A 144,179-nucleotide genomic window follows, 5' to 3' on the forward strand; every position below is an offset into this window, starting at 1 on the left:
ATTTGATGCACCTCCTGCTCCATCTCCGAAATGACTACATCAGTCACAAGCTGACAGCACTGCAGCACTGCCTTGGCCAAGCGGCAACAGGCTGTGCTGAAGATAACATGCTTAATGCTTAATTGACAAACCGCCCAGCGCTGCAGAGTTGTTGAAAGCTGTAACACAGCAGCCTGATCTGTGTCTCTCACTGCTGAACATACAGCCAGGCATGGTCGTGTGTGACAATGGGCGGAACCTGGTGACGGAGAAATGACAGCCGGGGTAGATACGGTTTCCCTCTATGCCAGTCCTTTCACCGAGCTAAAGAATATGGCTGTGGTGAAATACTATTCCGACTGAGAAGCTGTTTCAGACTGAAAAACATTGTGCCCAGAGGATTTGATTCTGAGGGATAACCTTTCTCACCTGCTCAAGAGCCCCATAGCAGCTGCAAAGTTAGCGCTATCATGAACTCTCTTGAGGTAGAAGCCAAGGCACACCAGAGGATTCTCTGGTGGGACCGTTCAACCCTGCCAAGAAACAGTCCTTGCTAAGAAAAGTGTGTGGAAAGGTTCCCGGACACTCTATTTTTACTGAGGAGGAAACACAAGCAAACACAGGGAGAACATACAAAGTCCTTGCAGATGTTGTTCTTGCTGGGATTTGAACCCAGGATCCCAGCTCTGCAAGTTGTGCTAACCACTGATCCAATGTGTTGCCATTCACCCTCTAATATCTAACAGGCTGGAGAAACTTGCACCTACTGCCACTCTATCTTCAGCTCCTTTGTGAGAAAATGTATCTGCCAGTCCTTTCACCGAGCTAAATACAACTCTCAGCAAAAAAGTTGTGGACTGGCTCGGTAACATCCCTGGCCACATTCACCTGTCCACGTGTTTGTGGTTAGGCGGTCCTTCCCAGTAAGTGCACTGGGGAGGGCACGTGTAATGTTGTGGGACCCGTGCTTGTGGAAGGCAGGGGCGATACCGGGAAATATAGTGGCGGCTGGGGACCAAGTATGGACACCCAGCTGCCGCCGGCATGAGGCTATGAAAAGCTTCCGCCTCCACGAGCCTAAAAGGCCATATTTCAAGTGCAAGCAGCTGTCAAAAATTTGGCAGTATAGTATTGCAGCCTGTGGGAGGGTGGGTGGCTGGCTGCATACTTGCGCTTGCATGCCAAGGAATGGGGTAGGGACAACTGAACGCTGCAGTGGGACAAGGACGTGGACGGTGATTGTTGCAAGTCTGCAATGACATCTTCGCATGCGCCAAGGATCACTTATGATGGGCATGTTAGAACCTTGCTCTTAGGTTTTTTCCTTTGCTGGTCACATGACCTCGTTGGCCTATTTAATCCTGCTCCGCCCTTCTGGCTTTGCTGGACTTCATTGTATAACTACTTTCTAGCTAGCCTGTGCTCTGTATCTAACTCTGTTAGTTTGCTTGGTCTACGGACCTCAGTGTTCTATATATTTTGTTTGTTTGTCTGTCTGCTACTATTTCAGTTAGGAGATGCCCCATCTAACACTCCTCATGGGAGGTTGTTTGTGCCTGGGACCTTTAGGAGAGATTTGTTTGTTGAGTGTCACGAATCTCGGTTGGCAGGTCATCCCGGAATCTCTGAGACCAAGAGACTGGTGGGTCGCAGTTTTTGGTGGCCTGGATGGCAGAAGGAAGTCATTAAGTGGGTGCATCAATGTACTATATGTGCTAGATCTAAGTCCTCACATACTCCTGCTGCGGGGTTGCTTTGTCCTTTGGAGGTTCCCAGTGCTCCTTGGACACATTTGGCTATGGACTTTATAACTGACCTTCCCCCCTCTGAGGGTTTTACTGTCATCTGGGTGGTCGTGGACCGTTTTAGCAAGATGTGTCACTTGGTTCCCTTCGTCAAACTGCCCTGCGCTAAAACTCTCGCTAAGGCCTTTGTCAAGGAAATTGTCAGACTTCATGGCGTTCCTACTGACATTGTTTCTGATAGGGGTCCTCAGTTCGTGGCTCGTTTTTGGCGTGCCTTTTGTGACAGGTTGGGAGTTCATTTGTCGTTCTCGTCCGGATATCATCCTGAATCTAATGGCCAGACAGAAAGGAAAAACCAGGATGTTGAGCAGTTCTTGCGTTGTTTTGTGGCAGACAATCAAGAGGGGTGGTCTGAGTTTCTGCCACTTGCTGAATTTGCTCTGAACAATCATACATCTTCTTCTGCTGGTTGTTCACCTTTTTTTTGTTGTTCTGGGAGACATCCGTCGTTTGGGTCGTTCTCCAAGTTGGGATCTGCCGTGCCTGAGGAGGAGAATTTTTCCGGTGATTTGGAGAGAGTTTGGACGGATGTGCGTGGTAATCCTCAGGAGGCCAACAGAAAATCTAAAGACTACTTTGATAGGAAACGACAGGAGGTTTTGTTCGCTGTTGGTGACATGGTTTGGTTGTCCGCTAGGAATCTGCGGTTGAGGATTCCTTCTAAGAAATTGGGTCCCAAGTTTGTAGGGCCCTTTAAGGTGCTTCAGGTTGTCAACCAATCTGCTGTTAGGTTGGAGGTTCCTACCTCCTGGAGAATTAATCCGGTATTTCATGTCTCTCTGTTAAAAAAAGCTGTTGTGTCGGATGGTGACGCCTCTGCCTCTGTTCCTCCGGTGGTGGAGGACGGGGAATATGAAATTTCTCGCATCCTTAACTCTAGACGGTATAGAGGTAGTTTGCAGTATCTGGTGGCCTGGAAAGGTTTCGGACCCGAGGATAACTCTTGGGTGAGGTCAGATGATGTTTCCGCGTCCAGACTTATCAGAGCGTTTCACAGGAGATTTCCTGATAAGCCTGGTCCTAGGGGATCCGGAGGATCCTCTTAGAAGGGGGGGTACTGTTAGAACCTTGCTCTTAGGTTTTTTCCTTTGCTGGTCACATGACCTCGTTGGCCTATTTAATCCTGCTCCGCCCTTCTGGCTTTGCTGGACTTCATTGTATAACTACTTTCTAGCTAGCCTGTGCTCTGTATCTAACTCTGTTAGTTTGCTTGGTCTACGGACCTCAGTGTTCTATATATTTTGTTTGTTTGTCTGTCTGCTACTATTTCAGTTAGGAGGTGTCCCATTTTCCTCCCAGTCCTTAGTACTTGTAGGGATTCCTTCCCCACATCTATAGGTCTCCGTACAGACTAGCTTAGGACTTTAGCAGGTCTGATCGCAGGATCAGGTTCCCTGTTACATCGTAGGGATTCAGCTGAGTTCTATCGTAGGGACAGATTTCCTCTCTTTCCTTAGCTCTGGTAGCAGAACATAACAGGGCACACTTTTAGGCAGTGACCTGGGAGTCAGAGTTGCTTCCAGAGGTCTTCCCTATGCTGTTCCCATGTCTTTTCAGCACTTTATGCATGTGTCTGATGATGTGTCACGCACCACATGGCCAGATAAGGTTGTAAAATGTTAGAATGACATTTCCTGGTGAATGCATTTGTCTTGGTTGAAAGCAATGCAAAAGTGCAAAAACGCATCAAAAACGCTACGTGTGAACATAGCCGAAGTTGTGAAGGAGTATTTTTGTTTTTGGTTATTTATTTTGCCTTATATACAAGTCATTTTCCTGGAAAGGATGTTCCTTAACATATTTCCCAGGAAAATCCATTTTGGTTTCGTTTTTGTATGTTTTATTGTGAGTCCGTAAAAGTGGCGTAATACTCTGACCACGTTGTTGACAGCAGTGATCTGGGAGTCAGAGATGCTTCCAGGGGTCTTCCCCATGCTGTTCCCATGTCATTTGAGCCCTGTTTCCATCGATTTGGGCAACTTTTAGGCCCTCTGCAGACCGCCGGGGGGAGCCGCCTGAAAAATGCTCGAGTTTCCCATAGACTTACATTGGGCTCGCTGCTCGGGTCGAGCACCCAAGTATTCCAATGTGCTCGACCCGAGCTTCGAGCACCCGAGCATTTTAGTGCTCGCTCAACACTAATACAGATCCTCACTAAACAAATCACAAATTTTTCAAATTGACTGATCCTGTAGAAATGTGTTAGAGTTGATATTCCCACTTCTAGCTCTCCTTAATGAAACTGTCTTTAGATGCAAAAAAAAAATAAATAAATAAAAAAAAATATATATATATATATATATATATATATATATATATATATATATATATAGATATATATATATACACACACACACACACACACAGTATAGCACCCAAGGTTGTGTTACATGGAGACACTTCGCAGAGCATTTTTAGTTTTAGCATAAAATATTGTATTTTTTTTAAATTAGTATGAAAAAATATAAAGTGAGATTTTTACGATAACCATGCTCATTATTAGATTTATTGCATATGCTTATTGGTACATTATAGGGTTTTAATGTAATAAAGACTAGAACAGTTAATAGATTATATTGCACAGCAAACAAATGATGAGAATCACGTTGGAAAGAAAGTCAGTGGCATTTTTTTTTCTCACCTTTTTGCGCTATCTGCAAAATATCACTATGTTATTAAAGCCTTTTACATTGTGGCACAATTTAATAAAGTGTGACAAACAAGCTTGGAAATTTTTTTTTACTCTTATAAATACACTCTTAGGCTTGAGTGCAGGATTGTCAGATGCGTTAGCCGACCATTCCCGTGATCTCACATTCTTCAGATGGATTATCTTTTTTGGTCACTGTGTAACTACAGGATTCCTCATTAAACTTAGCTTCACAAATCTGTTTATCAAATTTTGGTGTGTTTGTCCTGTAAAAAAAAAAAAAAAAAAAAACCTAAATAAGGCCATATCACACTGTAGATACATGCATTGTTTATGCTAGCAACAGATCAGTACAATGCAGAATATGTTGGTGCTTTTTAAGCAACGATAATTAAAACAAATTTGGTATTGTGTAATGGTATTATATACTGGAATTGCAGCAAGCCTTGTATGCGGGGACAGGTTTACAGGTTTTTTTTTGCAATGCTTTATAACTAGTTCCATTTAATACTATAAGTTGTCATTTCCATAAATGAGGACTTGATTTACAATTCTTTGAGTTTTATCCCAAATGATAATTTCAGATAATTTTATCAGCAGAAAAAAAAATGCAATATCATGTCTCAAAAGAACTGTATATAACAGGTCAACGTAAATTTTGAAGTATTGTAATTGTCAGTCCTATATTTCTTTAAAGTGGCATTTGTGCAAAAAAAAAAAATCTACATGTGTGCACATACATTCAAATGCTGGCAGTAGGGGTTATATGCAACTGACGACAGCAACAACTTATTTATACACTTACATTGAACAACACCCCATGCTCTCTTTGCCGCATGAGCATCTCTCACAGTTTGCAGTCCACACTTCCCCTATTAAGTAAGGTTTTCCCATGTGCTCACATACTAAAAGATGAGATAAAAAAAATTCAGGATGGAGCCAAACATGCCATTACATCATGCAGTCACAGGAGATTTACAGTGCATTCATCACCAGCTAGTGCTTGCTGTAACCTATAGTCAGCATCCCACTGTATTGTCAAATAAGGCCACGGCCCCACTATCCATATTTCTCAGAAGTGGGTGATAAATGCAGAATTGGTGAATTGTTTCTATTATACCTTTTCTCTGATTGGTCAGTATTTTTTCTCAGGAGTGAGAGCCAAAACCAGGTGAGGAACAATCAGAGAAAAGGTATAATAGAAACAAGTCACCAATTCTGCATTTATCACCCACTCCTGGTTTTGGCTCCCACTCCTGAGAAAAAATACTGACCGAATACTGATAGTTAAACTCTTTAGATGTAGTAGTGAATAATGATCATGGTGTTTAAGTGGTTAGGCAGAAACAGCCCTGTAACATGATAATGTGACAATGGGTTGATATGGCATTCACCCAACAAAGGCATGTGGAGATTGGAAGGTAAATTCATCACCTTCCTAACTACTTTCCTTTGTTGGCCATTATCCCCTTAGTGCTACATTACTTATCTGTCTTGATTACTTGTTAATAAGTGCTGCATTACAGATGCAAATGTAGCACCCTGAGGATTCGGCTGCTACAGGGGTATTGCACCTCAACCCAGAGGTGTGATATTCCACTCCCGGGTAAGGATGGAGTGTGGATCTGAGCTCGGTAGGCTGCATGCACTACACACATCCCATTTCCGAGGAACAGGCCGACGGTACTCCCACTTAGAAATGTGCAGGTACGACCGAGTCTGTTCCTGGCTGGAGTGGGAGGGGGGTGGTACATCCCAAGTAGTGTAGGGGCAGATAGGGGGAGCAGCCTGGGTAAAGATAGGAGCTCATTGGGTGCTGGTCACCTGAGCTCACACATAGAGGGTGTATATAAGGTGGGCACCAACTAAGATCAGGGTCAGATGCAGAGAGTCAGTCAGTCTGTCAGCCTTTGCAGAGGAGTCACAGGAAGAGGAGCAGAGCAGATCCAGAGAGAGAGAGAGGAGAAAGAAAGAGAGACCCAGAGGGGGAAACAGAAGAAAGGACTCTAAGACCCCAACTAAAAGCACCGGGTGAAGAGTCGGCATCAGGGTATCGGAACCCAAGCTGGTGGGGGCAAAAACACACCCCAGCCAGAGACCGGAGGCCGTGGGCAGCGTCTGCCACGGCCACCCACCACATCCACCACGAAGGCATACCACACGGAGGGTCAGGGAACCCAAGGCCAAGGGTCACCCAACAGAAGGCCCGAGGGAGCTGGACCTGGGTGGATCAATAGTGGGGACGGCCAGAGAAAGGACAGAAGGAGAGCTCAGGGTCACGCTCCGGACTCGCTTGGGGGTTGGCTGGATCCAGGACCTGGTGGACGCAGCACGGCTCGGGTGGTCACTAGCAGCTGGAGTGACCGGAACATCAGCAGTGAGTAAATACCCTAAACTGCACAACCCGACTCTGTCTTCCTTTAACATCTATGCTGCACCACTACAACCCCCATCCTCTGCACCTGACCCCCTGAGGCTATACCCCACCCGTTGGGGGTTATACCATCACAAGCTGCACCTACACCATCAGCCTCAGCGGACCCTGCTGCAGCGGCGGCCATAGTGACCGCAACACAACGGGTGGCGTAGTCGACACAAAAGAACTCTTAATAACATCTGTAGGACTGCCACATAACACTGAGCTTGACGCCCTGGGCACGGGGCCGGGTCACAGCCGCTCGGAGACTACAACCCCCCCCATCTGATCCGGTGCCGGGTATTCCCCTCAAAAAGGAATATGTCCCAGGGGGCGCGTCAACTTTGGCGTAGTCGGCAGGATTACGTGCCCGCAACACCCGGGTACTGCGTGCCTGAAGAAAAGTGCAAGTTTACCTCAGAAAGAAGTCTCCCGCCGGTTCCGGAGGGTCCACGCCATCGGACTCCATCACCAGTCGTTTCCCGCCGATTGTCCGCCATTTCCAACTTGTTCCCGCCATCTGCAGAGTTTCCCGCCACTGGGCGACGCTTCCCGCCAAAACCGCAGATTTCCCGCCTTGGAAGAGCAGCGGACGCCATTATGGGCGTGCCAAAGGAGGGCAGGAGGCCGCCTCCCATCGTGGGCCAGGACAGAAAATGGCGCCAAAAGTGGAAACCGCCCCCACCAACAGAGACTGTGATGCTGGAGGTGTCTGTCAGCGTGAAAGAACTACCCCTGGAGCTGACAGTCACCGAGTTGCCCCGGGACCGCCCTCGAAGTGGGAGGAGACGAAAGAAAAGAGCAAAGATGGGTGCCGCCTGGAGCAGTCTGGAGCGAGCGCACCCGGAGACAAGAAGTCTGGAGAGGGGTAGCAAAGAAGCTCACCCGGAGATGTCCAGGGAGCAGAGCAGCACCGGCCCGCTGGCCAGGAGCCTGCTGGAAGAAGAGCAGAGCAGCACCGACCCGTTGGTCAGGAGCCTGCTGGACACCACGACCCCACTAGGCCTAGTGGAGGTCCTTGCACAGCTCCTCCGAGACCGGGAGTGTGCGCAGACTGCCCTGGAGGGCCTCGCACGGAGGATGGCCCGGGTACAGCGCGAGATATTGGCGGAATGGAGCCGGGAGATGGCCCAGCAAGCTGAAACCAAGACGCAAGCTGAAACCAAGACCCGGAGCACGCCAGCCGAGATGAGGAAGGAGACCGCCTCTGAGGATGGCGCGGGAGGACCCAAGGCCGGAGACGGCGCCGAGAAGGGAGCCGAACGCATGGAGGCAGGTAAAGGGGACGCCTATACCCCAAGCCGTGACACCGCTTACCTGCCCCAGCTCCCCGTCGCAGAGCCCGAAAGTCCCCCTGCTGTGCCCGAAAACGCCATGTCACCGACGCAGACTAGGCCCCAACCGGAAGCCGCCGCCGCGACCCCTGTGACGTCACGCGTCTCGACCCGGGGCGTGACAAAGCAGGAAATACCACCAGCCTGGTCGCAAGGCCTAGTACCCCCGGGCGCCGAATCACCAACAGCGCCCCCTACCTCCGCGGAGCCTCCGGCCTGGCCGCAAGGCCAGGTAGCCCAGGGCGCCGCTGTCCTAACGGTGCCCTTCACCTTCCAGGTGCCCCAGGCCTGGCCGCAAGGCCTGGGCAACCCGGGCGCCACCACCACCGCGCCCGCACCCGCAAAACCAAGGGTGCCGCGTCTGGGAGAGGACTTGTTTGCCCAGCACACGTGGCCGGACGGGCAGCCTTTCATCTGGCCCCAGAAGTATCACGAACTGGAGCACCAGAGGAGGGTTGGGGCCATGTGTGCACCCCTGATTCCGGCTCCGAAGCCCGAAATAAGGATCTCGCCCCCGCTAGCGGAAGCACAGTTTGAGTGGGACCCCACCGGAGAAGATCTAATGGGGTTCACTCAGGAAACTAGGGCAGCTGCAGCAGAGCGTGCGGAGTGCTGCCGCCAACAGCTCGAGGAGTTTGCGAGGGAGCGGAGAGAGAGGCGGGTCCGGGAACAACAGGCCCAAATAAGGAGCGCCGAGCAAAAGAGCCGGACCAGGAGGGACCCCCGTGCAGCGCACAGTCCCCGTACCACCGGGACTGTAATCAAGTTCAACCAGCAGCATGGGTGGGGCTTCATTCGAGACAACAACACCCCCGGCGACGTCTTTGTCACGCGCAGAGACGTGGAGTCCCATCTGCCGGAGGGGCACAGAGGTCGTGACCTCTACATCGGAGACGAGGTCACCTTCACCCGGCACAAGTGTGCCAAAGGACCTTACGCCCTCCACGTACACCGCCTGACGGAGGAGGAGTTGCGGTGCGAGGAGGAGGAGCAAGAGGACCCGGACGGGTCTGAAGTAACAACCAGCTGTAAGCAAAGAGCAGGAGGAAGACGCCGTTGAGTGCGGCAGAGCAAGTGATGTAAATAGTTACCCGACCGGGTACCAAAGAAACTGTTGATACATATATATATAGTCCCCGTTGGGACCAGCAAGTGTGAACTGTTTACCCGTTAACCCCTTAATCCCACAGGCTGAGGACTGTGAGCAGCCATTCCCTTCCCTCTACCTGGCCGAGGACTGAGAGCGGCCAACTTCCCCTGTATATAGTTGCGCTTCCTAAAGCGCCCCCTACCGGTTTTATAGGAAAACCAGTTTTTCTAAGAGACTGTCGCACTTTTCCCGGACACACGTTGCACAGTGACCGGAGGAGGAGCCTGAGACGACGAGAAAGTTTTATCTGCTAAGATATGTTATTTATATATGTTTTATATGAAAAAAAAAAAAAATTGTATGTTTTGGTGTTTTTGTCTTTACAGCCCGAGGACGTGCTGTGATTTACCAGGGGGGAATGTAGCACCCTGAGGATTCGGCTGCTACAGGGGTATTGCACCTCAACCCAGAGGTGTGATATTCCACTCCCGGGTAAGGATGGAGTGTGGAACTGAGCTCGGTAGGCTGCATGCACTACACACATCCCATTTCCGAGGAACAGGCCGACGGTACTCCCACTTAGAAATGTGCAGGTACGACCGAGTCTGTTCCTGGCTGGAGTGGGAGGGGGGTGGTACATCCCAAGTAGTGTAGGGGCAGATAGGGGGAGCAGCCTGGGTAAAGATAGGAGCTCATTGGGTGCTGGTCACCTGAGCTCACACATAGAGGGTGTATATAAGGTGGGCACCAACTAAGATCAGGGTCAGATGCAGAGAGTCAGTCAGTCTGTCAGCCTTTGCAGAGGAGTCACAGGAAGAGGAGCAGAGCAGATCCAGAGAGAGAGAGAGGAGAAAGAAAGAGAGACCCAGAGGGGGAAACAGAAGAAAGGACTCTAAGACCCCAACTAAAAGCACCGGGTGAAGAGTCGGCATCAGGGTATCGGAACCCAAGCTGGTGGGGGCAAAAACACACCCCAGCCAGAGACCGGAGGCCGTGGGCAGCGTCTGCCACGGCCACCCACCACATCCACCACGAAGGCATACCACACGGAGGGTCAGGGAACCCAAGGCCAAGGGTCACCCAACAGAAGGCCCGAGGGAGCTGGACCTGGGTGGATCAATAGTGGGGACGGCCAGAGAAAGGACAGAAGGAGAGCTCAGGGTCACGCTCCGGACTCGCTTGGGGGTTGGCTGGATCCAGGACCTGGTGGACGCAGCACGGCTCGGGTGGTCACTAGCAGCTGGAGTGACCGGAACATCAGCAGTGAGTAAATACCCTAAACTGCACAACCCGACTCTGTCTTCCTTTAACATCTATGCTGCACCACTACAACCCCCATCCTCTGCACCTGACCCCCTGAGGCTATACCCCACCCGTTGGGGGTTATACCATCACAAGCTGCACCTACACCATCAGCCTCAGCGGACCCTGCTGCAGCGGCGGCCATAGTGACCGCAACACAACGGGTGGCGTAGTCGACACAAAAGAACTCTTAATAACATCTGTAGGACTGCCACATAACACTGAGCTTGACGCCCTGGGCACGGGGCCGGGTCACAGCCGCTCGGAGACTACAACCCCCCCATCTGATCCGGTGCCGGGTATTCCCCTCAAAAAGGAATATGTCCCAGGGGGCGCGTCACAAACATCATGGTCACCACATAGGTGCTGCTTCTGTACTAGTGTAAATAACGTCAGGACCATGACTAATCTGCACTACCTGGAAGCCTGCCTAAAATGGCAGAGTTCTCTTGTAGACACCTTCCTGTGAATTTTTTGTAACCTAACCCATGTCTTGCAGTGTTCTAATAGTGGCTCTTTAAGAATGTAATAAACAGCAGGCCATCCTAGTCAGGTGTCAGGATGGACTGCAATTTGAAGAAACATAGCTCCCAAGACCTATGTGCAGACTGGAGTGGGAGCCCTGGGAATCACTTAACTCTGCTCAAGATCAGTGATGAAAATATCAGAATTAAGTTTAGCTGGTTGGTTTGAACATCAGTCAGTCTCATGTGGCTACTTGGAAAAATGAATTGCCCACTCCTAGTCTAAGGTTACGTGCACACAATGTGGCCAATTTATTATGAGGCACACTACTTATGAATTCAGAGCATCTTATTAATGGCGTGCTCCTCATTAAGGACTGGAGTAACAGTTCTGGCTTACAAAAATGCTGGCATCTTCGTTGAAGTCAACGGGTGGGCTCAGTCATGCCCCTTTCTGGCATCAAAACACTGAAAGTCGCGAGACTATGCGTACGCAAAAATTTGGCAACTTTTCTCCCAGAGGTCTCACACCTGACATGCTCCCCATAAATAGTTGAACTTTATTTTAAATGCATATACAGGAGATCACAATTTAATTTGTTACCTGCGGTTCTTGTTTTCCAATCAAATTTTGGTTTACCAACGTAGCACTGAGCACTCGACAGTGCAACAGAGACTGTGAGCACAACACCGAGAGCCAGAAGAACTTTCTGCAACAAAGAATCAGGGACAATACAGAACGGTTAGATAATATCATAATAAGCAACCGTCTTCTAAACCCAATATTCTATTCCCCCCAACCCACCCCACAAAACAAACACCTTATTTACATAATTTCTAAAAAGAGGTCAGTATGGACATTATGAATTTTCTACTGTATTATGGAACTGCCTTTCAAAGTTTAAAGTAAATACAAATTTGTGTCCATATAGCAGCCTTAAATCCTAGTCCAATTAGTGTGACTAAATGTAAAAGCATGGCAGAATTTGCAGCAGCAAAATGTGCAACATTACTTATCATGTGAAACTAATCTACTACTGTTTGATTATACAGGATGGTTTGCTATAAATAACACAAAGCATCACAAATTTTATAGTTTAACCTCATTTTTAACCAATTGGAGTTGCCTCCTAAAGTTATTATATGTTGTTCTGTAATCAGCCTTCCGATTCAGAAAGAAGGCTGAGTTCAGAAGTACAGTCAGGCTGCAACAGAGAATCACTATACAGATTTTCAGCACTGTACAACTACACGGGTGTTTTACTTTCAATATCTGACATTCCCAGTAAACTGGGAGTTTGCAGCTAGTTCTTGGGTGGATGGAAAGAAAAATTTACAATAAAGAAATTTTATCATTAGACCCCTTTAAGAAATAATGCAAATGTACAGTCACTTGGAAATAGATATATAGTAAATTAGTGCCTCCCAATTCACTTTGGCTACGTGATTTACCATGCAAATAGGCAGCGTGTCCGAAACTCTTAACACGTCAGGATGACAATCAGAATGTCAGATATTGAAAGTAAAACACCCTTGGAGTTTGTGTGCTAACTAAGCAAAATTAAAAAAATATATATTCTACTTCTATTGGGATTTGAACCAAGACACTTTAGTTTCAGAGGCTGATGCTTTACCATTAAGCCATCAGGTCAAGTGATAGTGACTGGTAGCTTTTCTTGTCTTATGAGATCAACCATGAAAATACTCAGGGTGACTAAAAGTCATTGTGATTCTGATGTTTGAAGAAAGTCACACATCAGACTCACACATCAAAATCATACATCATTTGAATTTGGCTTGAAGGAGGTATTTGTTAAAATCCTAATGAGTTTCAAACAGGTTTGCACTGAAAATCCCATAACCAAATAGAATGCCTAGATTTCTTCAACTGAGTTCATAGCTCAATGGTTAGTACACTGGCTTATAGACGTAGAGTGTTGGGTTCAAGTCCCATCAGCGAAAAGTGACACTGTACAGATGGTTTCTATCAGAGATCAACAGTCCTCCACTCTGCTCTACCTGAACAATGGAGTTTGTAATTACTAGGCACAACAAAGCTGAGAATAGCATCTGAGGAGTGCTGAGCTGTGTTTGATGCTTGCTGCTGACAGATCAATGAAGCAAAACTGCAAATGATACTGATGCATATGGCAGTGGATTATCTTTGTCTTATACATAAAAACAGCATTTGCAGTTTCACATCACTGATCTATCATAAATAGGCATCAATCACAGCTCAGCCTTGCTTTTGTAAGCTCTGCAGTTCCTAGCTATTAGAAGCCTCATAGCATAGGCATAACAGAGCACAGTCTGGAAACCAGCTAACAAATCAGTTATGTAAAAACACACATGCACAGTGTTGAACTGGGTTGTCAATGGTCCATTAGTAAATATACTCTGGGGGCCACTGTTCAGCTACATGCAAATATTACATTACCCTCATTTACAATTTTACCTATGCTACTATATAATAAATTTGGTAGTTTTTTAAATTAATGATGGGATGCTGTCTATGTCCTTACATAGAAAATCAAGTGCATTATGCCAACTACTGCTCATATAGGATGCTAAATGACTTATTCCTGCATAGATATAAGATATGTGTCAGCTCATTTGGGTGATTTAGTTGTGTATACCTGTATTCACATCAGTGTAACACTGTCCTTGTTGTAAATAGATTTTACTTCTTAAGGCTGTGTGCCCACGATGCGTTTTTTAAGCGTTTCCGGAGTGGCAAAAACACTGCAGAAACACTTAAAAAACGCATGGTAGAAGGCCTGCCATGTTCCCCAATGATAATCCGCATGTGCTGTGCACATGCTGCGGAAGTTTCCGCTTTTGATTATCATTGCGGAAAAAAACGCAGCATTACCAATTATTTTGCAGAAGTGCTGCGTTTTTGCTGCCATTGACTTGCATTAGAATGCATGGATTACGCATCACTGTATATGTAGATGCGCAATCCACGCGTTCCAATGTGCGGATGGTACCCAGGTCTAGAGGAGAGGAGACTCTCCTCCGGACCCGTGTACCATAGAAACTGTGGAAAAAAGAATAAAATAAAAAATAAATATTATACTTACCTTCCGATGGCCCCCGGTGCACTTCTCCTCTCATGCCGGCAAATCGCAATGGACTGAAGCACCTGCGCTGACGTCATAGTCATGTGACGGGTCACGCGATGCTGACGTTGGCAGGTCCTTCAGTGCAGTGTACCATGATCTGCTGGCAGTCAGCACCGAGTGAAGCAAGACTGCGGGGGGCCATCGGAAGGTAAGTATAGATTTATTTTTTATTTTTATACATTCTCTCGGGTCACACTATATAAATCCATGCCGTTTGCATGGATTTATATAGTGTGACCAAGTTGACAAGCACTTTCCAAGTGATGCTAAAATCGCTTGGAAAGCGCTTGTCAACCCGCATGCGTAAATGCATGTGAAGAACGCTTCACATCCGCATGTCCCTGGCAGGAAAAACGCATGTACAATCCGCATGTACAATCCGCATGCGTTTTTTCTGCCAGGGAGATGCAGAAACGCTCAGGAAAAATCCGGAGCATTTCTGCATCGTGGGCACATAGCCTTACAATGATGTGGTTATCTGGCCACAAGATGTTACTGTTGCCTAAGTATTGTTGAAAGACTGTGATGTAAATAGAATTGTCAGGGGAGAGATTACAGTCTAACTCATGGGGGACACAGGAAGAGTACGGGCAGACAAATTGAGAGCAGTCTGGAGATGTCCGAAACAGTGAAAGGACGCACTGGAAGGGAATCCAGTAGCATCTGCTAATGGTAACATCCCACCAACACGAGAGAAGCGGTAGATTGGAGCTGAACTTGATTGTGACCAGAACCTCTCCATGTTTGAGAAGATTCCTGTCAGGAATGCTGTTAAGAGACGATAAAGGCCAGTACCCACAGTCAGAGGTGAAGGATGCCGCTGGAGCCACAAGCATCAATGGTACCGCTTACCAGTTGGAACCACACATCACATAACATTTTGGTGCCAAAATATTTTAGGCTGAAATATAGCCTGTAGGTAGATAGTCAGGCATATTGACTGGTTCAGAACATGCTTATTGCTAACCATCAGCATCCAGGACTTCCGGATTTGCTGCCACGTTTTCTGTTTGATTAATAACTAAAAATCCAAATCCACTCTTAGTTGCCAACACGGCACAAATTGGACTCCGGATCAAGCTTGAACTTAATTCTGTTTCAAGAGAAAGTTTCTGCGGAGCATTATACTATTGGGCAGTTATTTAACTACAATAGAGTTAATTCATGTCTAAACAGTACTGATGAGCAAGCATGCATTGTTAACCCTTTCAGTGAGCACACTCGGGTGCTCGCTGAGTATTTGCGGTGTGCTCGCCATCTATGTTAGTGTCTCCACGGCTGCATGTGTCACGACTGTTAAATAGCTGTAATACATGCAGGGATTGCCTAACAAACAGGCAATCCCTCCATGTGTCACCGCTGTTTAACAGCCGTGACACATGCAGCCGCGGCGACACCAACATAGATGCCGAGCTTGCCGCAAATAGCCGACAAGCACCCGAGCGTTATCACTACTAAACAGCCATCATAGTATTTTTTTGGGTATCTTCTATGCAGTTGAGGATGGACTATTCCTCTGCGCGTACTGAAGACCTCACAGGAAGGGAGAGGGAAATTTGGTTGGGGAAATAGAGCAAAATGTTAATAAGATTGTAAACCTCAGTGCTGTACCGCAGGCTATCCTCTACGTTGCACTCATACAATTAATCCATTCCCGTGTAAACTGGTAGCAGCGGGCCGGTTTAGACAATAGGCAAATTTGTACAGAAAAGAGTAAATACTGATCACTTGAGTGCCACGCTGTATAGCACAGTGGTTTCACCCATTTGGCAAATGTATGCAGAATGTTATGTATGTTTTCTATTTCTACTGTTAAAAGACTCATTTAAATAAGTAAAATAGTTTTTCAGGAATGAACTGTGTAAGATTGTTTTTTCTCGTCCGTGACTCCGCCGATCCTGAAGAACACTCCCTGTTCTCGACTTACATAGATACCCACCGGGGTTTCACCTATTCCCCTGTGGGCCATTCCAAGCTGCTCATGCAGATATTATGATGTAGATAGGAGAAGATAAAATCGGACTGACAGACTACTTATCAGGCAATACACTGAATAAAATAATCAAATGTGTTCTAAGTGTAGAATATACTATATGTCATTGTGGAACCCATAACAGAGCTATGATGAAAGCCAACGGAGAGAGAGAAAGAATGCTAACTGCGCATGCTTAGTCAGAAGCGGTGGAACTGCAGCAAAATGGATTCAAGCAATTGGAAGGTAAATAGAGACTGGAGGGGTATCCTTGTGGGTGTGATATGAGCAAAGCAATGCAGATTTAACAATAAGTTATAACAGCACAAAAGAATAACTAGACTACTAATTTACATTATTATAAGACTACACTATGATTTTGGGAGTGTCCCTTTGATAAAAGACTGTTGGTTCTCTCTCTCCTTACATGTCCTCTTTCTGCTTTTATGCTAAATTGTGATAGATAGCCTAGTTTACATAGTGCCTGGATGGTACATTTTATCTTTCTATAAAGGGGTTGTCCACTACTTTGACATTGATGCACTATCCAAAGGATAGGGCATCAATGTATGATCGCCCGGGGTCCCGAAAGCGGCACCCCCGCCGATCAGCTGCTATCGGTGGTGGCGGCCGCCGACCGGAAGTCCTTACTTGCAGTGCTTGACGGTCAAGTTGTAGTGGGCGGCGTTTGTTAGTGCTCATCCGCCTCCTATTCAACTGAATGGGAGGTGGATGTGCAGTACCCCGCGGCGGCCACTACAGATGGACAGCCAAGCCCCGCAGACAAGGACTTCCGGCCGGTGGCCGCTGCCACTGCCACCAATAACAGCTGATCAGCGGGGGTGCCGCTTGCGGGACCCCGACCGATCATACATTGATGCCCTATCTTATGGATAGGGCATCAAAGTCAAAGTAGTGGACAACTTCTTTAAGGAAGAGCTAAAAGAGCTAACAAATAAGGAAGTCAGTGTCTGCCCCTGGGCAGGTATCTATGGTCTTACTGTACAGAATATCCTAATCTGTTATAGTTTCTCACTCTTTCTTGATATCACTTTAGATATTTCTCTATCTCTATCTTTCTCGAGATACAGCAGAGTGTTGTGTGAGTAACCAACTCCAAGAACTAGGCAGGTATTTTGCGCAACTAAATCCTTGGACCATTAGCACTTCAAGAATCACTTCTACCAGTCTAATATAGGCTCTGAATGGGTCCAGATTGCTATATTGGTCCTCCTGAGCAGCAGGGGCTAGCTGGCAAGTTTTGGCCTAGGGGGAAAGCACACAGCAGTTGCCCATGAGCAGCGGCACATCTTTTTTGTATTTAACTATGGCTTCTTCATAAAGGGAGTAGAGGTTACAAGACTTTAAAAAGATAAAGCTGGAGTAATGATGGGGTAGATGTAGTCAAATGCCAACTAGATTCTCATCCACTTCTTGCAGAGAGCTACTCAGAGAGGAGTCTGACACTCTAGTCGGCATGTGACCAGAACTATACACACTCATACTTGCGATCACTACGCTGGCAATATAGAGGAATCGTGACAGTGTGTGCACAGCGCTCTATCACGATTCAGCAATCTGCAGTGACAGAGGGATTACAGAAATTTGAGCTCTGAAAAGTGTGTCAGAAACAAATAGTATGCAGCTGGTAAATTGCATGATGTCTTCAGAATTGATTAATATATTCTTGCCTCTATTGTAAAATAGACAAAATTGTCCACATAAATGTCAGTGCAGTGTATGTAATTTTATTAATACACTCATCTACCACCGCCTTCTTCGGGACCAGCGCCGTTCTGCTCCTCTTCTCAGTGATGTCACCGCTCTGCAGATTCTCTGGGTCACTCGGAGCTCTGCGTGACCTGGAAGTGACTTTTACAATATAAGTCTATGGAGTATAAGAATGAGGCTCATAACAAGGGTCCATAGATTTACATCGTAAAAGAGATTTCCACGTCACATAAAACATGAGGTGAGCCAGAGAGTCTGAAGAGCGGTGACGTCACTCAGAAGAGGAGCAGAACGGTGCTGGAGACTGGAGAAGATGCTAAGTGAGTATATTAACACAGTCACACTACGGTACACTAACATTTACACAGAATCGGGAGGGGGGAGTTAATTGGAGACTACTTTAAAGCAGAATATAAGTGACTACAATCATATCCTTTACTTGTTGTAGACCTGGTTACATTTAGATATAAGAAGACAGGAGAATATGTGACTGGTGAATGATATATCAATGACATATCCTGTATAACATCTAATGTCTGTGCACATAGTATATTACACCAGTATACAGGAGAATACATGACTGGTATATAATACACTGACTGCAGACATCAGATGGTATATACAGGGGAATATGTGACTGTTGTATTTTATACTATGAATGCAAAACATCAGATGGTGTATATACCGGATAATATGTGACTTGTATAATATCTGATGTTTGTACCCATAGTATAATATACTGTATATCAGTCAGGTATTATCCTGTATATGACATTGGATGTCTGTGCACATAGGATATCGCATACAGTAGACAGATTAGTATATGATATACTGACTACAGACATTAGATGTCATATACATGACAATATGTGATGGTATATAATGTACTATTAGTACAGATATCACACCAGTCACATATTACCCAGTATATAACATCTGATGTTTATGTTCATACCACATACAGAATACAGGATAATATGCGACTGATATATGATACACTGTGACTAGATACCAGATGTCATATACAGGACAGTGTGTGACTGGTATATATTATAAATGCAGAACATCAGATGTTATAGAAATCACATATTATCCTGTATACACCATAAGATGTCTGTGCACATAATATACTCTATACAGTATATAGGAGAATATGTGACTGGTATATGATATACTGTGACTACAGACATCCAATGTTATATTATAAGTACAGAATATCAGATATTATTCAATCACATATTATATAACATTGAATGTTTCTGCACATAAGATACCACATATAGTGTACAGATTAGTATATGAAAGGGGTTGGCAATTAATTTTCCTCACGGGACACATGAGAAACCATGACTGTTGTGGAAGCCGAAATAATAGACTGAAATTAATTCTGCTCAATATTGCCATTAACATATTAAATTATTATTTATTTTATATTAATATTTTTGAGCAGAACTAAGTATGCTGACACACCCCCATACATTCAGTATGAGCCCATAGACAGTCCCCTCTATACAATATGAGCCCACATAGACTCTCTATATATAGTATGAGCCCCCATATAGCACTCTATATACAGTGTTAGTCCTCACAGAGCCTCTCTATACAGTGTGAGTCTTCACATCGCCTCTATATACAGTATGAACCCCCACATAACCTCCCTACCTACAGTGTGAGCCATCACATAGCCCTCTATATACTGTATGAACCCACGTAGCCTTTCTAGATACAGTATGAGCCACCACATAGCCCTCTCTACACAGTGTGAGCCCTCACATAGCCTCCCTATCTACAGTCTGTGACCTCACATAGCCCCTTGCATAAAGTATGAGCCCCCACATATCTTCTCTATATACAGTATGGATCCCCACTTATTCTTTCTATATACAGTATGAGCCTCCACATAGCATCAGCTGCACACTCTGATTTGCTGATTGGTGGAAGGAGCCGGCGACCCTGTCTTTTCCGAAATGTATTTGACGCGCCCCTGGGCCTCTGTCGCGCTGCGTTGCGCACGCGGGAGCTTACCCGGAGCCGGATCTGTTGAGGGTTGTAGTCTCGTGGCGGTGACCCGGTCCGTGCCCAGGGAGTCAAACTGAGCGGCGATGTATCAGCGGTAGATGTTGGACGACTACGCCACCCGTTGAGTACAGCTAAGGAGCTGCTGCTGCAGGGCAGACCGCTGAGGCCGGTGGTAGGATTGTGCAGCGTGATAGTATAACCCCCAACGGGAGGGGTATGGCCTCAGGGCAGCCGACGTGGATGATGGGGGTAGCAGGAACCACTCGGAGACGGTACGGTGTAGTTCAGGGTCTTTACTGGTGACAAAGATAGACCCTCCCGGAGTACTGGCTAGCGATTGGGGCCTGGTCAGTCCTTGAGCAGATGGGATCTCCCCTGGCCAGGCGGAGTTGTAGGCCTCCCAAACTAACTGTACTCTTCTGGCTACCTTGCTAGAGGCGGGTATAAGTAGCCCACGTCCCTCAGTGTACCGTGTGGTGCTCACCCGTATGGCCGGTGACTCGGGGCCTTCGGGTTTCTTGGCCAGAGGACCTGGAATCCCCTGCCTGACGGATTCTGCTGCTGGGTAGGAGTTAGTCCCCACAGCCTCGGACTCCGGGTCCGGTAAGAAATCTTCTCAGTCAGGGCGAGCTCTGCAGCTGCCAGCCCCTGACTCCTTGTAACACTGCTCCCACAGAGCTCCTGATGTTCTGTTTCTATATTTGCTTCTTTTCTCTGTCTCTACTTCTTCTCTACTCACTAACCCTGCCTCAGCCCCAGTTTTATATAGGGGAAGTTCTTCCCCTCCCAGGACTGGGCAGGAGGTGTGGCATGCATAGGATTCCTGACCAAGAGACCTCCCACCTGCTCTCAGACATAATATCTCTATCACTGTGGCAACCAGACCCCTGGGGTGTCACATTCCCCCCTAGTGAAATTTAGTACTCCGGGACTAAACATATTTTAGAAAAACATAACAAGATATAACAATAACAATACAATAAAGAAACACATAAAGGTGGTCACGGCATGTCCGTAACCGGGTGAAGTCTTTGAAGAAAGCAAGGTGTCCATTTCACCAAAACAGGGAGACGTAACCAGGTAGGGGTCTGTCCTGCCCCGAGTCCTTAACAGTCTTTAGTCCGTCCTGGGTTACGCTCCAACTATGTACACAGGATTCCCGGTAAATCCACCAAAGACTCCTTTAAACAACTAGAAACACATAATTATACACAAGCAACAAGAAAAACAGGTAACCACAAATAAAACAATTTATACACTTCAAATCCTCCAACGTGCGGGTAACTGGCCTCTAGTGGCCCTAGTGGACCTACGGAGCTGACTGTCTGGCCCTGAACTACAGGGTGTAGGAGCTGTCAAGGGTAAATTGGGCAGCTGTCTACGGGCCCTTTGGCTCACTAGGGATATGGCAGGCTCACTGCAAGCAGAGGGTTGATCCTCCTGATCTGCTGGTGTGGGTTCTTCTGCCTCCTGGACCGGCTGTTCTTCCAGCTCTACCTGTTGCTCCGTAGGTGCTTGGGATGCTGGTTGGAGGAAGGTGAGTACGGGTACCACAACTGCACCATTGACTTGAGTCCAAGACCGAGGGAAGTCTCCGAGCACAGTACTAACCATATCTTCCCTTTCCTCTACGGGTCGATGGTCTTCTTGTTCCTCTTCAGGGTTCCGTAGCTGTTCAGGACACTTCTTCAGGTGATCCTGGGATACAATGGCTGTGGTCTCCCCTCCGTCTTTACTGATGGTACAGACCTTCGGGTTCTCGTGGCTTGAGGGCAGTACGGTGTACGGGTCCTTCTTCCACTGGTCGTCCAACTTGTGGAGCCGTCTTTTCCTCTTCAAGACCTGCTCTCCGGGCACCAGGGGAACAGCGGGAGCATACTGGTTGTAAGTTTTCTCTTGTCTCTCCCTAGCCTGACAGAGACTTCGCTCCACGCTCTCCTGTACTTTCCGGTACTGCTGCTGCCTCTCTGTGTCCCAGTCTGCTTCTGGTGAAGTGTCCTCGGGTGTCAGGACTCCCATTTCCAGGTCAACAGGTAACTTACCAGGTCTCGCCCTCATTAGGTAAGCCGGGGTACAGTTGGTGGAACCTACCGGGATGTGGTGTATAGGTCCACCAGATCGGGCAGCTTCTCAGGCCACAGACTGCGTTCTTCCAGGGGCAACGTTTTCAGAAGATCCATTACCACCTGGTTCATTTTCTCACAAAGTCCATTAGTTTGCGGATGATAGGGTGTCGTCCTTATCTTCCGGCAGCCATACAGATTGCAGAATTCCTGGAAGACCTCCGCTTCAAAGGCAGGTCCCTGGTCCGTCAGCACTTGGTCCGGGTACCCGTGTGGACGGCAGAAGTGCTGCTGGAAGGCTCTAGCTGCTGTTTGAGCCGTTAAGTCCTTGACGGGGACGACAACCAAGAACCGGGAGTAATGATCCACGATGGTTAACGCGTAGACGTAGCCACTTCTGCTTGGGGTCAGTTTTACATGATCCAAGGCTACCAGTTCCAATGGCTGCCGGGTGACGATGGACTGCAGGGGAGTCTTCTGGCTGGCACGGTCCTTCCTCCTCAGGTTGCACGGGCCACAGTCTCTGCACCACCTCTCGATGGTTCCCCTCATGCCTACCCAATGGAACCGCCCACGCAGCAGGAACTCCAGCTTCTTCCATCCGAAATGCCCAGCTCCATCGTGGTATGCCTCCATCACCATGGCTGCGTCTCGTCGTGGCACCACTACTTGCCAGATTAGTTCATGCGTCCGGGAGTTAACCATCCTGCGGCACAACTTCCCCTTGTAAAGGAACAGTCTACTCTTTTCTGCCCAAAGTTGCTTGTCTTCCTCCGGAGCGTCTGATTCAAGGCGAGCCTCTGACCGAGTCAGCATCTCCTTCACCAGCCGGACGGCAGGGTCACTGTCTTGCGTTTCCGCCCAGTTGTAGTGAGGTAAGGGGTTAAGCGTAGCGCCTTGCTTACTCCTTACCCGATGGGAATACTGGATAGTCCCATGACGGTGAAACGCGGGGAGTTCGACTTCTTCCAGTCCCTCTGGATCTTCTCCTACGTCCGGTAGGTTTGGCATCCTGGACAGGGCGTCCGCGTTGGTATTGGAGCGTCCTGCCCGGTATTTGATGGTGAACTCGTAGTTGGACAGGCGGGCCATCCATCTCTGCTCTAGGGCACCGAGTCTTGCCGTGTCCAGGTGTGTCAACGGGTTGTTATCCGTGTACACGACGAACCGGGAAGAAGCGAGGTAGTGCTTAAAGCGTTCGGTGACTGCCCACACCACTGCCAGGAACTCTAGCTTAAATGAGCTGTAATTCTCAGGGTTTCTTTCGGTGGGTCGCAGTTTTCGGCTGGCGTAAGCGATTACTCGCTCTTTCCCCTGCTGGATCTGGGACAGCACGGCTCCTAGCCCGATGTTACTTGCGTCGGTGTAGAGGATAAAGGGCTGGCTGTAATCCGGGTACGCCAGGATTTCATCCCCCGTGAGGGCCATCTTCAGCTGGCGGAAGGACTCTTCTTCCAACTTCTCCCATCTGAAGGGCGGCTTCTGGTTCTTGGCCTTCTGGGTCTGGCCTATCAGGAGGTCCTGCATAGGAGCTGCCTTTTTGGTGAAACCGGGGATGAACCTGCGGTAGTAGCCTACCAACCCGAGGAACTGCCGCACTTCCTTTACACTGGAGGGACTTGGCCATTCCTTAATTGCGGTGATCTTATCAGGGTCGGGAGCCACTCCGTCAGCGCTCACCACGTGTCCCAGGTTCTGCACCTTTGGTTTCAGGAGGTGACACTTGGAGGGTTTCACCTTTAGGCCGTAGCTTGCCAGAGCTTCGAACACTTCCGCCAGGTGTTTCAAGTGGTCCTCATAAGTCTTAGAATATACGATGACATCGTCCAGGTACAACAGGACCGTCTCGAAGTTTCTGTGGCCCAGACAGCACTCCATTAATCGTTGGAAGGTTCCTGGTGCGTTGCAGAGTCCGAACGGCATACAGGTAAACTCGTTAAGTCCCATCGGGGTGGTGAATGCGGTCTTCTCCCGGTCCGCCTCTGCTACAGGAACCTGCCAGTACCCACTAGTGAGATCCAAGGTAGAGAAGAAGTTAGCAGATCTTAAAGCAGCCAAAGACTCCTCTATCCTTGGTAAGGGGTACGCATCCTTGTGTGTGATACGGTTGATTTTCCGGTAATCTACACACATCCTCATGGTGTTGTCTTTCTTTTTGACTAAGACTAGTGGAGCTGCCCAGGGGCTACAGCTATCCCTGATCACCCCAGCCTCCTTCATGTCTCTAAGCATCCCCTTGGCGTGTTGGTAGTGTGCAGGGGGTACGGGTCGATACCTCTCTTTTATGGGAGGATGGTCTCCCGTGAGGATGTGGTGTTCTACCCCCTTGACTCGCCCGAAGTCTAACGGGTGTTTACTAAACACTCTCTCGTACTCTTGAACCACCCGATAGACTCCCTGTTTCTGGTGTGAGGGAGTGGAGTCAGTACCCAAATGTAGTTGCTGACACCAGTCCTCCATTGTTTTCTTAGAGCCGTTACCTTCCTCCGGGTGAGATGGAGGCAAGGGTTCCACAGATTGTATAGCATTTTGGTTAATGGTATATAATTTGGCTAGCGTGGCATACCGGGGCAGGTACACTTCCCTCTTCCCGATATTGATTATGCGAACGGGCACTCTCCCATGGCGTACATTAACCACCCCCCGTGCTGTCAAGATGGTGGGCCTACTGTCTGAGTAAACTGGTTCTACCATTGCCTGGTAATCTCTACCTCTCAGACCAATAGCTGCCCGGCACCAAATCATCATTTCACTTTTTGGGGGCATGGCAATAGGGAAAGGGTCACACATTCTCACGCTACCAATCTCACCGCCGGAGAGTTCCACCTGTTGCCGTCGCATCAGTGCCTGGATCTCTTTTTGGAGCACTCGCTGCTCGCCGGAGCTGGCGTTCTTGGCAACCTGCTGTAAAAGGAAAATCACCTCTGCAAGATAATTTTCAATTACATTAGTTCCTAGAGTTATCTTTGGGTGACTCTCGTGTTTGTCAACGTCTACAATGATCAGTCCCTGTGCTGCCAGTTCAACTCTACCAATTTTAATGGTCACCTCTTTAAATCCGATCTGTGGCACGGGCTGACCATTGCTGGCGATGATACTCAAGTCGTCGTCAGGGTAGCGGGTAATATCCGAGTCATTCCAGTACTGCTTGAAGAGCACGTACGGGATGGTGGTGACCTGTGACCCGGTGTCCAGTAGGGCACTCATAGGAATGCCATCCAGTACCACAGGCAAGACTGGACGTCCTCCCACATATTTGTCGCGCCAGTTCGATGGGCCTGATGATCTTTTTCCTAGGGGTTGGCCCTCTACCCTAGGTTGTGCCAGTTTAAAGGACAGTACCTTGCCATATGTCCGGGTTGATTACAGCGGCGGCAGATGGGTCGTCCGTCCTCGTTGTATCGGTCGCTGGGTCTTCCTCTGGCCGGTGGGGTCCTCCTTGGTCGACGCCACGGGATGTCCTCCGGTCCGGATGCCAGCTGGATCTTCCCTGGAGTGGAAACCTGTAAAGACTGCACAGTTCGGGTTAGCGCAGCAACGCTTTTAGCTAGCTCTTGGACCTGATGGTGCAGGTCTGGAGCCGGGTCATTGTTCAAAGCCTGCGCATCAGCTCCCACAGGCCCTGCCGACAAGGGTGCCGCCTCCTGGTGGTAAGTGGTAGTGGGGCGTCTGTGGGTCACAACGCCACCTGGTGCCGGTTCTCGGAGCACCCGGATGGCTCTGTCCTTGAACTGTGCAAATCCCAGATGAGGGTCCTGTAAGGCCATTGCCCGCAACTGGGTTCGGTGGGCATTGCAATATAAACCCTCTATAAATTGTTCAGTCAACAGCCTGTCCTCGTCTCCCACGCCGTCAGGGTCGGTCTGCTTAATGGCTCTCAGGGCCTCTTGTAGGTTCAGGGCATAGTCCCTTATAGTCTCGTGTGCTCGCTGCTTGCACCCGTAGAATCTAAGCTTGATCTCGGCTGAGGTGCGGGTATCAAAGGTGTCCCTCAGCCGGGTTAGTATCCCTGCGACAGTCCTCCCCCCAGGTGGCCAGGACTTTACCTCCCTTCGGGCTGCCCCAGTTAATTGGGCCACCAGGATGCTCACTTTTTGCTCTTCTGTGAGGGGGTACACCTGGAAGAGGCTATCCAGCTTTTCTCTAAAGTCATGCAGGGTATGTGACTCCCCTGAGTACTGGGGTAGCCAGGCCGCTCCCGGGATATAGGGCATGGTGAAAGGCATGACTGCAGCAGCGGTGGCGCTGGCGGGGGTTGAGGCAGTGAAGCTCTCCTCCGTATCCGACATCCTCCTCCCCCCTAGTGGACCGTGGCCTACCTTACGATGATCCTCTTCCGTAGGCCGCGGCTCCGCAGTAGATCGTCAGGGTTGAGGACCTTCCGTCGCGCTCCTGTGACGTCGGCGTCTGCTGGGCTCCTTCCAGGACCTTACGCGACGTCCGGACGTGAGGCGGGGCTTCAGTTCTCGCGCGCTTTCGGAGTCCACGCCCCTCTTCTTCCCGCGCGACGTCTTCAAGATGGCGTCCAACGGCGGGAAAACTCCACGGAAGGCGGGAAGAAGGCTGAAAATGGCGCCGGATGGCGGAAATCTTCACCGATGGCGGGAAGAAGGCTGAAGATGGCGCCGGATGGCGGGAATCTTCACCACAGGTAAGTTTGAACAGTCTTTTTCAGGCACGCAGTACCCGGTGGTTGCGGGCACGAAATCCTGCCGACTACGCCAAAAGTTGACGCGCCCCTGGGCCTCTGTCGCGCTGCGTTGCGCACGCGGGAGCTTACCCGGAGCCGGATCTGTTGAGGGTTGTAGTCTCGTGGCGGTGACCCGGTCCGTGCCCAGGGAGTCAAACTGAGCGGCGATGTATCAGCGGTAGATGTTGGACGACTACGCCACCCGTTGAGTACAGCTAAGGAGCTGCTGCTGCAGGGCAGACCGCTGAGGCCGGTGGTAGGATTGTGCAGCGTGATAGTATAACCCCCAACGGGAGGGGTATGGCCTCAGGGCAGCCGACGTGGATGATGGGGGTAGCAGGAACCACTCGGAGACGGTACGGTGTAGTTCAGGGTCTTTACTGGTGACAAAGATAGACCCTCCCGGAGTACTGGCTAGCGATTGGGGCCTGGTCAGTCCTTGAGCAGATGGGATCTCCCCTGGCCAGGCGGAGTTGTAGGCCTCCCAAACTAACTGTACTCTTCTGGCTACCTTGCTAGAGGCGGGTATAAGTAGCCCACGTCCCTCAGTGTACCGTGTGGTGCTCACCCGTATGGCCGGTGACTCGGGGCCTTCGGGTTTCTTGGCCAGAGGACCTGGAATCCCCTGCCTGACGGATTCTGCTGCTGGGTAGGAGTTAGTCCCCACAGCCTCGGACTCCGGGTCCGGTAAGAAATCTTCTCAGTCAGGGCGAGCTCTGCAGCTGCCAGCCCCTGACTCCTTGTAACACTGCTCCCACAGAGCTCCTGATGTTCTGTTCCTATATTTGCTTCTTTTCTCTGTCTCTACTTCTTCTCTACTCACTAACCCTGCCTCAGCCCCAGTTTTATATAGGGGAAGTTCTTCCCCTCCCAGGACTGGGCAGGAGGTGTGGCATGCATAGGATTCCTGACCAAGAGACCTCCCACCTGCTCTCAGACATACATAATATCTCTATCACTGTGGCAACCAGACCCCTGGGGTGTCACATATTCACCGCTGTCTACATCCTGAGGATACAGACAGCGGTGATATCTGGACGCGGGATGTGAGTAGGAGAGAGCAGGGTGCGGTCTGTGAGCCACTGTTTTACATCCTTCGTCTGTCTCAGTCTACGGACCCGACTGGACCATCCAGAGGGCCGGCTGTGGCCCGCACTTTACCTAGGTCTGGTGTATGATATACTGTGACTACAGACATGAGATGATATATAACAATTTATATTGTAATATGTGATGTCTGTACACAGTATGTTATATACCAGTCATATGCTAATCTATGTACTGATGTCCTAAATTATGTTATTATAAGCACAGGGGATCCACATCACTCAAAAAGGTGCCACAAGGAAAAGTCCATATACAGAAGATTAAATATAAATTATGTGTACATATATACTGTGTTATACTTGGGGTGCTTTCACACTGTTTTCTAGCACAAGTTCGTTGTTTCTGTTGGGGCTAAGATCCGAACTCCCTCCTCTGCTGTACATCATTTTTTGGGCTTGTACGCCTACTGGAGGCAGACAGTCACACTTACCTCTGAGTGTTTGTCTCCAGTAGGCGCACACGCCCCAAAATGACACTTGTCAGAGCACACAATTGCTCTTCTGTCGGCACCATTATATCAAATGCCTCGTCGGCGCATACACCTGAATTGCGTTTTGCTGAGGATTCGGAAGTAAGCCCCCACGGGACCAGTGAACGAGTGCCAGAACGCAGTGTGAATACATCCTTACTGATTACACCTGGACCTGGCTATAGAACACCACACATTATCATGTTTAGCACTATATATGATATATAATGCATGATGTCCTGGATCCAGGCTCTATGATTAATTATACACTGTTAGCAGTCGCTCTGGGACTTTCCGGCAGATCTGATGAAGCTGGAGCTACTGACAGCACGACCAGATCAAGCTGCAGCAATAAGTCACCACACATCAGAGCATCGCTGGCACAAAACACGCAGGATCCGGCCCTCACCTCCTGCTCTGACACCCTGCTGACCTCTTATCTCCTCTCCTGTGCGGATCCAGCAGGCTGGCATGCTGGTGAGTTCAGGAGACACTTGGGATCCGGCCCTCACCTCCTGCCCTTGACTTGCTGACCTCTTATCTCCTCTCTGGTGAGGACGCAGCAGGCCTGTGTGCTATTGAGTTCAGGAGACACGCTCACACAGCATGCTGCAGTGTGGGAGTGTCAGCTGGGCCAGGACTTATACACAATTAAAGTGCCGTCTGCTGACTTCTATAAAGCAGACGGCCAAGCGGCCCAAAACCTCTGCTGGGGGAGCGGCCTGGGGGGCATTTGCCCCTCTGCCCCCTAGTCCAGCCCGCCCCTGCTGAGCAGTATGCAGAATACGGCAGCCGAGATGACTTTGTTGTTGGCTTTTTAGTTGTGCTCTGCACATGAGCTAACACTTTGTTATACTAATTTTTGCCTCTATAATCCTGTTTGCTGCCATGAGAGCCTATACAAAATGCAGCAGTCAAGATTACTTTGTCATTGGCTGCTGTGCTCTGTGACCAAGCTAAAGAAGTTCAGTATAACAAAGAATTTAATGTGAAGAGGGAAAACACTGTCAGTATTTTCTTTACTGAGGTTTGTCATCTCATTTGTTGGCTGTGCAAATTGCAGCAGCTGATGATTAAGTCATCTTGATTACTGCAATCTGCATAGGCACTTGTGGCAGCGAACGAGGTGACAAAGTAGTGGCACTACTGTCCGACAGGCTGGGGACCTAGGCACTCACTGCACTGCTCATGGTTGAAGAAGAAGCAGCCCTTGCCACTTAGCAGATTCCCATCTCTGAGATTGTTTGACAGTTGCAGGTCCCCAGAAATTTTACAACCCTAATAGTCTGGTCCTTATGAGCAAATGCACCAGCTCACCAACATTTCCTCACCAAAGTGGGGGAAACTATATGAAGATAGAATTGGCTAAATGACAGGAAGCAAAGAGTCATCGTAAATGGTTTGTTCTCTAAATGGGATATAGTCAGGGTTGGACTGGGGTGCCTAGGGCCCACCAGGGGAACTGACTCTAGGGGCCCACACTACAGCCCACCATAAACGGTTTTATTACTTGTTATGTTTTTCTATAATGTACTATAATTACATGATTGTCCTCGCTGTGGAACACCAAGTGGCAGGACTTTGTTCGAACAGTCATTCCGTACTGCCAGAGTCCCTTTAATGGTAACTTGTCACCTTGAAAAACGCTATTTATCTGCAGATACAGGGGTAATCTGCAGGTAAATAGGGTTTAAAGCCTGCTTAGACGGCTTAATAGAAAAGCGTTGGCTACAAGGAGAAAATTAAGTTTTATTCTCCCTGCCGACACTCGCTTCCTGTTATAGGGTCGGTGCAAGGAGGGAGACATTACAGTCACAACTACAAAGTGAGCGTGCTGCAATAACATCCGGCACCTTGATTGTGACATCTTCCATGGTGCCCAACCTCAGGCTGAGCTTCATTGAATGACTAACATGGCAGCAGCACCTGGCAAATAGTGCTGAGCGAGAGTGGTCTGATAAGGTGTGATCTCAGCATGCTCGGGTGTTATCCGAGTATCTTGTAGTGCTCTGCTAGTATGCTCGAGTCCCCGGGGTAGCATGCTTTGCGGCGGTAGACAGACGCAACACTTGCAGGAATTGCCTGTTTGTTAGATAATCCCAGCATGTGTTGCTTCTGTACCACCACAAAACATGTTACCGCAGGGACTCGAGCATATTAGCAGAGCACTACAGTACTGATGAGACGCAGGCAGTATCACAAATGAACATTTACATCCAGGTATCTTATCTGAGACGTCTTCTCTGATTAGAGTCGTTCTCTTTCTTTACTTCATGTTGTCCAAACGTCATGATGATTTTTCTCATCCACAGCTCGTCTCTGCAGACTTCCATCTTCTCTGGTCTTCTGCAGCACATCCCCACACGATGCCTTTAAAGATAGCAGTGTCATTATAATGCTCCTGAATAAAAATATCTACACTGAGCCCCTGAATAAACCTAACTCTTACAATGCTCCCTGCACAAAACATGACATACACTCTACCCCTCTTATGGTACCTGCTCTCCACACTGTCCTCTCCTTACCATACTGGGCCCCCTGTTCACATTGTCCTCTCACAGTGTTCCCCCTATAGGGCCCAGTCTCTATACTGTGCCCCTTCATCACACTCCCCCTCCTCAGCAAAGTTTTCCCTCCTTGCTGTGCCCTCACACTGTTTCCCCCATACTGTCGCATCTCCATATCTTCCCCCACACTACCTAGTCTCTGTGCTGTGTCACCTCACACTTTTCTCCCTCCATACTGTCTCCTCACACTATTCCCCCACTCTCCATATTGTTTCCTCATACATCCCCCTTCCCCATTCTGTTCCCACACCCATTCCCACCCCTCTCCTAGTTCACCATACTGTTTCTTCACACATCTCCCCATTCTGTCTCCTAAAATTTCTCTCCCATCTCTCCTCAAATACTGTATAATAAATCTTCGGAAGAGCACACAGACATGCAGATGCGCGTTTACACACACGAAAACAAGCGCACACAGACACATACCAAGGGCTCTTTCACAAGTCAGTACATGAGGTGACAGTTTCCACATGTACCAGAGACATTGGTACACGTAGACCCATTCAAATGAATGGGTCTGTGCACATGTCAGTGTGTTTCCACTTTCCACAGACCATGTGGTGTCCGTGGGCAAAACACGCAGACATGTCTGTTTTTTACCTGCTGCATAGGCCGCAAAACGTCCCGCACACTGATGACAGCGCTCTTCCCAAGCACCGGGTGCTGAGCGCTGCCCTCATCATAGATCCCTGCCGGCGCTGCGATCAGCAGCAGCAGGGTCAATGATGAGAGTAGTAGTCTACTCCCGCCGTGTCCAACTGTAAAAATAGGAATAAAATAAAAATATCCTTATACTCACCTCTCCTAAGTGTCACCCGTTGTAATCCGTGTGAGCGCTCACGCCGAGGAGAATGACTCCTGCAGCGAGTGGGCACCGGAGCTGCGCTCAACAAGCGGTGCCCTGTCAATCACTGAGTGCAGATCCGGGGCCAGCTCGCTGCAGGAGTAGACTACTACTTTCATCATTGACCCTGCAGCTGCTGATCGCAGCGCCGGCAGGGATCTATGATGAGGACAGCGCTCAGCACCCGGCTTTTGGGAACAGTGCTAACTGTACACTGATTCCCAAGCGCCAGTATGTGTCACATGGATGACACACAGGTGGACACGAATATCTGCAGTCCCGTAAATATCAGGACATGTGAAAGAGCCCTAATATACACATGCAGATATGCAAACTCACAGAAATGGGGACGCGTACACATGCAGGTGACGCGCCCCTGGGCCTGAGTCGCGCAGCGTTGCGCACGCGGGAGCCTACCCGGAGCCGGATCAGATGGGGGTAGTAGTCTCGTGGCGGTGACCCGGTCCGTGCCCAGGGAGTCAGACTAAGTGGCAGTCGATTAGCAGTAGATAGTGGATGACTACGCCACCCGTTGAATGCAGCTATGGAGCTGCCGCTGCAGGGCAGACCGCTGAGGCCGGTGGAAGGATGGTGCAGCGTGGATGGTATAACCCCCAACGGGAGGGGTATGGCCTCAGGGCAGCCGACGTGGATGATGGGGGTAGCAGGAACCACTCAGAGACGATGCGGTGTAGTTCAGGGTCTTTACTGGTGACAAAGATAGACCCTCCCGGAGTACTTGCTAGCAATCGGGGCCTGGTCAGTCCTTGAGCAGATGGGATCTCCCCTGGCCAGGCGGAGTTGTAGGCCTTCCCAACTAACTGTACTCTTCTGGCTACCTTGCTAGAGGCGGGTAAAAGTAGCCCACGTCCCTGAGTGTACCGTGTGGTGCTCACCCGTATGGCCGGTGACTTGGGGCCTTCTAATGGCTTCCGCTCCACGATGGCGGTGCTGGTCCCACGCGTGTGACCGTGCCTTCGGGTTTCTGGGCCAGAGGACCTGCAATCCCCTGCCGGTCGGTTTCTGCTGCTGGGTAGAGATTAGTCCCCACAGCCTCGGACTCCGGGTCCGGTGATACTTCTCAGTCAGGGCGAGCTCTGCAGCTGCCAGCCCCTGACTCCTTGTAGCACTGTTCCCACAGAGCTCCTGATGTTCTTTTCCTATATCTGCTTCTCTGTCTCTACTTCTTCTCTACTCACTAACCCTGCCTCAGCCCTAGGTTTATATAGGGGAAGTTCTTCCCCTCCCAGGACTGGGCAGGAGGTGTGGCATGCATAGGATCCCTGACCAAGAGACCTCCCACCTGCTCTCAGACGTAATATCTCTATCACTGTGGCAACCAGACCCCTGGGGTGTCACATTCCCCCCTAGTGAAATTTAGTACTCCGGGACTAAACATATTTTTGGAAAAACATAACAAGGTATAAACAATAATAGTACAATAAGAAGAACATATAAAGATGGTCACGGCGTGTCCGCAACCGGGTGCAGTTTTTGAAGAAAAGCAAGGTGTCCATTTCACCAAAACAGGGAGACGTAACCAGGTAGGGGTCTGTCCTACCCCGAGTCCTTAACAGTCTTTAGTACAACCTGGGTTACGCTCCAACTATGTACACAGGATTCCCGGTAAATCCACCAAAGACTCCTAGAAACAACTAGAAACACATAATTATACACAAGCAACAAGAAAAACAGGTAACCACAAATAAAACAATTTATACACTTCAAATCCTCCAACGTGCGGGTAACTGGCCTCTAGTGGCCCTAGTGGACCTACGGAGCTGACTGTCTAGCCCTGAACTACAGGGTGTAGGAGCTGTCAAGGTTAAACTGGGCAGCTGTCTACCGGCTCCTTGGCTCACTAGGGGTACGGCAGGCTCACTATAAGCAGAGGGTTGATCCTCCTGTTCTGCTTGTGTGGAGTCTTCTGCCTCCTGGACCGGCTGCTCTTCCAGCTCTACCTGTCGCTCCGTAGGTGCTTGGGATGCTGGTTGGAGGAAGGTGAGTACGGGTACCACAACTGCGCCATTGACTTGAGTCCAAGACCGAGGGAAGTCTCCGAGCACAGTACTAACCATGTCTTCCCTTTCCTCTACGGGTCGAGGGTCTTCTTGTTCCTCTTCAGGGCTCCGTAGCTGTTCGGGACACTTCTTCAGGTGATCCCGGGATACAATGGTCGTGGTTTCCCCTCCGTCTTTACTGATGGTACAGACCTTTGGGTTGTCGTGGCTTGAGGGCAGTACGGTGTACGGGTCCTTCTCCCACTGGTCGTCCAACATGTGGAGCCGTCTTTTTCTCTTCAAGACCTGCTCTCCGGGTACCAGGGGAACAGCGGGAGCATACTGGTTGTAAGTTTTCTCTTGTCTTTCCCTAGCCTGACAGAGACTTCGCTCCACACTCTCCTGTACTCTCCGGTACTGCTGCTGCCTCTCTGTGTCCCAGTCTGCTTCTGGTGAAGTGTCCTCGGGTGTCAGGACTCCCATTTCCAGGTCAACAGGTAACTTACCAGGTCTCGCCCTCATTAGGTAAGCCGGGGTACAGTTGGTGGAACCTACCGGGATGTGGTTGTATAGGTCCACCAGATCGGGCAGCTTCTCAGGGCACAGACTGCGTTCTTCCAGGGGCAACGTTTTCAGAAAATCCATTACCACCTGGTTCATTTTCTCACAAAGTCCATTAGTTTGCGGATGATAGGGTGTTGTCCTTATCTTCCGGCAGCCATACAGAGTGCAGAATTCTTGGAAGACCTCCGCTTCAAAGGCAGGTCCCTGGTCTGTCAACACTTGGTCCGGGTACCCGTGTGGACCGCAGAAATGCTGCTGGAAGGCTCTAGCTGCTGTTCGAGCTGTTAAGTCCTTGACGGGGACGACAACCAAGAACCGGGAGTAGTGATCCACGATGGTTAGTGCGTAGACGTAGCCACTTCGGCTTGGGGTCAGTTTTACATGATCCAAGGCTACCAGTTCCAACGGCTGCCGGGTGACGATGGACTGCAGGGGAGTCTTCTGGCTGGCACGGTCCTTCCTTCTTAGGTTGCACGGGCCACAGTCTCCAGCTTCTTCCATCCGAAGTGTCCAGCCCCGTCGTGGTATGCCTCCATCACCATGGCTGCGTCTCTTCGTGGCACCACTACTTGCCAGATTAGTTCATGCGTCCGGGAGTTAACCATTCTGCGGCACAACTTCCCCTTGTAAAGGAACAGTCTTCTCAGCCCATAGTTGCTTGGCTTCCTCCGGAGCGTCTGGGTCAAGGCGAGCCTCTGGCCGAGTCAGCATCTCCTTCACCAGTCGGACGGCAGGGTCACTGTCTTGCGTTTCCTCCCAGTTGTAGTGAGGCAAGGGGTTAAACGTAGCGGCTTGCTTACTCTTTACCCGATGGGAATACTGGATAGTCCCATGACGGTGGAACGCGGGGAGTTCAACTTCTTCCAGTCCCTCTGGATCTTCTCCTACGTCCGGTAGGTTTGGCATCCTGGACAGGGCGTCCGCGTTGGTATTGGAGCGTCCTGCCCGGTATTTGATTGTGAATTCGTAGTTGGACAGACGGGCCATCCATCTCTGCTCTAGGGCACCGAGTCTTGCCGTGTCCAGGTGTGTCAACGGGTTGTTATCCGTGTACACGATGAACCGGGAAGAAGCGAGGTAGTGCTTAAAGCGTTCGGTGACTGCCCACACCACTGCCAGGAACTCTAGCTTAAATGAGTAGTGTTGAGCCACCCCCGTAGTGTTCGGGTTCGGTTCGGTTCGTCGAACACCGGGATGTTCGAGGAACTGTTCGTCGAACTTCGTCGAACACCTTAGAACACCGTCGAACACCGTTAAAACCAATGGCAGGCAAACAAAAACACATAGAAACACATAGAAAACACCTGCAAAGGTGTCCAAAAGCTGACAAACTGCTCAGAAGACACTCTCTTTAAAAAAGCCGGCCGGCAAATTCAGCAGCGGCATACACCGGTACCCGACAATTTAGACAAGAAGGAATAGAGCATCACACATAGATTAGATAGATAGAAACATGTCAGTCACACATATAAGAAGCACAGTGACAGTGTTGGTTACTGCACTTGTCATTTAGTGTAAAGGATTTATTAAAAAAAATATTAGTGTTTTCATGCACCGTCTCTTTAAAAAAGCAGGCCGGCAATTCAGCATCTGTACCCGACAATTTAGAACAGAAAGAATAGAGCTTCACACATAGATTAGATAGATAGAAACATGTCAGTCACATATATAATAAGTACAGTGATAGTGTTGCTTACTGTACTTGTCATTTAGTGTAAAGGATTTATTTAAAAAAATAATAGTGTTTTCATGCACTGTCTCTTTAAAAAAGCCGGCCAGCAATTCAGCAGCGGTACCCGACAATTTAGAACAGAAAGATAGAGCATCACACATAGATTAGATAGATAGAAACATGTCAGTCACATATATATGAAGTACAGTGATAGTGTTGGTTACTGTACTTGTCATTTAGTATTAAAATAAAGGATTTATTATTAAAAAAATTGGCGTGGGGTTCCCCTTAATTTTAGGCTCTAGCGGAGGTTAAGCAGACGGCTGGGGCAGATGTTTGAAGCCTGGGAAGGGGGTAATACCCACGGAGCTTCCCAGGCTACTAATATCAGCCCCCAGCTGAATACATAGCCTTTACTAGCTATTAAAATGGGGGACCCCCCAAAAAAAATGACGTGGGGTCCCCCCTAATTTAATAGCTAGCAAAGGCTAAGCAGACAGCTGGGGGCTGATATTAATAGCCCAGGAAGGGAGCCATGAATATTGGCCCCCTCCCAGGCTAGAAACACCAGCCGTCAGCCGCCCCAGAAATGGCGCATTCATAGGATGCGCCAATTCTGGCACTTAGCCTCGCTCTTCCACGCTGCCCTGGTGCGGTGGCAGGGGGTAATAGGGTTGGGGTTGATGTCAGCTTATAATGCCAGCTGACATCAAGCCCAGGTTAGTAATGGAGAGGCGTCTATAAGACACCCCCATTACTAACCCCATAGTCAAAGTTAAAAAAAACACAAACACCCAGAATAAAGTCCTTTAATTGAAATAAAGACACAATCCTTTATTGTTCTAAATTAAACCATACTTACCATCACGCCCATTCCAGCTGAAGCCAACGATCTCCTGCAATAAAAGAAAAATAATAAAGCAACCTCATCCTTACCTTTCCATGGTTCCCACGACAGCTTCAGCTCTGCTACATCGAGATGACAGGCTGGACCGCAGCAGAACGCTGCCATCCAGCCTGTCATCCCGCAGACACTGAGAAGCGCAGGCTTGCTTGCGCTGCTCAGCGTCTCTCTGTGACGACATCCAGATGAGCCGAGTTCATGTCCAATGAACTCGGCTCACCTCATGCACGTCACTGACAGCGTGGGAAAATTCTCACGCTGAAGCGCTGATTGCAGGAGAATTTTCCCACGCTGTCAGTGACGTGCAGGAGGTGAGCTGAGTTCATTGGACATGAGCTCACCTCATGCACATCACTGACAGCGTGGGAGAATTCTCCTGCACTCAGCACTTCAGCGTGAGAATTTTCCCACGCTGTCAGTGACGTGCATGAGGTGAGCCGAGTTCATTGGACATGACCTCGGCTCATCTGGATGTCGTCACAGAGAGACGCTGAGCAGCGCAAGCAAGCCTGCGCTTCTCAGTGTCTGCGGGATGAGAGGCTGGATGGCAGCGTTCTGCTGCGGTCCAGCCTGTCATCTCGATGTAGCAGAGCTGAAGCTGTCGTGGGAACCATGGAAAGGTAAGGATGAGGTTGCTTTATTATTTTTCTTTTATTGCAGGAGATCGTTGGCTTCAGCTGGAATGGGCGTGACGGTAAGTATGGTTTAATTTAGAACAATAAAGGATTGTGTCTTTATTTCAATTAAAGGACTTTATTCTGGGTGTTTGTGTTTTTTTTAACTTTGACTATGGGGTTAGTAATGGGGGTGTCTTATAGACGCCTCTCCATTACTAACCTGGGCTTGATGTCAGCTGGCATTATAAGCTGACATCAACCCCAACCCTATTACCCCCTGCCACCGCACCAGGGCAGCGTGGAAGAGCGAGGCTAAGTGCCAGAATTGGCGCATCCTATGAATGCGCCATTTCTGGGGCGGCTGACGGCTGGTGTTTCTAGCCTGGGAGGGGGCCAATATTCATGGCTCCCTTCCTGGGCTATTAATATCAGCCCCCAGCTGTCTGCCTAGCCTTTGCTAGCTATTAAATTAGGGGGGACCCCACGTCATTTTTTTGGGGGGGTCCCCCATTTTAATAGCTAGTAAAGGCTATGTATTCAGCTGGGGGCTGATATTAGTAGCCTGGGAAGCTCCGTGGGTATTACCCCCTTCCCAGGCTTCAAACATCTGCCCCAGCCGTCTGCTTAACCTCCGCTAGAGCCTAAAATTAAGGGGAACCCCACGCCAATTTTTTTAATAATAAATCCTTTATTTTAATACTAAATGACAAGTACAGTAACCAACACTATCACTGTACTTCATATATATGTGACTGACATGTTTCTATCTATCTAATCTATGTGTGAAGCTCTATTCTGTCTGTTATAAATTGTCGGGTACCGCTGCTGAATTGCCGGCCGGCTTTTTTAAAGAGACGGTGCATGAAAACACTATTATTTTTTTTGATAAATCCTTTACGCTAAATGACAAGTACAGTAAGCAGCACTGTCACTGTACTTCATATATATGTTACTGACATGTTTCTATCTATCTAATCTATGTGTGATTCTCTATTCTTTCTATTCTAAATTGTCGGGTACCGCTGCTGAATTGCCGGCCGGCTTTTTTAAAGAGACGGTGCATGAAAACACTATTATTTTTTTTGATAAATCCTTTACGCTAAATGACAAGTATAGTAAGCAGCACTGTCACTGTACTTCATATATATGTGACTGACATGTTTCTATCTATCTAATCTATGTGTGAAGCTCTATTCTTTCTGTTATAAATTGTCGGGTACCGCTGCTGAATTGCCGGCCGGCTTTTTTAAAGAGACGGTGCACGAAAACACTAATATTTTTTTTAATAAATCCTTTACACTAAATGACAAGTACAGTAAGCAACACTGTCACTGTACTTCATATATATGTGACTGACATGTTTCTATCTATCTAATCTATGTGTGATTCTCTATTCTGTCTGTTATAAATTGTCGGGTACAGATGCTGAATTGCCGGCCGGCTTTTTTAAAGAGACGGTGCATGAAAACACTATTATTTTTTTTGATAAATCCTTTACGCTAAATGACAAGTACAGTAAGCAGCACTTTCACTGTACTTCGTATATATGTGGCTGACATGTTTATATCTATCTAATCTATGTGTGAAGCTCTATTCTTTCGGTTCTAAATTGTCGGGTACAGGTGTATGCCGCTGCTGAATTGCCGGCTTTTCATGTTTCACTGTTGGCACTGTTCCCATCGATTTGGGCAATCACTGTAATGCCACAACCACCATGGCTGTGGCATTACAGTGAGTGGCAGACAATCCCTGCATGATTGGTGCTCTAAATAGCGCCAGACATGCAGGACACGCTTTTGGTGCACGAACAGTTATCGAACATAACCTTGAACAGCCGAATTTTTTGCAAATCATTCGGGTTCGTCGAACAACTCGAACACCGCCCAAAACAGCTCGAATTTGAGATTGGCGAACAGTTCTAGTCGAACACCGCTCATCTCTATAAATGAGCTGTAATTCTCAGGGTTTCTCTCGGTGGGTCGCAGTTTTCGGCTGGCGTAAGCGATTACTCGTTCTTTCCCCTGCTGGATCTGGGACAGCACGGCTCCTAGCCCGATGTTACTTGCGTCGGTGTAGAGGATAAAGGGCTGGCTGTAATCAGGGTACGCCAGGATTTCATCCCCCGTGAGGGCCATCTTCAGCTGGCGGAAGGACTCTTCTTCTAACTTCTCCCATCTGAAGGGTGGCTTCTGGTTCTTGGCCTTCCGGGACTGGCCTATCAGGAGGTCCTGCATATTAGCTGCCTTTTTGGTGAAACCGGGGATGAATCTGCGGTAATAGCCTACCAACCCGAGGAACTGCCGCACTTCTTTTACACTGGAGGGACTTGGCCATTCCTTAATTGCGGTGATCTTATCAGGGTCGGGAGCCACTCCGTCAGCGCTCACCACGTGTCCCAGGTACTGCACCTTTGGTTTCAGGAGGTGACACTTGGAGGGTTTCACCTTTAGGCCGTAGCTTGCCAGAGCTTCGAACACTTCCGCCAGGTGTTTCAGGTGGTCCTCATACGTCTTGGAATATACGATGACATCGTCCAGGTACAACAAGACCGTCTCGAAGTTTCTGTGGCCCAGACAGCACTCCATTAATCGTTGGAAGGTTCCTGGTGAGTTGCAGAGTCCGAACGGCATGCAGGTAAACTCGCTAAGTCCCATCGGGGTGGTGAATGCGGTCTTCTCCCGGTCCGCCTCTGCTACAGGAACCTGCCAGTACCCACTAGTGAGATCCAAGGTAGAGAAGAAGTTAGCAGATCTTAAAGCAGCCAAAGACTCCTCTATCCTTGGTAAGGGGTACGCATCCTTGTGTGTGATACGGTTGATTTTCCGGTAATCTACACACATCCTCATGGTGTTGTCTTTCTTTTTGACTAAGACTAGTGGAGCTGCCCAGGGGCTACAGCTATCCCTGATCACCCCAGCCTCCTTCATGTCTCTAAGCATCCCCTTGGCGTGTTGGTAGTGTGCAGGGGGTACGGGTCGATACCTCTCTTTTATGGGAGGATGGTCTCCCGTGGGGATGTGGTGTTCTACCCCCTTGACTCGCCCGAAGTCTAACGGGTGTTTACTAAACACTCTCTCGTACTCTTGAACCACCCGATAGACTCCCTGTTTCTGGTGTGAGGGAGTGGAGTCAGTACCCAAATGTAGTTGCTGACACCAGTCCTCCATCGTTTTCTTAGAGCCGTTACCTTCCTCCGGGGAAGATGGAGGCAAGGGTTCTACGGACTGTATGGAATCTTGATTGATGGTATACAATTTGGCTAGCGTGGCATACCGGGGCAGGTACACTTCCCTCTTCCCGATATTTATTATGCGAACGGGCACCCTCCCATGGCGTACATTGACCACCTCCCGTGCTGTCAAAATGGTGGGCCTACTGTCTGAGTAAACTGGTTCTACCATTGCCTGGTAATCTCTACCTCTCAGACCAATAGCTGCCCGGCACCAAATCATCATTTCACTTTTTGGGGGCATGGCAATAGGGAAAGGGTCAGACATTCGCACACTACCAATCTCACCACCGGAGAGTTCTAGCTGTTGCCGTCGCATCAGTGCCCGGATCTCTTTCTGGAGCACTCACTGCTGGCCGGAGCTGGCGTTCTTGGCAACCTGCTGTAAAAGGAAAATCACCTCTGCAAGACAATTTTCAATTACATTAGTTCCTAGAGTTATCTTTGGGTGACTCTCGTGTTTGTCAATGTCTACAATGATCAGTCCCTGTGCCGCCAATTCGACTCTACCGATTTTAATGGTCACCTCTTTAAATCCAATCTGTGGCACGGGCTGACCATTGCTGGCGATGATACTCAAGTCGTTGTCAGGGTAGCGGGTGATATCCGAGTCATTCCAGTACTGCTTGAAGAGCACGTACGGGATGGTGGTGACCTGTGACCCGGTGTCCAGCAGGGCACTCATAGGAATGCCATCCAGTACCACGGGTAAGACTGGACGTCCTCCCACATATTTGTCGCGCCAGTTCGATGGGCCTGGTGATCTTTTTCCTGGGGGTTGGCCCTCTACCCCAGGTTGTGCCAGTTTAAAGGACAGTACCTTGCCATATGTCCGGGTTGATTGCAGCGGCGGCAGATGGGTCGTCCGTCCTCGTTGTATCGGTCGCTGGGTCTTCCTCTGGCCGGTGGGGTCCTCCTTGGTCGACGCCACGGGATGTCCTCCGGTCCGGATGCCAGCTGGATCTTCCCTGGAGTGGAAACCTGTAAAGACTGCACAGTTCGGGTTAGCGCAGCAACGCTTTTAGCTAGCTCTTGGACCTGATGGTGCAGGTCTAGAGCCAGGTCATTGTTCAAAGCCTGCGCATCAGCTCCCACAGGCCCTGCCGACAAGGGCGCCGCCTCCTGGTGGTAAGTGGTAGTGGGGCGTCTGTGGGTCACAACGCCACCGGGTGCCGGTTCTCGAAGCACCCGGATGGCTCTGTCCTTGAACTGTGCAAATCCCAGATGAGGGTCCTGTAAGGCCATTGCCCGCAACTGAGTTCAGTGGGCATTGCAATATAAACCCTCTATAAATTGTTCAGTCAACAGCCTGTCCTCGTCTCCCACGCCGTCAGGGTCGGTCTGCTTAATGGCTCTCAGGGCCTCTTGTAGGTTCAGGGCATAGTCCCTTATACTCTCATGTGCCCGCTGTTTGCACCCGTAGAATCTAAGCTTGATATCGGCTGAGGTGCGGGTATCAAAGGTGTCCCTCAGCCGGGTTAGTATCCCCGCGACAGTCCTCCCCCCAGGTGGCCAGGACTTTACCTCCCTTTGGGCTGCCCCGGTTAGTTGGGCCACCAGGATTCTCACTTTTTGCTCCTCTGTGAGGGGGTACACCTGGAAGAGGCTATCCAGCTTTTCTCTAAAGTCATGCAGGGTATGGGACTCCCCTGAGTACTGGGGTAGCCAGGCTGCCCCCGGGATATAGGGCATGGTGAAAGGCATGACCGCAACAGCGGTGGCGCTGGTGGGGGTTGAAGCGGTGAAGCTCTCCTCCGTATCCGACATCCTTCTCCCCCCTAGTGGACCGTGGCCTACCTTGCGATGATCCTCTTCCGTAGGCCGCGACTCCGCAGTGGATCGTCAGGGTTGAGGACCTTCCGTCGCGCTCCTGTGACGTCGGCGTCTGCTGGGCTCCTTCCAGGACCTTACGCAACGTCCGGACGTGAGGCGGGGCTTCAGTTCTCGCGCGCTTTCGGAGTCCACGCCCCTCTTCTTCCCGCGCGGCGTCTTCAAGATGGCGGCCAACGGCGGGAAAACTCCACGGATGGCGGGAAGAAGGCTGAAGATGGCGCCGGATGGCGGGAAAACCTCACGGATGGCGGGAAGTAGGCTGAAGATGGCGCCGGATGGCGGGAATCTTCACGGATGGCGGGAAGAAGGCTGAAGATGGCGCCGGATGGCGGGAAAACTTCACGGATGGTAAGTTTTAAAAGTCTCTTTTTCAGGCATGCAGTACCCGGTGGTTGCGGGCACGAAATCCTGCCGACTACGCCAAAAGTTGACGCGCCCCTGGGCCTGAGTCGCGCAGCGTTGCGCACGCGGGAGCCTACCCGGAGCCGGATCAGATGGGGGTAGTAGTCTCGTGGCGGTGACCCGGTCCGTGCCCAGGGAGTCAGACTAAGTGGCAGTCGATTAGCAGTAGATGGTGGATGACTACGCCACCCGTTGAATGCAGCTATGGAGCTGCCGCTGCAGGGCAGACCGCTGAGGCCGGTGGAAGGATGGTGCAGCGTGGATGGTATAACCCCCAACGGGAGGGGTATGGCCTCAGGGCAGCCGACGTGGATGATGGGGGTAGCAGGAACCACTCAGAGACGATGCGGTGTAGTTCAGGGTCTTTACTGGTGACAAAGATAGACCCTCCCGGAGTACTTGCTAGCAATCGGGGCCTGGTCAGTCCTTGAGCAGATGGGATCTCCCCTGGCCAGGCGGAGTTGTAGGCCTTCCCAACTAACTGTACTCTTCTGGCTACCTTGCTAGAGGCGGGTAAAAGTAGCCCACGTCCCTGAGTGTACCGTGTGGTGCTCACCCGTATGGCCGGTGACTTGGGGCCTTCTAATGGCTTCCGCTCCACGATGGCGGTGCTGGTCCCACGCGTGTGACCGTGCCTTCGGGTTTCTGGGCCAGAGGACCTGCAATCCCCTGCCGGTCGGTTTCTGCTGCTGGGTAGAGATTAGTCCCCACAGCCTCGGACTCCGGGTCCGGTGATACTTCTCAGTCAGGGCGAGCTCTGCAGCTGCCAGCCCCTGACTCCTTGTAGCACTGTTCCCACAGAGCTCCTGATGTTCTTTTCCTATATCTGCTTCTCTGTCTCTACTTCTTCTCTACTCACTAACCCTGCCTCAGCCCTAGGTTTATATAGGGGAAGTTCTTCCCCTCCCAGGACTGGGCAGGAGGTGTGGCATGCATAGGATCCCTGACCAAGAGACCTCCCACCTGCTCTCAGACGTAATATCTCTATCACTGTGGCAACCAGACCCCTGGGGTGTCACACAGGCAAGCACACATAGACACACTCAGACAATCACACACACACACAAAAATGCAGACACGCAGGGAAGCATGCACACACGTGTGAAGACACATATACACACGTAGACATGCAGGCACTCAAATACATACACACAGACACACAAACACATGCAGGCATATACACAAACACACACGCATGCAGGCATATACACACACACACTGTACACACATGCAGGCATATACACACACACGCAGGCATATACACACACACACGCAGGCATATACACACACACACTGTACACACATGCAGGCATATACACACACACGCAGGCATATATGTAGCACCCCGAGGGCTCGGTTGCTACAGAGGTATTGCATCTCATCCAGATGTGCGATATCTCACTCTCAGGTAAGGATGGAGTGTGGATCAGGACCCTGACACCTGCATGTGTAGCACCCTGAGGATTCGGCTGCTACAGGGGTATTGCACCTCAACCCAGAGGTGTGATATTCCACTCCCGGGTAAGGATGGAGTGTGGAACTGAGCTCAGTTAGCTGCATGCACTACACACATCCCATTTCCGAGGGACAGACCGATGGTACTCCCACTAGAGAAATGTGCAGGTACGACAGTGTCTGTTCCTGGCTGGAGTGGGAGGGGGGTGGAACATCCCAGTAGTGTAGGGGCAGATAGGGGGAGCAGCCTGGGTAAAGCTAGGAGCTCATTGGGTGCTGGTCACCTGAGCTCACACATAGAGGGAGTATATAAGGTGGGAACCATCTTAGATCAGGGTCAGTCTGTGAGACGTCAGTCTTTTGTAGAGGTTTGGTCAGTCTGAGAGAGCCTGAGAAGCAGAGAGAGAGGAGAAAGAAGGACCCAGAAGGGGGAGAAGAGGGAACTCCAAGAACCCAAAATTAGATCAGAGGGTGAAGAGTTGGCAACAGGGTACCGGATCCCAAGCTGGTGGAGGCTACAGCACACCTTAGCCAGAGACCGGAGGTCGTGGGCAGGATCTGCTACGACCACCCACTAAATCCACCCGGAAGGCAAACCAAGAATAGGGTCAGGGAACCCAGAGACAAGGGTTTACCAACAAGAGGCCCGAGGGAGCCGGACTTAGGTGGATCCCTGGTGGGGAAGGCCAGAGAGAAGGACAAGTCAAAAAGGGAGCTCAGGACCACGCTCCAGAATCACCTGGGGGTTGGCCGAGTCCAAGACCTGGTGGACGCAGCACGGCTCGGGCGGTCACTTAAGGCCAGAGTGACCACAAGAACAGCAGTAAGTAAAAACCCTGAACTGCACAGCCCGGCTCGGAGTCTTCTTAACATCCACACTGCACCACCACTACCACCATCCTCTACACCTGACCCCCTGAGGCTATACCCCTCCCGTTGGGGGTTATACTACCCGAAGCTGCACACATACCACCAGCCTCAGCGGACCCTGCTGCAGCGGCGGCCGTATTGACCGCAAATCAACGGGTGGCGTAGTTGACACAAAGAACACTAATAACATCTGTAAGGACTGCCACACACTGAGCTTGACACCCTGGGCACGGACCGGGTCACAGCCACTCGGAGACTACAACCCCCATCTGATCCGGCTCCGGGTATCCCTAACAACATGGCCCAGGGGGCGCGTCAACTTTGGCGTAGTCGGCAGGATAACGTGCCCGCAACAACCGGGTACTGCGTGCCTGAAGAAAAGTTCACCGTTACCTCAAAAAGAAGTCTCCCGCCGGTTCCGGAGGGTCCCCGCCAACGGACCCCATCACAGGTCGTTTCCCGCCGGTTGTCCGCCATTTGCAGCTTTTTCCCGCCATCCATGGAGTTTCCCGCCACTGGGAGACGATTCCCGCCATTTCCAAGGATTTCCCACCTTGGGGGAGCGGACGCCATTATGGGCGTGCCAGAGGGTGGCAAAAGGCCACCTCCCATCGTGGGCCAGGTCGAAGAATGGCGCCAAAAGCGGAAACCGCGCCCACCAACAGAGACTGTGATGCTGGAAGTGTCCATCAGCGTGAGAGAACTGCCCCTGGAACTGACAATCACTAAGTTGCCCCGGGACCACCCTCAATGTGGGCGGAGACAGAACAAGAGAACGAAGATGGGTGCAGCCTGGAGGAGTCTGGAGAGAGCGCGCCCGGAGACAAGACGTCTGGAGGAGAGTCCAGAGAGAGCGTACCCGGAGATGGAGGGAGAGACAGGCAGCACCGACCCAGTGGTCAGGAGCCTGCTGCAAGCAACAACCCCACTAGGCTTAGTGGAGATCCTGGCACAGCTCCCCCGAGACCGGGAGTTTGCACAGACCGCGCTGGAGGGCCTCGCACGGAGGATGGCCCGGGTGCAGCGGGAGACGTTGGCGGAGTGGAGCCGAGAGATGGCCCAGCAGACCGGAACCCGTCAGCGGAGCACGCCGCCCGAGACGAGGAGACACACCGCCTCTGAGGATGGCGCAGGAGGAATGAAGGCAGGAGACGGCGCCGAGAAGGGAGCTGAACGGACGGAGGCAGGTAAAGGGGACGTCTCTACCCCGAGCCGGGAAACCGCGCGCCTGCCCCAGCTCCCCGTCGCAGAGCCCGAAGTTCCCCCTGCCGTGCCCGTCGCTGCATCGTCACCACCGCAGACTAGGCCTCAAGCAGTAACCGTGGCCGCGACCCCTGTGACGTCACGCGTTTCGACCCTGAGCGCGGCAAAGCAGGAAATACCATCGGCCTGGTCGCAAGGCCTAGTACCTCCGGGCGCCGCAATACCAACAGCGCCCCCTACCTCCGCGGAGCCACCGGCCTGGTCGCAGGGCCGAGTAACCCAGGGCGCCGCCATTCTTACGGTGCCCTTTGCCTTTAGGGTGCCCCAAGCCTGGTCGCAAGGCCTGGTCGACCCGGGCGCAGCTACCATCAACGCGCCCTCAACATCTAGAGTGCCGCACCTGGGTGAAGACCTGTTCGCCCAGCATACGTGCCCGGATGGGCAGCCCTTTTTATGGCCCCAGGAGTATATTCAGCTGGAACTCCAGAGAGCAAGGCCCATGTGCGAGCCCCTGATTCCGGCTCCGAAGCCCGTAAGGAGGACCTCGCCCCCACTGGAGGAGATCCAGTTCGAGTGGGACCCCACCGGAGAAGACCTCATGGGGTTCACTCAGGAGACTCGGGCGGCCGCAGCGGAGCGTGCAGAGTGCTGCCGGCAGCAGCTCGAGGTCTTCGAGAGGGAGCGGAGAGAGAGGCGGGTCCGGGAACAGCAAATGCAGATAAGGAGCGCGGAGCAGAAGAGCCGGACCAGGAGGAAACCCCGTGCAGCTCATGGTCCCCGTGCCACCGGGACTGTGATAAAATTCAATATGCAGCACGGATGGGGCTTTATTAGAGACCATCACACCCCCGGCGACGTCTTTGTAACCCGCAGAGACGTAGAAAGCCATCTGCCGGAGGGACACAGAGGTCGTGACCTGTATGTAGGGGACGAGGTCACCTTCACCCGGCACAAGTGTGCCAAAGGACCCTACGCCCTCCATGTGCATCGCCTGACAGAGGAGGAGCTGCGGTGTGAGGAGGAGCAAGAGGACCCGGACGGGTCTGAAGAATCTAAAGGAGGAGCAGGAGGACGCCGTCGTTGAAGTACGGTAGAGAGAGACTGTACATAGTTACCCGTCAGGGTATAAGAACTGTTCTAGTTAAAATATAGTCCCCGTTGGGACCAGCCAATTGAACTGAATCCCGTGTGTCCCTATTCCCACTGGCCGAGGACTGAGAGCGGCCATATTTCCTTTGTATATAGTTGCGCTTCCTAAAGCGCCCCCTACCGGTTTTATAGGAAACTGTTTTCTTCCAAAAGAGACTGTCGCACTTTACCCGGTCACAAGTTGCACCGTGGCCGGAGGAACAAGAATGTTATTTATGAAAAGTTTTATATGAAAAGTTTGATAGCTGATAATATATATGATGTTTTATATGTTGATGTTTATGAAAAAAAAAAAAATTGTATGTTTTGATAGTTTGTTATCTTACAGCCCGAGGACGTGCTGTGGTTTACCAGGGGGGAATGTAGCACCCTGAGGATTCGGCTGCTACAGGGGTATTGCACCTCAACCCAGAGGTGTGATATTCCACTCCCGGGTAAGGATGGAGTGTGGAACTGAGCTCAGTTAGCTGCATGCACTACACACATCCCATTTCCGAGGGACAGACCGATGGTACTCCCACTAGAGAAATGTGCAGGTACGACAGTGTCTGTTCCTGGCTGGAGTGGGAGGGGGGTGGAACATCCCAGTAGTGTAGGGGCAGATAGGGGGAGCAGCCTGGGTAAAGCTAGGAGCTCATTGGGTGCTGGTCACCTGAGCTCACACATAGAGGGAGTATATAAGGTGGGAACCATCTTAGATCAGGGTCAGTCTGTGAGACGTCAGTCTTTTGTAGAGGTTTGGTCAGTCTGAGAGAGCCTGAGAAGCAGAGAGAGAGGAGAAAGAAGGACCCAGAAGGGGGAGAAGAGGGAACTCCAAGAACCCAAAATTAGATCAGAGGGTGAAGAGTTGGCAACAGGGTACCGGATCCCAAGCTGGTGGAGGCTACAGCACACCTTAGCCAGAGACCGGAGGTCGTGGGTAGGATCTGCCACGACCACCCACTAAATCCACCCGGAAGGCAAACCAAGAATAGGGTCAGGGAACCCAGAGACAAGGGTTTACCAACAAGAGGCCCGAGGGAGCCGGACTTAGGTGGATCCCTGGTGGGGAAGGCCAGAGAGAAGGACAAGTCAGAAAGGGAGCTCAGGACCACGCTCCAGAATCACCTGGGGGTTGGCCGAGTCCAAGACCTGGTGGACGCAGCACGGCTCGGGCGGTCACTTAAGGCCAGAGTGACCACAAGAACAGCAGTAAGTAAAAACCCTGAACTGCACAGCCCGGCTCGGAGTCTTCTTAACATCCACACTGCACCACCACTACCACCATCCTCTACACCTGACCCCCTGAGGCTATACCCCTCCCGTTGGGGGTTATACTACCCGAAGCTGCACACATACCACCAGCCTCAGCGGACCCTGCTGCAGCGGCGGCCGTATTGACCGCAAATCAACGGGTGGCGTAGTCGACACAAAGAACACTAATAACATCTGTAAGGACTGCCACACACTGAGCTTGACACCCTGGGCACGGACTGGGTCACAGCCACTCGGAAACTACAACCCCCATCTGATCCGGCTCCGGGTATCCCTAACAACATGGCCCAGGGGGCGCGTCACATGCATTACACCACATTTCCGGGGGGCAGGGTGACCGATATGCTTCAAGCAGAGCACGACAGTCCCTGTCCCTGGCAGGAGTGTGGGGAGGGAACACCGAGGAAAGGGGAACCCTGTAGTGCAGGAGCAGGGAGGAAGCAGTTCCTGGGTGCACCTAGAGGGAGGTATAAAAGGTGGGCACCATCTTAGATCAGGGTTGAGTTCAGGGGAGTGCAGTCAGAGGGAATAAGTGACAGAGCAGGGCCTCTGTGGAGCTCTGCTCCGGAGGTGGGCCTAGCCTGTGAGGCCCAGCCAGCACTGAAAGGGGAGAAGAGAGAGAGAGTTCAGGAGAAAGAATGAAGAGGAGCGGAGAAGGCTCCAGGAACAAGGAACGAAGGGACCTCAGGGGTGAGGACCGGCAAGTCGCCACCGCACGCCCGAATCTACCTGCGTAGAAGGGTCAGGCCAAAGGGGGAGACCGGTCCCCGAAACTAGTGGAGGCGGGGAACTACCCTCAGCTAGAAACCGGAGGCTGTGACATTTCATGTGGCGCAGCCCCTCGCTACACCCGCTAGGAAGGCACCACATAGGGTCAGGGAAACTGGCGCCAAGTTCACCAAGAGAAGGCCCGAGGCTGCCGGACAGAAGCGAGGTCACTGGCGCGGTATGACAGGCCAGAGAAAGGACACACAAAGGGGGTCCTGTGAAGCGCTCCAAAGTTATCTGGGAGTAGGCTGAGCCCCTCACCTGGTGAGCACAGTACGATGTGGGCAGCCGTTACCTGCAGAAGTGGCCTGGATAATAAGAACTGTGAGTAAAAAGACCCTGTACTGCATCACTGACTCTGTGCTGTCACTGCTACTCCTGCTCCATCACCCCCATCCTCCGCATACCCTGCCCTGAGGCTACACTCCTCCCGTGGGGAGTCGTACTACACTCTGCTGCACCCATAACACCAGCCTCAGCGGTCTGCTCTGCAGCGGCGGTTCATCCTGATCACAATCCACGGGTGGCGTAGTCGGACATTTTAACACCACAAATAGACTGCCCTTTGAGTTGACCACCCTGAGCCATGGAACCGGGTCCCCCGCCACACGAGGATTACAACCCCCAGCATTCGCAACGGGTCCGGTTCCGGGTATCCCCTCACACGCGCGACCCAGGGGGCGCGTCATATACACACACATGCAGGCATATACACACACACACTGTTCACACATGCAGGCATATACACACACACGCAGGCATATACACACACGCAGGCATATACACACACACACACAGGCATATACACACACAGGCATATACACACACAGGCATATACACACACAGGCATATACAACACACAGGCATATACACACAGGCATTTACACACACACACACAGGCATACACACACACAGGCATATACACACACACAGGCATATACACACACTTTACACACACACACAGGCATATACACACACACATGCAGGCAGCATATACATAAAAATTCATACAAACACACACAAATATTACTACCTTGGCTTGTCTCCAGTCCGGCCACTATAGTGTATAGAAGGACTCCTAAGGCAGGAGACTGCAGTGCAGGGCGCGCTGTGAAGTCACTTTTAGCAGACGTGGGGCCCTGTCTGCTAAGTGTGACGCTGCAGTTCAACCCCTGCTCTCCTGCTCCCAGGCCCCTCCCGCTACTATCCTGGGCATCGCGGCGGTGAAAGTGCGTGCGCGAGCCCTTAAAGGGCCCACGGCCACTTTTTTGTCCTTTTTTTAAAAAAAATTCTCCTCTGTCTTCTCTGCAGGGGGCCCGGGGCCCACCGGGAAATTTCCCGGCACCCCGCCAGGCCAGTCTGAGCCTGGATATAGTCAGCAGTGGGGTGCCGCAGGGATCTGTGCTAGGACCGACTATTTTTAACCTCTTTATTAATGACCTTGTGGATAGGATTGAGAGTAAAGTGTCAGTGTTTGCTGATGACACCAAACTATGTAGGATATTAAAATCTGATCTTGACATAATATTGCAAAACGATCTGGATAAGATGACTGAATGGGCAAACACTTGGTAGATGAGGTTTAAAGTAAATTAATGTAGAGTAATGCACCTTGAATGGAGTAATCTTATTGCTGCATATACATTAAATGGGAGTTTACTCGGTACTCCAAAACAGGAGCAGGACTTGGGTAATAAATAATAATAATAATATTTTTTATTTTTATAGCGCCAACATATTCCGCAGCACTTTACAGTTTTAGGGGGGACTTTTACGGATGTTTTTGGTTGTCATTAAGATTTAAAAAGAGAAAACACAGTAGTTTGACAATAAATGGCTTCATCCAACCAAGAACCATGAGTGGAGAAAAAGTTTTTTGTTATCATTCATATTCTCTGAAACAAGGCCAAGAAAGCAAGAATTCTGCCGGGGTATGTAAACTTTTGAGCACAACTTTACATTCTGCTTAATTTGCTCAGAGATCTTTCCAGGTATAGAAATAAGGCTCACTGGTCTGTAATTTCCTGGCCCTAGGATGTAATTCACCTGGACCAGAAGATTTAAATTAATTTAAATTAGCTAAGTGTTCCCTCACCATCTCTCTGTTTATAGATTGTGCTATTGAATGAATAAAATAATACACACAATGAAAATCTTTTGTTACAATTGCTTTCTTAGAAAACATGGATGCAAAATAGGAAAGTTTGGCCTTCTCAACATCATTTTTGACCACTTCAACCATTTCATCCTGTAAAAATCTGTCAAAGATTACAGCCTGGTAGGTTGCGCAGATCCAACCACTGTTATCTTTTTGTCGCAAACAGCTCTCTGCTGCCTCCTATCGTCTGGGTAATTACTCAATTGACCGATGAGTAACGGAGAAGGCCGCAGACTGTTTCCACTAAGGCTGGTTATTGGGAAACTAACAGTGAGTGTATGGTATATACACCTCAGATTTCAATCAAGGAATATGTGTACCATATCTATCATTAAGCCTCATTCTATTTAAACTGAAGTTTTTTTCAAATTGTTAAAAAATGCAAACAAAGCCAAAACATAATGTATCCAATAGAAAAAATAAATAGAAATATCATTGAAAAGAATAAGGGTAATATTGTTGAACCAATCAAAAACAGAAGTGATAATAATGCTTACTAAATATACAGTTAGGCCCATATATATTTGGACAGTGACAACATTTTTCTAATTTTGGTTCTAGACATTACCACAATGAATTTTACACAAAATAATTCAGATGCAGTTGAAGTTCAGACTTTCAGCTTTGATTTGAGGGTATCCACATTAAAATTGGATGAAGGGTTTAGGAGTTTCAGCTCCTTAACATGTGCCACCCTGTTTTTAAAGGGACCAAAAGTAATTGGACAGATTAAATAATTGTAAATAAAATGTTCATTTCTAGTACTTGGTTGAAAACCCTTTGTTGGCAATGACTGCCTGAAGTCTTGAACTCATGGACATCACCAGATGCTGGGTTTCCTCCTTTTTGATGCTCTGCCAGGCCTTCACTGCGGTGGTTTTCAGTTGCTGTTTGGTTGTGGGCCTTTCTGTCTGAAGTTTAGTCTTTAACAAGTGAAATGCATGCTCAATTGGGTTGAGATCAGGTGACTGACTTGGCCATTCAAGAATATTCCACTTCTTTGCTTTAATAAACTCCTGGGTTGCTTTGGCTTTATGTTTTGGGTCATTGTCCATCTATAGTATGAAACGACGACCAATCAGTTTGGCTGCATTTGGCTGGATCTGAGCACACAGTATGGCTCTGACTACATCAGAATTCATTTGGCTGCTTCTGTCCTGTGTCACATCATCAATAAACACTAGTGACCCAGTGCCACTGGCAGCCATGCATGCCCAAGCCATCACAATGCCTCCGCCGTGTTTTATAGATGATGTGGTATGCTTTGGATCATGAGCTGTACCACGCCTTCGCCATACTTTTCTCTTTCCATCATTCTGGTAGAGGTTGATCTTGGTTTCATCTGTCCAAAGAATGTTCTTCCAGAACTGTGCTGGCTTTTTTAGATGTTTTTTAGCAAAGTCCAGTCTAGCCTTTTTATTCTTGATGCTTATGACTGGCTTGCACCATGCAGTGAACCCTCTGTATTTACTCTCATGCAGTCTTCTCTTTATGGTAGATTTGGATATTTATACGCCTACCTCCTGGAGAGTGTTGTTCACTTGGTTGGCTGTTGTGAAGGGGTTTCTCTTCACCATGGAGATTATTCTGCGATCATCCACCACTGTTGTCTTCCGTGGGCGCCCAGGTCTTTTTGCATTGATGATTTCACCAGTGCTTTCTTTCTTTCTCAGGATGTACCAAACTGTAGATTTTGCCACTCCTAATATTGTAGCAGTTTCTCGGATGGGTTTTTTCTGTTTTTGCGGCTTAAGGATGGCTTGTTTCACCTGCATGGAGAGCTCCTTTGACCGCATGTTTACTTCACAGCAAAACCTTCCAAATGCAAGCACCAGACCTCTAATCAACTCCATGACTTTTATCTGCTTAGTTGAGAATGACATAACGAAGGGATTGCCCACACCTGTCCATGAAATAGCCTTGGAGTCAATTGTCCAATTACTTTTGGTCCCTTTAAAAACAGGGTGGCAGATGTTAAGGAGCTGAAACTCCTAAACCCTTCATCAAATTTTAATGTGGATACCCTCAAAGGAAAGCTGAAAGTCTGAACTTCAACTGCATCTGAAGTGTTTTGTTTAAAATTCATTGTGGTAATGTCTAGAACCAAAATTAGAAAAATGTTGTCTCTGTCCAAATATATATGGACCTAACTGTACTTGTGTATAAAAAAGAGGAGCACATGTCGTAACTATTAATCACTATGAAAGTATAAAGTGGATCATTAGTGGCAACCCTGCTCTTAAATTTCTTTCCCTATCCTTTATCTTGTCTATTCTAAATGTACAGAGATGAATAAAATTATGGTAGTGAATAATATAATGAATATATACTTAGTGCTCAGCATAAAAGAGTACACCCCCTTTGAAAAGTAAAATTTTAATCCATATCTCACTGAACACAAGAACAATTTTAAAATTCGGACAAAGCTTGTAAAACATTGTTTAAACCCATAACATGAGATGAATATTAATAATCTAACTTTCATTACAAAATCTTCAGATTTACTCAAATTAGTTGATGCAAAAATGAATACACTCCACATCACAAATAGAGATGAGCGTTGTTCTACTCGAACTGTTCGCCAATCTCAAATTCGAGCTGTTTTGGGCGGTGTTCGAGCCGTTCGGCGAACACGAACAATTTGAGAAAAATTCGGCTGTTCGAGGTTATGTTCGATAACTGTTCGTGCACCAAAATCATAACTGGATTTTTTCTCAGTAATGATGAAAATTAATGTTAATACGCAGTTTGAGTGTACAGCGGGGTGGGGGGAGGGGCAGGGGATGGATCTCTGCAGGAACAATGAAGATCTCCATTTTTTTTTCTCTTTCCCGCATTTGCAGTGGGGAGGTGCAATCTGTCAGCTTATCAGCAGCGCACACACGGAGCGAAGTGCTTTTTTTCACACAAGCAAGGGCATGTGTCATTGGCAGTGTATGTCACATGTCCTTGCCCTATAAGACCAAGCCATTTTCCCCGTCGCCACCATTTTCTCACTGCTGCAGCTGCGTGTTAGACGGCACCGCTGTTGCTGTGTGCGCTATACCTTGTTAATTTCAAGCCAATTTTCGCACAAATATACAGATAGCTTGGGAGTAGGGAATAGTTGTGATTGCAGTCCTTTTAAGGACTAGGTTACAGCATTTCCTACGACTTTTATCAGGGAGGTCTGTGCTCTTAAATAGATAGGTTGTGGGAGTAAAGACTAATTGTAATTGGAGTCCTTTTCAGGACTAGGTTACATCAGTTACTATCAGTTTTTGCCAGGCAGGTCTGTGCCAGTGCTGTGCAAGTTTTTTTCACAGCATTTGGCTGAATCTAGCAAAGCTAATCCTTTTTGGCCTATTGCAGAGTGTGTTAGTCAGTGGAGTAGCCTATCTGTGTTGCAAGATATACCACCTGTGTATAGAATACCAATTTTTTTACTGCACCTAGTGAAGTAAAATCTTTTGGGCATAGCATCATTCTATTAGTCCATCTATACTGACCTCCATCAGGTTGCAAATTAAAACTAATTTTTATCTGCATCTACAGTACCTCTGAAAAAATATTTGGGCTTCTACCTGTGTGTGGGACTTGTTGTATTAGTCCATCTATACTGACCTCCATCAGGTTGCAAACTGAATATAATTTTTTTCTGCATCTAGCTCTGAAAAAATATTGGGCTTCTAGCTGTGTGTGGGTCTTGTTCTATTAATCCATCTATACTGACCTCCATCAGGTTGCAAACTGAATATATTTTTTTCCTGCATCTACCTCTGAAAAAATATTGGGCTTCTAGCTGTGTGTGGGTCTTGTTCTATTAATCCATCTATACTGACCTCCATCAGGTTGCAAACTGAATATAATTTTTTTCTGCATCTAGCTCTGAAAAAATATTTGGCCTTCTAGTAGTGTGTCGGACTTTCTCTATTAGTCCATCTATACTGACCTCCATCAGGTTGCAAACTGAATATAATTTTTTTCTGCATCTAGCTCTGAAAAAATATTTGGCCTTCTAGTAGTGTGTCGGACTTTCTCTATTAGTCCATCTATACTGACCTCCATCAGGTTGCAAATTAAAACTAATTTTTATTTGCATCTACAGTACCTCTGAAAAAATATTTGGGCTTCTAGCTGTGTGTGGGACTTGTTGTATTAGTCCATCTATACTGACCGGTTGCAAACTGAATATATTTTTTTCTGCATCTACCTCTGAAAAAATATTGGGCTTCTAGCTGTGTGTGGGACTTGTTGTATTAGTCCATCTATACTGACCTCCATCAGGTTGCAAACTGAATATATTTTTTTCTGCATCTACCTCTGAAAAAATATTGGGCTTCTAGCTGTGTGTGGGTCTTGTTCTATTAATCCATCTATACTGACCTCCATCAGGTTGCAAACTGAATATAATTTTTTTCTGCATCTTGCTCTGAAAAAATATTTGGCCTTCTAGTAGTGTGTCGGACTTTCTCTATTAGTCCATCTATACTGACCTCCATCAGGTTGCAAATTAAAACTAATTTTTATCTGCATCTACAGTACCTCTGAAAAAATATTTGGGCTTCTAGCTGTGTGTGGGACTTGTTGTATTAGTCCATCTATACTGACCTCCATCAGGTTGCAAACTGAATATATTTTTTTCTGCATCTACCTCTGAAAAAATATTGGGCTTCTAGCTGTGTGTGGGACTTGTTGTATTAGTCCATCTATACTGACCTCCATCAGGTTGCAAACTGAATATATTTTTTTCTGCATCTACCTCTGAAAAAATATTGGGCTTCTAGCTGTGTGTGGGTCTTGTTCTATTAATCCATCTATACTGACCTCCATCAGGTTGCAAACTGAATATAATTTTTTTCTGCATCTAGCTCTGAAAAAATATTTGGCCTTCTAGTAGTGTGTCGGACTTTCTCTATTAGTCCATCTATACTGACCTCCATCAGGTTGCAAACTGAATATAATTTTTTTCTGCATCTAGCTCTGAAAAAATATTTGGCCTTCTAGTAGTGTGTCGGACTTTCTCTATTAGTCCATCTATACTGACCTCCATCAGGTTGCAAATTAAAACTAATTTTTATCTGCATCTACAGTACCTCTGAAAAAATATTTGGGCTTCTAGCTGTGTGTGGGACTTGTTGTATTAGTCCATCTATACTGACCTCCATCAGGTTGCAAACTGAATATATTTTTTTCTGCATCTACCTCTGAAAAAATATTGGGCTTCTAGCTGTGTGTAGGACTTGTTGTATTAGTCCATCTATACTGACCTCCATCAGGTTGCAAACTGAATATATTTTTTTCTGCATCTACCTCTGAAAAAATATTGGGCTTCTAGCTGTGTGTGGGTCTTGTTCTATTAATTCATCTATACTGACCTCCATCAGGTTGCAAACTGAATATAATTTTTTTCTGCATCTAGCTCTGAAAAAATATTTGGCCTTCTAGTAGTGTGTCGGACTTTCTCTATTAGTCCATCTATACTGACCTCCATCAGGTTGCAAACTGAATATAATTTTTTTCTGCATCTAGCTCTGAAAAAATATTTGGCCTTCTAGTAGTGTGTCGGACTTTCTCTATTAGTCCATCTATACTGACCTCCATCAGGTTGCAAACTGAATATATTTTTTTCTGCATCTACCTCTGAAAAAATATTTGGCCTTCTAGTAGTGCGTCGGACTTTCTCTATTAGTCCATCTATACTGACCTCCATCAGGTTGCAAATTAAAACTAATTTTTATCTGCATCTACAGTACCTCTGAAAAAATATTTGGGCTTCTAGCTGTGTGTGGGACTTGTTGTATTAGTCCATCTATACTGACCTCCATCAGGTTGCAAACTGAATATATTTTTTTCCTGCATCTACCTCTGAAAAAATATTGGGCTTCTAGCTGTGTGTGGGTCTTGTTCTATTAATCCATCTATACTGACCTCCATCAGGTTGCAAATTCAAAATAATTTTTTTCTGCATCTAACCCAGCCAATAGTTTTGGCCTAATACCACAGTTTGGCCACTCAGCTCTGCTCGGTTACCATCCATTGTTTTTTTGTGCAAACAACTCCAGAGTTGTGAATTAGTTAACCACCAAAATGAGTGGAAAAAGGCCTGCTGCTGGTGGAAAGGGGAATAGGCGTGTTGGGAAGGGGAAAAAAGGTTGTGTCCGTGGGGTAGGTGTTAAAGCAACAGTAACATCTGCAGAAGAAAGACCATCTTCCAGCCAAACTAAAATGTCTACTTCTTTTAGCGGACAATGTGATAAGATCCCTTTCTTACGGCCATGCCAATCGCTACAAATTCCAGATGAGGCACAAAAACAGCAGGTGCTTCAACGGATATCAAGTGCTCCTTTAAGTGGGCTCTCCTCCACATCAACTTCAACATCACAAATACTCCAGTCCTCAAAGGTGTCACCCAAATCGCACTTGCTTCCTCACAGCTCCCAAATCTCCAGCTGCCCGTCTGAGTATGAGGTAGAACAGATGGTTGAGTCTGCAGAGCTGTTTACTCATACTATAGCCTGGGAATCAGAGGTCGACTCCAGCGCTTCTGTGAATCCAGACGAGGAAATGATCTGCACTGATGCCCAGAATCTTTATGAGTCGGATCCAGGACCAGACGCAGAAGGTTCTGACCATAATGTAGACCCTCATTCCCAAACTGTAACTCCTGTTGGTGGAGACAATGAGGAAGACGATGATAAGACTCAAATACCTGATTGGAGCGACAACTTTAGTTTTTTGTCAGGGCAGGAACAGGTTGGCTCTGAGGACGACGGGTGTGATAACGCACAGGGTGATGATGATGAGGTCGGAGATCCCACTTACTGTCAACCCACAGTCAGCCAAGAGATGAGGTCAGCAGAGGAGGTGGAGGAAGATGCTAGTGACGACGAGGTCAGGTTGCGCCTTCCTGGACAGAGACGTAGTACTGGAAGCACGTCAACAACTGCATCCTCAAACACAACTCTACCTCTCACCACAAGTCGTGGTGGCTCTTCAGGTCGCATGGGTGCTAAGCCTTGCATAGCCTGGGCATTTTTTCAGATCGATAAAGATGACCCAACTCGTGTTATCTGTAACATTTGTCAGCAAAAGCTAAGTAGAGGCCAAAAAATACATAGTTTGAGTACTTCATGCATGAACCGGCACATGGACATGAAGCATAAGTTGCAGTGGGAAGCTCAGTGTGCTACAATGCGACCTAGCCGGCCGGGCCAACCACCGTCTGCCATATCTTGTGCATCCACGGCCTCTTCATCCTCTGTGACTGGGGGGACAGCAGTCACACCTGTTTTGGGGCGCAGACCTGCCACCTCTTTACCCGCAACAGCCAGCGTGTTTGGCAGGTCATCATTTTCTTTGGAGGTGGTAACACCAGCTGGTGTTGAGCGCTGTCCGACATCGATAGCACCACCTTTGGATCAAGGCAACCTAACATGTCCGCCTGCATCTTCCTCACAGACCGGCAGTTTGCCGGGGACACCCTTATCAACCCCGTCTAAGCACAATAGCCAGCCCTCGGTCCCTCAGATGTGGACAAGTAAAAGACCATTTCCTCCTAGCCATGAGAAAGCTAAGAGGTTGAATTTCACCATCTGCAAGCTCTTGGCTACAGAAATGCTGCCTTTCCGCCTGGTGGACACAGAGGATTTTCGAGACCTTATGTCCGTCGCAGTGCCCCAGTACCAGATGCCCAGTCGGCACTACTTCTCAAAGAAAGGTGTGCCTGCGCTCCACCAGCATGTCGCACATAACATCACCGCTTCTTTGAGAAACTCTGTGTGTGACAGGGTGCATTTCACCACAGACACTTGGACGAGTAGGCATGGACAGGGGCGTTACATGTCGCTGACTGGGCACTCTGTAACTATGGTGACAGCAGGACAAGGGGCTGCTGTCCAAGTCTTGCCGTCCCCACGAGTTGTGCGTCAATCCTCTTTATGTCAAAGTTCCTCCACTGCTTCTGCCTCCTCAACCTCCTCTCGGTCTTCCACCTGCACCCAAAGCCTGTCTGGTCATGCCACAAGCTTTCTAACTGCGCAGAAGGGATCCTGCACACCTCCTTACTATGCTGGCAGTAGGGCTCAACGTCATCAGGCGGTTTTTACATTGAAATGTCTGGGAAATGTGAGTCACACAGCTGAGGAGTTGTGGTCAGCTCTGGAGAACCAATTTCATGAATGGTTGTCTCCACTGGACCTGAAACCAGGGAAGGCCGTGTGCGACAATGCTGCAAACCTGGGTGCGGCCCTTCGCCGTGCCTTGTATGGCTCACGTGTTGAACCTGGTTGTCCAGCAATTTTTAGCCCACTATCCCAGACTAGATGGCCTTCTGCAGAGGGCACGGTCGCTGTGTGCTCACTTCCGCCGTTCGCATCCCGCAGCTCAGCGACTTACATCTCTACAGAAGTCGTTGGGCCTGCCACTTCACCGGCTAAAATGCGATGTGCCTATCCGGTGGAATTCAACTCTGCACATGTTGCAGCGACTGTGGCAGCACCGACAAGCCCTGGTGCAATACGTTCTGACGTATAGCCTGGGCCAACGAGATTCAGAGGTGGGGCAAATCACGCTGGAGGAGTGGTCTCAGATCAGGGACCTATGCACCCTTCTGCACAGTTTTGAAATGGCGACGAAGATGTTTAGTGCTGACGATGCCATTATCAGCATGACTATTCCGGTGATTTACAATCTGGAGCACATGTTAAACAGAATTCGGAGTCAGGTGGTGGCACAAGAGGAGGTGGAGGAAGTAGAGGAGGACGAGTTGTATGCGGAAGGGCTAACATCTGCAAGGTCCAGACGGTCGGCAGCACCAAGGCGGCAGGCATGTGAGGGTGGGGGAGATGGTTTTACCAGGGCGCATGGTAGCAGCCAAACTAGTGAGGAAGGTGCAGGAGCCCAGGAAGAAGTGGAGGACGAACTGATGGAAGACTCATCAGATGAGGGAGACCTTGATCACATTTCTGTTGTGCGAGGTTGGGGGGAGAGGACAGAGGAAGGAAGCATGATTGTTACCTCGCCACCAACACAACAGGGACTTGGTGCTCCTGGATGCGCAACACACATGAGTGCCTTCTTGCTGCACTACCTGCAACATGACCCTCGAATTGTGAGAATTAGAAATAATCCTGACTACTGGGTTGCCACACTGTTAGATCCCCGGTACAAAAGTAAATTTGCAGAAATTATTCCTGCCATAGAAAGGGATGCACGCATGCAGGAGTATCAGCAGAGACTGTTGCAGAATCTTACATGTGCTTTTCCACAAAATACCAGTGGTGCACGTAGTGAATCTCACAGTTCCAACTTGCCAACCGTGGGACCGTCAAGTGTTCAGCACTCAAACCGTAAGAGAACCACAGTATCTGCTGGTAACATCAATTTTGCGGAATCATTTCACCACTTTTTTAGCCCATCCTTTGCAAGGCCACAGGAGACAAGAAGTCTGACACATAGTCAACGCCTAGAGACGATGGTACAGGAGTATCTCCAAGTAAACATTGAAGCCACGACTGTGTCACTGGACCCTTGCTCTTTTTGGGCTTCCAATCTGGATAAATGGCCGGAGCTAGCCACTTACGCCTTGGAGATCTTGTCATGCCCCGCAGCCAGCGTTCTGTCTGAACGTGTGTTCAGCGCTGCTGGTGGTGTGCTGACAGATAAGCGCACGCGGCTCTCCACTGATAATGTAGACAGACTCACATTCATAAAGATGAACAAATCATGGATCCGAAACGACTTTTCTACCCCTGTGTCATCCTGGGGAGAGTAAAAGCTTGATGATTGGTTAAAATCACCCTACCAACAGTTTTAAGCTTTCAAATTACTAATCATGTTTATCTGTATCTTGACTGGAAAATAATTTGGGCTTTGTAGCAGTGTGCAGCACTGATCCTATTAGGCCATCTATACTAAAGCTTCACCAGATTTAAAATTAAAAATAATTTTTAGCTGCATCTAGCCCGGAAAATAATTTTGGGGCTCCGAGATGCGCAAGGCACATAAGTGCCTTCTTGCTGCACTACCTGCAGCATGACCCTCATATTGTCAGAATTCGAAGTAATCATGACTACTGGGTTGCCACACTCTTAGATCCCCCAAACTTTTCGATCAACCTTTTCATTTTAATAAAGACCAAAAAAATGGTCATTTTTGAAATTATAAGCATTAGCAGGTTGTTAGAAACTGAAATCAAACAGTTTTCAACTCAAAACTTTATTCTAGGTGATGTTACATTTTCACATAGGACCCCTTGTTCGAAAGGAGCTTCTGAACTCTCTCGTCCATTGAATTTGTCAGGTTTTGAATGGTTTCTGCTTCAATTGTTTTGCATGAGGACAGAATACCCTCCCAGAGCTGTTGCTTAGATGTGAACTGCCTCCCGCCATCATAGACACTCCTTTTAATGATGCTCCAAAGGTTCTGAATGGGGTAGAGGTCAGGGGAGCATGGGGGTCACACCATAAGTTTGTCCCCTTTTATGCCCATATCAGCCAGAGATGCAGATGTTTTATGTGCAGCATGAGATGGTGCATTATCATGCAGAAAAATGATCTTGCTGTGAAATACACGGTTCTTCTTCTTGAACCATGGCAGGAAGTGCTGTTTGAGAAAATCCACATACATTATGGAGTTCATCTTTAGCGCCTTCAGGGATCCTAAAGGGGCCGACAATCTCTCTCCCCTTGATTCCAGCCCAAAACATTACTCCACCTCCTCCTTGTTGGCGCTGTAGCCGTGTTTGCGTGGGGTGTCCATCAACCAGTCATCCTCCACTCCATCCATCTGGACCATCGAGCGCTGCACGGCACTCATCCGTGAACAAAACAGTTTTGAAATCAGTCTTCATGTAATGTTTGGCCCACTGGAGCCGTTTCTGCTTGTGTGAAGTGGATAGAGGAGGTCGACAGGATGGCGCATGCACAGCTGCAAACCTCTGAAGGACCCTGCATCTTGTTGTTCGGGGGACGTTGGAGGCACAAGCAGCTTCAAAAACTTGTCTGCTGCTATGACAAGGCTTTTTTGACGCTGCTCTTTCAACCTGACGTAATTGCCTGTAGGAAAGAGTCCTCAATTTGCCCTTATCAGCACGCACACGTGTGTACTGTGAATCAGCTACATACTTCTTGATTGCCAAGACACTTCATCCTGATCATCGCACAATGTTGATTGTAGTCATGCCTTGACCTAAACACTCCACAATTTGTTGCTTCTCAGCAGCCGACACATCCTTTTTCTTTCCCATTTTGGCAGAAAATGTAGGCTGCTTAATAATGTGAGAGAGCCTTCTTAAGTAGTCTTGCCTTTCATTGGACACACCTGCCAAACTAATTAGCACAGGTGTCTGCAATTGCTTACAGTGATATAAAGAGCCCTGACACACATCACCATCAATGAGTTTAACTGACAAACAAACAAATTCTTCCCTTATCACTCCTAAACACTTTTTGCATAATAATTTGGAACGCAGTGTACATGTGCTTTTCCACAAAACACCAGTGGTTCACGTAGTGAATCTTACAGTTCTAACTTGCCAAGCGTGGTCTGTATGGAGTTGTTCAATAAAGGGCCCAAAATTAAGATAACATAGATGGGAGAGGTCTCTATGAATAGGAATTCCTAAGTATTTGATACCCTGTGAGGGCCAGGCAAAGGGAAAGTTGGACTGGATGGAATCCTATATGGATTTGGGGAGGGAGACATAGAGGGCCTCAGACTTCGCTGCATTGATTTTAAAATTTGACCATGTAACAAAGTGATCTATTTCAGCCATAACAGCATGGATGGATATATGTGATTGAGTGATATATACTAGGACATCATCAGCAAATAGAGAGCACTTGTACTCGGTGCCTCCCACCTCAATCCACCTAATATTGGGGTTATGGCGAATTGATGAGAGCAGGTGCTCCGTCACTAGGATGTATAAGAGAGGGGACAGAGGACATCACTGCCTTGTCCCATTGGTGATTGTGAAAGGTGATGAAAATGTTCTGACGCACCCCCTGGGCCTTGGGACACCCGGAGCCGGACCCTTTTTGGTGGATGCTGGTGGTTGTAGTCTTCGTGGCGGCGACCCGGTTCCGTGGCTCAGGGCGGTCAAACCAGTGGCGGAACTATTTATGTGGTTTTGATGTTTAAATGTCCGACTACGCCACCCGTGGATTGCGGTCAGAGTGAACCGCCGCTACAGGGCAGACCGCTGAGGCTGGTGTTGTGGGTGCAGCGGAGCGTAGCATAACTCCCCACGGGAGGAGTATAGCCTCAGGGCAGTGTATGCGGAGGATGGGGGTGATGGTGCAGGGCAGCAGCAGTAACGACACGGAGTCAGTGATGCAGTTCAGGGCCTTTACTCACAGTTCTTATTATCCAGACCACGTCTGCAGGTAACGGCTGCCCACGTCGTACTGTGCTCACCAGGTGAGAGGCTCAGACAACTCCCAGATAACTTTGGAGCACTTCACAGGACCCCCTTTGTGTGTCCTTTGTCTGGCCTTTCTTACCAACTTCTGTCCGGCTGCCTCGGGCCTCCTCTTGGTAAACTTGGCGCCAGTTTCCCTGACCCTATGTGGTGCCTTCCTAGCGGGTGTAGCGAGGGGCTGCGCCACATAAAATGTCAGAGCCTCCGGTTTCTAGCTGAGGGTCGTTTCCTGCCTCCACTAGTTCGGGGACCGGTCTCCCCCTTTGGCCTGACCCCTCCACGCAGGTGGATTCGGGCGTGCGGTGGCGACTCGCCCGTCCGCACCCCTGGGATCCCTTCATTCCTCGTTCCTGGAGCCTTCTCCGCTCCTCTTCCTTCCTTCTCCATCTTGCAGGCCTGGGCCTCTGTTACTAGGCCCGCCTCCGGAGCAGAGCTCATGCAGAGCCCCTGCTCCCTGCCACTTCTGCTCAGACTTCTCTGCACTGAACTAAGATGGTGCCCACCTTTTATACTCCCTTCTCAATGCACCCAGGAACTGCTTCCTCCCTGCTCCTGCACTACAGGGTTCCCCTTCCTCAGTGTTCCCTCCCCCCACTCCAGCCAGGGACAGGGACTGTCGTGCCCATCTCAGGGGCATATTGGTCGCCCTGCCCCACGGCAATGTGGTGTAATGCATGCAGGTGTCGGGTCCTGATCCACACTCCATCCTTACCTGAGAGTGAGATATCACACCTCTGGGTGAGGTGCAATACGTCTGTAGCAACCGAGCCCTCAGGGTGCTACAGTTCCATTTATCTTCAGCCTAGGTGACGTATTGCGATACAGGGCCGTGATTTTGGCTATAAAAGGGTCCCCTAGACCCCTACCCCAAGCTTTTTAAGAGAATCATATATGGCGTGCCAGGAGACTCTATGGAATGCTTTCTCAGCATCCAACGAGAGTATCTAATTACAAATTTTTAACTGCATCTAGCCCAGGAAATACTTTGTGCCTAGTAGCAGTGTCTGCTAGTCAGCGGATTATCCCGGCTGTTAAGCAAGCTGCACCACCTGTAATTTAGACACTTAATTTTTTCAAAGGAAATGCTTCGGGACCATGGGATACTTAGTGAAGAGCATCAGGAGGCACCCCAAGGCATAGGGGCTGGGACTGGCAGTAGGATGCCTTGCGGTGGACAGCCGAGCTCGATCCTTATAAAAGCTTTTTAACTGCAGCAGCTTTAGTGGACGCTACTGGAGCTGGAATTACCGCGGCTGCTGGCATGAGACTTGCCCTCCAATAGATCCTTGTAAATGGATTTAAAGTGTATTCATTCAAATTAGAGAGACAATTTAAATTAAAAAGCTTAGAGCTGCCTCCACCACAGGGGGGCTCGCTCGACCCACCAGCGGACAGGCACCAGTATTGGGAGAGGGGGGCTGGCCGTCAGGGTTCACCGCGGCTCTGGCACAAACCCGGCGACACGGAGGTGGCACGGGCAGGAGCGGACTGGCCGTGTCGGCTTCTCACTTTTTGGATTTTAGAAGGGCATGACATGCCTATATCTGTGTCTCCCCCTCCTTTTACTCCTCCACCTCTTTTATTTTCGCATGACTATATGTACTTGTCACTTTTCCATGTGTTAGTTATGTCTTCTGAGCAGTTTGTCAGCTTTTAGACACCTTTGAAGGTGTTTTCTATGTGTTTCTATGTGTTTTTGTTTGCCTGCCATTGGTTTTAACGGTGTTCGAAGGTGTTCGACGAACAGTTCGACGAACAGTTCGGCGAACACACGGGTGTTCGACGAACCGAACCGAACTCGAACACTACGGGGGTGGCTCAACACTAATCACAAAATGCACCATCTAGTATTTTATATGAACTCCATGATGTTTAAGGACAGCAACAAATCTTCTAAGCATGGAATCAACAAATTGGCAACATATTGAAGATTCTACCATTACTCTGTGTCCTTTGTAGACCTGCACTTTTCCAACATAATAATGATCTAAAACACGCATGTATTGCATTTCTTTAGAAGAACAAGGTGAAAGTGATTCAGGGAAAGTATGTCTCCTGATATGAACCCAGTCTAACACCTATGGGGAATTCTGAAGAGACAAGTTGAGCATCACTCTCCATCCAGCATCCAGGCTCTAAAAGAGATCTTTCTTGATAAATGGAAAAAGATAGAGGGTCCAATATGTCGCTAGCTTGTTCACTCCCTGTTTATTCATTATAATATACAGTTGTGCTCAAAAGTTTACATACCCCGGACGAATTTTTGCTTTCTTGGCCTTGTTTCAGAGAATATGAATGATAACAAAAAACTTTTTCTCCACTCACTGCTATTGGTTGGGTGAAGCCATTTATTGTCAAACTACTGTGTTTTCTCTTTTTAAATCTTAATGACAACCAAAAACAGGGTTCTGCCAGCGCTGCGGTTGCGGTGCAGAACTACAGCTCTGACAGGGTACATCATCGGAACGTGATCAGATCAGGTCCCAATGATATTAACCCTTTGCTATCTTCTAGATGCCGCGATCCATAGCGACATTTAGGAGATAGTGAGAGAGAGGGTCGTCCACTCACCTTTCCGACGGCCCCGTGATAGGACCTGGTGTTGTCAAGGCAGCCGGAGGTCACATGATGACTTCTAGGTCTGCCATGCAATTCAATACATGTCTATAGCATTGCATGAGACCAGTGATCAGAAAAATAAAAACTGAAGTTCCATACAGGGACTAAGTAAAAATGTAAAAAAAAAGTCTCAAAATGTTTTCAAACTGTTAAAAGAAAATACCACAAAATAAAAAAAACAAACAAACAAACAAAAAAATATATATACTAGCTACTGAACCCGTTCTATGCCCAGGTGGCGAGCATTTTTATTGGTCTATGGTCTCCCATGCTGGTATGTGCGGCCCCCTCCTGGTATTTGTGCTGCCCCCATCCTGTCCCCACCATCCTATCCTGGTATGCACGGCACCCCTCACCCCCAATCCTGCTATGCATGGTACCTCTCACCCCCAATCCTGGTATGCATGCACCCCTCACCCCCAAACTTGTTATGCATGGCACCCCTCACCCCCAATCCTGGTATGCATGGCACCTCTCACCCCCAATCCTGGTATGCATGGCACCCCTCACCCCCAATTCTGGTATGTGTGGTACCCCATCCCTCATCCCTATCCTGGTATGAATGGTATCCCTCATCCTGGTATGCATGGGCCCCTCGCCCACATCCTGGTATGCATGGCACTCCTCATCCCTATCCTGGTATGCATGGGCCCCTCATCCCCAATCCTGGTATACATGGTACCCCTCATCCCCAATCCTGGTAAACATGGTACCCCTCATTCCTATCCTGGTATGTATGGTACCCCTCATCCTGGTATGCATGGTCCCCTCACCCCCCAATCCTGGATTGCATGGTCCCCTCACCCCCCAATCCTGGTTTGCATGGTCCACTCACCCCCCAATAATGGTATGTGTGGTACTCCTCATCCTGGTATGCATGGTCCCCTCACCCCCCAATCCTGGTATGTGTGGTACCCCTCACCCCCAATCATGGTATGCATGGTCCCCTCACCCCCCCAATCCTGGTATGCATGGTCCCCTCACCCCGCAATCCTGGTATGTATGGTACCCCTCACCCCCCAATCCTGGTATGCATGGTCCCCTCACCCCCCAATCCTGGTATGCATGGTCCCCTCACCCTCCATTCCTGGTATGTGTGGTACCCCTCACCCCCCAATCCTGGTATGCATGGTCCCCTCACCCCCCCAATCCTGGAATACATGGTACCCCTCACCCCCAATCCTGGTATACATGGTACCCCTCATCCCTATCCTGGCATACATGGTACCCCTCATCCCTATCCTGGTATGTATGGTACCCTTCATCCTGGTATGCATGGTACCCCGCATTCCTATCCTGGTATCTATGGTACCCCTCATCCCTATTCTGGTATGCATGGCACCCCTCACATCCCTATTCTGGTATGCATGGCACCCCTCACCCCCCAATCCTGGAATGCATGGTCCCCTCACCCCCCAATCCTGGTATGCATGGCCCTCTCACCCCCCAATCCTTGTATGCATGGTTCCCTCACCCCCCAATCCTGGTATGCATGGTCCCCTCACCCCCCAATCCTATTATGCATGGTCTTCTCACCCCCCAATAATGGTATGCATGGTCCCCTCACCCCCCAATAATGGTTTGTGTGGTACCCCTCATCCTGGTATGCATGGTGCTCTCACCCCCCAATCCTGGTATGCATGGTCTTCTCACCCCCCAATAATGGTATGTGTGGTCCCCTCACCCCCCAATAATGGTATGTGTGGTACCCCTCATCCTGGTATGTGTGGTACCCCTCACCTCCCAATCCTGGTATGCATGGTCCCCTCACCCCGCAATCCTGGTATGCTTGGTACCCCTCATCCTGCCAATCCTGGTATGCATGGTCCCCTCACCCCCCAATCTTGGTATGTGTGGTACCCCTCACCCCCCGATCCTGGTATGCATGGTCCCCTCACCCCCCAATCCTGGTATGTGTGATACCCCTCACCCCCCAATCCTGGTATGCATGGTCCCCTCACTCCCTAATCCTGGTATGTGTGGTACCCCTCATCCTGGTATGCATGGTCCCCTCACCCCACAATCCTGGTATTCATGGGCCCCTCACCCCCCAATCCTGGTATGCATAGTCTCCTCACCCCACAATCCTGGTATGTGTGGCCCGCTTATCCCTTTCACACTGTACACACATACAAAAAAAGAAACACTTATACTCACCTTTCTTCTCTGTGCTCCAGCGCTGCTGCGTCCTGTTCTGCCGGAGGCCGGGGGAGGAGTGCGGCTGCCGGAAAACCGTGCTGTCCGGTGCTATTTTGCTGAAGACACACTGCAAATGTGTCTTCAGTAAAATGGCACCGGATAGCGCTATGCGCATGCGCCGATCCGGCGCCTCACTCCTTCCCCGGTCTCCGGTCTTCCTGGTCAGGTAAGTATGGCGCCGGAGTTCGCGGTATGCGTTCAGTGTCTACGCATACCGTGATCTCCAGCGCCATACACTCCTCTTACCTGTAACGGCTCCATGTGTGCTTTTGTCTGGAGCCAGACTGCGCGTCACACATGCACAGTCTATCGAGGCTTCAGACAGAGACACGCTTGCAGCATTATATTATAGATATATATATGTAAAACCAATAAATCCGTATATTTATGCAAAAACAAAAAAAGTACACATATTTAGTATCGCCGCATTCGGAACAACCCGATCTATAAAACTGTCACACTAATTAACCCCTAAAAAAAAAAAAAAACGGAGCAAAAAAGCTATGCTTTTTCATCATATCGTCACACAAAAAGTGGAATAAAATGCGATCAAAAAGCCAAATGGAAATAAAAATGGTAACGCAAAAAACATCATCTTATCCCACAAAAAAAACTGCCATGTAGCTCCATCAGCGGAAAAATAAAAAGGTTATAACTCTAAGAACAAAGAGATGCAAAAACAGTTATTTTTTCTATAAAATAGTTTTTATTGTGAAAAAAGCCACAAAAAAACAAACAAAGTAAGTGTGGTATTGCCGTAATCGTACTGACCAGAAGAATAAAACTGCCTTATCACTTTTACCACAATGGTATTAAAAAAAACCTCAAGAAATAAATCCTAAATTGCTGTTTTTTTTCATTCTATCTCCCAAAAAATGGAATAGAAAGCGATCAAAAAAAGTCACATACCCAAACATGGTACCCATAAAAACGTCAACTCGTCCTACAAAAAACAAGCCCTTACATGACTCTGTCGGCTGAAATATGGAAAAATTATAGCTCTCAAAATATGGCGATGCAAAAACTAGATTTTGCAAAACAAAACGTCTTTTAGTGTGTGACAGCTGGCAAACATAAAAACTCGCTATGTATCTTGTATTGCTGTAATCGCACCGACCCGAAGAATAAAACCGTTTAATCACTTATACTGCATGAGGAACGGCGTAAAAAATAAATAAAACCAATTCTTCACCTGCTGCTGATTTGTTCATTCTACTTCCCAAAACAACGCAGTAAGGCGCGGTTCACATTTATTCTGCGCTGAGCGCTTACACCAGGGTTTCCGTGGAAATCTCTGAAATACGTGATTCAGACAGAACCTCTTTGGAAGATTCCCTGTAATGAGGCAGATGGACGCCATATTGGCCTATGATCCCACGGTGTCAGTTTTTTTAAGGCGTGCATAAAAGTACAGTTGGCCACAGTTTTGTGCACCTTTGAAAAAAAGGACACCACTAAACAGAGGCCAGACTGAGTCCAGAGTAACTCTGCTGCCACACTATAGTGAATGGATTCCTCGGGGGTGTCATCTGAATTACATCACTTGGAGATTTAGATGGAAACCCCGATGTAAGTGCTCAGCGTAGAACGCAGGATAAACGTTATGTAAAATGTTCCCAATAAAAGATTCAACTCAATCCACAAAAAAAAGCAAGTCCTCATTCAGGTCTGTCATCTGTTAATGAAAATATAAGGGACTTCCAAGTTACTGGTAGCACAAAGGCTCTGGAAAAGCAAAATGGCCCTTGCCCCCCAAAAGAAATTCAGAAAATTCTGTGCTCCCAGATCCAAATGCTCCCCTCCCTTCTGAGCCCCACAATGTGCCTAAACTACATTTAAGGTACACGTGTTTGGCATTCCTGTAGCGATGAGAGCCTGCCTAATTTACCGACGCATGTCTCCAGAAGCATGAGCTGGGCACAACGTACTGGTCACTACAACGTACTGGTCACTACAATGTACTGGTCTCTACAATGTACTGGTAATTTCAACGGCAGTTTGAAATTTTCACTCAGCAACATCCACTGCTGCTTGTTTCTGCAAAACACTCACAAAGTCAAAATTGTCACTACACCTGTAGGTAAATTCCCAAAGTGGAATAATTTCCAAAATGGGGTCACTTGAATGGCGGATTCTGCTCTTCTAGCACTTAGGGGCTCTGGAGTCCGCAAACTATTCTACAATAATTTGTTCTCCAAGAGTGAAATAGCGCTGTGTCCCTCGAGGGTCTTGCCGTATGGCTAAGCGGTACTGTACAGTCACATATGGGGTATTGCCACGTTTAGAAGAAATTGTGTGACACATTTCGGTACCATTTTTACCTATTTCACTGTAAAGGTAAATCTGAGGCTTAAACAATTTTTTTGTGGTAAAAAATATAGTTATTTTTTCTCCACTGCCCAATGGTTATAAATTTCTGTGAGTCACATGTGGTGTCAATATGATCACTGCACTCCTAGATGAATTCATTGAGAAGTGTAGATTGTAAAATGGGGTTACTTATGGGGGTTTCTGCTGTTCTGGGACCTCAGGGGCTCTCACAGTGGATCATGTCACCTGCAAACCACAACAGTAAAATCTGCTCTGTAACATGGCGCTCCTTCCCTTATGAGCTTTGCATTGTGCATGAAAAGTAGTTTTCGACCTCTTTTGTGGTATTGATGTAGTTAGAGAAGTTGTGTAACATTTTCTCTTATTACCCCTTTTGAAAACTGCAAATTTGGGGTCAAAGCAACATTTTAGTGAAAAAAATAGTAGTATTTCATTTACTCAGCCCAATGTTATACAAGTTTGTGTATCATCTGAGGGTTAAAAAATACTCACTACTCCCATAGATGAATTCCTTGAGAGCAGTAGTTTACAAAATGGGGTCACTTGTGGGGGTTTCTGCTGTTTTGGCCTGTCAGCGACTCTTCAAATGTGACAAGGTGTCTGCAACCTATCCCAGCCAACATAGCGCTTCTTTCTCTTCCGAACCCTGCCGTACACCAAAGCAGTAGTTTTCCACCACATATGGAAAAATCTGCAGCATGTCCATTATTTGTGCGTTTCCGCATGCGGATTTGAGGTCACAATGCATTTGAAAAACGCAAGTCAAATCCGTATGTAAAAACGCTGCAAAAACGCTGCAAAAATGTGTGTAAAATCCGCAAGCGTTTTTACTGCCAAGAACATGCAGAAATGCTGCGGAAATTTTCTGCTTCAATTCTGCATCGTGGGCACATAGCCATAATTTACAATAAGTCTGTTCAAAAACACACTGGCAACGATAGCAGTATAAATAATAAGCTACAGCAATAAATAAATACTATAGAGAGACAAAGTAGGTAAACAGTGGATTTTAAAGACCATTTCTTTCCTCCTTACAGTTTATGTATATATTTAATAATAATCATTAAAAGTTCATTTTAAATATAAATAGGTTCCTCTTAGAGAAGGGCTCATACCAGCGCTGTCAACCGCCAGAAATTAAAGGACAATCCGTAAAAATAGGGCACATTTATGCCCTGTCCGTTCAAAAAAATCATAGATGTCTTACATTTTTTTATGCTGAAGAAGCTTATACAGATTATTTTACCTGTAATTATCATTATTAGTGATGATGAGCGAACGTGCTCGCCACTGCTCGGTACTCGCCTGAGCATCTCACTGCTCGAGATGCTTGGCGCTCGACGAGTATTTCTGGGTTACTCGGGGGGGAGCTCCAGTCTCCTCCATGCATGTTTGGCGCTCTTTAGAGAGCCAATGAACATGCAGGGATCGCCTGCCACGCACTCTTATGCCGTAGCTATGTTGGTTGTGGGCATTACAGTGATTGACAGGCCGCACAGCATCATCAGGTGTATATAAGACCGGGGGCCGCCATGCTCATCACAGTCTACCCGGAATCAGGCAGAGTAGGGAGAGGTGCTGCTGCGTCAGGGAGAGATTTGCTTGTTTAGAGTTAGTATAGGTATTCCACAACATATATCTATAATATCCATCTGAACAAACAGTCTTTCTGAGGACTAATTCAGCTGCATATAATCCATGCTAGGCAGGCAGGCAGTGTATGTGGCAGACTGCAGTGCATATAGTGCAAGAGGGTCCATTGAACGTTCCTGCTGCTGCTGTTCTTATAGATATTTCTAGACATAGCCCCAGATATCAGGGGCCAGGGAAAAAAATTTGTTGAATCTTAATCCTGGTTATTTGCTTAAAAAGCAATCCAGAGTACACCATTTTTCTGCTCCATTTGCTTGTTGGCACTGAAGAATACAGCCAGATCCTTTCCCTATTACAGCGATAAAAATCCAGAAATTAGTAGTGAATGTGGAAAATATTGGCCTCCATTTAAATTTTGTTGCAGTGTGTCAGTGAACTTATTGACACGAGGTCGCTATGAAAAATAGTAACCTACAGGCAAGCTATTTAAAACTGTGGTTTTCAGTCACACGTATCACATATCACTGCGGTTCAAATCCAGCCATTTGTAGAGAACGTGGAAAATATTGTCCTCCATTCAAAATGGGCAAGGCGCGTGGCAAGGGACGGGGAAGTGAACGTGATGGTGATGGTGCATGCAGAGGACGAGGCCGAAGCCGTGGGCAAGCTGAAATTGTGCCACAACAAACACCCACATCTTGTCGCTCGACCTTCCTGTCCCAATTAATAGGGGACCGCAGAACACCACTATTGAACACAGAGCAGTGTGAAAAGGTTATTGGTTGAATAGCACATAATGCTTCCAGTCACTTAGCCACCACCACCACCTTCCGTCTTCCACACGGTTAAGTCTCAGTAGCCGTGAGTCTGGACTGCATATTCCTCACCCTGATCCTCCTTCCTCCCACCATGCCGAGTGCCCGGAGTCAACTGATCCCACACTTGGACACTCCAAAGAGCTGTTCACTTTTCCATTTATAGATTCGGGCCTTGAAGCTGGGCAAGAAGAGATCGCATGTAGCTATGCCCAAATATTTGAGCAGCCACGGTAGCACGAAGGCAACGGTGGGAAAGTATCACAAGAGGTGAATGATGATGAGACACAATTGCCAGAAAGTTAGGAGGAGGACCAGGATGCGGAAGTGGAAGATGAGGTGGTGGATGATAAAGTCACTGACCTAACCTGGCAAGGTGACATGCAGAGCGATGACAGCAGTACACAGGGGGAGGGAGGCGTAGCACCACAACAGGCAGGAAGAAGCTGTGTGGTGGCTGTCAGAAAGAAGGCAGGCAACCGTTCCCCGTAACACAATCACGAAGGAAGTTGCCAGTACAATTGTTAGGTCTTCCCGAGTCTGGTTGTTTTTTAAAGACTCTGCCGATAACCCCAAAAAGGCCATTTGCACCACCTGCCAGGTGGCTAGCACCAGCAGGGGTAGCAAAACTAGCAGCCTGACCACCACCAGCAGCATCAGGCACATGGCAGCAAAGAACAAGATTAAGTGGGCAAAACCTCAGGGTCCAGCAACAGTATCTGCGGGTGACACCACTGCTTGTTCCGCTGTTGTGCGTGCACACCAATCCCCTGTACATGGCGTATGCCAAGATGTATCCGGCCCTGCACCTGTCGTTGAACACTCTCAACTAGCACCATCAGCAAGTACGTCCACATCCTTGTCCCAGCACAGTCCTTTGAACGCAAGCACAAATACGCAGCTAATGCTCCACAGGCCACACTACTAAATTCACACATGTCGCGAATGCTTGCACTTGAAATGGTGCCTTTTAGGCTCGTGGAGATGGAAGCTTTCCACAACCTGATGACGGCGGCCGACCCTCGGTACTCGGTCCCCAGCCGCCACTATTACTCCCGGTGTGCCGTCCCCGCATTACGCAAGCAAGAGTCCCACAATATTACCCGTGCCCTCAAAAATGCAGTTACTGGGAAAGTCCACCTAACCACGGACACGTGGATGAGTGCTTGTGGGCAGGGACGGTACACTGAGTTAACATAGTGGAAGCCGGGACCCAGTCGGACCTTGGGACGGAACACGTCCTCCTGACCCTGAGGATTGCGGGCCCTAGGGCAATCAGGGTTGCCCCCACATTCTACAGCTCCTGCAACTCATCCTCCTCCTCTTCAGCCTCCATCTCCGAAATGACCACATCAGTCACAAGCTGGAAGCACTGCAGCACTGCCTCGGCCAAGCGGCAACAGGCTGTGCTGAAGCTAATATGCTTAGGAGACAAACCACACAATGCTGAAGAGTTGTGGACCGCTCTGAAAGAGCAGGCAGATCTGTGGCTGATACCGCTGAACCTACAGCCAGGCATGGTCGTGTGTGACAATGGCTGGAACCTGTTGGTGGCTTTGAGACGAGGTTAGCTCACACACGTACCATGCCTGGGCCATGTGCTTAACCTCGTGGTTCAGCAGTTTCTCAAAACCTATTTGGATCTGCCGGATCTGCTTGTCAAAGTACGCTGCCTGTGTGCCCATTTTAGAAAGTCAACTACAGCTTACGCCGCCCTTGCCGTGCTTCAGCAGCATTTGCAGCTTCCAGCTCACAGACTGGTGTGTGATGTCCCCATACGTTGGAACTCTACATTGCAGTTGTTAGGAAGGATTTGTGAGCAGAAGAGGGCAGTTGTTGACTACCAGCATCAAAAAGGCCATCGGTATTCAGGTCAGACTCCACACATAAGACCTCAGGAGTGGACATGGATGCCAGACATCTGTACCATCATCCAAAACTTTGAGGACTCCACCAAGATGGTGAGTGGCGATGACGCCATAATTAGCATCACCATCCCGCTTCTCTGTCTTCTGAAACGCTCTCTGCTCTCAGTTAAAGAGAATGCATTGCAGGCGGAGCACGATAAGATGTAGCAAGGAACCATACAGGGTGATCAAACACAGCCAAGCCTCATCTCATCCCAACGTGGATTGGGTGACTATGAGGAAAAGGAGGAGGAGGAGGAAAAACAGAAGCTAGTTTCGTGCGCTATAGACGGTACTACCTGCATATCTGTCATACCGTCTGTTCAGCGTGGATGGCCGGAGGACAGGGAGGAGGAAGAAGAGGATGAGGAGGAGAGCATGGTCAGTCGTCCTCTTAGTGAGGACACGGAAGTCTTGCCTCTTTGTAGTCTGGCACACATGGCTGAGTTTATGTTACGCTGCCTTTCCTGTGACCTTCATGTTGTCCAAATTTTGGGTGACAGTCATTACTGGTTGGTGACGCTTCTATACCTACGCTACAGGGAGAACTTTATGATCCTTATTCCATTGCAGGACAGGCCTAATAAAATTATGCAGTACGAGAAGGCCCTTTTTGTGGAATTATTTAAAAATTCCCATCTGAAAACGCTGGCAGCAGAGGTCACAGTTCGTTGGACAATCAAGGCGTACAGGCGAGAGAGCCACAAATGCAATCCATCAGAGGCAGGGTAACACTGTCAAAGTTCTGGGACAGTTTTCTCAGACCCTCCCATCGCACAGGCCCTGAGGTGCGGGGTACTCTGAGAAAGAGTGCAAAGTTTCGGACCTTGCCGACTGTACCAACATTCTCTGTGATTCCTTTGTGCCTTATAATTATTGGGAATTCAAGCTGGACATGTGGCATGAACTGGCTCTCTACGCCTTGGAGGTCCTGGCCTGCCCTACCGCTAGCGTTTTGTCAGAGCGGATTTTTAGTGACGCCGGTGGATTTATAACCGATAGGCACATCCGCCTGTCAACTGAAAATGCTGACAGGCTGACTCTTATAAAAATGAACAAGGGCTGGATTGGGCCAGACTTCTCAACACCACCGAATGATAGCAGCGTAACATAAACTCAAATGCAGTGTCTTTTTTTGGGGAGGTCTAACTCTATTCCCGTGCACCTCTGTCTTCACACCCAGACATGGGTATATGCTTCCTGATTTTGCCTGTTTGCTCTTGTCCAACTCCTTCTCCGCTTACTCACCCTCCACCACCATATCACCACCATATATACCACATCAACATATCTACGTCTCTTGCAAGGGGCATTGTAGTTCATCCAACTTTTTGGCAGCCATTGCTTCACTGCATAGGCAAACAGTATGGGAGACCCGCACCTTTCTAATGGGAATATGTCATTACTGTGGCCCAGCACTTTGTGTCTTTAATTTGTTAGTGGGGTTTTTCCTAAATTTTGGCAGCAGTTGGACTCACTGCATACCCTATAACTGTATAGCAGGCCTTCTCCTTTCTAATGGGAACATGTCATTACTGTGGCCCAACTCTATGTGTCTTTAAATTGTTAGTGGGGTTTTTCCTAAATTTTGGCAGCCCTTGCAGTCACAGCATTGGCATTACCACTATAGGAGACCCGCTCCTTTATAATGGGAACATAGGAGACCCTCCTCTGTCTCTTCATAGGGGTATTCAGTTGCATCTAAATTTTTGGCAGCACTTGCAGTCACTGCATATGCAATAACAGTATAGGAGACCCACTCATTAATAATGGGAACAATAAAGCATAGCCGGCTGATGGCTCTCTAACAATAGCTAGTGCCAACTGCTGGCCCTTTAAGAATAGTAAGGGCTACCTGATGGCCCTATAAAAACAGGCTTTGTGACTTTCAGAGTCCCTCCATCATAAATGAAACAGGATGTGTCTGATGATGTGTCACACACCACATTGCAAGATAATGTTGTAAAATGTTAAAATGCCATTTCCCGGTGAATGCATTTGTCTTAAAAAATAACATAAAAAACCCACAAACAATAGGATCTTTCTTTAGTGTAAAAACAGCGTCGCCAATGTAACCTCAATGTAATCACATTGTTCAGCTCCTGCACCTCCTCCATCTCCGAAATGACCACATCAGTAATAAGCTGACAGCACTGCAGCACTGCCTCGGCCAAGCGGAAACAGGATGTGTCTGATGATGTGTCACACACCACATGGCCAGAGAGGTTGTAAAATGGTAAAATAACATTTCCCGGTGAATGCATTTGTGTTAAAAAATAACGTAAAAAAAAATACAATAAAAAAAACAAAAACACAGTAGGATATTTGTTTAGTATAAAAACCAGACTCGCCAATGTAACCTCCATGTAATCACATTGCTCAGCTCCTGCACCTCCTCCTTAAGTTCGGACTCCATCTCCGAAATGACCACATTAGTCACAAGCTGGAAGCACTGCAGCACTGCCTTGGCCAAGGGGCAACAGGCTGTGCTGAAGATAACATTCTTAATGCTTAGGTGACAAACCGCCCACTGCTGCAGAGTTGTAACACAGCAGCCTGATCTGTGGCTCTCACCACTGAACATACAGCCAGGCATGGTCGTGTGTGACAATGGGCAGAACCTGGCAACGGAGAAATGACAGCAGGAGTAGATACGGTTTCCTTCTATGCCAGTCCTTTCACCGAGCTAAAGAATATGGCTGTGGTGAAATACAACTCCCACTGAGAAGCAGTTTCAAACTGAAAAACATTGGGCCCACCAGAGGATTTGATTCTGGGAGCTCACCTTTCTTCCCCGCTCAAGATCCCCATAACTGCTGCAAAGTTTGCGCTATCATGAACTCTCCTGATGGAGAAGTCAGGGCCCACTCGAGGATTCTCTGATGGGACCGTCCAACCCTGCGGAGAAGCAGTCCTGGCTAAGAAAAGTGTGTGGGAAGGTTCCCGGATACTCTATGGCTGCTTTTTTTTAATGTGGATTGGACGTGCTTAATTGCATGTTATTTCTGAAACCGCATTGCGGATCAGGCCATTGCCCAACTCTGTATTTATGAAATTAAAGGGCAAAGAAAGATGTTTGTGTGTCAATGCACCACCGACAAGTGCAAGCTGATGCTGGACGGGCTGCCATTGCTTATGCGCCAAGCTGCATAAGAGGACTTCCTGGGAGAAATGACAGCTGGAGTAGATACGGTTTCCCAAGTCAGTCATTTCACCAAGCTAAAAAATATGGCTGTGGTGAAATACACCCCACACAAAAAGCTGTGGACTGGCTCCGTACCGTCCCTGGCCACATTCACTTGTCCACTTGTTTGTGGTTCGGCGGTCCTTCCCAGTAAATGCACTGTGGAGGGCATGGGTAATGTTATAGGACCCGTGCTTGTGGAAGGCGGAGATGACTCCGAGACAAATAGTGGAGGCTGTGGATCAAGAATGGGCACCTGGCCACCACCGCCATAAGGTTGTTTGACAGCTTCCACCTCCAAGAGCCTAAAAGGCCACATTTAAAGTTCAAGCAGCTGTCTAAAATTTGGCAGCATAGAATTGCAGCCTGTGGGTGAGTGGCTGGCTGCATACTTGCGCTTTCATTCCAAGGAATGGGGTAGGGAAAACTGGGCTTATTACTCGGACAGAGCACTCGAGCATTTCCAATTTGCTCGACTTGAACAACGAACACCAAAGCATTTATTATACAGCGGACCTCTTCATATCAACATTATGGGCTGTAGACCTGTTTCGCTTATAATGATAGTAATTTATTATGGTTTTCCAATGTGTCCATAAAAAAATATTGTCTGTGATTTTTTAATAAGCTGTTCAGAAAAAATAAAACATTAAGTTGGCAACTCTGGCTCATACTCTATGGCTCTTGTAATGTTTTAGTATGTTTTAATTTAATTTCTTCCCTTCCCTGGTATCTTTTCAATCACTACCATTATTAAGCCAATTATAAATAATACAACATGCTTACAGACTATACTTTAAACTAATTATTTTGATTAATTTCATTTATTCTATTAACAAGAAAACAAAAGACCATCCAGATTCATTTTTTTATAAATGGTGCAGAAAAATCACTTCCATAGTCTCTAACACATAAAAAAAATATTTTAGGTCAGCCAACAAAAACGAAGAAACACTACTCACCATCCTTGAATACTTTTGCAGGCACTGACCATTTTTCACTTTGAGCCTGAGATTTATACTTGGTGGAGGACTGGGTAAAAAAAAACGTAATGTTGACTTTTCTCTCCATTCCATTTCATCACATTTTGTTTTTTTGCTTTTATCAGATTTTGAGTTTCGAATTGTAGCTTCCACATTTAGTAAAGCAATAAAGTAAATAATTTCTCACAGAATGATTGACTAATAGAAAAGTACAATATACATATTCATGCTTTGATGGGGGGAGGACAAAAAACTCGCCTTAATTTATAGGTGCATTGCGCATGTGCGGGATGTGCAGATCTAAAGTTCAGGGGCCCTGTGACGTGCAGTGGAGAGCAGGAGGAGAATATTTAAATTAAATAGGTAGGTGGGCATTTCTTGGCGTCCCCCAGTCGCCAAGCCTAGGAAGAAGGATTTTATAAAAAGATATATCAAAGCAAGCAGACCTCTAATATGGGACATACAGGTATGTATACATTTACATTTCTATCACCTGTATGCCTGTATTAGAGGTCTGAAAAGTCCCAGGGGGTGACAGATTCTCTTTAAGGCCCAGGCCACAGGGACATATAGATACGTCTCACATCAGCAAGGGGTTAAAAATTATTTGCATTGGCACACTTGTTTAAATATATATGAAGAAAATGATGAGATAACATTCTGATATTGGGAAGAACTCTAACAGGGATTGTTTTCATATTCAAACTTTAGTGGAAAGTTAATCTTTTCCTTAACTTTGCCAACACCATTTGTTCATGACTTCTTTGGTAACTGGTTAATAATTATCTTAATATTTGCTGTAGGAGTTTAAGGGGAAGTAAAACAAGTGTTTATCAATTTCTCTGTAAACTTGCTTCATTTGTCTGCTGTAGATAGTGTTCTTCTTTGTGATTGTGCTATATTCTTCATTTTTTCCTAGGCTATCTGTGGTTAGGACATGGTGACTTTTAGATATATGGATACTGTGTTTGATGTTTTTCCATTCTTGTCTGTTCTATAATATGTAGCATATGCTATCATTTCATGTTGTGTTATTATACAATTCAAAATGGGACCATGAGATACAGATATGACATATCACTAAACCTCATTTTTAAATTGTTAAAAAATGCAAACAACACCAAAACACAATGTATCCAAATGTCACACCAAGTGTGGGAAAAATTAGTGCAACACAGAGGGAAGAGGGAAAGGGAGCCCAGACTCTAGGCAAAGGGGGGAGTGGAAACCTCCTAGTTTGGTCTAGTGTCACCCTGTCTCAACTACCATCGCTATATTGCATGTCACGGGTCCGGGTGGTGGAACTTCTGTGTTTCGGTGCAAGGAGGGACCAGAGGGGCATGACTAAGTGCCTACTCGGCCTGACCAAGGTCGCATGGCGGCTCAATCGACTCCGTGAACCAGGGAGGGACCAGGCAGGTGGACCAGGTGCCACTCTGGGACTGACCTTGTGTGAGAGCAGGTAACTCCCACGGGTCAGATGGCAGGAACTGACCGGTACAGCGAATGAGCATGGTAGGAAGGCTGACGGGTGGTCCGGGTAGTTAAGCAGGCTGGTTCGGCAGATAGCCAGACGGGTGCTCCGGGTAGACAGGCTGGCGGGCACGGCGGGTTACAGGCAGGTGCTCTAAGTAGGATGGCTGGCAGGCACAATAGGTATCAGACAGGTGCTTCCAGGTAAGCAGGCTGGCGGGCACAACTATAGACAGACTGGCGGGCTGGGCTGCAGACAGACTGGCAGGCAGGACTGTAGACAGACTGGCGGGCAGGACTGACAGGCAGCGGGAACTGAGGGCTGATGCAAGTGTTAGCATACGGAACAACAACCTTGCACAGGCACCTACATTTTGGAGGAGGTGCCTTATATAGGGGCAGTCCTCCAGCCATTGGCCCGGGACTCTATAGGACGGCACGCGCGGCCCCTTTAAGAGGGAGGGAGCGCACGCGCCCTAAGCACAGAGCCCGGGAATCTGCGTGCGGTGCGCGCCACAGCAGCAGGGGAGTGGAAGGACACCGGATCTGGACCACGGCGGTGAGGGGAACGGCGTCTCTGCCCGGCAGGAGGCAGAGATGCTGATGCTACATTGCCTCTTCAGCAATCGCCGCATGCATGCTTCACCCTGTCTTTCCCTGTTGTATGGCTAAGGCTAGGGATGGGAGGAGATGAGCACTAGTCGATATCCACTAAACTCTATAAACAAGGGTAGACAAACAGGGGGAAATTGCTTAGCTTTAGACGACTCCAGACAAATGCGAACTCGGCCTCAAGCTCCAGAGAGGATGAAGTGCTGACCTTGCTAAGCCTTCACAAGTAGAAATGAATATAGCCGGCACCTCCCTCTCAGACACACCAGGTATTTATACACAAAGGCCAGAGAGCTAATTAGCCAGTGGGAGGTAGCTGCTGGGTCCTAAAGACAGCCTCTCTTCTAAGAAAATGTCTGTAATGCCAAACGCAAAGATCTCCTGCAATCAACTGCAGGGCGACTGTCTGTCACTTCTAACATACCCGTGACAGGATACCCCCTCTATGAGTGGCCTCCGGACACTCAGGACTGGGTTTCTCAGGAAAAGAGGTGTGGAATGAGTGAACCAATCTAGGAGCATTCACCTCTGATGCTGAAACCCACATCCTCTCCTCATGACCATAGCCTTTCCAGTGCCCCTATATATTGTAAAGAATGAAGTTGGAGACGAGAATCTACAAACCTCGAAATCTGGAACTCAGGATTACCATCAACCATTACTGGGGGCAGTGGTAGAGGTGAGAGCTCAAGAGGTTCCACATACTTTTTGACTAGAGACCTGTGGAACACATTGTGAACCTTAAAGGCCTGAGGAAGATCAAGACGAAACTCTGCTGGGTTAATGACTGAGGTTATTATACACTGTGTGCAGAATTATTAGGCAAGTTGTATTTTAGAGGATTATTTTTATTACTGATCAACAACTATGTTCTCAATCAACCCAAAAAAATCATAAATATCCAAGCTTAATATTTTTGGAAGTTGGAGTGGTTTTTTTTAGATTTGGCTATCTTAGATGGATATCTGTTTGTGCAGGTAACTATTACTGTGCAGAATTATTAGGCAACTTAATAAAAACCAAATATAATCCCATATCACTTGTTTATTCTCACCAGGTAAACCAATATCAGTGCACAAAATTTAGAAATAAACATTTCTGACATGCAAAAACAAAATCCAAAAAATTAGTGATCAATATAGCCACCTTTCTTTATGATGACACTCAACAGCTTTCCATCCATAGATTCTGTCAGTTGCTTAATCTGTTTTCGATCAACACTGCGTGCAGCAGCCACCACAGCCTCCCAGACTCTGTTAAGAGAGGTGTACTGTTTTCCTTCCCTGTAGATCTCACATTTTATGATGGACCACAGGTTCTCTATGGGGTTCAGATCAGGTGAACAAGGGGGCCATGCATTATTTTTTCTTCTTTTAGACCTTTACTGGCCAGCCACGCTGTGGAGTAGTTGGATGCATGTGATGGAGCATTGTCCTGCATGAAAATCATGTTTTTCTTGAACGATACCGACTTCTTCCTTTACCACTGCTTGAAGAAACTGGCAGTAGGTCTGGGAGTTGAGCTTCACTCCATCCTCAACCCGAAAAGGTCCCATAAGTTCATCTTTGATTATACCAGCCATTCCAGTACCCCACCTCCACCTTGCTGGCGTCTGAGTCGGAGTGGAGCTCTCTGCCCTTTACTGATCCAGCCTCTGGCCCATGCATCTGGCCCATCAAGAGTCACTCTCATTTCATCAGTCCATAAAACCTTTGAAAAATCAGTCTTAAGATATTTCTTGGCCCATTCTTGACATTTTATCTTATGTTTCTTGTTCAAAGGTGGTCGTTTTTCAGCCTTCCTTACCTTGGCCATGTCCCTGAGTATTGCACACCTTGTGCTTTTTGATACTCCAGTAACGTTGCAGCTCTAAAATATGGCAAAACTGGTAGCGAATGGCATCTTGGCAGCTTCACACTTGATTTTCCTCAATTCATGGGCAGTTATTTTGCGCCCTTTTTGGCCAACACGCTTCTTGCGACCCTGTTGGCTATTTGCCATGAAACGCTTGATTGTTCGGTGATCACGCTTCAAAAGTTTGGAAATTTCAAGACTGCTGCATCCCTCTGCAAGACATCTCACAATTTTGGACTTTTCAGAGCCCGTCAAATCTCTCTTCTGACCCATTTTGCCAAAGGAAAGGAAGTTGCCTAGTAATTAAGCACACCTTATATAGGGTGTTGATGTCATTAGTCAACACCCCTCCTCATTACAGAGATGCACATCACCAGATTTACTTAATTGGTAGTTGGCTCTCAAGCCTATGCAGCTTGGAGTATCATGTGATCAAAATACTCATTTGCCTAATAATTCTGCACACAGTGTATAGGGACCAATAAACCTAGGTCCCACCTTCCAAGAAGGAACTTTCAATCTTATATTCCTGGTAGACAACCACACAAAGTCATTCACATTCAGGTCCAGACCTGGCAATCGTTTTCTGTCAGCCATACGTTTATACCTGACCACCATGATCTTTAAATTACTCAGAACACCCTGACATACCGAGGAGAGTGACGAAGCAAACCGTTCCTGAAGCTCCTCCTCCACTAAAGGTACTAAATTGTGGGTGATAACCGTATGCACCGAAGAACGGTGACCTGCCAGTGGATTCTTGCAGATGACTATTAATGGCAAATTCTGCCAGCGGTAAGTAGGATGCCCAATCTTCCTGACTTTTGGAGATGAAACATCTGAGGTAGGTCTCCAAATTCTGATTGACACGCTTGGGCTGACCATTCGACTGATGGTGAAAGGCAGAGGAAAAGGACGGCTTCACCCACAGTCGAGAACAGAATGCCTTCCAGAACTTGAAAACAAACTGGGTCCCCCGATCTGACACCACATTGGAGGGAACCCTTTGAAGCTTCACAATCTCATTTATTAACACCTGAGCAAGTGTCTTGGCATTTGGATGTGCAGATAGTGCGACGAAGTGAACCATATTACTGAACCTATCTAGTACCACCAAAACCACCGTTTTGCCTGCAGAAACCGATAGGTCAGTAATAAAATCTAAGGACAAGTGTGTCCATTGCCTACTAGGGATAGGTAGCGGAAGAAGACTACCAAACGGACGGGTATGCAAAACCTTAGAACGCACGCAAATACTACAAGCAGCTACGTGTTCAATCACATCCCGATGCAACACCGGCCACCAAAAACGACGAGAGAGAGGTGATCCGCAGTTGCTTTACAACCCGGATGCCCCCCCCCCACAGAGTTATGATGTTCCTTAATTACTTTGCGGCACAGATCAGATGGTACAAATGACTTTCCAGAAGGCAGGAGGCAGGGGCATCCCTCTTTGTCTCCAACACCTCACCCTCCAGTTTAGGATAAAGTGCCGGAATGACCACCCCTTTCTGTAATATCGGGGAGGGGTTCTCATGGTCACCACCACCAGGGAAGCTCCGGGACAAAGCACAGCCTTGACATTTTTGACCCCTGGACGAAAAGTGACAACAAAACTGAACTTAGTAAAAAACAGGGACCATCTGGCTTGCCTAGAGTTGAGATGTTTAGCTGACTGAAGATAAGACAGGTTCTTATGGTCTGTAATAACAGTAATAGGATGGACAGTCCCCTCCAAGCAATGTCGTCATTCCTCGAACACCAATTTGATCGCCAAAAGTTGTCTATTACTCACGTCATAATTTGTCTCAGCCGAACACAATTTTTTAGAAAGGGGATGATCCATGAGACAACACAGCCCCAACCCCAACATCCGATGCATCAACCTCCACAATAAAGGGTTGAGAAACATCGGGTTGACTGAGTATAGGTGCAGTGGCAGAATGATTCTTTAAGGAAAAAAAATCCTGGAGGGAAGCATCCAACCGTTTGGAAAAGTCAGACCCCTTCTTAGTCATGTCAGTAAGGGGTTTCTCAATAACAGAGTAATTTTGAATGAATTTCCGGTAAAAATTTGTAAAGCCCAGAAAACGTTGTAGAACCTTCAGGTTCTCAGGATGTTCCCAGTCAAGAATTGCACGAATCTTCTCCAGATCCATCCGAAAACCCAAAGATGACAACAAGTACCCCAAAAACTGCACCTCCTGAACAGCGAAAACGCATTTTTCGAGTTTGGCATAAAGCTTGTTATCACTTAATATCTGAAGCACCTGCGAAAGGAAGGAGTGGAGACCTCTTCGTCTGGTCTAGTGTCACCCTGTCTAAACTACTGTCCCTATATTGCCTCTTCAGCAATCGCCACACACGTGCCTCACCCTGTCTTTCCCTGTTGTATGGCTAAGGCTAGGGATGGGAGGAGATGAGCACTAGTCGATCTCCATTAAACTCTATAGACAACAAGGGTATACAAACAGAGGAAAATGGCTTAGCTTTAGACAACTCCAGACAAATGCAAACTCGGTCTCAAGCTCCAGATAGAACGAAGTACTGCTCTTGCTAAGCCTTCACAAGTAGAAATGAATATAGCCGGCATCTCCCTCTCAGACACACCAGGTATTTATACACCCAGGCCAGAGAGCTAATTAGCCAGAGGAAGGTAGCCGCTGGGTCCTAAAGACAGCCTCTCATCTAAGAAGATGTCTGTAATGCCAAACGCAGAGATATCCTGCAACCAACTGCAGGTCTATTGTCTGTAACTTCTGACATACCCATGACACCAATAGACAAATAAATAGAAGTAGCATTGAAAAGAATATGGATAATATTGTTGAACAAATCAAAAACAGCAGTGATAATAATGCTTACTAAATATACTTATGTACAAAAAAGAGGAGCACATGTTGTAACTAGTGATGAGCGAGCATGTTCGCTACTGCTCGGTGCTCGCCCAAGCATCTCACTGCTCGACATGCTCGGCACGTATTTCCAGGGTTGCTCGGCGGGAGCTCGGGTCTAATCGATGCATGTTTGGCGCTCTTTAGAGCGCCAATGAACATGTAGGGATTGCCTGCCACTCACTGCAATGCCGTACCCATGTTGGTTGTGGCATTACAGTGATTGGCTGGCCGCATAGCGTCATCAGGTCTATATCACACCTGGCGTCGCCATGCTCGTCACAGTCACTCCGGAATCAGGCTGAGTAGGGAGGGGTGCAGCTGAGCTAGGGAGAGATTTGCTTGTTTCTAATTATTGTAGGTGTACCAAATTATATTAGAGACACATATCCGTCTCAACAAACAGTCCTTCTGAGGACTAATCCATCTGCAGAGATATCAGGCAGGCAGTGTATATAGGCAGGCACGCACGGTATATAGCAGACTGCAGTGCACATAGGACAAGAGGCTCCATTCCAGTTTTGTCTGCTGCTGCTGCTTTTAGCTATTTCTAGAAATAGGCCCAGGTCTCAATAGCCAGGAATAATTTTTTTTGGATCTTAATCCTCATTATTTGCTTAAAAAGCAATCCAGTGAACACAGTTTTTCTGCGCCATTTGCTTGTTGGCACTGCAGAATACAGTCAGGTCCTTTCCATATTACAATGCTAAAAATCCAGCTATTTAAAACTGTGGTTTGTCTGTCACATGGATCACATATAATTGCGCTGAAAATACTGCCATTTCTGGCCTCCATTAAAAAAATTTTCAGTGTGTCAGTGAAGCAATTGACACCAGTTTGCTGTTCAAAATAGTTACCTACAGGCCAGGTATTTAAAACTGTGTTTTCTCCATCACACGGATCACATATACTTTTTCAGAAAATACTGCCATTTCTGACCTCAATTAAAAATTAGTTTCAGTGTGTCAGTGAAGCTACTGACACCAGATTGCTGTTCAAAATAGTTACCTACAGCCCAGGTATTTAAAACTGTGTTTTCTCCGACACACGGATCACATATACGTTTTCAGAAAATACTGCCATTTCTGACCTCCATTAAAAATTTGTTTCAGTTTGTCAGTGAAGAAATTGACACCAGATTGATGTTCAAAATAGTTACCTACAGGCCAGGTATTTAAAACTCTGTTTTCTCCGTCACACGGATCACATATACGTTTTCAGAAAATACTACCATTTCTGACCTCCATTAAAAAAAATTTTCAGTGTGTCAGCAAAGTTTTAGACACCGGTTTGCTGTTCAAAATAGTTACCTACAGGCCAGGTATTTAAAACTGTGTTTTCTCCGTCACATGGATCACATATATGTTTTCAGAAAATACTGCCATTTCTGACCTCCATTAAAAATTTGTTTCAGTGTGTCAGTGAAGCAATTGACACCAGATTGCTGTTCAAAATAGTTACGTATAGGCCAGGTATTTAAAACTGTGTTTTCTCCATCACACGGATCACATATGCGTTTTCAGAAAATACTGCCATTTCTGACCTCCATTAAAAATATGTTTCAGTGTGTCAGTGAAGCAATTGACACCAGATTGCTGTTCAAAATAGTTACCTACAGGCCAGGTATTTAAAACTGTGTTTTCTCCGTCACATGGATCACATATATGTTTTCAGAAAATACTGCCATTTCTGACCTCCATTAAAAATTTGTTTCAGTGTGTCAGTGAAGCAATTGACACCAGATTGCTGTTCAAAATAGTTACGTATAGGCCAGGTATTTAAAACTGTTTTCTCCATCACACGGATCACATATACTTTTTCAGAAAATACTGCCATTTCTGACCTCAATTAAAAATTAGTTTCAGTGTGTCAGTGAAGCTACTGACACCAGATTGATGTTCAAAATAGTTACCTACAGGCCAGGTATTTAAAACTCTGTTTTCTCCGTCACACGGATCACATATACGTTTTCAGAAAATACTACCATTTCTGACCTCCATTAAAAAAAATTTTCAGTGTGTCAGCAAAGTTTTAGACACCGGTTTGCTGTTCAAAATAGTTAACTACAGGCCAGGTATTTAAAACTGTGTTTTCTCCGTCACATGGATCACATATATATTTTCAGAAAATACTGCCATTTCTGACCTCCATTAAAAATTTGTTTCAGTGTGTCAGTGAAGCAATTGACACCAGATTGCTGTGCAAAATAGTTACGTATAGGCCAGGTATTTAAAACTGTGTTTTCTCCATCACACGAATCACATATGCGTTTTCAGAAAATACTGCCATTTCTGACCTCCATTAAAAATATGTTTCAGTGTGTCAGTGAAGCAATTGACACCAGATTGCTGTTCAAAATAGTTACCTACAGGCCGGGTATTTAAAATTGTGTTTTCTCCGTCACATGGATCACATATACGATTTCAGAAAATACTGCCATTTCTGACCTCCATTAAAAAAAAATTTTCAGTGTGTCAGCAAAGTTTTTGACACCGGTTTGCTGTTTAAAATAGTTACCTATAGGCCAGGTATTTAAAACTGTGGTTTGTCCGTCACACGGATCATATATAAGTTCGATCCAAATTCAGTCATTTGTTGTGAGCGTGGAAGATATTGTCCTCCATTTAAAATGGGCAAGGCACGTGGCAAGGGACGGGGAACTGGACATGATGGTGATGATGGTGCATGCAGAGGCCGAGGCCATGGGCAAGCCGAAATTGTGCCACAACGAACACCCACATCTTCTTGCTCGACCTTCCTGTCCCAATTAATAGGGGACCACAGAATAACACTTTTGAACACAGAGCAGTGTGAAAAGGTTATTGGTTGGATAGCAGATAATGCTTCCGGTCACTTAGCCACCACCACCACCATCTTGTCTTCCACACGGTCAACTCTCAGTAGCCGTGAGTCTGGACTGCATATTCCTCACCCTGAACCTCCTTCCTCCCACCATGCCGAGTGCCCAGAGACAACTGATCCCACACTTGGACACTCCGAAGAGCTGTTCACTTTTCCATTTATAGATTCGGGCCTCTCGCCCGGTCCACTTGAAGAGGGGCAAGAGGAGATCGCATGTAGCAATGCCCAAATATTTGAGCAGCCACGGTCACACGAAGGCGACGGTGGGAAAGTGTCACAAGAGGTGGACGATGATGAGACACAATTGCCAGAAAGTCAGGAGGAGGACCAGAGTGCGGAAGTGGAAGATGAGGTGGTGGATGATATAGTAACTGACCCAACCTGGCAAGAGGACATGCAGAACGAGGACAGCAGCACACAGAGGGAGGGAGGCAGAGCACCCCAACAGGCAGGAAGAAGCAGTGTGTTGGCCACAGAAAGAAGATAGGCAACCGTTCCCCGTAACACCAACACAAAGGAAGTTGCCAGAACAAGTGTTAGGTCTTCCCGAGTCTGGTTGTTTTTAAATACTCTGCCGATAACCCCAAAAAGACCATTTGCACCACCTGCCAGGCCAGCATCAGCAGGGGTGGCAAAACGACCAGCCTTACCACCACCATCATGATCAGGCTCATGGCTGCAAAGCACCCGACTTTTGTGGGCCGAACTCCAGGGTCCAGGAACAGTATCTGCGGGTGGCACCATTGCCTCTTCCGCTGTTGTGCATGCAAGCCAATCCCCTGTCCATGGTGCATGCGAAGTTGCCTCCTACCCTGCACCTGTCATTGCACACTCTCAAGTAGCAGCATCAGGAAGTACGTCCACGTCCTTGTCCCAGCGCAGCTTTCAGTTGTCCATACCCCAGTCCATGGAATGCAAGCGCAAATATGCAGCCAACGCCCCACAGGACACAGTACTAAATTCCCACATTTCACAACTGTTTGCGCTCGAAATGTTGCCTTTTAGGCTCATGGAGACGGCAGCATTCCACAACCTGATGGCAGTCCCTCAGTACTCAGTCCCCAGCCGCCATTATTACTCCCGATGTGCCATCCCCGCATTACACAAGCATGTGTCCCAAAACATTAGCCGTGCCCTCAACAACGCAGTTACCGGGAAAGTCCACTTAACCACGGACATGTGGAAAAGTGCTTGTGGGCAGGGACGGTACATCTTGCTGATGGCACACTGGCTTAACATATTGGAAGCCGGGACCCAGTCAGACCTTGGGACGGAACACGTTCTCCCAAAGCCAAGGATTGCGGGCCATAGGTCAATCAGGGTTGCAGATCCTGCACCTCATGCTCCTCAGCCTCCTCCTCCTCTTCAGCCTCCATCTCCGAAATGAGGACATCAGTCACAAGCTGGGAACACTGCAGCACTGCCTCGTCCAAGCGACAACAGGCTGTGCTGAAGCTAATATGCTTAGGTGACAAACCCGCACAATGCTGAAGAGTTGTGGACAGCTCTGAAAGAGCAGGCAAATCTGTGGCTCACACCACTGAACCTACAGCCGCCAGGCATGGTTGTGTGTGACAATGGCCGGAACCTGGTGGCGGCTCTGAGGCGAGGTGACCTCACGCACGTACCATGTCTGGCCCATGTGCTTAACCTTGTGGTTCACCGGTTTCTCAAATCCTACCCAGAGCCTCCATATCTGCTTGTTAAAGTACGCCACCTGTGTGCCCATTTTACAAAGTCACATACAGCTTCCGCCACCCTTGCCGTGTTTAAGCAGCATTTGCAGCTTCCGGCTCACAGACTGGTATGTGATGTCCCCACACGTTGGAACTCTACACTGCAGATGTTGGGAATGATTTGTGAGCAGAAGAGGGCAGCTCTTGAGTACTAGCATCAACAAGGCCATCGGTATTCAGTTCAGACTCCACACATGAGACCTCAGGCGTGGACATGGATGTTAGACATATGTACCATCCTCCAAAACTTTGAGGACTCCACCATGATGGTGAGCGGTGATGACGCCATAATTAGCGTCACCATCCCGCTTCTCTGTCTTTTGAAACGCTCTCTGCTCTCAATCCAAGAGGATGCATTGCAGGCAGAGCACGATGAGTTGAAGCAAGGAACCATACAGGGTGATTACACACAGCCAAGCCTCATCTCATCCCAACGTGGATTGGGTGACAAGGAGGAAGAGTAGGAGGAGGAGGAAGAACAGGAGCTAGTTTCATGCGCTATAGATGGTAATACCTGTACAACTGTCATACCGGATGTTCAGCGTGAATAGCCAGAGGACAGAGAGGAGGAGGAGAGCATGGTCAGTCATCCTCTTGGTGAGGACACGGAAGTCTTGCCTGTTAGCAGTTTGGCACGCATGGCTGAGTTTATGTTACACTGCCTTTCCCATGACCCGCGTGTTCTCAAAATTTTGGGTGACAGTCATATTGGTTGGTGATACTTCTAGACCCAAGCTACAAGGAGAACTTTATATCTCTTATTCCTGAGGCGGACAGGTCTACAAAAATGGGGCAGTACCAGAAGGCCCTTGTTGCGGAACTATTAAAAAAATTCCTATCTGAAAACGCTGGCGGCAGAAGTTACAGTTCGTTGGACAACCAAGGAGTACAGGCGAGAGAGACACAAATGCAATCCAGCAGAGGCAGGGGAACACTGTCAAAGTTCTGGGACAGTTTTCTCAGACCCTCCCATCGCACAGGCCCTGAGGTGCGGGGTACTCACAAGGAGTGCAAAGTTTGGGAAGATGCTGAGAGAGTACCTTGCCGACCGTACCAACGTACTTCGTGATTCCTCTGTGCCTTATAATTATTGGGTATCCAAGCTGGATACGTGGAATGAACTGGCTCTCTACGCCTTGGAGGTCCTGGGCTGCCCTGCCGCTAGCGTTTAATCAAAGCGGGTTTTTAGTGCCACTGGTGGAATTATTACTGATAAGCGCATCCGCCTGTCAACTGAAAATGCTGACAGGCTGACTCTTATAAAAATGAACAAGGGCTGGATTGGGCCAGACTTCTGAACACCACCGAATGATAGCACCGTAACATAAACTCAAATCCAGTGTCTTTTTTGGGAGGTGTATTCCCATGCACCTCTTCACACCCACACATGGGTATACACTTCCTGATTTTGACTATTTGCTCTTGTCCTCCTCCTTCTCCTCATACTCATCCTCCACCACCATATCACCAGGGCGACCGTGGTCCATGAAGCAACACCAACATCATTTTTTTAAAGGGTTTTAATGATGCCCGTAAAAAAAAAAAATGTATACAGTTTGTTCATGTATACCCCCAGGGGTAAATGTTTGTCAGCCCATACACTTAATGAATGGGCAATACAATTATAGGAGACCCACTCCTTTCTAATGGGAACATTTTTTTATGGGGCCCTCTAAGTCTCTTCCAAGGGCCATTGGAGTGCCTCCCAATTTTTGGCAGCCCTTGCATTCACTGCATAAGTCAACACTATGGGAGACCCTCTCCTTTCTTATGGGAATTTGTCGTTACTGTGGCACTGCTCTATGTGTCTTTCAATTCTTATTTGTGTTTTTCCTAAATTTGGTCAGCCGTTGCACTCACTGCATACCCTATAACTTTATAGCAGACTCTCTCCTTTCTAATGAGAACATGTCGTACTTTTTACTGTGGCCCTGCTTTATGTGTCTTTAAATTCTTAGTGGGGTTTTTCCTAAATTTCGTCAGCCATTGGACTCACTGCATACCCTATAACTATATAGCAGACCCTCTACTTTCTAATGGGAACATGTCGTACTTGTTAATGTGGCGCTGCTCTAGGTGTCTTTAAATTCTTAGTGGGGTTTTTCCTAAATTTGGCCAGCCGTTGGACTTACTGCATACCCTATAACTGTATAGCAGACTCTCTCCTTTCTAATGGGAATTTGTCGTTACTGTGGCCCTGCTCTATGTGTCTTTAAATTCTTATTGGGGTTTTTTCCTAAATTTGGTCAGCCATTGGACTCACTGCATACCCTATAACTTTATAGCAGACTCTCTCCTTTCTAATGAGAACATGTCGTACTTTTTACTGTGGCCCTGCTCTATGTGTCTTTAAATTCTTATTGGGGTTTTTCTTAAAATTGGTCAGCCGTTCGACTCACTGCACACCCTATAACTGTATAGCAGACCCTCCCCTTTATAATGGGAACATTTCGTACTTGTTACTGTGACCCTGCTCTATGTGTCTTTAAATTCTTAGTGGGGGTTTTCCTAAATTTGGTCAGCCGTTGGACTCACTGCATACCCTATAACTGTATAGCAGACTCTTTCCTTTCTAATGGGAACATGTCGTACTTGGTACTGTGGCCCTGCTCTATGTGTTTTTAATTTCTTAGTGGCGTTTTTCCTACATTTGGTCAGCCGTTGGACTCACTGCATACCCTATAACTGCATAGGAGACCCTCTCCTTTCTAATTGAAACATGTCGTACTTGTCACTGTGGCCCTGCTCTATGTGTCTTTAAATTCTAAGTGGGGTTTTTCCTACATTTGATCAGACGTTGGACTCACTGCATACCCTATAACTGTATAGCAGACTTTCTCCTTTCTAATGGGAACATGTCGTACTTGTTACTGTGGCCCTGCTCTATGTGTCTTTAAATTCTTATTGGGGTTTTTCCTAAATTTGGTCAGCTGTTGGACTCACTGCATACCCTTTAACTGTATAGCAAACTCTCTCCATTCTAATGGGAACGTGTCATACTTGTTACTGTGGCCCTGCTCTATGTGTCTTTAAATTCTTATTTGGGTTTTTCCTAAAATTGGTCAGCCTTTGGACTCACTGCATACCCTTTAACTGTATAGCAGGCCCTCTCCTTTCTAATGCGAACATGTTGTACTTATTAATGTGGCCCTACTCTATGTGTCTTTAATTTTTAGTGGGGTTTTTCCTAAATTTGGTCAGCCATTGGACTCACTGCATACCCTATAACTGTATAGCAGACTCTCTCCTTTCTAATTGGAACATGTCGTACTTGTTACTGTGGCCCTGCTCTATGTGTCTTTAAATTCTTATTGGGGTTTTTCTTAAATTTGGTCAGCCATTGGACTCACTGCATACGCTTTAACTGTATAGCAGACTCTCTCCATTCTAATGGGAATGTGTCATACTTGTTACTGTGGCCCTGCTCTATGTGTCTTTAAATTCTTATTGGGGTTTTTCCTAAAATTGGTCAGCCTTTGGACTCACTGCATACCCTTTAACTGTATAGCAGACCCTCTCCTTTCTAATGCGAACATGTTGTACTTGTTAATGTGGCTCTGCTCTATGTGTCTTTAATTTTAGTGGGGCTTTTCCTAAATTTGGTCAGCCGTTGGACTCACTGCATACCCTATAACTGTATAGCAGACTCTCTCCTTTCTAATTGGAACATGTCCTACTTGTTACTGTGGCCCTGCTCTATGTGTCTTTAAATTCTTAGTGGGGTTTTTTCTAAATTTGGTCAGCCGTTGGACTCACTTCATACCCTATAACTATATAGCAGACCCTCCCCTTTCTAATGGGAACATGTCGTACTTCTTACTGTGGCCCTGCTCTATGTGTCTTTAAATTCTTAGTGGGGTTTTTCCTAAATTTGGTCAGCCGCTGGACTCACTGCATACCCTATAACTGTATAGCAGACTCTCTCCTTTCTAATTGGAACATGTCGTACGTGTTACTGTGGCCCTGCTCTATGTGTCTTTAAATTCTTAGTGTTTTTTTTTCTAAATTTGGTCAGACGTAATACTCACTGCATACGCTATAACTGTATAGCTGACTCTCTCCTTTCTAATGGGAATTTGTCGTTACTGTGGCCCTGCCACAGTACAGGCGTCACTGTGGCCCTGCTCTATGTATCTGTCGCAGCTTGGGCATTACCACTATAGGAGACCCTCTCCTTTATAATGGGAGCATTTTTTTTAATGAGACCCTCCTCTATGTCTCTTCAAAGGGGTATTGGGTTGCGTCTGAATTTTTGGCAGCCCTTGCAGTAACTGCATATGCAATAACAGTATAGGAGACCCACTTGTTAATAATGGGAACAACAAAGCATAGCCAGCTGATGGCTCTATAACAATAGCGAGGGGCGAGTGCTGGCCTTTTAAGAATAGTAAGGGCCGCCTGATGGCCATATAAAAATAGGCTTTATGACTTTAAGAGTCCCTCCATCATAACTGAAACAGGATGTGTCTGATGATGTGTCACACACCACATTGCCAGATAAGGTGGTAAAATGTTAAAATGACATTTCCCGGTGAATGCATTTGTCTTATAAAATAACGTAAAAAAACACAAACAATAGGATCTTTCTTTAGTATAAAAACAGTGTCGCCAATGTAACCTCAATGTAATCACATTGTTCAGCTCCTGCACCTCCTCCTCCATCTCCGAAATGACCACATCAGTCACAAGCTGACAGCACTGCAGCACTGCCTTGGCCAAGCGACAACAGGCTGTGCTGAAGATAACATGCTTAATGCTTAAGTGACAAACTGCCCAGTGCTGCAGAATTGTTGAAAGATGTAACACAGCAGACTGATCTGTGGCTCTCACCGCTGAACATACAGCCAGACATGGTAGTGTGTGGAAATGGGCAGAACCTGGTGACAGAGAAATGACAGCCGGAGTTTGATACGGTTTCCCTCTATGCCAGTCCTTTCACCGAGCTAAAGAATATGGCTGTGATGAAATACAACTCCCACTGAGAAGCTGTTTCAGATTGAAAAACATTGTGCCCACCAGAGGATTTGATTCTGAGGGCTCACCTTTCTCCCCCGCTCAATAGCCCCATAGCAGCTGCAAAGTTAGCGCTATCATGATCTCTCCTGAGGTAGAAGCCAGGGCACACCAGAGGATTCTCTGGTGGGACCGTCCAACCCTGCCGAGAAGCAGTCCTGGCTAAGAAAAGTGTGTTTGAATGTTCCCATATCTCACTGAACACAAGAACAATTTTAAAATTCGGACAAGGCTGAGTTTTGAAACACATCGTTTAAACCCATAACATGAGATGAATATTAATAATCTAACTTTCATTAAAAATCTTCAGTTATTCTCAAATTAGTTGATGCAAAACTGAATACACCCTGCATTACAAAATGCACCATCTAGTATTTTGTATGAACTCCATGATGTTTAAGGACAGCAACAAGTCTTCTAAGCATGGAATGAACAAATTGGCAACATATTAAATATGTTACCACTACTCTGTGTCCTTTGTAGACCTGCACTTTTCCAACATAATAATGATCCAAAACACGCATCTATTGCATTTCTTGAGAAGAACAAGGTGAAAGTGATTGAGGGAAAGTATGTCTCCCTATATGAACCCAATCGAACACCTATGGGGAATTCGGAAGCGACAAGTTGAGCATCACTCTCCATCCAGCATCCAGGCTCTAAAAGAGATCGTTCTTGATGAATAGAAAAAGATAGATGGTGCAATATGTCGCTAACTTGTTCACTCCATGTTTATTCATTATAATATATACCGTATTTTTCGGACTATAAGACGCACTTTTTTCCTCCAAAATTTTGGAAGAAAGTGGGGGGTGCGTCTAATAGTCCGAACTATACAACCCCTGGCAAAAATATGTAATCACTAGGCTCGGAGGATGTTCATTCAGTTGTTTAATGTTGTTGAAAAAAGCAAATCACAGAAATAGCACAAAACTAAAGTCATTTTAAATGGCAACTTTAGGGCTTTAAGAAACACTAAAAGAAATCAAGATTAAAAATGTGGTACACAGTAAGGGTAATTTTTTTCCGACCAATCAGAGGGAAAAAATTATGAAATCACTCAATTCTGAGAAAAAAATTATGGAATCACCCTGTAAATTTTCATTTCCAAAACTAACACCTGCATCAAATTAGATCTGCTCGTTAGTCTGCATCTAAAAAGGAGTGATCACACCTTAGAGAGCTGTTTCACCAAGTGGACTGACATGAATCATGGCTCCAACACGAGAGATGTCAATTGAAGCAAAGGAGAGGATTATCAAACTCTTAAAAGAAGGTAAATCATCACGCAATGTTGCAAAAGATGTTGGTTGTTCACAGTCAGCTGTGTCTAAAATCTGGACCAAATACAAACAGCATGGGAAGGTTGTTAAAGGCAAACATACTGGTAGACCAAGGAAGACATCAAAGTGTCAAGACCGGAAACTAAAAGCAATATGTCTCCAAAACAGGAAATGCACAACAAAACAAATGAGGAACGAATGGGAGGAAACTGAAGTCAATGTCTGTGACCGAACTGTAAGAAACTGCATAAAGGAAATGGGATTTACATACAGAAAAGCTAAACATAAGCCATCATTAACACCTAAACAGAAAAAAACAAGGTTACAATGGTCTAAGGAAAAGCAATCGTGGACTGTGGATGACTGGATGAAAGTCATATTCAGTGATGAATCGTGAATCTGCATTGGGCAAGGTGATGATGCTGGAACTTTTGTTTGGTGCCGTTCCAATGAGACTTATAAAGATGACTGCATGAAGAGAACATGCAAATTTCCACAGTCATTGATGATATGGGACTGCATGTCAGGTAAAGGCACTGGGGAGATGGCTGTCATTACATCTTCAATAAATGCCCTAGTTTACATTGATATTTTGGACAGTTTTCTTATCCCATCAATTGAAAGGATGTTTGGGGATGATGACATCATTTTTCAAGATGATAATGCATCCTGCCATAGAGCAAAAAGTGTGAAAACATTCCTTGAAAGAAGACACATAAGGTCAATGTCATGGCCTGCAAATAGTCCGGTTCTCAATCCAACTGAAAATCTTTGGTGGAAGTTGAAGAAAATGGTCCATGACAAGGCTCCAACCTGCAAAGCTGATCTGGCAACAGCTATCAGAGAAAGTTGGAGCCAGATAGATGAACAGTACTGTTTGTCACTCATTAAGTCCATGCCTCAGAGACTGCAAGCTGTTATTAAAGCCAAAGGTGGTGCAACAAAATACTAGTGATGTATTGGAGTGTTCTTTTGTGTGTTTGTTTTTCATGATTCCATCATTTTTTCCTCAGAATTGAGTGATTCCATAATTTTTTCCCTCTGCTTCATCTGAAAAAAATTACCCTTACTGAGTACCACATTTTTTATCTTGATTTCTTTTAGTGTTTCTTAAAGCCCTAAAGTTGCCATTTGAAATAACTTTAGTTTTGTGCTATTTCTGTGATCTGCTTTTTTTCAACAACATTAAACAACTGAATGAATATCCTCCGAGCCCGGTGATTCCATAATTTTTGCCAGGGGTTGTACATGTTGAACTATAGACTGTGGCTGTGGTTGGTGGGAGGTGTGAGGGGGAGCGGCAACGGTGGATGAGCGGGGCACAGGAGGCAGCAGCCGCCTGCTTCAGCCTACGCTATGCCCGCTGCAAAAGAAAATAAATATTCCCTGCTCCCCATGTCCATGGGCGTGGAGAGCTTTAAATATTAATTTTCCTTAATAGAGTGCATACTGTACCTGCAGCACGGCTCCTGCTGCCGCTCTGCGGTCTGTGTGTCCACTATTAAAGCTCATTAAATATTCATTACAACCCACGCCCATGGGTTGTTGTGAATATTCATGGTCTTTAATAGCGGGCACACTGACTGCCGGCCACAGAAGGAGCAGCGCTGCGTGTACAGTATGCACGCTATTGAAGAGAATTAGTGTTGAGCGAGCATGCTCGACACTGCTTGTTACTCGCCCGAGCATCTCACTACTCGGGATGTTTGGCAAGCACCAAGCATTTATGGGTTACTCGGGCTGGAGCTCGGGTCTCCGCCCTGCACGTTTGGCGCTCTTTACAGAGCCAATGAACATGCAGGCTTTGCCAGCCAGTCACTGTTATGCCGCAGCCATGTTGTTTGTGGGCATTACAGTGATTGGCTGGCCGCACAGTGTCACCTCGAGTATTTAAACCGGGCGCCGCCATCTTGGACACAGTCGCTCCGGATCAGACAGTGTAGAGAGGGTGCTGCTGAGTTAGGGAGAGATATATAGTGCAAAATAGGTAGTGTAGGGTCTCTAAAGCCTGCCAAATCAAACAAACAGTCCTTCTCAGGACTAATATCCATCCCAGATATTATGCAGGCAGGCAGGCTGTATAGGAGACGCAGTGGTTATACCAGCAAACGCTGCATTAGAGTCCTGTGTGCTCCTGTTGGACAAATTGCTAGACTTATCACCCCGGTCTCAGGGGCCAGGAAAAATTTTTTTTTTTTCATCTAAATCCTGTATTTTTTATTTTTTCCTCAGTCAGACTGTACAAATACGCGTCTTATTAACCTTTTGGTATTCCCCCCCCCAAAAAAAACACCAATATATCTGTTTAAAAGAGTCTGGTGTAGGCCAGAGAAATAGAACTGTGGTTTTGTAGTTCCACGGGTCAAATCTCTGTATTATCCTGCTTTTGGCATTTTTGCCGTAAAAAAAAACTGTAATAGTGTCTCCCTGACTGGTCAGACACCAATAAATATGTTTAAAAGAGTCTGGTGTACGCCACATAACTATAACTGTGGTTTTGCAGTTCCATGGGTCAAATCTCTGTAGTATCCTGTTTTTGGCATTTTTTGCCGTAAAAAAACTGTAATACTGTCTCCCTGACTGGTCAGACACCAATATATCTGTTTAAAAGATTCTGGTGTACGCCACATAACTATAACTGTGGTTTTGCAGTTCCATGGGTCAAATCTCTGTATTATCCTGCTTTTGGCATTTTTTGCCGTAAAAAAACTGTAACAGTGTCTCCCTGACTGGTCAGACACCAATGTATCTGTTTAAAAGAGTCTGGTGTAGGCCAGAAAAATAGAACTATGGTTTTGCAGCTCCACGGGTCAGATCTCTGTATTATCCTGCTTTTGGGATTTTTTGCCGTAAAAAAAAACTGTAATAATGTCTCCCCGACTGGTCAGACACCAATATATCTGTTTAAAAGAGTCTGGTGTACGCCTCATAACTATAACTGTGGTTTTGCAGTTCCACGGGTCAAATATCTGTATTATCCTGCTTTTAGCATTTTTTTCTGTAAAAAAAACTGTAATAGTGACTCCCTGACCGGTCAGACACCAATATATCTGTTTAAAAGAGTCTGGTGTAGGCCAGAGAAATAGAACTGTGATTTTGCAGTTCCATGGGTCAAATCTATGTATTATCCTGTTTTTGGCATTTTTTGCCATAAAAAAACCTGTAATAGTGTCTCCCTGACTGGTCAGACACCAATATATCTGTTTAAACGATTCTGGTGTAAGCCACATAACTATAACTGTGGTTTTGCAGTTCCACGGGTCAAATCTCTGTATTATCCTGCTTTTGGCATTTTTTACCGTAAAAAAAAACTATAATAGTGTCTCCCTGAATGGTCAGACACCAATATATCTGTTTAAAAGAGTCTGGTGTGGGCCAGAGAAATAGAACTGTGGTTTTACAGTTCCACGGGTCAAATCTCTATATTATCCTGTTTTTGGCATTTTTTGCCGTAAAAAAAAACTGTAATAGTGTCACCCTCACTGGTCAGACACCAATATATCTGTTTAAAAGATTCTGGTGTATGCCACATAACTATAACTGTGGTTTTGCAGTTCCACAGGTGAAATCTCTGTATTATCCTGTTTTTGGCATTTTTTGCCGTAAAAAAAGTGTAATAGTGTCTCCCTGACTGGTCAGACACCAATATATCTGTTTAAAAGATTCTGGTGTACGCCACATAACTATAACTGTGGTTTTGCAGTTCCACGGGTCAAATCTCTGTATTATCCTGGTTTTGGCATTTTTTGCCGTAAAAAAACAATAATAGTGTCTCTCTGATTGGTCAGACACCAAAGTATCTGTTTAAAAGAATCTGGTATAGGCCAGAAAAATAGAACTGTGGTTTTGCAGTTCCACGGGTGAGATGTCTGTATTATCCTGCTTTTGGCATTTTTTGCCGTAAAAAAACCTGTAATACTGTCTCCCAGACTGGTCAGACACCAATATATCTGTATAAAAGATTCTGGTGTACGCCACATAACTATAACTGTGGTTTTGCAGTTCCACGGGTCAAATCTCTGTATTATCCTGCTATTGGCATTTTTTGCCGTAAAAAAACTATAATAGTGTCTCCCTGAATGGACAGACAACAATATATCTGTTTAAAAGAGTCTGGTGTGGGCCAGAGAAATAGAACTGTGATTTTGCTGTTCCACGGTTCAAACCTCTGTATTATCCTGTTTTTGCATTTTTTGCCATAAAAAAAACTGTAATAGTGTCTCCCTGACTGGTCAGACACCAATATATCTGTTTAAAAGAGTCTAGTGTACGCCTCATAACTATAACTGTGGTTTTGCAGTTCCACGGATCAAATCTCTGTATTATCCTGCTTTTGGCATTTTTTGCCGTAAAAAAACCTGTAATAGTGTCTCCCTGACTGGTCAGACGCCAATATATCTGTTTAAAAGATTCTGGTGTACGCCACATAACTATAACTGTGGTTTTGCAGTTCCACGGGTCAAATCTCTGTATTATCCTGCTTTTGGCATTTTTTGCCATAAAAAAACCTATAATAGTGTCTCCCTGAATGGACAGACACCAATATATCTGTTTAAAAGAGTCTGGTGTGGGCCAGAGAAATAGAACTGTGGTTTTGCTGTTCCACGGGTCAAACCTCTGTATTATCCTGTTTTTGGCATTTTTTGCCATAAAAAAAACTGTAATAGTGTCTCCCTGACTGGTCAGACACCAATATATCTGTTTGAAAGATTCTGGTGTATGCCACATAACTATAATTGTGGTTTTGCAGTTCCACGGGTCACATCTCTGTATTATCCTGCTTTTGGCATTTTTTGACAAAAAAAAAAACTATAATAGTGTCTCCCTGAATGGACAGACACCAATATATCTGTTTAAAAGAGTCTGGTGTGGGCCAGAGAAATAGAACTGTGGTTTTGCTGTTCCACGAGTCAAACCTCTGTATTATCCTGTTTTTGGCATTTTTTGCCGTAAAAAAAAACCTGTAATAATGTCTCCCTGACTGGTCAGACACCAATATATCTGTTTAAAAGATTCTGGTGTAGGCCAGAGAAATAGAATTGTGGTTTTGCTGTTCCACGGGTCAAATCTCTGTATTATCCTGTTTTTGGCATTTTTTGCCGTAAAAAAAATGTAATACTGTCTACCTGACTGGTCAGACACCAATATATCTGTTTGAAAGATTCTGGTGTAAGCCACATAACTATAACTGTGGTTTTGCAGTTCCACGGGTCAAATCTCTGTATTATCCTGTTTTTGGCATTTTTTGCCGTAAAAAAAACTGTAATAGTGTCTCCCTGACTGGTCAGACACCAATACATCTGTTTAAAAGATTCTGGTGTACGCCACATAACTATAACTGTGATTTTACAGTTCCACGGGGCAAATCTCTGTATTATCCTGCTTTTGGCATTTTTTGCCGTAATAAAAAACTATAATAGTGTCTCCCTGAATGGTCAGACACCAATATATCTATTTAAAAGATTCTGGTGTAGGCCAGAAAAATAGAACTGTGGTTTTGCAGTTCCACGGGTCAAATCTCTGTATTATCCTGCTTTTGGCATTTTTTGCCTTAAAAAAAACTGGAATCGTGTCTCCCTGACTGGTCAGACGCCAATATATCTGTTTAAAAGATTCTGGTGTACGCCACATAACTATAACTGTGGTTTTGCAGTTCCACGGGTCAAATCTCTGTATTATCTTGCTTTTGGCATTTTTTGCCGTAAAAAAAACTATAATAGTGTCTCCCTGAATGGACAGACACCAATATATCTGTTTAAAAGATTCTGGTGTAGGCCAGAAAAATAGAACTGTGGTTTTGCAGTTCCACGGGTCAAATCTCTGTATTATCCTGTCTTTGGCATTTTTTGCCATAAAAAAAACTGTAATAGTGTCTCCCTGACTGGTCAGACACCAATATATCTGTTTAAAAGATTCTGGTTTAAGCCACTTAACTATAACTGTGGTTTTGCAGTTCCACGAGTCAAATCTCTGTATTATCCTGTTTTTGGCATTTTTTGCCGTAAAAAAACTGTAATAGTGTCTCCCTGACGGGTCAGACACCAATATATCTGTTTAAAAGCTTCTGGTGTACGCCACATAACTATAACTGTGATTTTGCAGTTCCACGGGACAAATCTCTGTATTATCCTGCTTTTGGCATTTTTTGCCGTAAAAAAAAACTATAATAGTGTCTCTCTGAATGGTCAGACAGCAATATATCTATTTAAAAGAGTCTGGTGTGGGCCAGAGAACTATAACTGTGGTTTTGCAGTTCCACGGGTCAAATCTCTGTATTATCCTGTTTTTGGCATTTTTTGCCGTAAAAAAAAAACTGTAAAAGTGTCTCCCTAACTGGTCAGACGCCAATATATCGGTTTAAAAGATTCTGGTGTACGCCACATAACAACAACTGTGGTTTTGCAGTTCCACGGGTCAAATATCTGTATTATCCTGGTTTTGCAATTTTTGCCGTAAAAAAACTATAATAGTGTCTCTCTGACTGGTCAGACACCAATGTATCTGTTTAAAAGAGTCTTGGATAGGCCAGAAAAATAGAACTGTTGTTTTGCAGTTCCACGGGAAAGATATTTGTATTATCCTGCTTTTGGCATTTTTTGCCGTAAAAAAAACCTGTAATACTGTCTCCCTGACTGGTCAGACACCAATATATATGTTTAAGAGATTGTGGTGTACGCCACATAACTATAACTGTGGTTTTGCAGTTCCACGTGTCAAATCTCTGTATTATCCTGCTTTTGGCATTTTTTGCCGTAAAAAAAAACTGTAATAGTGTCTGCCTGACTGGTCAGACACCAATATATCTGTTTAAAAGATTCTGGTGTACGCCACATAACTATAATTGTGGTTTTGCAGTTCCACGGGTCACAGCTCTGTATTATCCTGCTTTTGGCATTTTTTGCCAAAAAAAAAACTATAATAGTGTCTCCCTGAATGGACAGACACCAATATATCTGTTTAAAAGAGTCTGGTGTGGGCCAGAGAAATAGAACTGTGGTTTTGCTGTTCCACGGGTCAAACCTCTGTATTATCCTGTTTTTGGCATTTTTTGCCGCAAAAAAAAAACTATAATAGTGTCTCCCTGACTGGTCAGACACCAATATATCTGTTTAAAAGAATCTGGTGTACGCTACATAACTATAACTGTGGTTTTGCAGTTCCACGGGTCAAATCTCTGTATTATCCTGTTTTTGGCATTTTTTGGCGTAAAAAAAACTATAATAGTGTCTCCCTGAATGGTCAGACACCAATATATCTATTTAAAAGAGTCTGGTGTGGGCCAGAGAAATAGAACTGTGGTTTTGCAGTTCCACAGGTCAAATCTCTGTATTATCCTGCTTTTGGCATTTTTTGCCGTAAAAAAAACTGGAATCGTGTCTCCCTGACTGGTCAGACGCCAATATATCTGTTTAAAAGATTCTGGTGTACGCCACATAACTATAACTGTGGTTTTGCAGTTCCACGGGTCAAATCTCTGTATCATCCTGCTTTTGGCATTTTTTGCCATAAAAAAAACTATAATAATGTCTCCCTGAATGGACAGACACCAATATATCTGTTTAAAAGAGTCTGGTGTGGGCCAGAGAAATAGAACTGTGGTTTTGCTGTTCCACGGGTCAAACCTCTGTATTATCCTGTTTTTGGCATTTTTTGCCGTAAAAAAAACTGTAATAGTGTCTCCCTGACTCGTCAGACACTAATATATCTGTTTAAAAGATTCTGGTGTAGGCCAGAGAAATAGAACTGTGGTTTTGCAGTTCCACGGGTCAAATCTCTGTATTATCCTATCTTTGGCATTTTTTGCCGTAAAAAAACTGTAATAGTGTCTCCCTGACTGGTCAGACACCAATATATCTGTTTAAAAGATTCTGGTTTAAGCCACTTAACTATAACTGTGGTTTTGCAGTTCCACGAGTCAAATCTCTGTATTATATTGTTTTTGGCATTTTTTGCCGTAAAAAACTGTAATAGTGTCTCCCTGACGGGTCAGACACCAATATATCTGTTTAAAGGATTCTGGTGTACGCCACATAACTATCACTGTGATTTTCCAGTTCCACGGGACAAATCTCTGTATTATCCTGCTTTTGGCATTTTTTGCCGTAAAAAAAAACCTGTAATAGTGTCTCTCTGAATGGTCAGACAGCAATATATCTATTTAAATGAGTCTGGTGTGGGCCAGAGAACTATAACTGTGGTTTTGCAGTTCCACGGGTCAAATCTCTGTATTATTCTACTTTTGGCATTTTTTGCCGTAAAAAAAACTGTAAAAGTGTCTCCCTGACTGGACAGATGCCAATATATCGGTTTAAAAGATTCTGGTGTACGCCACATAACAACAACTGTGGTTTTGCAGTTCCACGGGTCAAATATCTGTATTATCCTGGTTTTGCATTTTTTGCCGTAAAAAAACTATAATAGTGTCTCTCTGACTGGTCAGACACCAATGTATCTGTTTAAAAGAGTCTGGTATAGGCCAGAAAAATAGAACTGTTGTTTTGCAGTTCCACGGGTCAGATATTTGTATTATCCTGCTTTTGGCATTTTTTACCGTAAAAAAAAAACTGTAATAGTGTCTGCCTGACTGGTCAGACACCAATATATCTGTTTAAAAGATTCTGGTGTACGCCACATAACTATAATTGTGGTTTTGCAGTTCCACGGGTCACATCTCTGTATTATCCTGCTTTTGGCATTTTTTGCCCAAAAAAAAACTATAATAGTGTCTCCCTGAATGGACAGACACCAATATATCTGTTTAAAAGAGTCTGGTGTGGGCCAGAGAAATAGAACTGTGGTTTTGCTGTTCCACGGGTCAAACCTCTGTATTATCCTGTTTTTGGCATTTTTTGCCGTAAAAAAAAACTGTAATAGTGTCTCCCTAACTGGTCAGACACCAATATATCTGTTTAAAAGTTTCTGGTGTACGCTACATAACTATAACTGTGGTTTTGCAGTTCCACGGGTCAAATCTCTGCATTATCCTGTTTTTGGCATTTTTTGCCGTAAAAAAAACTATAATAGTGTCTCTCTGAATGATCAGACAGCAATATATCTATTTTAAAGAGTCTGGTGTGGGCCAGAGAATTAGAACTGTGGTTTTGCAGTTCCATGGGTCAAATCTCTGTATTAACCTGTTCTTGGCATTTTTTGCCATAAAAAAAACTGTAATAGTGTCTCCCTCACTGGTCAGACACCAATATATCTGTTTAAAAGATTCTGGTGTATGCCACATAACTATAACTGTGGTTTTGCAGTTCCACGGGTCAAATCTCTGTATTATCCTGCTTTTGGCATTTTTTGCCAAAAAAAAAACCTGTAATAGTGTCTCCCTGACTGGTCAGATGCCAATATATCTGTTTAAAAGATTCTGGTGTACGCCACATAGCTATAATTGTGGTTTTGCAGTTCCACGGGTCACATCTCTGTATTATCCTGCTTTTGGCATTTTTTGCCAAAAAAAAAACTATAATAGTGTCTCCCTGAATGGACAGACACCAATATATCTGTTTAAAAGAGTCTGGTGTGGGCCAGAGAAATAGAACTGTGGTTTTGCTGTTCCACGGGTCAAACCTCTGTATTATCCTGTTTTTGGCATTTTTTGCCGCAAAAAAAAACTGTAATAGTGTCTCCCTGACTGGTCAGACAACAATATATCTGTTTAAAAGATTCTGGTGTACGCTACATAACTATAACTGTGGTTTTGCAGTTCCACGGGTCAAATCTCTGTATTATCCTGTTTTTGGCATTTTTTGCCGTAAAAAAAACTATAATAGTGTCTCTCTGAATGGTCAGACAGCAATATTTCTATTTAAAAGAGTCTGGTGTGGGCCAGAGAATTAGAACTGTGGTTTTGCAGTTCCACGGGTCAAATCTCTGTATTAACCTGTTCTTGGCATTTTTTGCCATAAAAAAAAACTGTAATAGTGTCTCCCTCACTGGTCAGACACCAATATATCTGTTTAAAAGATTCTGGTGTATGCCACATAACTATAACTGTGGTTTTGCAGTTCCACGGGTCAAATCTCTGTATTATCCTGCTTTTGGCATTTTTTGCCGTAATATAAAACTATAATAGTGTCTCCCTGAATGGTCAGACACCAATATATCTATTTAAAAGAGTCTGGTGTGGGCCAGAGAAATAGAACTGTGGTTTTGCAGTTCCACGGGTCAAATCTCTGTATTATCCTGCTTTTGGCATTTTTTGCCGTAAAAAAAACTGTAATAGTGTCTCCCTGACTGGTCAGACAACAATATATCTGTTTAAAAGATTCTGGTGTACGCTACATAACTATAACTGTGGTTTTGCAGTTCCACGGGTCAAATCTCTGTATTATCCTGTTTTTGGCATTTTTTGCCGTAAAAAAAAACTATAATAGTGTCTCTCTGAATGGTCAGACAGCAATATATCTATTTAAAAGAGTCTGGTGTGGGCCAGAGAATTAGAACTGTGGTTTTGCAGTTCCACGGGTCAAATCTCTGCATTAACCTGTTCTTGGCATTTTTTGCCATAAAAAAAAACTGTAATAGTGTCTCCCTCACTGGTCAGACACCAATATATCTGTTTAAAAGATTCTGGTGTATGCCACATAACTATAACTGTGGTTTTGCAGTTCCACGGGTCAAATCTCTGTATTATCCTGCTTTTGGCATTTTTTGCCAAAAAAAAAAACCTGTAATAGTGTCTCCCTGACTGGTCAGACACCAATATATCTGTTTAAAAGATTCTGGTGTACGCCACATAACTATAACTGTGGTTTTGCAGTTCCACGGGTCAAATCTCTGTATTATCCTGCTTTTGGCATTTTTTGCCGTAAAAAAAAACTGTAATAGTGTCTCCCTGACTGGTCAGATGCCAATATATCTGTTTAAAAGATTCTGGTGTACGCCACATAACTATAACTGTGGTTTTGCAGTTCCACGGGTCAAATCTCTGTATTATCCTGGTTTTGGCATTTTTTGTCGTAAAAAAACTATAATAGTGTCTCTCTGACTGGTCAGACACCAATGTATCTGTTTAAAAGAGTCTGGTATAGGCCAGAAAAATAGAACTGTGGTTTTGCAATTCCACGGGTCAGATATTTGTATTATCCTGTTTTTGGCATTTTTTGCCGTAAAAAAAAACTATAATAGTGTCTCTCTGAATGGTCAGACAGCAATATATCTATTTAAAAGAGTCTGGTGTGGGCCAGAGAATTAGAACTGTGGTTTTGCAGTTCCACGGGTCAAATCTCTGTATTAACCTGTTCTTGGCATTTTTTGCCATAAAAAAAAACTGTAATAGTGTCTCCCTCACTGGTCAGACACCAATATATCTGTTTAAAAGATTCTGGTGTATGCCACATAACTATAACTGTGGTTTTGCAGTTCCACGGGTCAAATCTCTGTATTATCCTGCTTTTGGCATTTTTTGCCAAAAAAAAAACCTGTAATAGTGTCTCCCTGACTGGTCAGACGCCAATATATCTGTTTAAAAGATTCTGGTGTACGCCACATAACTATAACTGTGGTTTTGCAGTTCCACGGGTCAAATCTCTGTATTATCCTGCTTTTGGCATTTTTTGCCGTAAAAAAAAACTGTAATAGTGTCTCCCTGACTGGTCAGATGCCAATATATCTGTTTAAAAGATTCTGGTGTACGCCACATAACTATAACTGTGGTTTTGCAGTTCCACGGGTCAAATCTCTGTATTATCCTGGTTTTGGCATTTTTTGTCGTAAAAAAACTATAATAGTGTCTCTCTGACTGGTCAGACACCAATGTATCTGTTTAAAAGAGTCTGGTATAGGCCAGAAAAATAGAACTGTGGTTTTGCAATTCCACGGGTCAGATATTTGTATTATCCTGCTTTTGGCATTTTTTGGCGTAAAAAAACCCTGAAATACTGTCTCCCTGACTGGTCAGACACCATTATATCTGTTTAAGAGATTCTGGTGTACGCCACATAACTATAACTGTGGTTTTGCAGTTCCACGTGTCAAATCTCTGTATTATCCTGCTTTTGGCATTTTTTGCCCGTAAAAAAAAACTGTAATAGTGTCTCCCTGACTGGTCAGACACCAATATATCTGTTTGAAACATTCTGGTGTATGCCACGTAACTATAATTGTGGTTTTGCAGTTCCACGGGTCACATCTCTGTATTATCCTGCTTTTGGCATTTTTTGCCAAAAAAAAACTATAATAGTGTCTCCCTGAATGGACAGACACCAATATATCTGTTTAAAAGAGTCTGGTTTGGGCCAGAGAAATAGAACTGTGGTTTTGCTGTTCCACGGGTCAAACCTCTGTATTATCCTGTTTTTGGCATTTTTTGCCGTAAAAAAAACCTGTAATAATGTCTCCCTGACTGGTCAGACACCAATATATCTGTTTAAAAGATTCTGGTGTATGCCAGAGAAATAGAACTGTGGTTTTGCAGTTCCACGGGTCAAATCTCTGTATTATCCTGTTTTTGGCATTTTTTGCCGTAAAAAAACTGTAATAGTGTCTCCCTGACGGGTCAGACACCAATATATCTGTTTATAAGATTCTGGTGTACGCCACATAACTATAACTGTGATTTTGCAGTTCCACGGGACAAATCTCTGTATTATCCTGCTTTTGGCATTTTTTGCCGTAAAAAAAACTGTAATACTGTCTCCCTGACTGGTCAGACACCAATATATCTGTTTGAAAGATTCTGGTGTAAGCCACATAACTATAACTGTGGTTTTGCAGTTCCACGGGTCAAATCTCTGTGTTATCCTGTTTTTGGCATTTTTTGCCGTAAAAAAAACTGTAATAGTGTCTCCCTGACTGGTCAGACACCAATATATCTGTTTAAAAGATTCTGGTGTACGCCACATAACTATAACTGTGATTTTACAGTTCCACGGGTCAAATCTCTGTATTATCCTGCTTTTGGCATTTTTTGCCGTAATAAAAAACTATAATAGTGTCTCCCTGAATGGTCAGACACCAATATATCTATTTAAAAGAGTCTGGTGTGGGCCAGAGAAATAGAACTGTGGTTTTGCAGTTCCACGGGTCAAATCTCTGTATTATCCTGTTTTTGGCATTTTTTGCCGTAAAAAAAAACTGTAAAAGTTTGTCCCTGACTGGTCAGACGCCAATATATCGGTTTAAAAGATTCTGGTGTACGCCACATAACAACAACTGTGGTTTTGCAGTTCCATGGGTCAAATATCTGTATTATCCTGGTTTTGCAATTTTTGCCGTAAAAAAACTATAATAGTGTCTCTCTGACTGGTCAGACACCAATGTATCTGTTTAAAAGAGTCTGGTATAGGCCAGAAAAATAGAACTGTTGTTTTGCAGTTCCACGGGTCAGATATTTGTATTATCCTGCTTTTGGCATTTTTTGCCGTAAAAAAAACCTGTAATACTGTCTCCCTGACTGGTCAGACACCAATATATCTGTTTAAGAGATTGTGGTGTACGCCACATAACTATAATTGTGGTTTTGCAGTTCCACGTGTCAAATCTCTGTATTATCCTGCTTTTGGCATTTTTTGCCATAAAAAAAAAACTGTAATAGTGTCTGCCTGACTGGTCAGACACCAATATATCTGTTTAAAAGATTCTGGTGTACGCCACATAGCTATAATTGTGGTTTTGCAGTTCCACGGGTCACATCTCTGTATTATCCTGCTTTTGCCATTTTTTGCCAAAAAAAAAACTATAATAGTGTCTCCCTGAATGGACAGACACCAATATATCTGTTTAAAAGAGTCTGGTGTGGGCCAGAGAAATAGAACTGTGGTTTTGCTGTTCCACGGGTCAAACCTCTGTATTATCCTGTTTTTGGCATTTTTTGCCGTAAAAAAAAACTGTAATAGTGTCTCCCTAACTGGTCAGACACCAATATATCTGTTTAAAAGTTTCTGGTGTATGCTACATAACTATAACTGTGGTTTTGCAGTTCCACGGGTCAAATCTCTGCATTATCCTGTTTTTGGCATTTTTTGCCGTAAAAAAAACTATAATAGTGTCTCTCTGAATGATCAGACAGCAATATATCTATTTTAAAGAGTCTGGTGTGGGCCAGAGAATTAGAACTGTGGTTTTGCAGTTCCATGGGTCAAATCTCTGTATTAACCTGTTCTTGGCATTTTTTGCCATAAAAAAAACTGTAATAGTGTCTCCCTCACTGGTCAGACACCAATATATCTGTTTAAAAGATTCTGGTGTATGCCACATAACTATAACTGTGGTTTTGCAGTTCCACGGGTCAAATCTCTGTATTATCCTGCTTTTGGCATTTTTTGCCAAAAAAAAAACCTGTAATAGTGTCTCCCTGACTGGTCAGACGCCAATATATCTGTTTAAAAGATTCTGGTGTATGCCACGTAACTATAACTGTGGTTTTGCAGTTCCACGGGTCAAATCTCTGTATTATCCTGCTTTTGGCATTTTTTGCCGTAAAAAAAAACTGTAATAGTGTCTCCCTGACTGGTCAGACGCCAATATATCTGTTTAAAAGATTCTGGTGTACGCCACATAACTATAACTGTGGTTTTGCAGTTCCACGGGTCAAATCTCTGTATTATCCTGGTTTTGGCATTTTTTGTCGTAAAAAAACTATAATAGTGTCTCTCTGACTGGTCAGACACCAATGTATCTGTTTAAAAGAGTCTGGTATAGGCCAGAAAAATAGAACTGTGGTTTTGCAATTCCACGGGTCAGATATTTGTATTATCCTGCTTTTGGCATTTTTTGGCGTAAAAAAACCCTGAAATACTGTCTCCCTGACTGGTCAGACACCAATATATCTGTTTAAGAGATTCTGGTGTACGCCACATAACTATAACTGTGGTTTTGCAGTTCCACGTGTCAAATCTCTGTATTATCCTGCTTTTGGCATTTTTTGCCGTAAAAAAAAACTGTAATAGTGTCTCCCTGACTGGTCAGACACCAATATATCTGTTTGAAACATTCTGGTGTATGCCACGTAACTATAATTGTGGTTTTGCAGTTCCACGGGTCACATCTCTGTATTATCCTGCTTTTGGCATTTTTTGCCAAAAAAAAACTATAATAGTGTCTCCCTGAATGGACAGACACCAATATATCTGTTTAAAAGAGTCTGGTTTGGGCCAGAGAAATAGAACTGTGGTTTTGCTGTTCCACGGGTCAAACCTCTGTATTATCCTGTTTTTGGCATTTTTTGCCGTAAAAAAAACCTGTAATAATGTCTCCCTGACTGGTCAGACACCAATATATCTGTTTAAAAGATTCTGGTGTATGCCAGAGAAATAGAACTGTGGTTTTGCAGTTCCACGGGTCAAATCTCTGTATTATCCTGTTTTTGGCATTTTTTGCCGTAAAAAAACTGTAATAGTGTCTCCCTGACGGGTCAGACACCAATATATCTGTTTAAAAGATTCTGGTGTACGCCACATAACTATAACTGTGATTTTGCAGTTCCACGGGACAAATCTCTGTATTATCCTGCTTTTGGCATTTTTTGCCGTAAAAAAAACTGTAATACTGTCTCCCTGACTGGTCAGACACCAATATATCTGTTTAAAAGATTCTGGTGTACGCCACATAACTATAACTGTGATTTTACAGTTCCACGGGTCAAATCTCTGTATTATCCTGCTTTTGGCATTTTTTGCCGTAATAAAAAACTATATTAGTGTCTCCCTGAATGGTCAGACACCAATATATCTATTTAAAAGAGTCTGGTGTGGGCCAGAGAAATAGAACTGTGGTTTTGCAGTTCCACGGGTCAAATCTCTGTATTATCCTGTTTTTGGCATTTTTTGCCGTAAAAAAAAACTGTAAAAGTTTGTCCCTGACTGGTCAGACGCCAATATATCGGTTTAAAAGATTCTGGTGTACGCCACATAACAACAACTGTGGTTTTGCAGTTCCACGGGTCAAATATCTGTATTATCCTGGTTTTGCAATTTTTGCCGTAAAAAAACTATAATAGTGTCTCTCTGACTGGTCAGACACCAATGTATCTGTTTAAAAGAGTCTGGTATAGGCCAGAAAAATAGAACTGTTGTTTTGCAGTTCCACGGGTCAGATATTTGTATTATCCTGCTTTTGGCATTTTTTGCCGTAAAAAAAACCTGTAATACTGTCTCCCTGACTGGTCAGACACCAATATATCTGTTTAAGAGATTGTGGTGTACGCCACATAACTATAATTGTGGTTTTGCAGTTCCACGTGTCAAATCTCTGTATTATCCTGCTTTTGGCATTTTTTGCCGTAAAAAAAAAACTGTAATAGTGTCTGCCTGACTGGTCAGACACCAATATATCTGTTTAAAAGATTCTGGTGTACGCCACATAGCTATAATTGTGGTTTTGCAGTTCCACGGGTCACATCTCTGTATTATCCTGCTTTTGGCATTTTTTGCCAAAAAAAAAACTATAATAGTGTCTCCCTGAATGGACAGACACCAATATATCTGTTTAAAAGAGTCTGGTTTGGGCCAGAGAAATAGAACTGTGGTTTTGCAGTTCCACGGGTCAAATCTCTGTATTATCCTGCTTTTGGCATTTTTTGCCGTAAAAAAAACTGTAATAGTGTCTCCCTGACTGGTCAGACAACAATATATCTGTTTAAAAGATTCTGGTGTACGCTACATAACTATAACTGTGGTTTTGCAGTTCCACGGGTCAAATCTCTGTATTATCCTGCTTTTGGCATTTTTTGCCGTAATATAAAACTATAATAGTGTCTCCCTGAATGGTCAGACACCAATATATCTATTTAAAAGAGTCTGGTGTGGGCCAGAGAAATAGAACTGTGGTTTTGCAGTTCCACGGGTCAAATCTCTGTATTATCCTGCTTTTGGCATTTTTTGCCGTAAAAAAAACTGTAATAGTGTCTCCCTGACTGGTCAGACAACAATATATCTGTTTAAAAGATTCTGGTGTACGCTACATAACTATAACTGTGGTTTTGCAGTTCCACGGGTCAAATCTCTGTATTATCCTGTTTTTGGCATTTTTTGCCGTAAAAAAAACTATAATAGTGTCTCTCTGAATGGTCAGACAGCAATATATCTATTTAAAAGAGTCTGGTGTGGGCCAGAGAATTAGAACTGTGGTTTTGCAGTTCCACGGGTCAAATCTCTGTATTAACCTGTTCTTGGCATTTTTTGCCATAAAAAAAAACTGTAATAGTGTCTCCCTCACTGGTCAGACACCAATATATCTGTTTAAAAGATTCTGGTGTATGCCACATAACTATAACTGTGGTTTTGCAGTTCCACGGGTCAAATCTCTGTATTATCCTGCTTTTGGCATTTTTTGCCAAAAAAAAAACCTGTAATAGTGTCTCCCTGACTGGTCAGACGCCAATATATCTGTTTAAAAGATTCTGGTGTACGCCACATAACTATAACTGTGGTTTTGCAGTTCCACGGGTCAAATCTCTGTATTATCCTGCTTTTGGCATTTTTTGCCGTAAAAAAAAACTGTAATAGTGTCTCCCTGACTGGTCAGACGCCAATATATCTGTTTAAAAGATTCTGGTGTACGCCACATAACTATAACTGTGGTTTTGCAGTTCCACGGGTCAAATCTCTGTATTATCCTGGTTTTGGCATTTTTTGTCGTAAAAAAACTATAATAGTGTCTCTCTGACTGGTCAGACACCAATGTATCTGTTTAAAAGAGTCTGGTATAGGCCAGAAAAATAGAACTGTGGTTTTGCAATTCCACGGGTCAGATATTTGTATTATCCTGCTTTTGGCATTTTTTGGCGTAAAAAAACCCTGAAATACTGTCTCCCTGACTGGTCAGACACCAATATATCTGTTTAAGAGATTCTGGTGTACGCCACATAACTATAACTGTGGTTTTGCAGTTCCACGTGTCAAATCTCTGTATTATCCTGCTTTTGGCATTTTTTGCCGTAAAAAAAAACTGTAATAGTGTCTCCCTGACTGGTCAGACACCAATATATCTGTTTGAAACATTCTGGTGTATGCCACGTATCTATAATTGTGGTTTTGCAGTTCCACGGGTCAAATCTCTGTATTATCCTGCTTTTGGCATTTTTTGCCAAAAAAAAACTATAATAGTGTCTCCCTGAATGGACAGACACCAATATATCTGTTTAAAAGAGTCTGGTTTGGGCCAGAGAAATAGAACTGTGGTTTTGCTGTTCCACGGGTCAAACCTCTGTATTATCCTGTTTTTGGCATTTTTTGCCGTAAAAAAAACCTGTAATAATGTCTCCCTGACTGGTCAGACACCAATATATCTGTTTAAAAGATTCTGGTGTATGCCAGAGAAATAGAACTGTGGTTTTGCAGTTCCACGGGTCAAATCTCTGTATTATCCTGTTTTTGGCATTTTTTGCCGTAAAAAAACTGTAATAGTGTCTCCCTGACTGGTCAGACACCAATATATCTGTTTAAAAGATTCTGGTGTACGCCACATAACTATAACTGTGATTTTGCAGTTCCACGGGACAAATCTCTGTATTATCCTGCTTTTGGCATTTTTTGCCGTAAAAAAAACTGTAATACTGTCTCCCTGACTGGTCAGACACCAATATATCTGTTTGAAAGATTCTTTTGTAAGCCACATAACTATAACTGTGGTTTTGCAGTTCCACGGGTCAAATCTCTGTGTTATCCTGTTTTTGGCATTTTTTGCCGTTAAAAAAACTGTAATAGTGTCTCCCTGACTGGTCAGACACCAATATATCTGTTTAAAAGATTCTGGTGTACGCCACATAACTATAACTGTGATTTTACAGTTCCACGGGTCAAATCTCTGTATTATCCTGCTTTTGGCATTTTTTGCCGTAATAAAAAACTATAATAGTGTCTCCCTGAATGGTCAGACACCAATATATCTATTTAAAAGAGTCTGGTGTGGGCCAGAGAAATAGAACTGTGGTTTTGCAGTTCCACGGGTCAAATCTCTGTATTATCCTGTTTTTGGCATTTTTTGCCGTAAAAAAAAACTGTAAAAGTTTGTCCCTGACTGGTCAGACGCCAATATATCGGTTTAAAAGATTCTGGTGTACGCCACATAACAACAACTGTGGTTTTGCAGTTCCACGGGTCAAATATCTGTATTATCCTGGTTTTGCAATTTTTGCTGTAAAAAAACTATAATAGTGTCTCTCTGACTGGTCAGACACCAATGTATCTGTTTAAAAGAGTCTGGTATAGGCCAGAAAAATAGAACTGTTGTTTTGCAGTTCCACGGGTCAGATATTTGTATTATCCTGCTTTTGGCATTTTTTGCCGTAAAAAAAACCTGTAATACTGTCTCCCTGACTGGTCAGACACCAATATATCTGTTTAAGAGATTGTGGTGTACGCCACATAACTATAATTGTGGTTTTGCAGTTCCACGTGTCAAATCTCTGTATTATCCTGCTTTTGGCATTTCTTGCCGTAAAAAAAAAACTGTAATAGTGTCTGCCTGACTGGTCAGACACCAATATATCTGTTTAAAAGATTCTGGTGTACGCCACATAGCTATAATTGTGGTTTTGCAGTTCCACGGGTCACATCTCTGTATTATCCTGCTTTTGGCATTTTTTGCCAAAAAAAAAACTATAATAGTGTCTCCCTGAATGGACAGACACCAATATATCTGTTTAAAAGAGTCTGGTGTGGGCCAGAGAAATAGAACTGTGGTTTTGCTGTTCCACGGGTCAAACCTCTGTATTATCCTGTTTTTGGCATTTTTTGCCGCAAAAAAAAACTGTAATAGTGTCTCCCTGACTGGTCAGACAACAATATATCTGTTTAAAAGATTCTGGTGTACGCTACATAACTATAACTGTGGTTTTGCAGTTCCACGGGTCAAATCTCTGTATTATCCTGCTTTTGGCATTTTTTGCCGTAATATAAAACTATAATAGTGTCTCCCTGAATGGTCAGACACCAATATATCTATTTAAAAGAGTCTGGTGTGGGCCAGAGAAATAGAACTGTGGTTTTGCAGTTCCACGGGTCAAATCTCTGTATTATCCTGCTTTTGGCATTTTTTGCCGTAAAAAAAACTGTAATAGTGTCTCCCTGACTGGTCAGACAACAATATATCTGTTTAAAAGATTCTGGTGTACGCTACATAACTATAACTGTGGTTTGCAGTTCCACGGGTCAAATCTCTGTATTATCCTGTTTTTGGCATTTTTTGCCGTAAAAAAAAACTATAATAGTGTCTCTCTGAATGGTCAGACAGCAATATATCTATTTAAAAGAGTCTGGTGTGGGCCAGAGAATTAGAACTGTGGTTTTGCAGTTCCACGGGTCAAATCTCTGTATTAACCTGTTCTTGGCATTTTTTGCCATAAAAAAAACTGTAATAGTGTCTCCCTCACTGGTCAGACACCAATATATCTGTTTAAAAGATTCTGGTGTATGCCACATAACTATAACTGTGGTTTTGCAGTTCCACGGGTCAAATCTCTGTATTATCCTGCTTTGGGCATTTTTTGCCGTAATAAAAAACTATAATAGTGTCTCCCTGAATGGTCAGACACCAATATATCTATTTAAAAGAGTCTGGTGTGGACCAGAGAAATAGAACTGTGGTTTTGCAGTTCCACGGGTCAAATCTCTGTATTATCCTGCTTTTGGCATTTTTTGCCGTAAAAAAAACTGGAATCGTGTCTCCCTGACTGGTGAGACGCTAATATATCTGTTTAAAAGATTCTGGTGTACGCCACATAACTATAACTGTGGTTTTGCAGTTCCACGGGTCAAATCTCTGTATTATCCTGGTTTTGCATTTTTTGCCGTAAAAAAACTATAATAGTGTCTCTCTGACTGGTCAGACACCAATGTATCTGTTTAAAAGAGTCTGGTATAGGCCAGAAAAATAGAACTGTTGTTTTGCAGTTCCACGGGTCAGATATTTGTATTATCCTGCTTTTGGCATTTTTTGCCGTAAAAAAAAAACTGTAATAGTGTCTGCCTGACTGGTCAGACACCAATATATCTGTTTAAAAGATTCTGGTGTACGCCACATAGCTATAATTGTGGTTTTGCAGTTCCACGGGTCACATCTCTGTATTATCCTGCTTTTGGCATTTTTTGCCAAAAAAAAAACTATAATAGTGTCTCCCTGAATGGACAGACACCAATATATCTGTTTAAAAGAGTCTGGTGTGGGCCAGAGAAATAGAACTGTGGTTTTGCTGTTCCACGGGTCAAACCTCTGTATTATCCTGTTTTTGGCATTTTTTGCCGCAAAAAAAAACTGTAATAGTGTCTCCCTGACTGGTCAGACAACAATATATCTGTTTAAAAGATTCTGGTGTACGCTACATAACTATAACTGTGGTTTTGCAGTTCCACGGGTCAAATCTCTGTATTATCCTGTTTTGGCATTTTTTGCCGTAAAAAAAACTATAATAGTGTCTCTCTGAATGGTCAGACAGCAATATATCTATTTAAAAGAGTCTGGTGTGGGCCAGAGAATTAGAACTGTGGTTTTGCAGTTCCACGGGTCAAATCTCTGTATTAACCTGCTCTTGGCATTTTTTGCCATAAAAAAAAACTGTAATAGTGTCTCCCTCACTGGTCAGACACCAATATATCTGTTTAAAAGATTCTGGTGTATGCCACATAACTATAACTGTGGTTTTGCAGTTCCACGGGTCAAATCTCTGTATTATCCTGCTTTTGGCATTTTTTGCCGTAATATAAAACTATAATAGTGTCTCCCTGAATGGTCAGACACCAATATATCTATTTAAAAGAGTCTGGTGTGGGCCAGAGAAATAGAACTGTGGTTTTGCAGTTCCACGGGTCAAATCTCTGTATTATCCTGCTTTTGGCATTTTTTGCCGTAAAAAAAACTGTAATAGTGTCTCCCTGACTGGTCAGACAACAATATATCTGTTTAAAAGATTCTGGTGTACGCTACATAACTATAACTGTGGTTTTGCAGTTCCACGGGTCAAATCTCTGTATTATCCTGTTTTTGGCATTTTTTGCCGTAAAAAAAAACTATAATAGTGTCTCTCTGAATGGTCAGACAGCAATATATCTATTTAAAAGAGTCTGGTGTGGGCCAGAGAATTAGAACTGTGGTTTTGCAGTTCCACGGGTCAAATCTCTGTATTAACCTGTTCTTGGCATTTTTTGCCATAAAAAAAACTGTAATAGTGTCTCCCTCACTGGTCAGACACCAATATATCTGTTTAAAAGATTCTGGTGTATGCCACATAACTATAACTGTGGTTTTGCAGTTCCACGGGTCAAATCTCTGTATTATCCTGCTTTTGGCATTTTTTGCCGTAATAAAAAACTATAATAGTGTCTCCCTGAATGGTCAGACACCAATATATCTATTTAAAAGAGTCTGGTGTGGACCAGAGAAATAGAACTGTGGTTTTGCAGTTCCACGGGTCAAATCTCTGTATTATCCTGCTTTTGGCATTTTTTGCCGTAAAAAAAACTGGAATCGTGTCTCCCTGACTGGTGAGACGCTAATATATCTGTTTAAAAGATTCTGGTGTACGCCACATAACTATAACTGTGGTTTTGCAGTTCCACGGGTCAAATCTCTGTATTATCCTGCTTTTGGCATTTTTTGCCGTAAAAAAAACTATAATAGTGTCTCCCTGAATGGACAGACACCAATATATCTGTTTAAAAGAGTCTGGTGTGGGCCAGAGAAATAGAACTGTGGTTTTGCTGTTCCATGGGTCAAACCTCTGTATTATCCTGTTTTTGGCATTTTTTGCCGTAAAAAAAACTGTAATAGTGTCTCCGTGACACGTCAGACACTAATATATCTGTTTAAAAGATTCTGGTGTAGGCCAGAGAAATAGAACTGTGGTTTTGCAGTTCCACAGGTCAAATCTCTGTATTATCCTGTTTTTGGCATTTTTTGCCGTAAAAAAAACTATAATAGTGTCTCTCTGAATGGTCAGACAGCAATATATCTATTTAAAAGAGTCTGGTGTGGGCCAGAGAATTAGAACTGTGGTTTTGCAGTTCCACGGGTCAAATCTCTGTATTAACCTGTTCTTGGCATTTTTTGCCATAAAAAAAAAACTGTAATAGTGTCTCCCTCACTGGTCAGACACCAATATATCTGTTTAAAAGATTCTGGTGTATGCCACATAACTATAACTGTGGTTTTGCAGTTCCACGGGTCAAATCTCTGTATTATCCTGCTTTTGGCATTTTTTGCCGTAATAAAAAACTATAATAGTGTCTCCCTGAATGGTCAGACACCAATATATCAGTTTAAAAGAGTCTGGTGTGGGCCAGAGAAATAGAACTGTGGTTTTGCAGTTCCACGGGTCAAATCTCTGTAATATCCTGCTTTTGGCATTTTTTGCCGTAAAAAAAACTGGAATCGTGTCTCCCTGACTCGTCAGACACTAATATATCTGTTTAAAAGATTCTGGTGTAGGCCAGAGAAATAGAACTGTGGTTTTGCAGTTCCACGGGTCAAATCTCTGTATTATCCTGCTTTTGGCATTTTTTGCCGTAAAAAAATCTATAATAGTGTCTCCCTGAATGGACAGACACCAATATATCTGTTTAAAAGAGTCTGGTGTGGGCCAGAGAAATAGAACTGTGGTTTTGCTGTTCCATGGGTCAAACCTCTGTATTATCCTGTTTTTGGCATTTTTTGCCGTAAAAAAAACTGTAATAGTGTCTCCCTGACTGGTCAGACGCCAATATATCTGTTTAAAAGATTCTGGTGTACGCCACATTACTATAACTGTGGTTTTGCATTTCCACGGGTCAAATCTCTGTATTATCCTGGTTTTGGCATTTTTTGCCGTAAAAAAACTATAATAGTGTCTCTCTGACTGGTCAGACACCAATGTATCTGTTTAAAAGAGTCTGGTATAGGCCAGAAAAATAGAACTGTGGTTTTGCAATTCCACGGGTCAGATATTTGTATTATCCTGCTTTTGGCATTTTTTATCGTAAAAAAACCCTGAAATACTGTCTCCCTGACTGGTCAGACACCAATATATCTGTTTAAGAGATTCTGGTGTACGCCACATAACTATAACTGTGGTTTTGCAGTTCCACGTGTCAAATCTCTGTATTATCCTGCTTTTGGCATTTTTTGCCGTAAAAAAAAACTGTAATAGTGTCTCCCTGACTGGTCAGACACCAATATATCTGTTTGAAAGATTCTGATGTATGCCACATAACTATAATTGTGGTTTTGCAGTTCCACGGGTCACATCTCTGTATTATCCTGCTTTTGGCATTTTTTGCCAAAAAAAAACTATAATAGTGTCTCCCTGAATGGACAGACACCAATATATCTGTTTAAAAGAGTCTGGTTTGGGCCAGAGAAATAGAACTGTGGTTTTGCTGTTCCACGGGTCAAACCTCTGTATTATCCTGTTTTTGGCATTTTTTGCCGTAAAAAAAACCTGTAATAATGTCTCCCTGACTGGTCAGACACCAATATATCTGTTTAAAAGATTCTGGTGTATGCCAGAGAAATAGAACTGTGGTTTTGCAGTTCCACGGGTCAAATCTCTGTATTATCCTGTTTTTGGCATTTTTTGCCATAAAAAAAACTGTAATACTGTCTCCCTGACTGGTCAGACACCAATATATCTGTTTGAAAGATTCTGGTGTAAGCCACATAACTATAACTGTGGTTTTGCAGTTCCACGGGTCAAATCTCTGTATTATCCTGTTTTTGACATTTTTTGCCGTAAAAAAAACTGTAATAGTGTCTCCCTGACTGGTCAGACACCAATATATCTGTTTAAAAGATTCTGGTGTACGCCACATAACTATAACTGTGATTTTACAGTTCCACGGGTCAAATCTCTGTATTATCCTGCTTTTGGCATTTTTTGCCGTAATAAAAAACTATAATAGTGTCTCCCTGAATGGTCAGACACCAATATATCTATTTAAAAGAGTCTGGTGTGGACCAGAGAAATAGAACTGTGGTTTTGCAGTTCCACAGGTCAAATCTCTGTATTATCCTGCTTTTGACATTTTTTGCCGTAAAAAAACTGGAATCGTGTCTCCCTGACTGGTCAGACGCCAATATATCTGTTTAAAAGATTCTGGTGTATGCCACATAACTATAACTGTGGTTTTGCAGTTGCACGGGTCAAATCTCTGTATTATCCTGCTTTTGGCATTTTTTGCCGTAAAAAAAACTATAATAGTGTCTCCCTGAATGGACAGACACCAATATATCTGTTTAAAAGAGTCTGGTGTGGGCCAGAGAAATAGAACTGTGGTTTTGCTGTTCCATGGGTCAAACCTCTGTATTATCCTGTTTTTGGCATTTTTTGCCGTAAAAAAACTGTAATAGTGTCTCCCTGACTTGTCAGACACCAATATATCTGTTTAAAAGATTCTGGTTTAATCCACTTAACTATAACTGTGGTTTTGCAGTTCCACGAGTCAAATCTCTGTATTATCCTGTTTGTGGCATTTTTTGCCGTAAAAAAACTGTAATAGTGTCTCCCTGACGGGTCAGACACCAATATATCTGTTTAAAAGATTCTGGTGTACGCCACATAACTATAACTGTGATTTTGCAGTTCCACGGGACAAATCTCTGTATTATCCTGCTTTTGGCATTTTTTGCCGTAAAAAAAAACTGTAAAAGTGTCTCCCTGACTGGTCAGATGCCAATATATCGGTTTAAAAGATTCTGGTGTACGCTACATAACAACAACTGTGGTTTTGCAGTTCCACGGGTCAAATATCTGTATTATCCTGGTTTTGCATTTTTTGCCGTAAAAAAACTATAATAGTGTCTCTCTGACTGGTCAGACACCAATGTATCTGTTTAAAAGAGTCTGGTGTGGGCCAGAGAACTATAACTGTAGTTTTGCTGTTCCACAGGTCAAATCTCTGTATTATTCTACTTTTGGCATTTGTTGCCGTAAAAAAAAACTGTAACAGTGTCTCCCTGACTGGTCAGATGCCAATATATCGGTTTAAAAGATTCTGGTGTACGCCACATAACAACAACTGTGGTTTTGCAGTTCCACGGGTCAAATATCTGTATTATCCTGGTTTTGCATTTTTTGCCGTAAAAAAACTATAATAGTGTCTCTCTGACTGGTCAGACACCAATGTATCTGTTTAAAAGAGTCTGGTATAGGCCAGAAAAATAGAACTGTTGTTTTGCAGTTCCACGGGTCAGATATTTGTATTATCCTGCTTTTGGCATTTTTTGCCGTAAAAAAAAAACTGTAATAGTGTCTGCCTGACTGGTCAGACACCAATATATCTGTTTAAAAGATTCTGGTGTACGCTACATAACTATAACTGTGGTTTTGCAGTTCCACGGGTCAAATCTCTGCATTATCCTGTTTTTGGCATTTTTTGTCGTAAAAAAAAACTATAATAGTGTCTCTCTGAATGGTCAGACAGCAATATATCTATTTTAAAGAGTCTGGTGTGGGCCAGAGAATTAGAACTGTGGTTTTGCAGTTCCATGGGACAAATCTCTGTATTAACCTGTTCTTGGCATTTTTTGCCATAAAAAAAAACTGTAATAGTGTCTCCCTCACTGGTCAGACACCAATATATCTGTTTAAAAGATTCTGGTGTATGCCACATAACTATAACTGTGGTTTTGCAGTTCCACGGGTCAAATCTCTGTATTATCCTGCTTTTGGCATTTTTTGCCAAAAAAAAAACCTGTAATAGTGTCTCCCTGACTGGTCAGACGCCAATATATCTGTTTAAAAGATTCTGGTGTACGCCACATAACTATAACTGTGGTTTTGCAGTTCCACGGGTCAAATCTCTGTATTATCCTGCTTTTGGCATTTTTTGCCGTAAAAAAAAACTGTAATAGTGTCTCCCTGACTGGTCAGACGCCAATATATCTGTTTAAAAGATTCTGGTGTACGCCACATAACTATAACTGTGGTTTTGCAGTTCCACGGGTCAAATCTCTGTATTATCCTGGTTTTGGCATTTTTTGCCGTAAAAAAACTATAATAGTGTCTCTCTGACTGGTCAGACACCAATGTATCTGTTTAAAAGAGTCTGGTATAGGCCAGAAAAATAGAACTGTGGTTTTGCAATTCCACGGGTCAGATATTTGTATTATCCTGCTTTTGGCTTTTTTTGGCGTAAAAAAACCCTGAAATACTGTCTCCCTGACTGGTCAGACACCAATATATCTGTTTAAGAGATTCTGGTGTACGCCACATAACTATAACTGTGGTTTTGCAGTTCCACGTGTCAAATCTCTGTATTATCCTGCTTTTGGCATTTTTTGCCGTAAAAAAAAACTGTAATAGTGTCTCCCTGACTGGTCAGACACCAATATATCTGTTTGAAAGATTCTGATGTATGCCACATAACTATAATTGTGGTTTTGCAGTTCCACGGGTCACATCTCTGTATTATCCTGCTTTTGGCATTTTTTGCCAAAAAAAAACTATAATAGTGTCTCCCTGAATGGACAGACACCAATATATCTGTTTAAAAGAGTCTGGTGTATGCCAGAGAAATAGAACTGTGGTTTTGCAGTTCCACGGGTCAAATCTCTGTATTATCCTGTTTTTGGCATTTTTTGCCATAAAAAAAACTGTAATACTGTCTCCCTGACTGGTCAGACACCAATATATCTGTTTGAAAGATTCTGGTGTAAGCCACATAACTATAACTGTGGTTTTGCAGTTCCACGGGTCAAATCTCTGTATTATCCTGTTTTTGACATTTTTTGCCATAAAAAAAACTGTAATAGTGTCTCCCTGACTGGTCAGACACCAATATATCTGTTTAAAAGATTCTGGTGTACGCCACATAACTATAACTGTGATTTTACAGTTCCACGGGTCAAATCTCTGTATTATCCTGCTTTTGGCATTTTTTGCCGTAATAAAAAACTATAATAGTGTCTCCCTGAATGGTCAGACACCAATATATCTATTTAAAAGAGTCTGGTGTGGACCAGAGAAATAGAACTGTGGTTTTGCAGTTCCACGGGTCAAATCTCTGTATTATCCTGCTTTTGGCATTTTTTGCCGTAAAAAAACTGGAATCGTGTCTCCCTGACTGGTCAGACGCCAATATATCTGTTTAAAAGATTCTGGTGTATGCCACATAACTATAACTGTGGTTTTGCAGTTGCACGGGTCAAATCTCTGTATTATCCTGCTTTTGGCATTTTTTGCCGTAAAAAAAACTATAATAGTGTCTCCCTGAATGGACAGACACCAATATATCTGATTAAAAGAGTCTGGTGTGGGCCAGAGAAATAGAACTGTGGTTTTGCTGTTCCATGGGTCAAACCTCTGTATTATCCTGTTTTTGGCATTTTTTGCCGTAAAAAAAACTGTAATAGTGTCTCCGTGACACGTCAGACACTAATATATCTGTTTAAAAGATTCTGGTGTAGGCCAGAGAAATAGAACTGTGGTTTTGCAGTTCCACAGGTCAAATCTCTGTATTATGCTGCTTTTGGCATTTTTTGCCGTAATAAAAAACTATAATAGTGTCTCCCTGAATGGTCAGACACCAGTATATCTGTTTAAAAGATTCTGGTGTAGGCCAGAGAAATAGAACTGTGGTTTTGCAATTCCACGGGTCAAATCTCTGTATTATCCTGTCTTTGGCATTTTTTACCGTAAAAAAAACTGTAATAGTGTCTCCCTGACTGGTCAGACGCCAATATATCTGTTTAAAAGATTCTGGTTTAAGCCACTTAACTATAACTGTGGTTTTGCAGTTCCATGAGTCAAATCTCTGTATTATCCTGCTTTTGGCATTTTTTGCCGTAAAAAAACTGTAATAGTGTCTCCCTGACGGGTCAGACACCAATATATCTGTTTAAAAGATTCTGGTGTACGCCACATAACTATAACTGTGATTTTGCAGTTCCACGGGACAAATCTCTGTATTATCCTGCTTTTGGCATTTTTTGCCGTAAAAAAAACTGTAATACTGTCTCCCTGACTGGTCAGACACCAATATATCTGTTTGAAAGATTCTGGTGTAAGCCACATAACTATAACTGTGGTTTTACAGTTCCACGGGTCAAATCTCTGTGTTATCCTGTTTTTGGCATTTTTTGCCGTAAAAAAAACTGTAATAGTGTCTCCCTGACTGGTCAGACACCAATATATCTGTTTAAAAGATTCTGGTGTACGCCACATAACTATAACTGTGATTTTACAGTTCCACGGGTCAAATCTCTGTATTATCCTGCTTTTGGCATTTTTTGCCGTAATAAAAAACTATAATAGTGTCTCCCTGAATGGTCAGACACCAATATATCTATTTAAAAGAGTCTGTTGTGGGCCAGAGAAATAGAACTGTGGTTTTGCAGTTCCACGGGTCAAATCTCTGTATTATCCTGTTTTTGGCATTTTTTGCCGTAAAAAAAAACTGTAAAAATTTCTCCCTGACTGGTCAGACGCCAATATATCGGTTTAAAAGATTCTGGTGTACGCCACATAACAACAACTGTGGTTTTGCAGTTCCACGGGTTAAATATCTGTATTATCCTGGTTTTGCAATTTTTGCCGTAAAAAAACTATAATAGTGTCTCTCTGACTGGTCAGACACCAATGTATCTGTTTAAAAGAGTCTGGTATAGGCCAGAAAAATAGAACTGTTGTTTTGCAGTTCCATGGGTCAGATATTTGTATTATCCTGCTTTTGGCATTTTTTGCCGTAAAAAAAACCTGTAATACTGTCTCCCTGACTGGTCAGACACCAATATATCTGTTTAAGAGATTGTGGTGTACGCCACATAACTATAATTGTGGTTTTGCAGTTCCACGTGTCAAATCTCTGTATTATCCTGCTTTTGGCATTTTTTGCCGTAAAAAAAAAACTGTAATAGTGTCTGCCTGACTGGTCAGACACCAATATATCTGTTTAAAAATTCTGGTGTACGCCACATAGCTATAATTGTGGTTTTGCAGTTCCACGGGTCACATCTCTGTATTATCCTGCTTTTGGCATTTTTTGCCAAAAAAAAAACTATAATAGTGTCTCCCTGAATGGACAGACACCAATATATCTGTTTAAAAGAGTCTGGTGTGGGCCAGAGAAATAGAACTGTGGTTTTGCTGTTCCACGGGTCAAACCTCTGTATTATCCTGTTTTTGGCATTTTTTGCTGCAAAAAAAAACTGTAATAGTGTCTCCCTGACTGGTCAGACAACAATATATCTGTTTAAAAGATTCTGGTGTACGCTACATAACTATAACTGTGGTTTTGCAGTTCCACGGGTCAAATCTCTGTATTATCCTGTTTTTGGCATTTTTTGCCGTAAAAAAAACTATAATAGTGTCTCTCTGAATGGTCAAACAGCAATATATCTATTTAAAAGAGTCTGGTGTGGGCCAGAGAATTAGAACTGTGGTTTTGCAGTTCCACGGGTCAAATCTCTGTATTAACCTGTTCTTGGCATTTTTTGCCATAAAAAAAAACTGTAATAGTGTCTCCCTCACTGGTCAGACACCAATATATCTGTTTAAAAGATTCTGGTGTATGCCACATAACTATAACTGTGGTTTTGCAGTTCCACAGGTCAAATCTCTGTATTATCCTGCTTTTGGCATTTTTTGCCGTAATATAAAACTATAATAGTGTCTCCCTGAATGGTCAGACACCAATATATCTATTTAAAAGAGTCTGGTGTGGGCCAGAGAAATACAACTGTGGTTTTGCAGTTCCACGGGTCAAATCTCTGTATTATCCTGCTTTTGGCATTTTTTGCCGTAAAAAAAACTGTAATAGTGTCTCCCTGACTGGTCAGACAACAATATATCTGTTTAAAAGATTCTGGTGTACGCTACACAACTACAACTGTGGTTTTGCAGTTCCATGGGTCAAATCTCTGTATTATCCTGTTTTTGGCATTTTTTGCCGTAAAAAAAAACTATAATAGTGTCTCTCTGAATGGTCAGACAGCAATATATCTATTTAAAAGAGTCTGGTGTGGGCCAGAGAATTAGAACTGTGGTTTTGCAGTTCCACGGGTCAAATCTCTGTATTAACCTGTTCTTGGCATTTTTTGCCATAAAAAAAAACTGTAATAGTGTCTCCCTCACTGGTCAGACACCAATATATCTGTTTAAAAGATTCTGGTGTATGCCACATAACTATAACTGTGGTTTTGTAGTTCCACGGGTCAAATCTCTGTATTATCCTGCTTTTGGCATTTTTTGCCGTAGTAAAAAACTATAATAGTGTCTCCCTGAATGGTCAGACACCAATATATCTATTTAAAAGAGTCTGGTGTGGACCAGAGAAATAGAACTGTGGTTTTGCAGTTCCACGGGTCAAATCTCTGTATTATCCTGCTTTTGGCATTTTTTGCCGTAAAAAAAACTATAATAGTGTCTCCCTGAATGGACAGACACCAATTTATCTGTTTAAAAGAGTCTGGTGTGGGCCAGAGAAATAGAACTGTGGTTTTGCTGTTCCATGGGTCAAACCTCTGTATTATCCTGTTTTTGGCATTTTTTGCCGTAAAAAAAACTGTAATAGTGTCTCCGTGACACGTCAGACACTAATATATCTGTTTAAAAGATTCTGGTGTAGGCCAGAGAAATAGAACTGTGGTTTTGCAGTTCCACGGGTCAAATCTCTGTATTATCCTGTTTTTGGCATTTTTTGCCGTAAAAAAAACTATAATAGTGTCTCTCTGAATGGTCAGACAGCAATATATCTATTTAAAAGAGTCTGGTGTGGGCCAGAGAATTAGAATTGTGGTTTTGCAGTTCCACGGGTCAAATCTCTGTATTAACCTGTTCTTGGCATTTTTTGCCATAAAAAAAACCTGTAATAGTGTCTCCCTCACTGGTCAGACACCAATATATCTGTTTAAAAGATTCTGGTGTATGCCACATAACTATAACTGTGGTTTTGCAGTTCCACGGGTCAAATCTCTGTATTATCCTGCTTTTGGCATTTTTTGCCGTAATAAAAAACTATAATAGTGTCTCCCTGAATGGTCAGACACCAATATATCTGTTTAAAAGAGTCTGGTGTGGGCCAGAGAAATAGAACTGTGGTTTTGCAGTTCCACGGGTCAAATCTCTGTATTATCCTGCTTTTGGCATTTTTTGCCATAAAAAAAACTATAATAGTGTCTCCCTGAATGGACAGACACCAATATATCTGTTTAAAAGAGTCTGGTGTGGGCCAGAGAAATAGAACTGTGGTTTTGCTGTTCCATGGGTCAAACCTCTGTATTATCCTGTTTTTGGCATTTTTTGCCGTAAAAAAAACTGTAATAGTGTCTCCCTGACTTGTCAGACACCAATATATCTGTTTAAAAGATTCTGGTTTAAGCCACTTAACTATAACTGTGGTTTGGCAGTTCCACGAGTCAAATCTCTGTATTATCCTGTTTTTGGCATTTTTTGCCGTAAAAAAACTGTAATCGTGTCTCCCTGACGGGTCAGACACCAATATATCTGTTTAAAAGATTCTGGTGTACGCCACATAACTATAACTGTGATTTTGCAGTTCCACGGGACAAATCTCTGTATTATCCTGCTTTTGGCATATTTTGCCGTAAAAAAAAACTGTAAAAGTGTCTCACTGACTGGTCAGATGCCAATATATCGGTTTAAAAGATTCTGGTGTACACCACATAACAACAACTGTGGTTTTGCAGTTCCACGGGTCAAATATCTGTATTATCCTGGTTTTGCATTTTTTGCCATAAAAAAACTATAATAGTGTCTCTCTGACTGGTCAGACACCAATGTATCTGTTTAAAAGAGTCTGGTGTGGGCCAGAGAACTATAACTGTAGTTTTGCTGTTCCACAGGTCAAATCTCTGTATTATTCTACTTTCGGCATTTTTTGCCGTAAAAAAAAACTGTAACAGTGTCTCCCTGACTGGTCAGATGCCAATATATCGGTTTAAAAGATTCTGGTGTACGCCACATAACAACAACTGTGGTTTTGCAGTTCCACGGGTCAAATATCTGTATTATCCTGGTTTTGCATTTTTTGCCGTAAAAAAACTATAATAGTGTCTCTCTGACTGGTCAGACACCAATGTATCTGTTTAAAAGAGTCTGGTATAGGCCAGAAAAATAGAACTGTTGTTTTGCAGTTCCACGGGTCAGATATTTGTATTATCCTGCTTTTGGCATTTTTTGCCGTAAAAAAAAAACTGTAATAGTGTCTGCCTGACTGGTCAGACACCAATATATCTGTTTAAAAGATTCTGGTGTACGCCACATAACTATAATTGTGGTTTTGCAGTTCCACGGGTCACATCTCTGTATTATCCTGCTTTTGGCATTTTTTGCCAAAAAAAAAACTATAATAGTGTCTCCCTGAATGGACAGACACCAATATATCTGTTTAAAAGAGTCTGGTGTACGCTACATAACTATAACTGTGGTTTTGCAGTTCCACGGGTCAAATCTCTGCATTATCCTGTTTTTGGCATTTTTTGCCGTAAAAAAAATATAATAGTGTCTCTCTGAATGGTCAGACAGCAATATATCTATTTAAAAGAGTCCGGTGTGGGCCAGAGAAATAGAACTGTGGTTTTGCTGTTCCACGGGTCAAACCTCTGTAAAATCCTGTTTTTGGCATTTTTTGCCGTAAAAAAAAACTGTAATAGTGTCTCCCTGACTGGTCAGACACCAATATATCTGTTTAAAAGATTCTGGTGTACGCTACATAACTATAACTGTGGTTTTGCAGTTCCACGGGTCAAATGTCTGTATTATCCTGCTTTTGGCATTTTTTGTCGTAAAAAAAACTGAAATAGTGTCTCCCTAACTGGTCAGACACCAATGTATCTGTTTAAAAGAGTCTGGTGTAGGCCAGAAAACTAGAACTGTGGTTTTGCAGTTCCACAGGTCAGATCTCTGTATTATCCTGCTTTTGGCATTTTTTGCCGTAAAAAAAAACTATAATAGTGTCTCCCTGACTGGTCAGACGCCAATATATCTGTTTAAAAGATTCTGGTGTATGCCACATAACTATAACTGTGGTTTTGCAGTTCCACGTGTCAAATCTCTGTATTATCCTGCTTTTGGCATTTTTTGCCGTAAAAAAAACTATTATAGTGTCTCCCTGAATGGACAGACACCAATATATCTGTTTAAAAGAGTCTGGTGTGGGCCAGAGAAATAGAACTGTGGTTTTGCTGTTCCATGGGTCAAACCTCTGTATTATCCTGTTTTTGGCATTTTTTGCCATAAAAAAAACTGTAATAGTGTCTCCCTGACTCGTCAGACACTAATATATCTGTTTAAAAGATTCTGGTGTAGGCCAGAGAAATAGAACTGTGGTTTTGCAGTTCCACGGGTCAAATCTCTGTATTATCCTGTCTTTGGCATTTTTTACCGTAAAAGAAACTGTTATAGTGTCTCCCTGACTTGTCAGACACCAATATATCTGTTTAAAAGGTTCTGGTTTAAGCCACTTAATTATAACTGTGGTTTTGCAGTTCCACGAGTCAAATCTCTGTATTATCCTGTCTTTGGCATTTTTTGCCGTAAAAAAACTGTAATAGTGTGTCCCTGACGGGTCAGACACCAATATATCTGTTTAAAAGATTCTGGTGTACGCCACATAACTATAACTGTGATTTTGCAGTTCCACGGGACAAATCTCTGTATTATCCTGCTTTTGGCATTTTTTGCCGTAAAAAAAAACTGTAAAAGTGTCTCCCTGACTGGTCAGATGCCAATATATCGGTTTAAAAGATTCTGGTGTACGCCACATAACAACAACTGTGGTTTTGCAGTTCCACGGGTCAAATATCTGTATTATCCTGGTTTTGCATTTTTTGCTGTAAAAAAACTATAATAGTGTCTCTCTGACTGGTCAGACACCAATGTATCTGTTTAAAAGAGTCTGGTATAGGCCAGAAAAATAGAACTGCTGTTTTGCAGTTCCACGGGTCAGATATTTGTATTATCTTGCTTTTGGCAATTTTTGCCGTAAAAAAAAAACTGTAATAGTGTCTGCCTGACTGGTCAGACACCAATATATCTGTTTAAAAGATTCTGGTGTACGCCACATAACTATAATTGTGGTTTTGCAGTTCCACGGGTCACATCTCTGTATTATCCTGCTTTTGGCATTTTTTGCTAAAAAAAAAACTATAATAGTGTCTCCCTGACTGGTCAGACACCAATATATCTGTTTAAAAGAGTCTGGTGTAGGCCAGAGAAATAGAAATGTGGTTTTGCAGTTCCACGGGTCAAATCTCTGTATTTTCCTGTTTTTGGCTTTTTTTGCCGTAAAAAAAACAGTAATAGTGTCTCCCTGACTGTTCAGACACAAATATATCTGTTTGAAAGATTCTGGTGTATGCCACATAACTATAACTGTGGTTTTGCAGTTCCACGGGTCAAATCTCTGTATTATCCTGCTTTTGGCATTTTTTGCCGTAATAAAAATCTGTAATAGTATCTCCCTGACTGGTCAGACATACTGTTGAGCGAACATGCTCGACACTGCTCGGTACTCGCCCGAGCATCACGCTACTCGGGATGTTCGGCGAGCACCGAGCATTTCCGGGTTACTCTGGCGGGAGCTCGGGTCTCCGCCCTGCATGTTTGGCGCTCTTTACAGAGCCAATGAACATGCAGGGATTGCCAGCCAGTCACTGTAATGCTGCAGCGATGTTGGTTGTGGGCATTACAGTGATTGGCTGGCCGCACAGCGTCACCTCGAGTATTTAAAACCGGGCGCCGCCATCTTGGACACAGTCTCTCGGGATAAGACTGTGTAGGGACAGCGCTGCTGATTTAGGGAGAGATATAAACTGCGAAATAGTTAGTGTAGGGTCTGTAAAGGCTGCCAGAACGAACAAACAGTCCTTTTCAGGACTAATATCCATCCCAGATACCAGGCAGGCAGGCTGTATAGGAGACACAGTGGTTATACCAGCAAATGCTGCATTACAGTCCTGTGTGCTCCTGTTGCTGAAATTGCTGGACTTAGCACCAGGTGTCGGGGGCCAGGAAAAATCCTTTTTTTTTTCATCTAAATCCTCCTTTTTTTTTCCTCCTTCACACTGTACAAATACCCGTCTTATTAACCTTTTGGTGTGTCCCCCCCCCACAAAAAAAAAAGCATGTCTCTGATTTTTCAGACACAAATATAACTGTTGAAAATAGTCTGGTGTAGGCTAGAGAAACAGAAGTGTTGTTTTGCACTTCCACGGTTCAAACCTCTGTATTATCCATTTTGGGCCATTTGTATCTAAAAAAAAAACAGTTTGAGTGTGTCGCTCACTGTTCAGCCGCAAATATCTCTATTTAAAAAGGTGTGGTATACCCCAGTAAACAATAACTGTGTTTTTGCCATCCCACGGTAAAAAATCTCTATTATTCAGCTTTTGGTATATTTTCCGTAAAGAAAAACAGTAGTGTCTCCTGACTGTTGTGACACAAAAATATATCTGTTGAAAATAGTCTTGTGTAGGCCCGACATCCCAGTGCGGTTTCGCAGTTCCATGGGTCAAATCGCTGTACTATCCAGTTTTGGGCCTTTGGTATCTAAAAAAAAGCAGTTTGAGTGTGTCGCTCACTGTTCAGCCGCAAATTTCTCTATTTAAAAAAGTGTGGTATACCCCAGTAAACAATAACTGTGGTTTTGCCATCCCACGGTAAAAAATCTCTATTATTAAGCTTTTGGTAGTTTTTTTCTGTAAAGAAAAACAGTAGTGTCTCCTGACTGTTGTGACACAAAAATATATCTGTTGAAAATAGTCTTGGGTAGGCCCGACATCCCAGTGTGGTTTCGCAGTTCCACGGGTCAAATCGCTGTACTATCCAGTTTTGGGCCTTTGGTATCTAAAAAAAAAGCAGTTTGAGTGTGTCGCTCACTGTTCAGCCACAAATATCTCTATTTAAAAAAGTGTGGTATACCCCAGTAAACAATAACTGTGGTTTTGCCATCCCACGGTAAAAAATCTCTATTATTCAGCTTTTGGTAGTTTTTTCCGTAAAGAAAAACAGTAGTGTCTCCTGACTGTTGTGACACAAAAATATATCTGTTGAAAATAGTCTTGTGTAGGCCCGACTTCCCAGTGTGGTTTCGCAGTTCCATGGGTCAAATCGCTGTACTATCCAGTTTTGGGCCTTTGGTATCTAAAAAAAAGCAGTTTGAGTGTGTCGCTCACTGTTCAGCCGCAAATATCTCTGTTTAAAAAAGTGTGGTATACCCCAGTAAACAATAACTGTGGTTTTGCCATCCCACAGTAAAAAATCTCTATTATTCAGCTTTTGGTAGTTTTTTCCGTAAAGAAAAACAGTAGTGTCTCCTGACTGTTGTGACACAAAAATATATCTGTTGAAAATAGTCTTGTGTAGGCCCGACATCCCAGTGTGGTTTCGCAGTTCCACGGGTCAAATCGCTGTTCTATCCAGTTTTGGGCCTTTGGTATCTAAAAAAAAAGCAGTTTGAGTGTGTCGCTCACTGTTCAGCCGCAAATATCTCTATTTAAAAAAGTGTGGTATACCCCAGTAAACAATAACTGTGGTTTTGCCATCCCACGGTAAAAAATCTCTATTATTCAGCTTTTGGTAGTTTTTTCCGTAAAGAAAAACAGTAGTGTCTCCTGACTGTTGTGACACAAAAATATATCTGTTGAAAATAGTCTTGTGTAGGCCCGACATCCCAGTGTGGTTTTGCAGTTCCGCGGGTCAAATCGTTGTACTGTCCAGTTTTGGGCCTTTGGTATCTAAAAAAAAAGCAGTTTGAGTGTGTCGCTCACTGTTCAGCCGCAAATATCTCTATTTAAAAAAGTGTGGTATACCCCAGTAAACAATAACTGTGGTTTTCCTCTTCCACGGTTCTAGTCTACTCTTTATTACCCTTTTTCCATTGATAGTGCAAGTGTAAGCTATTTTACTTCATTTACAATGGGCAAGGTGCGTGGCAAGGGACGTGGAACTGGACGTTCTGGTGATGATTCGTGCAGAGGACGGGGCCGTGGCCAAGGTGAAAATGTGCCACAACCAACAGCCACATCTCCTCGCTCCCACTTCTTGACCGAATTACTAGGGAAGCACAGAACAACACCAGTATTGAGAACTGATCAGTGTGAACAGGTTATTAATTGGATAGCAGATATTACTTCCAGTTACCTGGGCACCACCACGTCTCGACCGCATACTCCTCCTCACCCTGATGCTCCTTCCTCCCACCATGCCGAGTGTCGTCAGACAGCAAGTGATCCCACACTTGGACACTCTGAAGAGCTGTTCACTGGTCCATTTCCATATTTGGGCCCCTCGCCTGATACGCTTGAAGGGGTGGAAGAGGAGATCCCATGTTGCGATGCCCAAATATTTGAACAGCCATGGCCACAGGAAGTCAACGTTGGCAATCTGTCACAAGAGGTGGATGATGACGAGACACAATTGCCAGGAAGTGAGGAGGAGGATCGTGGTGCGCAAGTGGAAGAGGAGGAGGTGGTGGATGATCTAGTAACTGACCCAACGTGGAAGGAGGACATGCAGAGTGAGGCCAGCAGCACACAGGGAGAGGGAGGCAGAGTACCCCAACAGGCAGGAAGAAGCAGTGTGGTGGCCGCAGACAGAAGGCAGGCAACCGTTCCCCGTAACACCAACACGAGGGACGTTGCCAGTACAAGCGGTAGGTCTTCCAGAGTCTGGAATTTTTTTAAAGACTCTGCTGATAGCCCCAAAAAGGCCATATTTTCCACCTGCCATGCCAGCATCAGCTGGGGTGACAAAACTACCAGCATGACCACCACCAGCATGATCAGGCACATGGCAGCAAAGCACCCGACTTTGTGGGGCGAAACCCAGGGTCCACGACCAGTGTCAGCGGGTGTCACCACTGCTTCTTCCACTGTTATGCGTGCAATAGAACCCCCTGTTGTGTGTGCAAGGCAATCCCCTGTCCATACTGCATGTAAAGATGCCCCCTCCTCTCAGTCTTCACTTGTTATGGCAGTTTCTCAAGAAACAGCATCAACGTCCACGTCCACGTCCCACCGCAGCGTTCAATTGTCCATATCCCAGACCTTTGAACGAAAGCGGAAATTCGCAGCTAACGCCCCACAGGCCACAGTCCTAAATTCGCACATTTCACGACTGCTTGCGTTGGAAATGCTGCCTTTTAGGCTTGTGGAGACGGAATCCTTCCGCAATCTTATAGCGGTGACCGTCCCTCGGTACTCGGTCCCCAGCCGACACTATTTTGCCCGGTGTGCCATCCCCGCACTACACAAGCACGTGTCCCAAAGCATCTGCCGTGCCCTCAACAATGCAGTTACTGAGAGAGTCCACCTGACAACGGACACGTGGACAAGTGCTTGTGGCCAGGGACGGTACATCGCTCTGACGGCACACTGGGTAAACATAGTGGAAGCCGGGACCCAGTCGGACCTTGGGACGGAACACATCCTCCCCACACCGAGGATTGCGGGCCCTATGTCAGTCAGAGTTGCCCCCACAGTGTACAGCTCCTGCACATCCTCCTCCTCCTCCTCATGTTCAGCCTCCATCTCAGATATCACCACATCAGTTACAAGCTGGAAGCATTGCAGTACTGCCTCCGCCAAGCGGCAACAGGCTGTGCTGAAACTCATAAGCTTAGGTGATAAACCTCACACTGCTTGTGAGTTGTGGACAGCTGTGAAAGAGCAAGCAGATCTGTGGCTGAGACCGCTGAACCTACATCCCGGCATGGTCGTGTGTGACAATGGCCGTAACCTGGTGGCGGCTCTGAGGCGAGGTGAGATCACACACGTACCATGCCTGGCTCATGTGCTTAACCTTGTGGTTCAGCGGTTTCTTAAATCGTACCCCGAGTTGCCAGATCTGCTCGTGAAAGTACGCCGCCTGTCAGCTAATTTTCGCAAGTCGGCTACAGCTTCCGCCGCCCTTGCTGTGTTGCAGCAGTGTTTGCAGCTTCCGGCACACCAACTGGTGTGTGATGTCCCCACACGTTGGAACTCTACCCTCCACATGTTGCAAAGGATTTGTGAGCAGAAGAGAGCAGTTGTGGAGTACCAGCTGCAACAAGGCCGTCGATATTCAGGTCAGACTCCACACATAAGACCTCAGGAGTGGACCTGGATGTCTGACATATGTACCATCCTGACAAACTTTGAGGAGGCCACCAAGATGGTGAGTGGCGATGACGCCATCATTAGTGTCAGCATCCCACTTGTCTGCCTTTTGCAACGCTCTCTGCAGAGAATTAAAGAGGAGGCATTGCAGCCAGAGTATGATGAGATGGATCAAGAAGCCGTAGCGGGCGATTACACACAGCCCAGCCTCATCTCATCCCAACGTGCATTGGGGGACAATGAGGGAGAGGAGGAGGAGGAGGAGGAGGAGGAAGAACAGGAGCTGCTATCATGCGTTGTAGACGGTAGTACCTGTACAAGTGTCATACTGTCGGTTCAGTGTGGGTGGCCTGAGGACAGGGGGGAGGAGGAAGAAGAGGAGGAGGAGGAGGAGGAGAGCATGGTCAGTCGTCATCTTGGTGAGGACACGGAAATCTTGCCCGTTACCAGTCTGGCACGCATGGCTGACTTTATGTTACGCTGCCTTAACCGTGACCCTCGCGTTGTCAAAATGTTGGGTGACAGTCATTACTGGTTGGTGACACTTGTAGACCCCCGCTACAAGGAGAACTTTCACTCTCTTATTCCTGAGGTGGAGAGGTCTACAAAAATGGGGCAGTACCAGAAGGCCCTTGCTGCAGAACTCTTAAAAAAATTCCCATCTGAACACACTAGCGGCAGAGGTCACAGTTCGTTGCCCAACCAAGGCGTACAGGCGAGAGAGATGCAACTCCAATCCAGCAGAGGCAGGGGAATACTGTCAACGTTCTGGGACAGTTTTCTGACACCCGCCCAGCTTACAGGCCCTGAGGCGCGGGCTACTCTCACAAGGAGTGGAAAGTTTCAAAAGATGGTGAGGGAGTACCTTGCCGACCGTACCAGCGTCCTCCGTGATTCCTCTGTGCCTTTTAATTATTGGGTATCCAAGCTGGACACTTGGAATGAACTCGCTCTGTACGCCTTGGAGGTCCTGGCCTGCCCTGCCGCTAGCGTGTTATCGGAGCGTGTTTTTAGTGCCGCTGGGGGAATTATAACTGATAAGTGCACTCGCCTGTCAACTGACAATGCTGACAAGCTGACCCTTATCAAAATGAACAAGGGCTGGATTGGGCCAGACTTCTCATCACCACCAAATGACAGCAGAGTAACATAAAGTCAAATCCACTGTGTTATTTCTGGAGGTGTATTCACATGCACCGCTTCACACCCACACATGGGTATACGCTTCCTCGTTTCGGCTGTTTTATCTTCTTCTCCTTATCCTCAGCCTCCACCACCACTATACCACCAGGGTGCCAGCATTGCAAGTTCCTCCGTCCTTATTTTTGGCAGCTTTTGCTTGCAAGGCATAAGCAAATACTATGGGACACCCACTCCCCAATAATGGGACTTATGTTTGTAATATGCTGTACTGCATGGCTCTTGTAAGGGGCATTGCAAGTTGCTCCGTCCTAATTTTTGGCAGCTTTTGCTTGGAAAGCATAAGCAAATACTATGGGAGACCCACTCCCCAATAATGGGACTTATGTTTGTAATATGCTGTACTGCATGGCTCTTGTAAGGGGCATTGCAAGTTGCTCCATCCTAATTTTTGGCAGCTTTTGCTTGCAAGGCATAGCAAATACTATGGGAGACCCACTCCCCAATAATGGGACTTATGTTTGTAATATGCTGTACTGTATGGCTCTTGTAAGGGGCATTGCAAGTTGCTCCGTCCTAATTTTTGGCAGCTTTTGCTTGCAAGGCATAAGCAAATACTATGGGAGACCCACTCCCCAATAATGGGACTTATGTTTGTAATATGCTGTACTGCATGTGACGCTCCCACTGGGCCGTGTGTACACGTGTGTGGGATACCCGGTGCCGGGTCTCTGGGGTCTGTAGTCTCCGTGGCGGTGACCCGGTCCCGTGGCTCAGGCTGGTCAAACCAGTGTAATTCACAAACAAGACTCTCAAGAATAAGAGAGCTTATACGACCAGAGTTTTTCAGAAAAAATAATACTTTATTTAAACATTACATATTAAAATATTATGGTGCTGCAAAAAGAGGGTACAGCTAACTCACATATAATTCAACAGAAGTATATGTCAGAGATATAATGGTCCAGCGTCATTGAAGTGCATACGAGGTATATCAAAAGTAAGCGTTGGGCTATGGATAATATATGTCCTTCAACCATAATATAGAAACCAGTCAATATTGTAATATAGCAGGTTAAAGTGAACAGTGCATAGTGCATAATAAGTCATGTAAACATTCACAACCTTGTTGGACTCATAGCTAGCCCGTCGATTTATAACAGCACATTCATGTGCCTATAGATCTATTAATCACTCTGACATTAGGACTATGTCTGGCATTCAGACCCTAATATAAGGTTCCACCTCTGTCAAAAATTCATCTGGCTAATAGCCATACCTCCACATATTAATCAAGAGTACCTACCTGTGGAGGTGAATGAGTGTCGCTCGTGCCCTCGCGCCCCTACGCACGTTTCGCCCTCGCTTCGTCGGGGGGCGGGTATTTTAGAAATGAGTGCATATTGCCTTAAATAGCAGCTTGTGGTGTCGCGGTCTAATGTGGAAGATTGTTTCCGGGTAGTCTCCCTGATAACGGCGCATGCGCCGCCGCATGTCACTTCCTGTAGGGCACTTCCGCCGGCCGACAGTGAGACGCAAGCGTGCCACCGCTGCTAAGCAGCGGCGCCCACGCTCACGTACCTGGTGTCAGCAAGCGGAAGGTCCGAAGCGGCCGCGGCGCGCATGCGCACCAGGGAGGATAGTGGAGATCAAGTGGTCATAGATAAGTATAAGATCTATTTAGCATTATATAAGTATAGCTATATGAATGTACTTTAATCCATGCATATTTGTGAAACAGAAATGAAGGCACAAATTCCTATATCCCATTGATTCCTCTCACATATCCCCACAGCCCACCCAGTAATCAGAAAGGGGGTTTAATGGTATACTGAGTATATTAAGTTTTTTTATATGTGGTTACCGTTCAGTTTTAAAGACCCCTTATGCTTCTATAAATCTTATGTTAGCTATACCCGAGATCACAAGCTCCAACTAACGTATACTGAGCTTGATCTCAAGCGGAAAAAAAAAAAAATAAATAAATAAATATATCCATGGGGGGGGGGGGGGGAGAACGCAGGGAAAAAGGGAAATTGACATTCCATTCCATTTATCATTATCACCGTTTCGGAATACATAATTCTCCCCTATAATAAGCCTCAAATGGAAAATCTAATATCATTGTAACCCAAAAGCAATATGTGCAGGAATAATCCGAAGGCTAATCTAAAGAAAGGGGAGGAGAGAGAATTGGTGAAGAGGGGGATTAACTATTTTTATCTGGTGGCCTTGTTCTAATTTCAAGGCGGATTTGGTGGGTGATATTCACCAATACATGCATACATATCCTATCCCCCCCAGCGAAAAAAAGGGGGGGGGGGGGAACCAACACCAAACAGTAGAGCATCCCCCTTATATATTGATAATCATTCAATGGCTTCCCCAATCTTATATATATCAAACATTGATCCATCTATAACATTACAAATCAAAAGAATGTAATTTCTCTATATATTCAGAATAAAGTCCATTGCAGACCAATCTCATAAGGTTCTGACAAGTCACTCGTGGCTTCACTTGTTTTCCGAATCACACAGGAAACTGAATCTTGAGCGAACACACAAGTTCGACATCGAATGATCTAAAACTAAAAGAAAGTTAATTAAAATCAAAAAATTAAAAGAATCAACACCCATATCCCAAACACCAGGGAACTCCAAGGAAATCAAAAAAAGGAAAAGAAAAAAATGATGAAAAAATAAAGGAAAAATGATGGAGAAGGAGTAGGAAGAGGAGGAAAAATGATGAAAAAAATGTTGAAAAAAATTTTTGAAGAGAAAATGATGGAGAAGAAGTAGGAAGGGGAGGAAAAGGATAGCAAGGGGGGAAAAAAGGGGGAGAGGGATATAGAGGGATACCGGGCAAAAGAGGGGCTGGAAGAGAAAGGGAGGACGGCTCATAGGATACAGAGGGGGTAGGTCCCTTGTCGTTTCAGAGGAAGGAGCTAAATCCAAAGTTCTCATTGAGTCCCGATGGAGTTACAGTTTTTAATCTGTAGATCCACCGGCTCTCTACCTGGGATAAGATCTTAAATAGGTCTCCTCCCCTTGGGCCCAGGACTACCTGGTCGATTGCTCTTATCCTTAGACATCTTGCATCGCTATTATGCATGGCTTTGAAGTGCCTGGGTAAGGTTTTTAGTTCACTCATATCTTCGATATTTTTAGATTTTTCGATATCCCTTATGTGCTCTCGCACTCTGATTTTGAGTTCCCGGGTAGTCATGCCAACATATAGTTATGCACATGGACATTCTGCCAGATAAATCACACCTTTCGAGGAGCATGTCAAGTAGGTGTCAATTTTGAATTCTCTATTTTTTGCAGAATTGGAGAAAGTTTTACTTTTCATTAAGTTGGAACATGCCTTACAGTGTCCACACGGGAAAAAACCTTTGATGTAATTTCTGAAGGAGTTTTTATGTATTCGTTCCCTGGAATAATGACTCCGGACCAAGAGGTCCTTTAGGTTTTTGGATCTCTTGGCCGTAATACTGGGCTTTTCCCCGATTACTCGTGACAGAATCGGATCCGTTTTCAAAACTCTCCAATGTTTGTGGATAATTTTATTAAATTCTTTCCATTGCCTATTGAAAGATGTGATTAATCTAGCCTGGTCAGAAGATTCTCCCTCCTTTATTGGGTTATTGTACAGCAATCTATCCCTAGGGGTATCCTTAGCCCTCTTGTATCCACGCTTGATGGTTCGATGCCCGTATCCTCTCTCCCTAAATCTCAGATAGAGATCAGCAGCCTGATTTTCAAATTTTTCTTCTGTAGAGCAAATTCTTTTTGCTCTAAGGTACTGACTGGTTGGAATACTCCTGATAGTGGAGGGAAGGTGCGAGGAGCCGGCATGCAGGATGGAGATTGGTGAAGTCGGTTTTCGATAAATATCGGTAATAATCATTCCATCGGTGGATACTCGTAAATCCACATCAAGGAAGTTAACATGTAGACCGCTATTATACGTTAATCTGATATTAATGTCATTTTTATTCAACTCCACCATGAATGCGTCCAGCTCCTCGCACGTTCCCCCCCAGACAAACAGTATATCGTCTATATATCTCATCCAGTTGAGGACCTTGTCTGACCCCTCAACTGGATTACACTGTAAAACCTCCCTTTCCCAGGCCCCCATGAATAAATTTGCATATGAGGGGGCACATGCTGCCCCCATAGCTGTTCCTTGTGTCTGAACATAGATCTGCTCATTAAATATAAAGCAGTTATGCTCAAGCACAAATTCTAGCAGGGTCATAATAAGCTCTATCAGCAGTCTGTCCAGATTACTGTTTTCAAGGAACCAATGTATCGCCTTTAACCCATCCCGATGTTTTATCGCTGTATACAGGGCTTCAACATCGGCCACGACTAGGATCATTCCATCTTCCAAATGTATTTGATCCAGTCGTCTTAAGGCTGATGTTGTATCCTGTATATAGGATGGTAATGTTGAGACGATTGGCTTTAGATAGTAATCTATCATTCTACAGACTGCTTCGCATAGGCCATCGTTACCCGAGACTATGGGGCGTCCAGGGGGGTCCATCATGTTCTTGTGCAACTTGGGGATCAAGTAAAATGTTGGAAGTCTTGGTTTCATTTTATCTATCATGTCCAGAAATTTTTTGGGCAGTGGCAGTCTTTCTTAGGTTTTGAGGTTAATTGTCTGACTGCGCCACCCATGGATTGCGGTCGGGGAGTACCACCGCTGCGAGGCAGACCGCTGAGGCTGGTGTTGTGTGCGCAGCAGAGAATGGGATAACTCCCCATGGGAGGAGTATAGCCTCAGGGCAGTGAGTGTGGATGATGGGGGTGATGGTGCACGAGCGCAGCAGGAACGACTCAGAGTCTTTGCAGTGCAGTTCAGGGTCTTTACTGATGATTATAAGGTAGACCCTCCCGGGAGTACTGGCTAGCATAAGAGGCCTGGTCAGTCTGTGAGCAAGCAGGAGTTCCCCTGGCCAGGTGGAGTTGTAGGCCTCCCCGTCTGTCTGCACTCTTCCTGTCTACCTTGCTGTAAGCGGGTAGAAGTAGCCCACGTCCCTGAGTGTACCGTGTAGCGCTCACCCGTATGGCTGGTGACTTGGGGCCTTCTGTTAGCCTCCGCTCCACGACGGCGGTGCTGGTCCCTTGCTTGTGACTGAGCCTCCGGGCTTCTATGGCCAGAGGACCTGAAATCTCCTGCCGGCTGGTTTCTGCTGCTGGATATATAAGTCCTCACAGCCTCGGACTCCTGTGTCCGGTTCCTATTGTCTTCTGCCAGGGCGAGCTCTGCTCAGCTTTCAGCCCCTGGTCTTTAGCTCCTAGCTCCTACAGAGCTCCTTGCTGTTACTTTCCCTTGCTCTCACTCTGACTCTGACTGTTCTCTGTTCTCTAACTCACTCAACCCCGCCCCAGATCCAGTTTATAAGGGCAAAATTCTCCCCTCCCAGGACTGGGGCAGGAGGATGTTGCATGTTTAAGGGATCCTGACCAGGAAACTTCCCACTTGCTCTCCGACGTAATATCTCTATTACTGTGGTGACCAGACCCCTGGGGTGCCACACATGGCTCTTGTAAGGGGCATTGCAGTTCCTCATAATTTTTGGAAAGC

The 144,179-nt window shown here is 45.3% G+C and overlaps 1 protein-coding gene across 1 annotated transcript; it reads right to left on the minus strand.

Annotated features, from left to right (window-relative positions):
• Positions 1-4,259: 4,259 nt before the first annotated feature.
• LOC141271311 (beta-microseminoprotein-like) lies at positions 4,260-79,875 on the minus strand. Its single transcript, XM_073681423.1, has 4 exons — positions 79,719-79,875; positions 11,645-11,750; positions 5,240-5,339; positions 4,260-4,700 (listed from the first exon to the last, which is right to left on the minus strand). Exons 1-4 carry the CDS (start codon positions 79,830-79,832, stop codon positions 4,574-4,576), a joined length of 447 nt encoding a protein of 148 aa, XP_073537524.1. The 5' UTR covers positions 79,833-79,875; the 3' UTR covers positions 4,260-4,573.
• Positions 79,876-144,179: the final 64,304 nt, after the last annotated feature.

Source organism: Phyllobates terribilis, unplaced genomic scaffold, assembly GCF_046119375.1.
Source record: "Phyllobates terribilis strain yellow unplaced genomic scaffold, ASM4611937v1 Scaffold_5__5_contigs__length_657084704, whole genome shotgun sequence".
NCBI lineage: Eukaryota > Metazoa > Chordata > Amphibia > Anura > Dendrobatidae > Phyllobates > Phyllobates terribilis.

Coding starts and splice junctions, on each gene's coding strand:
- LOC141271311 (XM_073681423.1), bottom strand. CDS start 79,832: ATGGAATGGAGAGAAAAGTCAACATTACGTTTTTTTTTACCCAGTCCT. Junction 5,340..11,644: donor TTGGAAAACAAGAACCGCAG/GTAACAAATTAA, acceptor CTCATCTTTTAG/TATGTGAGCACATGGGAAAA. Junction 4,701..5,239: donor AGCATGGGGTGTTGTTCAAT/GTAAGTGTATAA, acceptor TTTTTTTTACAG/GACAAACACACCAAAATTTG.